The 144,179-nt window shown below is 33.9% G+C and overlaps 1 protein-coding gene across 5 annotated transcripts; it reads right to left on the reverse strand.

The window, feature by feature from the left end:
* Positions 1-8,809: 8,809 nt before the first annotated feature.
* CNOT2 (CCR4-NOT transcription complex subunit 2) lies at positions 8,810-108,979 on the reverse strand. 5 transcript variants are annotated; one of them, XM_045553372.1, is made up of 17 exons: positions 108,897-108,979; positions 77,788-77,930; positions 63,912-63,969; positions 53,856-53,978; positions 43,656-43,722; positions 32,531-32,678; positions 31,628-31,810; positions 29,227-29,306; positions 26,592-26,717; positions 24,654-24,778; positions 23,616-23,736; positions 23,367-23,523; positions 20,444-20,505; positions 20,305-20,354; positions 18,374-18,474; positions 16,552-16,696; positions 8,810-9,951 (listed from the first exon to the last, which is right to left on the reverse strand). In XM_045553372.1, exons 3-17 carry the CDS (start codon positions 63,930-63,932, stop codon positions 9,865-9,867), a joined length of 1,596 nt encoding a protein of 531 aa, XP_045409328.1. In that variant the 5' UTR covers positions 63,933-63,969; positions 77,788-77,930; positions 108,897-108,979; the 3' UTR covers positions 8,810-9,864. The 5 variants fall into 5 exon arrangements, with proteins under 5 accessions (XP_045409328.1, XP_045409325.1, XP_045409326.1 ...); XM_045553369.1 differs by lacking the exon at positions 63,912-63,969 and having other exon boundaries at positions 77,788-77,860; XM_045553370.1 differs by lacking the exon at positions 63,912-63,969.
* Between the last annotated feature and the right edge of the window lie 35,200 nt (positions 108,980-144,179).

Consider the following 144,179-nt stretch of genomic DNA (forward strand, 5'->3'; position numbering starts at 1 on the left):
CTGTAACCTCAAACTCCTGGGCTTAAGCAATCTTCTCACCTCAGCTTCCCAAGTAGCTAGAACTACAGGTGCCTGCCACCACACCTGGCTAATTAAAAAAAAAAAATTTATAGAGGCAGTGTCTCACTGTGTTGCTCAGGCTGGTCTTGACTGAACTCCTGGCCTCAAGCAATCCTCCTGCCTTGGCCTCCCAAAGTGCTGGGATTATAGGCATGAGCCACCACAGCTGGCTGACATTAGTAAATGTTTAATACGATAGTGGTAGTGGTGGCTAGAGTTCCTAAATTCTCACTAGCTGCTAGTCTTTCATGATAATTGAAGTGGATTTCTATGGGAGATATTTATATATAGTAAAATGGAAATCAGCTTTCAAATTAGAAAGCTAGAAGCCAAGAGGTTTTGGTTCCAGCTTTAATAGTAAATAAGTTGACATAAGGTAAATACTGTCTTAGTCCGTTTTCTTTTGTTAATGCTACCTGAGACTGAGTAATTTAGAAAGAAATGTATTTCTTACAGTTCTGGAGGCTGAAAGGTCCAAGAACATGACAGTGGCATCTGGTCAGGGTTTCATGTTCTTTCATAACGTGGCAGAAGGCATCACTTGACGAGAGCAAGAGTGTGCTTATTAACTCGTCACTCTTCTTCTTCTTATAAAGCCACTAGTCCCATCATCGGTTTCTACCCCTGATGACCTTATTTAATCCTAATTACCTCCCAAAGGCCCCACTTCCAAATACCATCAACAAACGAATTTGGGGATTAAGTTTCCAACACATGAAATTTGGGGACATATTTAAACCGTAGCAGTAATTAATGTTAGATTGTCTTCTCCTCTTCACCTGAAAGGGTTGGACTAGAAGATAGTTTTAACATTCTAGCATCTAATTCCAAGTTTTTGTTCTTGCCATGTTCTTAAAATTTTGGGTATTACTATGTAACAGCACCAAGTCAAATTAAAAGGTCTTTTAACAGAATCCCAAAATATGGAAAGTGTCTCCTAGCATGATGGCTAACAGGGAGTGTTTGTCTTTGGAGAAATGGACCTGTATCTGCGGAACACCTAAAATGAACTGGGTTATCTAAAAATGCACTAATTTAATCTTTTCATGAGAAGAAGAGGGAACAAAATTCAGAGATTAAGTAATTTTTGCAAGGCTGCACACAACATATTAAGTGACAGGGCCAGGAAATTACAAGCTACATTGTTTTTCCATTAATACTATACCATGCCACCTCTAAGAAATTTACTTAGTCAAAAGGGAAGTGTAGGTAATACAAAAAGCATTTACATACGGATTTAAAATGTGTTTATAGGCCATGCGCGGTGGCTCACGCCTGTAATCCTAGCACTCTGGGAGGCCGAGGTGGGCAGATCGTTTGAGCTCAGGAGTTCGAGACCAGCCTGAGCAAGAGCGAGACCCCGTCTCTACTAAAAATAGAAAGAAATGATCTGGACAGCTAAAATTATATATATAGAAAAAAATTAGCCGGGCATGGTGGCGCATGCCTGTCGTCCCAGCTACTTGGGAGGCTGAGGCAGGAGGATTGCTTGAGCCCAGGAGTTTGAGGTTGCTGTGAGCTAGGCTGACACCACGGCACTCTAGCCCAGGCAATAGAGTGAGACTCTGTCTCAAAAAAAAAAAGAAAATGTGTTTATATACTTATATTCAATTACAGTTAGGTTTGATCAAAATCCCTACGTGAAACCTGATTATGAAGAGGATGATGGAGCTAATGATTGAATCTGGTCCCACTGTTTTACTTTGAATCACATTGTCTTGAAAATAGCTCTTTTTCAGGTGCTTAGCAAATATAAGTGGTACTGTTTTATGTGGGCCAGGAGAGTAAGTGTAGTATTTAGGTTTCTAGTGGCTTGGTAGAAATTCAAGCTAGATTCACAGGAGAATTAAATACAAGGAATAACTAGATGTTAATAAAAGGAGTCATTAAATAATTCTAGGGTAAAAGGAAATCCTATCCTCTTCATGCAGAAAATCACCTAATACTTCTAATAATAGTTTTTCTTGCCTTTGCCTTAGACACTTCCAGTGATGGAAAAACCAATCCCTGATGCTATCCACTTGATTTTTGGACGTTTTAAAAAATTGTGAAGTGGTACTTTCTTATTGCAGATTGAAATTTGCCTTGTCAAAACATCCATGTAATGGTCCTTATTCTGTCCTGTGGTGTTATGTAGGATAAAGATATTTCTAAAAAATAAAGCCTTAAAAATGACTCCAAAAAATGACTCCACTTCAGATGTGGGAAGACAGCTATCATGTCTCTCCAAGGCCTTTTCTGATACTTGTCTTCCAGTTTCTTCAGTATTCTCTTTTGATATGGTTTAGGAAAACTAAGGCCTTCCCCTCACCCCAAAATGCCAAGAAAAATAGATAATTCAAAATTGGAAAAGATACCCTACTTTGACATTCTCTAAAACAAAAGTCTGCACCTTTCTTTTCCATGATACCCAACTTACCAACTCTTGTTCTAGGATAATGGATTTTGTTATTCATTAACAGTGTCATTACAAATATAGAGAGAATTTGGACTCCAAATAGTGATATGCAAGTCAACTAATATTCAAATTTTAGATCTACATTAAATCATTTAGAGTGAACTGAAAAAAATTATACAAAACTTTAAAATGGGAAATCTGGAAATAACTTTTTGAGCAGAGGAGTAACATGACTTGCATTTCTTAAAATTGAGGTATAACTTGCATACAATAAAGGGACATAATGTATTATATTCGGAGAATACTAACCATATGAAGACAATAAATTCCTTAAAATATTCAAGATAAAATATCAAAAATGTCTCTTAAGAGGGGAAATATTTTACTCAAAGACAGCCATTTTTCATGCACTGTTACATATGGTAATTAGAACTACATCTTAAAATAAATGTTCAGTATGTAACAGATTTAAAGGTAGCTTTGAAACATTCTGGCTGCCCCAGATCTTTATTTTTATACATAAGAAGATGAAACTATTTATGTCATTCCCTCATGTAATGTTTTCTCATTGAGATGTATAATTTTGAAGAATAAATGTTTAATTTAAAAGTTTTTCCATTATAAATGAGGATCAAGAGGCCTGATTCTAAAAGAATCAAGCAGACAGTGATTTGTGGACATTACACTCTTGAAATTTGAGGCATTTCTTCCAAATGTTTGAAGAACTTGTGTGTTATCAGAATTATCTTCAGTCTGCACTAAATAGATTGGCCTGGATGAAAAAAGGCATTTATTATAAGTTTAAAAAAATTAAATTACGTGGTCAAAACGTCACAGCAAAAAAAAAGGAAAATTACCAAAATATTACATTTTAGGAAATGCTTATGCAAATTAGAGACCATCTCTGATTCACAGTAAAGAATTCTCTTTGTTTTCCTCAGCTAGCTGGTACCCTCAATTATTATTATTTCAGGGAAGTAACTTTTGGTATGAAGCCAGTTTTATTTCACCTTTTTTAAGATGTCAAATTATTTATGGTATGATAGGTCCCTATCAAGCCTGGAAATGAAAACTAAAATGAATCTCATGAAGAATGAAAAATTGGTTTTGCTATGTAGAAGAGTTTATTAGCTAAAGTATTCTACCATGTGTAACTGGTGATATGCTATTTGACTATTTACACAATAATGTTGATTTTTAAAAGAGATAGGGAATTAACAATTACGACCTTGTAAATTTTATGACATTTTCAAGACGGCATTTAAATGATTGAAAGAAAAACTGTATGATAAACATATGGAAATGATTAGCTTTCTAAAGAGCCCTATTGTATGATGGAGATGTATCATTAAAATCTTGTCATGGTATTTACACAACCGGATAACTAGATTAAAAAAACCTTTCAATTAGTGTACATATAATTGATAATGCATGTAATTGCCATTAGCAGTTCTTATGCATACAAATTGAAGTGGAAATCTAAGATCTAGCAAAAATATTCCCAGAAAATAGCTGAAGTAAAAGTATCTTTGCTGTTTTATAGTGGAGAATGGATTCAGCTGTTCTCCTAATAAATACTATTTTAATAGCATGGTTTTTGAACTAGAACATTGGATGACACAAGAAAAAGTAAATGAATATGCCTGATACATACGAATCATCCCAAGATTAACCCGAAGATTAACTTAGTGGGATTTCATCAGAATTTAAAGTTTTATTCTAGTTAGTACTCGTACGGTAGGCAAATTATAGTTTAAGTGTGATTGGTAGTTTCAGTCACTTCAGAAATGACTGTGGTATTTGCCAAAGTACATGTTCCTGGCCTCTCCTTAGACATTTGAAAATCAGAATGTTTGAAGATGGGGCTTAAAATGGACATTATTAACACACTCCCCAGGCAATTCTTATGGACATTAGTTTGAGAATTACCTAACTAGACAATAACTTTGACTTTGGTCAGTCCCTGTAGCTATCTCAATCCTAATTGAGCCTTTTACACACTAAATTTAATGAACGATTTTCTTTTTATATAATAGGAATATTGCTCAATCTAACTTGTGTGATCTCTAGCTTATATAATTTCAGGCTAAACATTTATCTCAAAACTTACCAAAAACAGTCTCTTCCCTCCTTTGAATATAGGACTAAAATACTTACATAAATAAATCTGGTAAATATACACATACATATGATTTATTTGTTGTGCTTTATTAATATTTTATGTTCCTGTTCCTAATGTCAAAAGAAAACACAACAGGTAAGATGAATAAAGTTGCCTTTTATAATTTTTTGATTTAATTTTCTTTCCACAGATATTGCAGTAATTTTAAGTAAACCTATCCACAATTCACAGAACAGCACATCTTTAGGTATATACTTAAAGGTCAGTGCTTTAAGTATATACTTTTTAACCCTGATGATATGAGTCCCCAACTTCCACCAAGAAAAGGATAACATCTTAAAGAGCTGAGAAGAGGCCTGGAAGTTATCAAATCCAACTTTTTATTCAAAAAGGCAGTCTTGTCAATAGCAATTCCGATGGTCATCCAGTTTCTGCTTATTTTTATTGATTGATAGAATCCTTGCTTCATGAAGCAGCTACTACTGTGGGACAGCAACTTATTATAGAACCAAAATCTGTCTCATTCAACTTGTCCCACTTGGTTTGAGACGTGCCCTTTTCCTCATTTAAATCTTTCCTGTATTTGAAGACAGTTGTCACATCTCCCTTTAGTTGTTTGTTAGTTTTCTCTTCTCCGATATCTACATCTCACTAATTTTAAGAAGCACATTCTTTCCTCACATAACCTCTTTAAAATTGGGATGACTTTTGCAATTGGTGGCTTATCATATACTTTTTCTTCCTTAGTTGTACAAAATGGTGTACCTTACAATTGTTGACAGACTTGCTGAAATACAGTAATTGTCCTACTTCCTTTAACTTTTTTTCAATGAACCACAGGAACATTAAGACATTTAGTTCAACTCCTTACCTCGTGCACAGTCACTCTTAGGTTATGTTCTATGAGGTTGAATCTAATGCCTCACAAAGCAACTCGTTTGAAAATCTCTTAATTACCTCAGTTACGTTTTATTATTGCACTGAAATCTTTTTTTTAGTGGCCTTAGTTCTGCTCTTCAGTCACACAAATGAACTTAATTTGCCTTTCACCAATAGCTCCTAAATTTGATACTTGAAGACAGGTACCATGTTTCCAATGTTTTATTCCTACTTCCTTCTTGTTTTGTATGACACTTAATATTTATTGTAAAATGAGGACACTAAAATCTACCTCATGAAGCTATTCTTCAGTTTTAATATATGTGCTGCTGAAGCAAGGACATACATCATGATGCGATTGTTCAGACAGGATCTAACAAATGTATGTAAGAACACACAGTATATTGCTTGGCAGCTATAAGGCATCCCACGTCTCCCTCCCCTCTGCCTTCCACAGACATGGCAGCTCTTAAAATAGGCCATTCAAATGGGACCTGACATTTCAGATGTGTGATGTGACTACTTCAAATATAGTGCGCTTCCCATCTTGTTCTGAGCGCTATACTTCTCTCAGTGTAGCTGAAGATTACATTAATATTTTTGGCAACAGAATCACAGCTCATGTTAACTGCATACGAACCACTCTTAAGCCATGTTATATCCACCATCCTTTATTCTTTTACTTTTACCAACCATAGTGCAAAACTAAATAATTATCTTGATTCAACATATTCCATTCAATTCAACTCAGTACACCAAACTACTGGGTTAGATGTAGATCCCAATTTTGACTTTCAATGTGTTTACTTCCTTCATATCCCAGATCTGTCATCTATTCATGGTATGACCCAAGTCACTGGTAATGCCAGTGGCAAGGACAGAGCCTTGTGACGTGTCATTAGGATCTAGCTTTTATAAAATAAAGACATTTCAATGTCTGGCTCTCCTCATTCGCCAGAGACTATCTTAATGGAACCAAGTTAGCAGGTATTTCTGGGTCATCTTTGTTAACTACATAGATAAATCATGGTAAAAAAAAATTTAATAGTGATATCCTTTTTGTTTCCATACACATTTGTTTAGGTTTTCAGCTACTATTTTTGCAGACTTGATGCTATTAAGCAAATCTAAGTTAAATGAAGTGAATCCTCATTTACAGCCATGCTCATATGCCACATATTTTATGAGCAATGGATATAATAATGGTAGATCTACAGTTTGTGAATGAAAAAGGATTCAAAGAAGCAACTAGAGAGGGTAGAGTTGAAAAATTTGAAATTTGTGACAGTTAATTGAAATGCTTAAAAAACATTGTGGAAAATGAAATTACAGGAAAAGATAGTAAATTATCTCAAAGCCCAAGATCTACAGTTTGTGAATGAAAAAGGATTCAGAGAAGAAGCAACTAGAAAGGGTAGAGTTGAAAAATTTGAAATTTGTAACAGTTAATTGAAATGCTTAAAAAACATTGTGGAAAATGAAATTACAGGAAAAGATAGTAAATTATCTCAAAGCCCATACTTTAATTTGTACATTTTATTTTCAAATTGAAATAATCAACTTTTACCATTCAATCAACAAGTATTTATCAAGCACCTGCTATGTCCCAATTTCAGTGGCAAAAAGGAAAAGACCAGTTAAGTGGTTAGCTTTATATATACTATAAGAATTTAAGTTTTTAGTTCTTAAAATTTATTATATTTAAGGAAATTTTTTTGTGCAGTGAAAATTCTCTGAAAAGAGTTTTATCATATAAATTATAGTATCACCCCAGGAAGCACAAATATGTTTGCAATCAAATAGATTACAAGGACTTCCCTTTGTAACTAAATAGCTTTTGTTTCCAGAAAGACAATTATAGTTTAAGCTAAACATAATTGTTTAACATAGTTTACACATCTATTTCACTAGCTATATAGGGGAAAATGAACAGAATTAAACCTTAGAAAGAAAATGTGGAATGAAATTACTTTAGGTCAACTTCTGTACATGTATAACCACAAGTTATAAAATCAAGGAATGTAACTGTGTTATATTAAAGAGGTTATTGTAGTGTTTTAAAGATTTCAAAAAGAATTTTTAAATTTGTATTTTGAAGTCAAGGCATGGTAACTTCTGATATTAACAAAGTTATAAAAGTTGGTTAACATGTTAAGAGTTTCTTCATTTTGATGATCCAGGATTAAAATACTGAGAAAAGTGGAAAAGTATGTACTTAAAAACTCCATATATGGCATTAAAAAAAAAAAAATTAGAGCCAAGACAATAAACCACTTGATATGAGCTATTTTGTTTTTCTGAGTCATTCATACAGTACTAATCAAGATCATGTAATCTATAGTTATTTTGTATTCATAAGAATAAAGATCCCCTTCCATTGTCTTTTTTCTTCCCATCTGTTTCACTTTACAAAGTGAAAAGGAAAAGTTTCACTTTGCAAAATGAATTATTAGAGAACAAATGTAATCTGTTTTTTAAAAAATTGATTTCTAGGATTGGACTCTGGCTTATGTGAAATATGGTATAGTGTTCTGTGAAGGCTTTTTGCACAGCAGTTAAAACTATAGTTACATAAGTGCTATCTTTCCTACTGAGAAGATGCTTTGGTTTATTTTGAAAGATTAAAAATCCTGATTTTTTATGTCAGTATCTCTTATCTCAAAATATATAGAAAAAGGTAAATTTTAAGCCACTTTATATTTCTGATACATAAACACAGCAATGTCATAAATATTTCATTTTCAAACATGATTTGGTAAATGTCAACAAACTTTCATCCTTGATAGAAAAATAGGTTAAAAATAAAAATTTTAGGAATCAAAACTCATTGCCTTTTTCCTACTCTCTACCTCTAGTTTTGGTTTGGTAGCTTCAGTCTTCAGATATTTTTAAATACAGTATTTGTATTGACATGGGAAAAGAATCCATAAATTTGTTAACATGAAATATCCAGGTCAGCAAACTAAAGGTACCGTCTACCCCACTCTACCTTTTGGCTTACCTTAATTTGCATATTATGTCTTAAAAATAAATCTCAAAGGTCTATCAAGAAATTTCTCACAGAAGAAAAGTACTTTGATTGGGGCCCAGTAGTGTTCAGAATGTTTCATTTCTAATGCTGCCATAATCCATTTATTTAAAAATCGTTTTATCTGGTTAATACTGTCTACATATTTAACCTACAAGTGAAATGGTTCACTATTTTTCCATTGAATTGTCGGAAGCTGATAAAAGACATTTTAAATTTAGTCACACCATTCAATTTGATATCTGTAAAACTTCAGTTTTTCCCTCTATTTTTCATGTTGAAGAAATAACTTCACAATTTCAAATCAAAGTCAACACTGCAGTGAGGAGAGCTTTTCTACTTTATTACAAAGAGAAGAAGCCTTTATGTGGTCAGAAAATACAAGATTGATCTTTTTTTCTCTTCCTATGAAACGCTGCTGTTCAAACAGCCAGAGTGAATTGTCTCAGTTCACTTCTTTAAGTCCCATCACATTCACTTGGGTATGGATGTCCTTGGCTGCTGAAAATCTGGCCCTTTAGTGCACAGGGCGACAAAGTCCCCTGACCAGCAGTTCCAGAATGTCCCATTTTCATATATTGCATCCATGCACACCTCCTAAAAATGAGGTACAGCAGGGCAAACATTTTCCAAAATAGATGTCATATATATAATATATACACATTCGTACATACATACCTTTATTCATGTGATGTCCAAAAATTTAAAAAAAATGTACACATTTATTACAAAATCGTAACAAAGACTGGACAGTGTTTTGCTCATTCTGGAAAGATGAAGCTCAGTAATAGCACAACCCTGGAAAACCATCCAGAGATTGTGGCAATATCTTTCATCTAAACAGTCAGATATTCTTGTGTTAAGCTTGGCGAAACTGCCTTTCAAAAACAGAAGGGGAAGTAAAATGAAGAAAGCAGACCTTGCTCATCTTTCCAAATGAAATACGAGAAGGATCTTCACATAAAAATGCACAAACATTTGTTATTTTATTACCAATAGTGCTACAATGAACAATGCAAATTTTGTGGTCTAATTTTGTTGAGTCTTTTGTGGGTTTTCTTTTTACATTTTAGAAACTAAATGGTAAACTTCTGTCAGTGTACTTGCTTGTCTTTACAGACCCAAGTCTGTCTGCTGGCAAAAAAGAAAATAAATGAAAAAATTCAGACCCTGCTCGAACTAGAGAAAAACAAATTACAAATTTAGTTGTTGGGCAGCACATAATTAGTAAGGCAGGACCTCAAATGGTGACCCTTTGCATAAGCCAATTGCCAGATCCTCAAGGAATTAAAACCAGGGTGCCTGAGCCACATCAGTTCTGCAGTTATGTTGAGTATTGTGCTGAGACAGCCATACCCCAAGAAAAGGGAAGTCTTTTTAGAAGGCTTGCTGAGCAGGGTTGTAGTTGAAGGTGGATGGCAGGTGAGGCCGTTCTTCTAATTTGTCATATTCCAGATGGAACTCCTACAAAAACAAATTCAAGAATTTAGATGGTTTCCTGTCCTTTTGATCTCAAAATTTTGTCAAAATATACTTTACAAACAAAATAGTTACATACATAAGAATGAACATTAACTAACAGATATACCAACTCTTTCCTCTAAGTAAAATACGGCTTGAAGAAAAATAATGTGCTATAGTTTCTAACCGTTAAGTACAAAAATAAGGACAGCCTTTCTATGTGTAAGTCACGACACTACTCATTTACATCTGACACTGAAAGCCTGTGTCCCCCCACACCTGGCCCTGGGCATAAGGCTTCTTATTTCTGTGTATTTTACTAAAAAAATAAAGGGAGGAGCAATTACTGTATCTCTAAATCACTGAGAATACAGGATCTTTAAAATAAGCTACCTTCAAAAAAATATACGAAATCTAAAAATTTACTGTTTGTCCATGAGAAAAGTTTAGAAAGAATTTTCCAATTTGTCTTTATCACACTTAGTTTTTAAAAAGCAAACATACAAAGTTATTCTAACCTCATTAAAACCTAAGGAAGACACTGAACTTTAAAACTCATACTGTCAGACTTCCCATTTCACAAACTCCAAACTGATTTAAACAGAAATCAACTGCTACCTAAAACTATATAGTGGTTTTGCTATAGGCACATTTTAAGACTAACCAGATAGCTCATTTTAATCAAACTTTCAAGATACTATATTAACTTCCTGAGTTTTAAAATTTAAGAATGTTGAAGTAATTTCTTCATACTTCCTCCCAAGATCAAGTATAGAGATGCAGAATATAATTAAAAAAAAATCCAAACAAAAAAACGCCCTCCACAACCCCATAAAGCAAGAGGCTCTAAAATTACTGATCCTACAATCTGAATTTAATTACCACAAACTCTCACTGTACAATCCCATTTAAAGAATTATGAACCTTAATATGTATTATATATTCAAGATTAAGCTAACAAGTGACATTAGCAACCATGGTTAACATATTTTACCTTGTCTGTCTGGTTTCAAACTGATTCCATAATGGATGATTACATTATTAAATAAAAATTTCCATTATTAAAATGAAAAGCGAGGCCACACTGATGAAACTCTGAGATATAGAACCAAGTAATTAAAATTTAAAGATACTAAACAATTACAAACCTAACAGGTATAATTTATTGAAAGCCTGATATATGTCAAAGCTGGAGACACAACTAATTTTATTCTAAGCTTTATAATAACTGTGTGAAATGGATATCATTATTTTCATTGTGCACCTGAAGAAAATGAGGTTTACAACTTGCCTGAATCATACAGTAAGTGGCACACCTGGGATTCGGATCCAGCTCCATGTGACACCAAAGCCTGTGTGTGTCTTTTCTAGTATAACACATTGTTCTTAAATATATTTAGCCCAAGAACCAAAACATTTAATTCTTTACACCCTAATCCAGAAATGTTGAAAAAATTCAGTTCCCTGACAAAAGTTTATAAAGGGGGTACACCATGGTGCCTTTAGCTTAAAAAGGTGCTCTTCATAAGACTGAGAGTAATTAAGGCACAGGTTATTTGCTTATCAGTAAAAACTAGCAAACACAGAATCACCACTACAACCATGATATCCCCCCCTAATGCACTGTGCAGCCACCACTCTCCCTTTCCCCTACCCTATGTAAGAATTAAAAGAATTTTATTGTTTGGCTGAAGCTAAATATCTGAATTAGTGAAGAAAATATCTTCTTGCTATGTCATTGTTTTAAAATTAAAATTGGCATCTTTGTTTCCAAAATGTGTAATTATAGGGTCTATCTGTAACTTTCACAAACAATAAGCACCACTATCTAAGTTTAAACTAAAATTTTATTCACATTGGTGAACTATGTTGTATTAGAATTTAAACTAGATTAATTTCCATCAATATACATATTTTCCCCCTACATACTCAAAAAAGATCAGTTTAAACCTAAGGAGCAAAAACATTTTAATATAATTTTAAAAATCTTAAAGAATTATTATATATCAGAGATTCAGAAATTACACGGGTCAAATTTTGTCTTCCATTGTTCATCTTTTTTTAGTCTTCCATTTATGTTTAGTCTTCTTAAAATACATAAAACTTACAACTTTCTTTGTCCCCTAACTTTGACTGTTCATAACATCTTTAACATGTTCGTTATATGTATGCACATACCACATACATGTACACTCTTGTGTACACGAGCAACTGTGTCCACTTTGTATACCATTACCTACAGCTTGGAATAGTGCCATGCCTATGGCAAGTGTGTAATTAACATCTGATGAACTTATAATAAACACTAGCTTTCTTCACTTGTTTTGGGAACAGAATACATAATTTTTCTAATATTTTCAAATTATGTACTAGAAATTATGTATATATTTGCTTTTGATGGAAAAAAAGGACTTTTAGGTTATAGTATAATGTTTTAAAAAGCTAGAAAAAAGTACTAAATACTTTTAAAACAACTTTTTAATGCCTTAGTTTTTTTCTATTAATAAAATTAGGCTATGTATTCTCAAAAGGTTACTTTACAATTCAAGCAGAATTGAAATTATGCACTGGATTCAGATCATCAAAATTATTATTACAGAAACATTAATGTCATCACTAATCTAGTTACATAGAGAAACATACACTACAGGAATATTTTCTCAAATTCTCAAGAAATGTCAGCTTTCTCTTAACTACAGATTGAGTATCCCTTATCTGAAATGCTTGGGGGCAGAAGTGTTTCAGATTTTGGAATATTTGCATATACATAATGAGATATTCTTGGCGACAGGACCCAAGTCTAAACATGAAATTCATTTATGTTTCACATATACCTTATACACATATCCTGAAGGCTATTTTATGTAATATTTTTAATAATTTTGTGCATAAAACATAGTTTGTGTACCCTGAAACATCAAAAAGTAAAGCTGTCAGGTGTGAAATTTTCTACTTGTGGTGTCATGTTGTTATGAAGATTTTTCAGATTTTGGAGCATTTTGGTTTAGGGATGCTCAATGTGTATAATAAATCCATATTAATTTAAATTTTAAGAAATGGCAAACTACCTTAAATACTGTTATTAGAAATAATTGAAGAAAAGCACACATTGCTAATTAAAGTATAAAGATGTGCTAATATGTACCAGTGAAGTTAATGAAAAAAATCGCATTTATATCAGACTGTGATATAAAAAAATCCTAAGCATTAGAAATCCTGTTAGACCCAAAAGGTGTTAGGCTAAAAGAATTCTTAAATTTTTAAGTTTTTATTTTGAGAAAGCTCCTGGTAATAAGGCAACCTCTGTCACTTAAAAATTCACTGTGGAAGAAATTATTTAAAAAATTTTAGTCATTATGATCTTAATTGCCACAGATTTTAAATTAATGGACGGGAGTAATTCTAGCAAAGTTATGAAGGACAACATAGCCTGCTAAGAAGTTAAGGTTATCTAAAAGGGGAGGGTAAGCAAAATACAGTATCAGAATTTTTATGTACTTAAATCACTGATTTATAGGAAATTCTGTAAATAAATAATGGATTAGACCCTAGAACTCAGGGTCACAAAAAACTTTTAGGGGATAAGAAATACTTCCAATTTGGATTATCTAATCTCTCATTTAATATTATAATTCTTTGAAAATATTCAGTAATTTGGGGGGAAAAAGCAGCTCATATAAAATATTATGAATGGGGACCAGGATTATGGTCTAGATCAGCTTGAAACCTTTCAATGACACCGTAACATCAGCTATTACTTACAATACTAATTCATACTGCAGACTTCTCACAATGAGTTGAAGCTATTTAATATATGCTCTTTACTTGTGACTAGTAAACCACATCCACTTTACAGATGGGGACTCATAAGTTAACTTGGGACATTACATATTAATGAATTTTCTATAATTTGATGAAGTCTGTTAATAATACTTATGAATAGAACGAAAATTTCTTAATTTCTAATGAAATTTCTGGGAAAGCACTAAATACAACCTTTAAAAAAAAAAGCCATGTGAAAAATTTAATCTGTGAATATAATACAACTTAAAATCTTAAGTTCATGGATTTGTATTTCAATATAACCAAGAGTGGGCTGTTTACCTTAAGAGAAATTTCTTAGAGAATAACATGATATTTTTTCTCAAATTTCATTTTCAGTTCACAGCCAAAATTTTTAAATGTAAAGGTTAAGAAAGCTCAACTGTATAGGAGGTATCAGGTAAAACTGGGCAAAATTATTTTACATATACACTATATATATTTAATATAAATTTTAGGTAGATATAATTTTCTTTAAAAGGACATTTACCTGAGTGAGAAACTGCTTTTGTAGGAAAGTAGAAGAGTCCTATATTAATGCTTAAATTGCTTCTGAATATTTAACCTTATAGGGAGAATTTAATTCTGAAGAACTGTTTTATCACATAAATTGATTTCCTCACACATATATCCAACTAAAATTTAACTAAAATTATGTAACTATCTATGTATTGGAAACATCTATCCCTTTCTACATATATAATCTTGGAATAATTTACAATCCTATTGAGCAAAAGCTTCAAACTGAATGGAGAAAACTTCAATAATTTACTAATAGAATTCGCCCCCGCCCGCCCCAAAGATATTTTTTCTCTCCTGTAGCATCACTCAATCCAGAGGTTCTTAAAATATGGTCCTGGACCAGGACCAGCATGATCACTGGCATCACTTGGAGCTGTTAAAAAGTGCAAATTCCCAGGTCCCACCCACAGACTTACTACATCAGAAACAAGGGAGTATGTATAGCCCAGCAATTTGTATTTTAACAAGTTCTCCAAGTTAATTCTGATGCAAGCTAAAGTTTGAAAACCAATGACATGACCTAACAACAATCAGTTACAGGTTTTCCATCTTTGGAAGAATAGTAGTAAGTTATAGTAACAATGATGATAAAAACAACAGCAAAAAACTACCACAACTACTACCATATATCAAATACCCAATACGTGCCAAGCACTGTAGTGTGTGTGTGTGTGTGTGTGTGTGTGCGCTACTACCATATATCAAATACCCAATACGTGCCAAGCACTGTAGTGTGTGTGTGTGTGTGTGTGTGTGTGTGTGTGTGTGTGTGTATTATCTCACTTAATCTTCATGATAAACTAGGGGAAAATATAATCTCAATTTTATAAAAAAGGAAACAGACATAGAAAGAAAACTCATACAAGGTGAAAGCATAACAGAAACAGGAGTTAAATTCAAATCAATGATACAAAGGCTACGGCTTTCTACTATACCATACTTCTTAAACAGCAGTTAACATACACAAGTCTCATGTACTGTTTTTAATTAAGGTAACTATTTCTGTTTAAAAGATTAAATCATGAATATTCTTTGTGAAAACAAGATGTTCATATAAATTAGAATTATTAAAATAACTGAAATACAGTATATAGTATATGTACTTAGTCTGAGAAGTAATGACATTTACCACTGAGAAAAACCAAAAAATAATAATGATAATAACAACAATAATAATAGTAACAAAAAAGATTTAAGGCTGGGCCCGGTGGCTCATGCCTATAATCCCAACACTTTGGGAGGCTGAGGCAGGATGGATAGCTTGAGGCCAGGAGTTTGAGACCAGCATGGGCAACAAAGCAAGAACCCATCTCTACAAAAAATAAAAACCAGAATTAGCCAGGCGTGGTGCCACACACCTGTAGTCCCTATTCGGGAGACTGAGGCAGGAGGATCACTTGAGTCCAGGAGTCCAAGATTACAGTGAGCTGTACACCCAACCTGGGTGACAGAGCAAGACTCTTATCTCTTAAAGAAAAAAAAAATCCACAAAACTAACTCTTTAGTTTAAAATCCTAAGAATCACTGATGGAAAATGCATTCAGAGAAATCTTGGAGTTGTGAAATCAGACAATGTGGGTTATGCTCTCTACTAAGTAGACTAAGTAAACACAAAGTAGTAAACATAAATGTGAAATACGCATTGACACGGATAGGAATTTTGCATATGGGATAATTAGAAAGGCATTTTTGTGAGAAAAAAATTGCAAAACCAAAATGAAACTAAACAATCAACTTTTTCCCACAGCCCATTTCTCCCCAATATTTAGCATAGTAATCAGAAATAGTCATGGTCAATGTTTGTGATTTTTTTTTTCTTAAAATTACTAGCAAATAAAAATTCAGCTATCTTTCCCGCAATAAGTGCAAGTGTAAAAAGTTTGTTTATAAATTGCTATTAGGAAAATCTCATACCTCCTTAATTTAAAGTAACAAAAATATAAAAATACATGACTGGGATTGCAAGAAGTGATCTTTATTTTACAATTCACCAGACACAAAAATATTTCAAATTTTACCAAGGCTTGTGCAAAATTACAAAATCTCTTACCAAGTTCAGTAATTTTTTTAACTATTAGCAAAATGAAGCATTTCTAGACACTCTCCTAAAAGTGTCAAGCCAAGGAGATGGGGACAAAAGACTTAGCAATTATCTGGCACATTATTGGAATGAATATATTGGCACATACAAACAGATAAAAGAGGATAATTCTTTTTTAAAGTCTAGATTTATACATTTGCACATGGAAAAAAATATACCTTAGCTACTTTCCTCCAGTTAAGACAGTCAAAGAAGTAATATGTTCCCCTCTCGTATGTATTGGTTTTCATTGTTGGTTCCATGCCTGGTGCCCTGGTAATCCATACTCGTTCTTCTTTGTGGTATCTCCAATCACGGTTAAAACTTCAATTTTTAAAAGAAAAAGATAATTAATTTTTCCTGTGGTTCATATCAAACATTTTCTATGTTTTGTAAAGCTTTTCTCAGAAAAAATTACACATAAAATACATAAATAAGGATGCTTCCTGACTCTTTTATTGTTATTAAATACAACCCTATTGCAATAAAAATAGTATCTTAATTTGTTCAGAAAACACACTAATACACATTTTTATTTAATTGAAGAAACTTTTTATACAAACAAGATTAGATTTTAAAAGTTCTATAAGCAATGTGATAAAAACTTAGGCAGACCAAATGAAGATACAATATGTTCCAGAAACTTCACTCCTTTCTTGCTGTTAACACTCAAAAGAAATTGAGATATTTAATAAACAAAACCCCCAACTACTTATATTATTTGTCAAGGAACTAAATACAAAGTCCATTTGAATTAACTATTTAAATTTACATAATTTTATAATTATTTTGAAAATAGAATATTTGAAAATTATAATGAATTATTATATTTTTTATTCAAATCTCATTGACCCTAAATTCTCAAAAGCTAAGAGGAGGACATCCATTAGAATGCATGCAAGAATGAATGAATGAGGAGTTACACCGCTTGTAAACTGGGCAAGTAACACAAAGGAGGTAAATGTCCCACAAAAATAGGCCTCCATGTAAATAAACACTTTTCTACCAACACAATGAGGTAGTTTTTAAGACATAAATAAGATATGAAACAGAACTGCCAGTGATAGATGGATGAATGACTGAATGAATTTATTTACTTACAAATAAATTAATAGGAACAGGTAATCTCTATCTTACAAAAATGAGGGGAAAACAAGGAAGAAAACAAAAAAAAATCCTCTCAATTGAGAAATCAAAAACAAAACAATTCATTATCAACATAGTGAATTTTACACTTTAAAGCATCTGATCCAAGGCCATTTATAGAAATGTTATTAGGAATACTACAAAATACTTAAATCTGAGAAAAGGTCTCCAAATCATAAGGTTATAAATATTTACTAACAATTCACTCTATAGTAAATGGAATAGTCTATTGGCAACAAAACATGTTACCAACTGGACCTATGAGAAATGACAGAAAATTTTTATTTTTAAAACATCAGGTAAAAACAGAAATGTTCAGGAAAAAAGTCAATGAATCAACTTCTTTACACTAACTTCTATGTAAATTGGCCAACAGGCTGCTGATAATGAACGTGGACTTTATTTTATCAGCACTTCAAAACACACAACAAATACGCATGGTACATTGCCTATATAATACACAATAGATGCTTATGAAATGATGAAATTCAGTATCCGCTCATTAACATATACAGTTCCAATAAAGAGGAAGAACCACAGTCATGAATCATATCTTATAATTCATATATTTACAAAAATTAGATTCACCAAATCCATGAGTCAAGTTAATTCTGTCTTCTTACAAATTCAGCAATAAGTTTAAAATTCTTTTTATGTAAAACAGTGATTATGAAGCCATGGTAACATATGGTTTTAATCTAAATTAAATTTATTTTACTAAATGTAAAAATAAACAAATTTCTGATGGAGAATATGTCGGCTTAAAAAAACTACAGTCATCATTATTTAAAAGAAGTTTTCAGCATAGTCAAGATCCACTATAATACAAAAGTGATTAAAATACTTTGAACATACAGCTCTACTGCAGCTAAAAGTTGTAATACGTCTCCTCCATTCATGTAATAGAGATAGAAGAGAAGATCTTCTCCATATCGGCCAAGTTTTATTGCAGCAAGCTGAAAAAGAAAAATTATTCTGAAATATAAAACAAATGTGAAAATCCTAATATATAATTGCTACCACTAAAGTAAAAATGGAGAGATAAACAGAAACTTCACTTTGTAGCAGATAAATGTTATTGTATGATTACACAGATAGGTAGTTACAATTTTCTAAATGGGAATTCCCTCATTTCTGGTACATCTATTTGATATAGTAACTGGGAAAAAAGCTAAATAAAAACTTCCAAGCAAGACCAAATTGTCAACTACCTCACTCCAAGGATTTATTAACACCCAATGTGGCAACAATACTAGAACACTGTGCTCAGAGATCTAGGACTTGTATTCAAGTCCTAGTTCTATTATTTATTAATATGACCACGTCCAAATGATTTAACGTGTATGAACTTTAATTGTAAAATACGGACAATGACACCTACAAGGGTTTACTAAGCAAGTAAATGAAATTAAATGAGTGAAACTATATGAAAGCACCTTGTAGAATACCAAATATATATAAAGCTTATAAGATGTTACCTAAATCTACGGCTGACAGTGATTCACAAATCAGCTGGTTGTATGTTTTCAGCAAATCACAGTCAATGAATACAAAAATCATGAAGAGATGGCTCTGTTTAAATGGATGACTGAAAGATGACTGCCTTACATTTCCCTACACAAGGTAGAAACCTGACTGCCTACCAAACTATAACATATAGGTGAGTTCAACAGTCTCAAATTCTCACATTAAAATAAAACTTAAAAGCTTCCCAGAACAAACACATTTTTATCTCTTTACCTATATCTAAATGTTTATTTGGCTATTGCACATTCTCTGAATGTAATTTTTCTCTCCATTCATGTAATTCCAATTCAGGCAGCAGTCCTCAATGCAACACATTCTCCTAAATTAGTATTTCTCAAATTGGCCTAAGAAAAGGTTCTAGAACACAAGTAATTGGAACAAAAGAGCTCTACAGTGGAGGTGGCAGCAAATCACACAATCCACAAATAGAAGATGCAAGCCCCATCTCATACGTCTTTTCTTGCCTTCCATCTACTCAAGTATGAAAAGACATACTGAGAAAGATATCCTTTACTTGCCTGTTGACAACATCAACATCCATTTGACCACACAACTGTATGGCACAGACTCAGAACACTGTTTTATATATATATATATTTATAAACATAACAAATATATTTTTTAACTAAATTATATCCTTCTGCATGGCTGAAATTTAGATACCATTATGCATTTTTTCCCTACAAGAAATGAACTTAGTTCTTCCTCCTAAAGCAAAAAGTGTTTACCATTTTCTTTCTTACACTAACGAGAGAGAGAGAGAGAGAGAGAAATTAAAGGTGTAATCAGTTGTTAATAATTACTTAAAACTAGAATTTTAGCTAGTTAAATAAATGGAAAAAATACAGAAAAATCACCAAAGGTCATAAATCATTTAAAAAAAATATATATATATATATATTTCCATTACAAATACTGTATCTGTAATATCTGTAAAGGAAAATCTTTCTCACTGGTAAGGTCATAAAATGAGAATACGAGAAGAAAATTTATCAAATTTTCCAAGTTAGTTTATTCTCATCAACTGTGATTACAGTTATAGCCTGTTATTAACTATAAGAAGTATTTTACCAGTCCTAACACTGTTTAACAATGTTATCTAACGTTTAACATTTAACAGTTTACCATGGACATACAAAAGCATACCCCTGAGACCACTGTTAATTACTTCAAAAATATTATGCTGTCTGAACTGAAAAACGGCACCTGGAAAATAGATAAATTCATGCTGACTAAGTAAAATAATAAACTACACTCACCTTATCCCTAATGTGAATGTTCGTTAAGTACTCAGATGGAACATGGAAGTCTGGATAATAAAATGAAAAAAGCCTTATTAACTGATTCTCAGTTATAAATATCTTTTTAAAAGGTGTAAACACAAATAGATTCTCCTACCTATATCTTGAGGTCGACATGGTGAAGATGCCCAGGGTGATGCAAATTTGGGGTAGAGATTTCTGAATAAAGGGGGGAAAAAAAACACTTTGAAGTCCAAAGCAGAAAAAGAATATTTCTAATTTTATTTCAGGAAAATCAGGAAAAACAAAGACTTCAAATGTAAAATGAGCATCTTTACTTCTAATTCCCTTACTTGGGTCTAATGACTTACACAGGAAGAAACTGAAACAGGGTGGGTGGGTGTGTGTGTGGGTGTGTGTGGGTGGGTGTGTGTGTGAAAAATACAACAGGACTGCTTTCCTATTTTTATAATACAGTATAAATAACATAGTATATCATAATATACAAAATATATGATCTAAAATTTTATACTGCTAATTGACTTCAACTCAGGATGTTTTAAATCCATCAATACCATGTCCCCCAAATTAAATTACTTTCCAATTTATGTGGCCAAAAAAATACTAGTAATTATTAAAAGCAAAAGTTCAAATTCACCAAATATTTACTGAGTGCCTATTATATGCCTGGCACTATTCTAGGTGCTTGGGATACTACATCAGTGAACACCACAAAGATCACTCACAACATGAAACTATGATTGAGGTTGGTGGATTGGAGGGAGACAGACAAAACTAACCAAATAAATAAGTAAATAAACAGTCCTTGTTAGGGAAGGGACTGAGAGGGGAGACAGGCCGCATAGTTAAATAGCGTGGTCAGGGTAGTCTCATTAAGAAGGTAAGATTTGAAGGATATGAGGGAGATAATCATATTATCTGGTAGGTGACTTCTAGTCAGAGGGAACTGCTAGAGCAACTAAGGTAGGGAAATGACTGACCTGTCTGAGGTACAGCAAGAAGGCTAGTGTAGCTCGAACACAATGAACAAAGGGAAAAGCTGTTGGGGTGGGGTTGGGGGAGAGACAATGATCATCTAAGACCTTGTAGGCCTGTAAAGACATGGGGTTTTTAATCATAATGAAACCACAAACCCTTACTGGGTATTGAGCAGAGGAGTAATTTATTCAAAAGGATTACCCTGGCTGCTACATGAAGAGACTGTATGGGTGGGGCCAAAGGGAGAATCAGGGACACCTGGTTACTGGCTAAGAGTATTCAGGCAAGAGAGGACAATGAATCAAATCAGGTTAAGATGTGGTCAGATTCTGTACATATTTTGGAAGAAGACTGATTATGGAGTATAAAAGAAGGAGAGGAGTGAAGGATTATGTCAAGCTTCTAGGATTGGGAGGGCTGTAGATAGAGCAGGTTTGGGCAAGATCATTCAAGAGATGTTTAAAAGGAAATTGAAAGTAGAAATCTCAAGCTGAGGAGAAGCCTGGAATGGAAATGTAAGTCTGAGATACATGATATTTAAAACCATGAGACTGGAAAAGCTCATCAAGAAAGTAAATGTAAAGAAGAGGACTAATATAAAGAAGTCAAGAAGAAGAGGAGGTGTTACCAGCAAAGGAAACTGAGATGGACCAACCAGTGAGATCAAGTAAGAATGGTGTTCTCAAATTCAAGTGAAGAATATATGTCAAGAAGCAAGAGTTCCTTGAAGTGACCACTGAATTTAATAACACGGAGGTCATTTGGTGACCTTGATGATAACAGTTTTATTGAAGTGATGGGAGCAAAATGCTGACTGAAATGGGTTTAAGAGAATGAAAGAAGACAAACTGGAGAAATGGAAATGACTCTTTTGAGGAGTTTTGCTTCAAAGGGGAAATAAAGAAATGGGAAAGTAACCCACATAGGAGGTTAGATCAAGACAAGATTTTTTTTAAGATGGGGGAAATAACAGTTTATTTGTATGCTGATGAAAATAATCCAATGAAGTGTGAAAACTGTTAAAGTCATGCCCTTGAGTTTTCAAGAGAGGTTTTAAATAGAAAGCATGGATCAATTACAGTAATAGGGTGAAAAACAAGAATAAGGTAGATGCAGAAGGTAGTAGGTAGTCAGATTTGGTGGCAGGACTGTGCTGATGTTTTGATTGCTTTCACCTTTTTCAGTAAAGTAGCAGTAAAAAGCAAGGTCATCATCTAAGAATAAGGATTGGTGAGAAGGCATTAAGGGGTTTGCAGAAGTGTAAAACAGTTGCATAAGAGAGCAAGAGAGTGAATGGACTAAGAATGCCAGGTATGATTATCCCTGGCAAATTAAAGGCCCACTTTTGAGGTTCCCGGTCATAAACTTCAAAGAAAGACCAGACAGTAAAGTTGTGTGTTTTTCTCTAACTGGGCTCAGTAGCACAGATCAGGAATGGAATAGGCAGAGATATAACCAGTACTGTAGTTTTTGTCATGAAAGTATAACAACTGAGAGAAGGGCAAAGTAGTCAAAGGTATATGTAAGCCAGCGATTATGACTGACTATAGAATTTAATGAGTAAGAAGGAAATGAGTTCATCACAGGAGAAAAGAGACATATTGAGGAACAATGAAAAGGTAGAAGAATCAATGGACTGAAGGTAAATGATTATAGGAGTCACAGTACTAGAGGGAGAGAAATGGAAAATAGGAAGTGGCAGTCAGAGAGCATGGGAGCACAGACTTAAAATTATAAAGAGACTGCAGTTACGAGTAATGACAAGGTCAAAGGATGACTAAAGGAATGGATGAGGTATGGTGCAAGACAAGATTTTTGGAGGAAAGAAATTCAAGGAACTGAGATTTCAGGATTTGATAAAGATCATGTATGTGTATATTGAAACTGCCAAATTATAAGAGGAAAAATATTGCACAATGACAGTGATCCAAGAGCTAATAAAAGAGGGAATGTCCCAAAGAGTCAGCAGATAACAGCAACAATGAATGGCAGCAGGTGATATGATTTGATGACATGAGATTAAAAACTGGAAGTCTGCAGGGGGCATTATATACAAATGTGAAAAAAAGACAAAAACTTACTCAGGAGAGTTTAGATTGAGGCCTAATGTTGTTAAGTCACTTCCTAATGCAAGATGTACCATTCCTGGGTCTGTCTCTGCTGCCCTGATAAATGTTAACAGGCCAATCATTCCAAATTGGTCCGTCACCATCCCTTGAGGAATGTTAGTAACCCGACCTGGGTAAGAAAAACATAATCATTTTTATTTTTGAGGAAAAGTAAAAAAGAATGCATTCTATAATATCTTCAACATATTTATAGAGTCCCACCATCAGGTAACACCTGGATCCCTTTTTTCTGCTGGTTATTATTTTGTGTTGTTGAACTTTTATCTCCAGGGAATTTGGGTCCATCTGTACTTGAAGTTGTCTTGCCAGATGTATTCAAATTCTAGCATGAAAAAAATGAAGTGTGACATTAAAATTTTTTAAGTGTACAAATTCAAGTTCATATATTAATACCTTGCTATTCATTCTTTATTATGTTTAAATTGGTAGTAAATTATTACCTGTTTTTCAAGTTCTACATGAAAATTTTATTTCCATAATTGTCCCATGGTATGTAAATAAATCCTATATTATCTACATTAATATTTAAAAAACAAAAAATCTAGGAAAAATATTATCAGATCTTCAGTCACAGAAAACCCCCCCCCTTCTCTCAGAGCTTTATGTTTTGGGATACACTTGAAGTTACACTCCTCAATGCTTTCATTAAAAGAGAAACTAAATATAGTACATTACCTAAAATATTACCAAAGCAACCTCCAAGATAAGTTAGAATATACAAACTTTAAAATTTGTACTTATTTTAATTCTTACCCAACAATTTTATCAATTTTTTAAAATAATATACAAACTCCCACCACACACACAGAAAAGCTATTTTCAGTGAAATGTGGAAGAAATAAACACATTTGTTAAGTCAGAAAGAAGCTGAGTTGGCTGAATCAACACGGTATAAAAATGTGTATAAAGATTCTTCAAGGAGAAAACTTACTCAAGAAAAACACAGCTCCTTAGAAGGCTATATTATCAAACTTCATGGGATCCAGCTGACAGGGACTACAATAAAAGTCTAAATTAACTCTGAGAAGTTGAACAGAAATTTGCAAACCTATATGAAATAGGAAAAAAATAGGCTATCTTCTAAGTTATAAAGCTTTTCCACATTCTTCAGAAGTTAGATTATTACAGATATTCAAGATAAACAGTTTTGTAACAGTATTTGGTAAGTAACTGTTAATATAAAAGAAATCCGAAGGGGAAAAACTACATCACTCACATACACAATTCTTAGTTACTTACAGATTTACTGTCATCATTACTTGACGTTGGATCTTTATAGCTGGAACCAGGTAATGCTGGAAAATCTTCATTGTGTATTGAGAAGTCCTGGGATTGCTCATTTGCTGGTTTTGTTACCATTCCAACTATGTAATGAAAATAATCCAGAGAATTGCAATTGATATTTATGATATTTTGCTACAGTTTATAAAACGTAACTTTACGCAAGATAATACACCAAAAGTTTTCTTTTTAATGCTATGTAAGTGCACTTCAAAAAATAGTATTCAAGATAACAATGAAGAATTAAATTTTGACTTACTGATTAATAACTTAACACACAAAATAATACAAGAGAATTAAGTGGTAATCCTATAAATCTAATATCATACTTAGGTGCTTAAAACATGATTTGATATTGGTAATAATTAAAATTTTAAAAGCCTGTTTTATTTAAATATTTGACTAGATATTATAAACACCAGTTAATTGTCAAATACAAATGAACAAAATAAATTTTAGAAGAACATGTCAGTATTCTACTTGAAAGTAACTTACAGAGTGATCAAATTGCAATCAATTACAAAACAACTCCATATTATTTCAGATTTTCTTGGACTCCATGTTATAGATGTAAAACATGCAAGAACTGGGAAATAATCCTCCCACTATACTTGGCATTAGTCGGGCCCTTATTGGAGAACAATATCCAGTTTGGGGCTCCACAATTCAAGAACGATATGGAGAAACTAGAGATGGTCCAAGGAGAGCAACGGGAATGATTTAAAGGGATGAAAAAATGGACCTATGAGGAAAGGTTAAAAACATTAGAGTCTGAACTGAGAATCAAGTAGCTAGGTACTCAACTTCCAGGGCAGATCATTTTTTGTTATTTTTGGAAGACTAATTTAGAAACTTTAGAATATGAACAATATATTTTCCCTTCTTTACATACTGTTATTTGTATTCATATTCTAAACGGCATAGAAATTCTTCTTGGTTGAAAATGTAAATGTTAATTTTATTTTAGAATAACTAACTGACGATCCCTCTAAGTTCCCTGTTTTATTATTGGTCTCTATCATATTTTCCCAAAAAAAAAAAAAAAACAACTGTGATAAAAAGAGTATGGTTACACTGCTGTTACAGAATTTTCATGTCTAAATTGTTATAGTGTTATTGTCTGTGTTTACCCCCTTTTATTTTCATTTATCCTCTATTAGCTGAATCTCTTATCTATTAGAGACAGTGAAAAAGAGTAATGAAGGATACTAATGGAAACCAGGAGTCTACATAAACTATACATGACCCATGAGCAGTGGTTCTCAATAGGGGGCAACTTTTTCTCCAGGGGACATTTGCCAATGTCTGGACACACCTGTGTTTGTCACAGTGGGTGGTCTGGGGGATGGTAATAGAGGGTGCTGCTGGCATCTAGTAAGCTGAGGCCAGGAATGTTGTTTAACATTCTATATAAACAGGATAGCCCCTCACCACCCCCCTCTACAAAGACTTATCCAGCCCAAATGTCAGCAGTGTGGCAGTTGAGAAACCTTGGCTCAGAGAAGTATCTCTGATACATACAACAGTCAGTCACTATTAATCACCAGGACTATATTCTTTTGAAAAATGCATGATCAACTAAGGAGAGAAAAGGAAGACCACAAAATAAATCACTTATGGTGAACTAAGGCAGAGATGCCAGAAGAAAATAACTTCTGAATACTAAAGAGGACACTTCCTTTTGAGTTTCTGTACAAACGTTTCCCATTTAACTCTGCTACTACGGTATTCTGGGAAGAAAAATCACTTTTCATGTATCATTTCTGACAAAATTACACTAACCAATTAGAAAACACAAATATATGTGTGCACACACACACACATGCATATGTATGTGTACATGCACCTGCACACAATAGAAACTTTCCATTGGCCATCATTAAAAAGCTTAATTACCATAAGGAGCTCTTCCAGCCAACGGGTTTATTAATGGAGTTGGGTTGCCACTTCCTTCCCTTCTGTTTCGGTCTGCTAATGCTGGAAAATCTGAAAGGTCCAATCCTGTCACATTTTCACTTCCATCTAGATAATAAGAAAGAATACTAGTTATTTATTCTACAAACATTTTTAAAGAGATTATAAAAACCAACCACAATATAATTTGAGATGACAGTGCCTTCTTCCTAAATAATGCACAGCACTGTATTAGGCAGATGTAGGTGTTCAAAAGATACTTATGGATTGATTTTATGTCAAATAATTTCATGAACAATTAAGCAAAGCATTATGCAACCAGCATATAAAAACCCGAAATCCTAAAGACTCAAGATAAAAGAGTAAGATGGTAACCTAAAATTATAGCTTGTTAGTTAACGAGAGAGAGACTGTTGTGGTGTAACTGGTTTTTTTTTCATTATATCCAGATGGAGATTATATCTGGAATGCTCGAAGCTTCAGTTATACACAAATATGACAATGACAATACTTCCTGCAAATGGCTAGAAAGATTTCTGAGGCACAGGCAGTGGAAAACCTATTGGTTTAATATACAAACGTGTACATGTGTGTTTGTGTGTATGTTGGGGGTGGGGGTATAAAAAGGGGTGGGAGTAGGGTTCCCATATTTGGTGAGTGGGTGAGAAATATGGGAACATGATACAAAGTCCAGAAGTTCATATACCTATTACACAGTAGGCGCTCAATAAATATATACTGAATAAATTTACTTTTGTTCATTTTAAATTAAATTAGTCTACTTCCTTTAAAAGTTAAAATTTAACCCAACCTACTTGTCTATTTTAATCATCTTGATTTCTTCTCAACTTTTTAGTATTTTTATGACCTTATATTCTTAATTTTCAAAGAACTTAAATTTCTACCTTCTTTAGCTTTTCTTTAATCTTTGTTTCATCTAATGTTTTATAATCACTTTCAATTTATTTGGCCCTGCTTCCCAATTTTTATTTTTCTCCAAATTTCATAATTAAAAGAAATCTCAAAGAGCAACTATTCTCTCAAGATTACTTTGTTGACAGAAAAACAACAGATCATTAGTATTCCAGGACAGGTAACAATTTAAAATTACAAGGGTAAAAGATAAAGCATTTATTTCTATCATTTAAATATGAATTTTTGATTAAAAAACTACCATATGAACAAGACAATAGAAATTAAATATTTATATACTATTTCAATTTATAAAATAATCTCTCTTGAATTACTTGATTACAAATTAATTATAAACTTTGGATATATATTAACTTTTTCTTTTTTTCCTTTTTATTTTACAGACACACCATGGAATATTACATATTAATTACATATTAACTTTTAATACATATCTTTTAAGTCCTCTGATATGGAATTTTAAATTGCCATATGTTATTTAAGAATATATTTTAACTCAAAAAATAGTTAATAACCCCCTAAATACATATTTCTAGGGAAAGACTTGAAAAAAATTTTCCCTAATATAAAATATGCTTAGTTAAAATAGAATTTAAAAATAATGTCCCATTTAGGAAAAAAACTCTAATTAAACTATGATATGCAGCCTGATTTCAGAGATATTAAAGTATTAAAAAAGTGCATTTCAGAAACAATGGAATATAGAACTTTATATTATTTTATGACTCAAAGACAAAACTACTATATATTATACAAATGCTAAAATTTGGAATTTTTTTCCAAACTTTTTAATCTTGCTTATGTTGAGCGTACATTAACATTTGAAAATTAAAAGCCCATAGCCATAAATGACATCTCCTTATTAAATCCTCTCGTGTGTCTACGTATGCTCCATTTTACTGATCATTCTTTCACCTTCTGCTTCTTTTACATATATTTCTCCCAATAATCCTGTTCATTTTTGCTCCTATGATAATAACATCCTTTATTTTCTTTCTTAGGAAAGGTCTGGAGGCAAGGATGGAGAGGGTAAAACCTAAAGCAAAGTAGCAACAAAGCCTCCTGTTCTCTTCTGTCTGAAGTGGTTAATAAAGGAAATAAACCAAAGACTACAGGAATATTTTTACTATCAAATTCAGAATTGGTTTTCCATGTAACTAAATTTTGAATTTTATACATAAAACTGGATCAAAAACACATTAAGGTTAAATGCCAAAATCAGTATTATTAAAACTATTAAGAAAAAATGGTAAATACTTCATATAATTTTAAAGGTTTTCTTCAATCTTGGTCTCTATAGCCAGAACGTCATACCACCCAACCTAGTCTACACTATAGTTCTCACAGTGACAAGGCTGAGGATAGGAAAAGCTTTGAAGCAAAAAAGATTCCAAGGCATAAATACAGGATAAGTTAATGTTTACGCTCTCTCTACGTGTTAAAGAAATAATCCTGACGTTATAACACAAATCAACTATGATGTTACCATGCCAAGTAAAAAAAAAAAATTAAATATCTCAACTGTTCACTGAATTAAACTCTATTTCCTGTCGATTTCTCACTAAATTTAATTCTGCCATTTAACATAAAAAAATTATATAATAAAGACCAGTATGCTGAATTGCTTTTTATGTCAGAAATCTACCATATTTTTTATAGGGTACTATCTCCAGGATAAGCTTACCTGTTCCATTAAAAATGTTACTTGATAAGGAGTTATTCATTCCAAATGCCTGATTCCTGTTCATTCCAAATCCAGACATACTGGGTACATAGAAAATAATTTTAGATATACAGTAAGAACACTAACTTTCAGATGAAGAAAAACAAAGAAGTGTATACTTTTGGTCTCCTCCATAAAATAACAATATGTTTCAAAACCAATACTAATATTATTTTTCTGAGTTTAATCTTTATTTTTACTTAAGAACTTCTCTAAAGTCCTTCCATGAATAAATGAGAACCAAAACACCTTAAACAGATTAGTTAAAAAACAAAAACCAAAGAATTTCATATGAACTTTGAGGAAAACAGATTAAAAGGGTACCATTTTGTGTAATTGGAGAGCCAACACCTACTGCATACCAGAAGTACCCAACCTCAAAAATACGCAGGTTAGCCTTAAGGGTATTCTTCCTAAATACTTGTTTTTCTCTCCTTATTAGTAAAGCTGGCTACTATTTTTCATAAAAGATCTTCTCTTATATACAGTGTCTGTTTTTCCCAACTAGAATATAAACTCCTTATAGTTAGTGTCCATGTCAGCTTCCTCTTGAAATCTTCTGTCCTCTAGTGTTTAGGAAGACACAATAGGCACTCAATAAATGTTTAGCTGACCTGGATTAAATGGTGTTATTCTGTAATTGAATTCAGTGTTCTAAAACACATCATTCTTATCTAAATATAGTTTACCTTTCATCTACTTAGAAGAAAAAAAAAAACCTCTCTATAGTGCCCCCAATTTTGAATTAATACACATTTGTTATTCTGTAAGTAGATAAAAATGCCTCCCTTTTTTGCACAAGCCTAAGCACGGGAAGAAAAAACAGAACATAAGGCTGAACATAGAGCAAGGCCAAATAATTAAGCATGTCAAAAGGAATTCAGATTCTCCAACAAAACTATGTATCTTTAACATCAAATAATCTTCTGTTAAAGACATTTTAGTGTATTAGTGTTATGGGTGGGGTTTGAAGATGACAGGGTTTTGTGGATTTTACCTAAATCTGTAAAACTAACTATGGCAAAACAATATTTTGATAAAATATGCAGCTGATGAAACAACACTCTAAAGAAGAGTAGGAAAGTCAATGGAAATTTTTAATAGCATGTTAGAATTGCTGAAGGTACAGGTAACATCAAACATGGAGTAAGTGCTCAGAGATGAAAACATTTTATAATAAATATAACTTATCAATAGTAGAATAAGCAGGGTTTTAGAGATCCATATTGCATCGACAATTTATAAGCAAAATATACTTTAAAAACAATGAAAATGTGGAAAAATGTGGAAAGGCAAAAATGTAAACATACATTCAATGAACAAAACTACAAGAATGTGAAAAATGTGATAAAGTCCAAAAAGTAGTATACAGTTAAGAAACAATCAAAGAGGTGGAGGATTTTGATAATCTTTCACAAATAACTTTTTTAAAAATTAAAAGAGCAGTAAAATTATAGAAGAAATATCATAAATTGAAATAAAAGCAAGAATTGGAGCTATGGGATGAAGATTAAACAGGAAATGTGCTAAAAACCTATTTTAATTCAGATTTTATAAGTACTAGATAGAAGACAGTGAATTAAATGAGTATGACTATAACTAGATCACGGTCCTTTTTCTCCTTTATACTCCCTCATTTTACATATATATATAAAAATACATACATCAAGCTTAAATGCTATTTTTGCAAGAAAGTCTTATATTTTAGACATAATTCTCATATAAACTACCCAAACACCTTGGAAATCCTAACAAAATGAATAACTCTTCTTATGTGCATAGTATGTGCAATGGACAGTGCAAAATGAAGTGAAAAAGCACAAAGCTCATCTTTGTGTTTTAAATCCCTAGACTTGATACTGTTTTCAAATACTCTAGATGAAGTTTTAAAAAGTCTTTGGTTAGTAAGTCTCCAAAGCACAACACTGAATCTTAGTTGAGAAGTAGAACTTCTCAACCAAAATATAACTCAAGGAAGGTAGTAATAATCAAACATGTCTACAGTCCTATTCATAAGCCTGGAACTCTTACTACACAGGTAACCTACCTCATTTAATAAAGGAAGGACATTAGATATCAACCAAAATTTGTCTGGTGGCAACCCAAGAACAATCCTTTTCTAACGCTACCACTATCACAACAAAAAGTTTTAATGTGCTTTCTAAAATCAAACTAGAAGTGCATAACTTTAGTTTTGGAAGGTTAAAGTTATGATGTGTAACAGAATCTTTGGTCACAAATGCATGATGAAACACACTTATAAGAGAGAAGCCACATCTCAAGAACAAAGCATTGAATATGAAAAGGCAAATATGAGGACACCCAGAAAGACAATTATACACAGTATCAATAAACATCTTACCTGTTCACAGTAAAAGGTTGTCGAGAAGGCTGCTGCTTTGGCATACATATTATGCTTGGCGAGCTTCTGTTGGGGCTACCTAACCCTGAACTGCTCATGCTATTTGTCCTGCTAGGAATTCCAATGCCCTGACCAACCTGGGAGTGGTTCATCATATTCCTAGGATTCATAGGCAAAATACCCCTGAAAAAGAAGTCCATTATACTAAATAAGCTGTCTACAATCACTCATTAAAATTCTCTATAAATAATCCAATGGTCCAACCCTACAATCTCAAATATACTTTCAAATTGCATTCCTAATTTTTATTCATCATTATTTTGTCTAGTCATTCTACATCTTTGAAAAGAAAAACCAAAGCAAACAAAGGGCAAATTATAGTGGAACTAACACATAAGGTGACATCTAAGATGAGAGAACTATTGGTGTGACTATGACAAAATCCAAATGTATTTCACACATATATTTAAAATAATTGCATTCCAAATGGATGTCATTCTATACTCTTCACGCTAATATGCATAATCTATGTCATCTGTTTTATTTTATGCTCACTAGAGCAAGGGATGTGTGGTGAGGGAGCAATGAGCACAATTATCTCGGGAAGAATTTTAAACTGCACACCTTCCTTTGAGGAAGAGGTGATTTTTGAAAAAGCTCCCCAGGAGATGATTAACCCTTGATACCCACCCACTGACAACTAGTATGCTAGCTGCAGGATAAAAACATCTTGCACTATACTTATCAATTTGCACTGACATAAAATGAGCATAGGTATTTTTTTCCTCAATGAAAGGCACTGAACCAGAAAATCAAATAATTAATTACCTTATTAAAAAATTAAAAGCTTGTTTACTCTACAAAGATACACTTTGAAAAATATTCTGGTCCATCAATAAATACCTGCTTGGAGATGGAGGCGTGTGAAGTGACATTGTTGGTACCCCTGTTGTTGGCGTGACGTGGCTCGGTAACTGAGTGCCTTGTGATAAGCTGCGATTTAACTGAGGGGTATTGTTGCTCATCCCCCTCATTGGAAGGCCTAGTGCACCTAATAAAAAAATTCAGAAGAAGGAAATTCATTGCCATCAGGAATGAAATTGTTATCCATCTTCTGGAGTTGGCAATTTAAAACATTTTTAAATGACCTAACGTAAGATGCAAATTTTAAATGGATATATTCAATTCACTCCAAATGGATTCTGATTTTAACAAAAATGTTCTATTCCGAAATTTAAAATTATAAATGGATATTGCTTTCATATTTGTTTCTTCACATTTCTATTTTACAATAAACTGTCAATGATTGTAACAAATAAGATGTTACAATATTATGAACAGATATTGCTTTAAAATTTCTTAAAGGCATATTTGTATTTGCATATTTGGATGTAAAATATGCCTTTAAGAAATTTTGCAATCTTGTGTCTTTATGTTTTAATTTACAACTGATGTACACGGAAAGACATTTACCCCACTTTGCTGAAGTAGCTTTAATTTTTATATTGTCCTTTTAAAATGCATTTTAGAAAAAGTCTCTGTTCTATTTATATATATTTCTCAACATTACAATTTTTATAAACCCAACATAAAATGCCAGCAACTATTAAAAAACTCATCTGATATAGCTATAACAGACAAAATTTTCAAACATTAAAAATATTTCAAAATATAGTAACCTTGTATTTAGATAGTGCTCCTGAAGCCTGATATGGGGATGGACATGTTCTAGTAGGTATATTTTTTTAAGACTACTGAGGGTTTACCATTCAGATACAAAACATTAAAAAAATTAACCAATTTGGATAAACTTATTTCAAAAATGTATGACATACTTCCTTTTTATTCAGATAATACGAAATGTAAATTATTTTCTTAATGATCCAGAATAATTACTATGGACAGATAGCTAATGATCTATTTTTTCACCTTTTATCCTTCAAAGTAAAGATGTACAGCAGTCATTTATGTTGTCATTGTATCTGTCTATGAATGCCTCCTTTCCTCCCTCTTCCTGACCCACATTTTTTAGCACTTTTTTTCGTACTCTGGTAAGCAATGGCACATAGGTCAACCAAGCTTATTCTAAACCAGAGGCTAAATAAAAGCAGTAAGATACACGGAGAGCTAATCAGTAAGTAGATGACTTTAGGGCTAGGAATTTTTCGCTTATGGCATAACTTTCTAACCTAGGGATAGCAGTGGATCACAAATATTTCACTGATACGTATCTGGAATCTAGCAATCTCAGAACTCAACTGGCAGCCTAACTTTGCCTCTCAACTGGATAAAGCCAATGAATCCAATTCAATATAGCTAATATATTCTATGTGTACTTGTTTCACTCATGTTCCATGAAGACCCTAGCTTGGTTCTGCATTTCCTTAAGAAATCTGAAGGGAACTACCCTAAATTATATGTTGGTTTAATCATTATATGTATGTCTAGTTATTATGTAAGTTTTGAGAACATGAGAATGCCACTAGCTGCAGCAACTTTCTTCGAATCTGAGACAAAATAGGGAAGAAGAAGAGACTAAAAATCAGCCTATTAGACTTTTTCAGAAGAAATCAGTCTTTTTCCTCAAACATACCAGTTTTCCTCTAGGCCCACTAGGTGCTTCCATAATGAACCATCAAAATGATACTTTTCATGTCACTCATTCAACAAACATTTATTTAGTACCTACTATGTGACAAACACTGTGCTAGCTGCTGGGGATACAGCAGTGAACAAGATAAAAAAGGGCCCTATCCTCAGGGAGCTTACAGTCTACTCCCCAAATAAGCTATAAAGTTAGCTATAGCTGTAAATTTCCCATGGGAATCTATTTCCCACAGTTACTGACCACCAAGAAATATTATACAATTTTAGAGCCAGAAGGGATCTTAAAGATCACCTAATCCAATGCTCTAATTTTACAGAAAAGGAATCTGAGCCTCAGATAAGTTAACTGACTTCGCCAAGGTGACACAAAGAACCAAGACTAGAATTCAGATCTCTGAACTCCTAGTGTTCATTAACGGTAGCACTACAGAAGCCCAGTGAAACTCTTGATTAGCACCCTTGTGGAGTGCTTTACTGAATTGCAACACCTCTCATCTATTTTTTCTCCTCCTTTCTCTCTTTTGAATGTTTCCTTCTCTTCAAACTTTTTTCTAAATCTCTATTTCTTGCTCTCTTCCCTCCATTTTCTTTCTCTCTCATCTTTATACCTGTCAGTTTTCTTTCCTCTAATTTTCCTTTTCCTTTCCTTTTCACTCTCTCTACACATTCAGCACTATATACAAACATACACTTTCTAAAAATCTAGTACTGTTTTTAGCCCCTTTGTAATAATCAATAAGCCCTACCAAAAAAACTCAGTAAGATCTGACCATTTCAATTCCCCATATACATATTATTCTATGCTGTGTTACAAAAATACATAATTTCAGAAATATTTGAATTTAGAGACTATCTGAACATTAACAAAAATAATTTTGGAGAAGGAATGGGTAAGTCTATTTAGTCAATTAGGGATTGGCATACCTGAATTAATTTATAACGTTAAAAGTGGAGGAAGACAGTATAGAATAAATATTTGTTTAATTTTTGCCTTCAAAATTATCTTCTTCATAAAAACAGCTAATACATTCAAAAAGCTAAGTTTCATTTTGTTGAACTAGCTATGAAAAGATCAAAAACAAGAGAAGTGCATCATTTCAACTTGGATCATTAATTCTCGAATACTTAAAAATCAAGTTATTTTAATTTAAAAACTGAATTTTTTTAAAACATAAGGAATTAACAGCACTGAATTAGGAACACACAAATGTTAATTTTTAGGAAACAAAATATACTAAGTCCTTAAATTTGAGTTGCTTTAGTCAAACTATTACAACTAAATAGGGTTAGGAGAAGAAAATATTTAATCTTTTAACTAATATAATTAGAAACAACCACAGAAAATCATTTCTAAAATACGATGCCAAGAATAAGACATATAAACTAAAAAGAAAAAAAAGAAGAAGAAAAGAAAAAAAGGAAAGAATTCAGAGAATTTTTTTGGCATTAAATAACTAAAACAGGTGAAAATACATATACGTATAAATGAGCTTGTGTATGAGCAGTTACTAAAAGGACAGAATTAAAATTTATTGAACACCTATCAGACAAGCACCAGGCTACTTCATCTTATTTCCTTCTTATAACGATCCTATAGAGAAGGTATTCATCATTCCCCTTTTTACAGACAAGGAATAAAAGAACAAACAAAAAACATTTGAAAAAGCTGTAATTCTGAATCAAAATTTTCTTTTAATTTGACAATTGATAATAAAGAATAGTATGACAGTAGAAAGATTATATGGACATATTCTAAACAGATTTCTACCTCTTATTTGGCAGGGCACTAAACAGTCAAATAAAACAAATTCTTTATTGATCATTTTTCAGAATCCTCAAAGAATATGATCTAAGAAATTATTCCACGAATTATTTCCATTGCACAAAATGATTAAAAGCACATCCCTTAAATACTTATGGCAAGATGTGCCATCCTTTCTTTAATCTTTTGCTAGAGATAAACAATACATGTTATATGAAATAAATAAAATCATAGCAACCAAATCTCTGAATACTCATACTTAAGTCTCCTAAAAATCTTTATTGAAGGGAGGGGAATTTCTAATTAATGCAAGAAGGCTTAAAGTGTCCCCTTTTCCATTCCCAAAGCAACCAACTTCCACTAGGAACTCATAATGCCCACACTAAAAAAGGACAATCAGGCCGGGCGCGGTGGCTCACGCCTGTAATCCTAGCTCTGGGAGGCCGAGGCGGGTGGATCGCTCGAGGTCAGGAGTTCGAGACCAGCCTGAGCAAGAGTGAGACCCCGTCTCTACTAAAAATAGAAAGAAATTATCTGGCCAACTAAAAATATATATACAAAAAAATTAGCCGGGCATGGTGGCTCATGCCTGTAGTCCCAGCTACTCGGGAGGCTGAGGCAGTAGGATCGCTTAAGCCCAGGAGTTTGAGGTTGCTGTGAGCTAGGCTGATGCCACGGCACTCACTCTAGCCCGGGTAACAAAGTGAGACTCTGTCTCAAAAAAAAAAAAAAAAAAAAAAAAGGACAATCATGCTAAATGTCTCAATGTCTTTTTATCTACAACCTGTTTCAACCTGTTTTGCACTTAGCTGGTTAATCTTCCCTGTAATTTATTTCCTTACACAATTTCCTTCATTAAATTCAAACGATTTTAGGAATAGAAAAGACTCCAGAGTTCATCCAACTAGGTTACATATGAACTCACAACCAAACATTAAGTGACTTGCCCAAGATCACAAGTAATGAAGCAAAAAGATAATAATCTAATTTCTTGACTCTTATTTAAATGCCCTTTTGCAACCAGTATCACTTTCTACATTTTATGGTAGTTGCTAACTTTTACATCATCCAGGAAACTTTAATGTCTGGGTCTCATCTCCAGAAATTGTGATTTGGGGTGATTTAAGGGCAGTGAGATTTTAAAAATTCCCCAGGTGTTTTCAGGGGTGCAGCTAAGGTTGAGAACCACTGTTCTATAGTATTAAATGCAATCACAGTGTAGTCTTTAAAATTCTCTGTCAGGACCCAAATGGTATTTTCTAACCTTAACTGACATTTTACTTTGTTTATATACTATATATTTGATTTATAATCTGTTTCCTTCTTTCCCCATTCCCCTCCCCAAATCTGCCCCTGTACCTTTACTACTAATATAATTCCCACCAAAAATACGTTCCCTTCTCTTGTTCTATAGAGATACAAAAGACTATTTAAAAATAAACAAATAAGTGTTATGCTCAAGGTGTCTGTAAGCAGTATATACCATGTGTCTGAGTGCATGGAGAAGAAACCACTTATTCAGCCTTAGGAACAGAAAAGGTCTGGGATCAGAAAAGGTTTCCTGGAGGAGACAGGAGCTAATACATGAATTAAATAATATATGAAATTTAGCCAGGTATTTGGTGATGGTAGTGGTGGGGAGTGAGGTGAGTTTAAATGTTACACAGTTCAGTCTGAGAGAATGACAAGATACATGAAAATGAGGACAAGTTATACACCTGGAGGAGGAGTGGGTCTGCCTTCTTAGGTGCAAAGAATGTATGAGACAAGAAACATGGATGCAGCCAAGTGGCTTCAACATCTGCCAACTATGAGAAGTTGCTACTAAGTTAGAACCAGTTGAGAATCCCAGACAGCATCTGACTGGATCTTTACAGGAGCCACACAGAATCTTTACCTGTGGAACAGCTGTGTAGCCCTCTCAAGTATCCTCCATACTCTTCCTCAACCAAAATTTTTGTTATAGATTAGTAGCACTCATTCACAAAATAATGCAGGTCTCAAACCTTAGAAGTCATCCGTGATCCCTTTCACATCCCACATCATCAAGTCATATTAACTTATCTCCAAAATATCCCAAATCTGACCATTTCTCAAAACCTCTACCACTAGTCCAAATCACTCTATTTTCTTGCCTGGACTACTACAGTAGTAAGGGTGTGTCTCTCTCTGTCTCTCTCTCTCTCTCATCACTCATTCCTACTTCATCCAGTCCATTTTCTATACAGCAAAGTCATCTTCTAAAAATGAAATTATATCTTAAAATCTTTCTCATTAAACTTAGAATAAATCCAAATACTTTACCAAATCTTTACAAGTAGACTTTCCATGATCTGACACCTAATACTTCATTAATCTTAAACTCTTCTTTATTCATTACTCTGGGCTTCTCACCCGTCCTTTGGCACACTGACTTCATTCTAACATTCTTGTGACTTAGAATTTCTGTGCTTACTCTTGCCTGTATTTGAAAAGCTCTCCCCTAGATCTTTCCAAGCACTTCCCCTCAACATCCAGGTTTCCACTGAAATATTACCTCCTCAGAGATAGCCTCTTTGCCTGCTCCACGTAAAATACTAATCCCATCCATTCACCTTATTAACCTGACTTAATTTTTATAATACTTACTACCAGAATTATATGATTTATTTATTGCTTGTATGTTTATTCTGTCTTCCTCCATTAAAAAGTAAGCTCTATAAAAGCAAGAACCTTGCTATTTGCCATATTCTTACTTATATATTAGAATAATACCTCACTTGTGGTAGGCACTCAATAAATACATGGTGAATGAATAAATCCTATCACAATGTCTTAGTCCAAAAGACTCTTGGTGCCTGTGGATTTAACTCTTGATAGTTTCTAATATGTGCAAATGGCCCTGGAGTCATAGCATTCAGGTTTCAAAGACACTGCTGTTTTCAACTCACCTTCACATGGTAATGTAATCCTGGCTCTACTTAGTATCTGTATAACCTTGGGCAAGCTCCTTAATCTCTCATGGAATTCTTGTGAAGATTAAATGAATTAATGCATATAAAGTACCATCTGACACAATAAATACTCAATATTCAATATTAGCTTTTTTTTTTTCCTGGTGAAACATGTCTACTTGGGAAGTAGCAAAGATCTTGAGATATAGGCCACAGAAACATGAATATTGTCTTCTTGGCTGAAATCAATGAAATAGCTTAACAGGCTCCCCTCTTGCTTTGATAAAGTAGGCCACTCCCAAATCTACCCCATGCTGTGGATGTTGTTCCCACTGCTAAAGCAAACGTTACTCCCAGTCTCTTCAATGCCAATCTCCAATGAGACTTATCTGTGAATCTTTTTCTGATCATTCTCCAAGGTAGATGATAAATTCCTACTTTTGACATACCCAGAAAACTCTGAATTTCTTACTCTACTTTGTAGTAAAATCATTTGTGTACTTATCCTACTAGATTATATGTAAGGATCATATCTTATTCAACATGCATTCGATCAACATTCATTGAATGTTTGTCAGGTGCAAAGTACTGAGGATACAAAGGCAATGAAGACAGGCAATAAATAAACGCAACACCACCATAGCAGTAGGTACACTGTAGAGAGATGGCTTAAAAGAAAATGATCTCTTCTACCACAACACTGCAGTATCTAGCATGCCATAATACATATGGTAGGCACACAATAAATATCTGTCAACCTCAATTACTACCTCCTTTTTGAAGTTTTCCTGTACCACTGTAGTTTACTGCGTTTTTCATTTCAAAGCATGATACCTTTTAATCTATGTATTAGCATCATCAGCTGTTACTTAGTATTTTATATATAAATATCTCTTACCTTTCCCAACTATAGCACGTGCTTCTTCAGAGCAAGAAATCCCAAGCACTCAGCACTAAGTATTTAGTATCTGTTAAATGGCCCTATAATTTCCTAAAGCAATTAAAACATCATTTGCCTATTTACATAGTCAACAGTATCACTTTGAACCACCCCATCCATGCTCTGGTTCTCCATGAAGCAAGTAGCTTTCACACAAGTGTTTATAAAACAGGAGGCCAGAGAACTGTCTGTCGGAAGCATGAGACTGTGCTCCTGTTCCCAAGTCAGGAGTCCAGATCCCAGAAAGATTTATTTCCTCTTCCAACTAGAGCCTAAGTCCTTTGAGTATTCAGATACAAAAGTATATAATGGATTCATACAGACAGCTAGTTAACCCATGTGCCCGTAAGATAACATGCACATAGGAAGCACTCAGTAAATGGTAATTTCCTTTTTCTCCAATACTACAAGGCTCTAACTCCTATTGGTAATTATGAAAAGGTTACTCCAATTATACCACCACTTAATTTCAATGCATTGACTAGTCAGGAGAACTTAATTCCTGGCTCCCTGTTCATTCCAATCCCATAGACCACTTCAGGGAACCCATGAGTTCTTTAAACCTATAAGGTATCCTCACTTAATGTTGTCGATAGGTTTTTGGAAACTGTGATTTTAAACAAAATGATGTACAGAAGCTCCTCAAACAATTTTGCTCAACATCATTTCGTTACAATGTTGATGAGAACAAAAAAATTGGTTTTGTTATACATAGTTTTGCTTAAAGTTGCAGTTTTCAAAAACCTATGATGACGTTAAGTGAGGATTTAATGTATCTAAAATCTTAGGCATACACTCAAAGACATCAAGTAGAGATCATGCAACTTGAACACAAAGAGTACATTCACTGGTTTCTATAGTTATCATTTTGTGTACAGTATTCACATGAACACTTAGATAAAAAGTTATTTAGATATTTGGATATAAACATACTATACTAGAACCTGAGATCATACAAGCACCCTAGTCCAGCATTTACTGGGTACCTCACATGCTACACAATCACTTCTATATAAATCTAGCAAACTGTAGCTTTACGCAGTTCTATATCCATTCCAGGAGGAATTTCCTTCCTTGTTTAACCTCAGTGAGACTTAGTTCTGGAGAGGGTACTCTTCCTTCTCCACCTCCTCTCTCTAACCTTTCTAACCATCAAGAACACAAAACAGATAGACCTCACCTTTTTTATTTTTTTAAATAAGAGACAGGTTCTCACTCTGTTGCCCAGGCTGGAGTGGCATGGCACAATCATACCACACTGTAACCTCAAACTCCTGGGCTCAAGTGATACTCCCACTTCAGCCTCCCAAGTAGCTGCGCACCACCACACCTGGCTAATTTTTAAAAAAATTTTTTTGAAGAGACAGGGTCTTGCTATGTTTCCCAGGCTGGTCTCAAGTTCCTGGCCTCAAGTGATCCTCCTGTCTCACCCTCTTCAGCCTCAGCTAGGATTACAGGTGTGAACAACTGTGCCCAGCCAGACCTCACTTTTTAACGGCCCAAATGCTTACTGAACTTTGCCAATCTGAATACAGAGTTAATAGTGGTTCTCAGTGCACTTGGGAGGAAAAACAACTTTTTAACTGTATCAATCCCAATGTGCAAATTATAATCAATTGCCATCAGAATAATATTTCTAATCTACTCTCACCTATTAATTCCTTTTCTCTCTATCTTTAAAGTCAGTCCCTCAAATTTTACCATTCTGACTTAGTTAAACTATTAAAATTTTAACCCTCAAGCCCCACATGACAGCTTGTGTTCTCCTGTCTGACAAGGTATTCATTAAGACTACCTACTAGCTAAATGACCTATTTGGCCCCCTTGGGTCTGTCCTAGCAGAGACTGGCAACCCAGGCTCTGTCTTTTTCCACTAGTTGCAGCTTCTAGATTTATACTCTGGAAAGGAATAATTACACCCTGACCTAAAACATTTCAGTTCCAGTTTATCTAAGGTTCAATTTCTCCATAGGCTAATACTTACAATGTAAGTTTAAAAGGGTTTATGTTGCTTCACCAATGTTATAGGAATATAGTCATTAATATACTGAACACCAACAGGAAATGTTTGTCATACATGGCTTCTTTTAAAACTAATAAGTACCTCAAAATACTTTTGCTTATATTAATCTTTGTATATCCTTAACAATAAACACAGTGATTTATACAAATTGAGAAGTCAATAAATGTCTATCCTACCAAACATGTAACTGTATTTCAAGCCTAACCCATTCCATATCTTAGCCCAGTTACAATTTCACATTTTCAGATTAAAAAAATTAGATCAGATTCTTAAATGTCCAGATAGCTGATTATAATCATTGCCATTCTCCTTTATAAAATAACCTTAAGTTTCTCAAATATTTTTCTCCATTTCATATCTACTTTCTGCTTTGATAAACTGTGGGCTTTAAAAAGATAAAATAAGTTATTTGCAGTTGTTCTATAAAAATAAGAGGTAGCTTTAAAGTAGCTAGATACTTCCATGATAAGGATTATCAGACGGGTAAAAGCCATGCTAAAACACAGGCTAATCAGAATAAATTACTAGCTGATAATATTCCCTCAACAACTAGGATAAACATAGGTGGATAAATATTTTTTTATGTAATAAGCTTTCAAAATATGTCTTCCTATTTAAAGGAAAACTGCTGATATAAAAAAGAAATTAACAAATTTTACTAATTCTATATTAAGAAAATTGTGTTCCATATCAAAAGAGGACAGCCACAAAAGATAGACAGAAAATAGTAGATAGAAACTATGCTTACATACAAAATAAATTTCATCCTCCCACTAAATTTCAGAATCAATTTGAAGGGTGAAGTGGTATGACAAACTATCCTATCAAAACTTTGCTTTTCATTATGCTGGGAAAGAGTTCCAATTCAAATGACTGATTTTTCTTTGAAGCTGATTAAGATAGTCATCAGATGTCTCCTCCAGTTACTCAATTATCCTATAGTCTTTGATGGGACTTTATAAAACTTTTAACTCCCTCCTTCCATTAATAGAAATGAGAGATCAACAGATCTCTGACATTAAAGAGCTGATAAAACATAATTAAAATGTAACAGTTTGGAAAATTAATTTTAAAAATATAAATATATTTTAGAACTTAGAGTTTTATACAAATTTTATGTGATAATAATAGCTAACATTTATTGAGCACTTACTATGCGCTAGGCACTGTGCTAAGCGCTTTAAAAGTATTACAATACTTTAAAAAAAGAATCTTTTATAATGGAAAAAGCATTGAACTATGAGTCAAAAATCTACATTCCATACCCAGACTGAGCCAAAGCAAAAGAAGAAATATTTGCTAAACAAAGAACATTTCACAAACTGCTACTAAGTAATGGGCTTACATTAATAAACACATCAAAACACATATACATACATATACACACGCACACACAAAATCTACCCAACCAACCAAACAAAAATAATCTTTTAACTTCCTTTAATTGAAAACACAGAGAATGTCTGCTTTTAGTTTGTTTAGCAAATTCTTCTCCAAAAATATTGCAAAAGAACATAGAGATACAAAAGATGCTGAAATAAATTTCAATCTATGCTATATCCAAGTAATAACAAATTTAGAATTAGTAAGGCCTGAAATAATATGGTTTTGCTATGTAAGTAAAATAAAGAAAACTCTGAAAATTAAGTATCTTTCCTTTTAAATCTCCTAATAAACCCACAAGGGCAGCATTAGTTGTTCTTTATTTGGTACTTATTTTTCTCTTTAAACAAAGTATCCCAAAATGAATACAAAATTCTTACTTTGTTGCCCGTATAAACTTGCCCCAAACTGAGACAGCTGACCTGATGTAGATGGTGATGCCAGCATCTAAAAACAAATTAATTATATTAGAGCATAAAGAAAGAACACAGAACATTATATTTACACTTTACATATCTGCACAACATACCATAAATGTAAAAATCTAACCCATATTTTTCATTCTCCAGAAAAACATAAACACTACATCATAAATTCCATGTTTTTAAGAGATTATTACAATTGGATAAAACCAAACTACAAATGGAATTAATTTTTAATACTAGTAAGTTTTTTTAAAGTTACATTAAACTATAGCAGTATTATTACTGCACTTAAAAAAGTAGGCTAACTAGAAACAAAGACAATATCTCACAAAGTTAGCACTATAAATTTATAAGTGAAATTACTCTTAGAAAATATATTAAGCTAAATTCTAAATTCAGTTTACTGCCTAAATACAAAAATTTTATAGCTGATAAGGATATTTCCTGATTTTTATATACAAATAATTGATGTGTATCAAATGGGTAGAAAAACCCAACAAATATACACATATCCATATAATAAATGGAGAGATGATATAACAGCAATGAACAAGTAAACAAAAATACAAAAATATATACACATGGTATATAATTTATATAGTTTGTTAGTGAGTGATATGAATTTCATGGCACTTGTACAATGCCTCTGAATTTACTGCATCAATGTCTTTTTTCCAAGTAAAATATAAATTGTCTGAAGGTATGCTATATTCATGGAACACAATATATTTTTATATTTCCTCATACAAATGAGTATGGCATTGCTATACACAAAATAGTTAAGCTGGGTAAATGAAAATGTGTTTGTGTGTGTGGGCATTTCTTGTCTTAGACAATCATCAAAACACCTTAATTAAATAAGACATGGCCATATCATCAAGGAGCTTACAATTTAGTGAGGAAAGAATGAATTATACAACTCATTATATTCTAAAGCACAGTGTGGTAAATGCTCTAAAAGAAGTATAAAGCATCAATGGAGGAAGATAATTCTACACAAGGTTGAGGTATCAAGAATACTTTGTAAAGTGGTAACATTTGATGTGGGTTCAGAGGAGATGTCTTCCAGGCCAAGAATATGCAGTGAATATAAATGTAATAAAAGTTAGTGACATGATTAGAAAACATAAGAAATAGTGGAGACTCTATAATAGGGCAATAGGAAAGGAGATAAAGCTCACTCCTACTGGGGCACAGAAGAATAGGAAATAAAAAGAATATGGTGGGGTCAGATCGTAAAGGGGCTTCTTAATGTCATACACAGATGGCTACCAACTATAGCAATAAGGAGAAAAAACAGGCTGGGCAGAGTGACTAATGCCTGTAATCCCAGCACTTTGGGAGGCCAGGACAGGAGGACTGCTTGACGCCCGAAGTTCAAGACCAGCTTGGGCAACATGGCGAGACCCTGTCTCAACAAAAACAAAATATTGAAAAAAAAAAAAAAGAGAGACAGAAAAAATTAAAAAAATAATATTAAGCAAGGAAATGACATGATAAAAATGTACTTTGGGAAGACAATGCTAATAGCAGAAATGGGTAAAAATAGGAAATGATGAAATACTAAACTACGACAAAAGTGAGACCAAGTGAGAGGCATTCTGATGGTAGAAGTAACACTGTATTTTATGTCCTGTTGAACTAGTTGGGATAAAGGGGAAAAGAGATGAGTATAAATCACAAAAGAGAGAACTATCAGAGGATGCTCTGTGGTTTTCAGGGAAGGAAAATCATGCTGACATTGACCATGATTAGAAAAACTAGGAAGAGAAACTTTAAACAATGTAGGTTTTACAATATTCATTTCATGTAATTTTCATGTCAATATTCAAAGTTGATTTAATTAATCTAAAGTTCACATTTTTTAAATACAATAGTCTGTTTTAAAACAATGATACACATTCAGCTCTCCTAAGGTAACAACTGAGTTACACACCACTCCAAAAACAGCAGTACTTATAATATAGCAATGAATTTTCTAAAAAGCATCAAATCTTATATTCCTCCTCTAACCCAGGTGTACAATCTAGAAAATTAAAGTAACATTCAAACTATATATTCTTTACCAAGTACAACCCAACAGATCAAAAAATACCCGATCAAATTATTTTCTTAGGTACTATAGTTATTACTGCATTAACTGGAAATATTTTATAAGCATATTAAAGGTTCATTTCCAAATTGCAAGAACAAGATCAAAGGATATGTATAATATGTAATAAAGCTTTAGTTGGTGACAGAAGGTAAAATGTTTACATTAAATACTTAAAAATCATGATTTTCGGTCATTATAAACTATAAATGAAAGAGTACAGTTGTTTCTAAAGGCTCCAAATACAAGATGTTGGTCAGTATGAGTGTACAACTTAGAATGATCCATAATGCGAACATTTTAGAAAGGACCACTTAAAACCTTACTCATCTCAGAAATTTGTTTATTGAATACTCAACTCCAAACAACAGACATTTTATTCTACTTCAAAGATTATACATCTAGAAATGAGCTACAGGTATGCCAAGACATCAGCTCTCTCAAAAATGGGGGGAGGATGGAAGTAGGGAGGGGAGGTAGTGGCTCTCTAAGCCAATTATTTGAGATCAAAAGCATTAGATTGATTTACTTACCATACTGTGTAACATTAAATATCATTTTCTCTATGTGCCACTACATGAAGGTTAGTAAACACTGCTCTACAGAAATGTGAAAGTAGTTTAAAGTTAAATTTAAGAGTTTATAACTTTCAACATATTCATGTAAAATAAGCACTGATCAGCTATACAGATATTAAAATTATTGCCTCAAAATGTATCAAAATGCAAATATCTAATTTATTTAAAAAAATCTATCCTTAAGGATGTATATTTTTAAAGTCTGAAAGCCTATTTCATGAAATAAATCAGTGCTACAAGTGGATTTATCACAATGAAGAAATGTTATTCCGACAGATAAGCTATTTATAAGTGCACAGAAAGTACACAAGAAATACACTCTGGAATAACAATAACTACTGTTAACAGAAAACAATTTACATATTTTTAAATGCTGAGAGTTAGTAACATAAAAGTGAATTTCTTAGAAAATTTAAAACTTCACATCAAGAGGCACATTACAGTAGGGAATACAGCATAAAACAGAACAAGCTCAGAGCTTTGGAGTCAGAAAATAATCTGAGTTTGAATCTTGGTTTCACCCACTTACCTATGAAATAGCTGAGCCTCAGTTTCCTTCTTGTAAAATAGAAATACACTACCTACTTCACAGAATTGAAATGAAGGTTAAATGAGATAAGATATGGCACATAGTAAGTGCTCAACAAATGGTAGCAGCAGCTAAAAATCTAATGTTCCTCTTAGTGCAGAACTCTCATTTAACAGCTGAAAGAAGGGCATTCAGACTTTGGGAAATTTACTAAACAATATCCTAAATTTACATAGCGTTTTGCCCAAGAAACTAAAGAAAAAAATTTGTCTTCAAAAATTCCAAGTAAAATAAGGTATAGAATTTGTATTCTTAAGAAGAGCAAAAGGTAGAAAAAAAGATTAAATGTCACCTAATCTCCCAGTCTAAAATCATAATAATTATATGTCTCCCACATGTCCTACAAATCTACTACAATATACATTGCAGTCAAACATCAACAACAATAAAAACCAAGAAGGAACCAGAATAAATACTAATGCAATTCTAGTTATTTCCCTCACCCACCAAAAAGCCCCTTTATCCTTTAATATACAGAATGTCAAGAAAATCAACAAACTGTTGCAAGGGAATGTAACAAAATTTTGTTAAATAAAAATTCCTTGATGACAATAGCAATTTAAAAATGAAAAACATATTTAAGTTTTAAAATGTCATTGTACAATATACTTAAAGGTATGGTGATAACATGATTCCTAGCATCCTGTTATTTCAGGACAAAAACAAAAAATGAATTATAATTTTGGACTATATCATATCTACAAAAAGAAAAAGACAAAGGGAAATGAAGAAAACATGTTCATGCACACAGAGTTCTAGATCTAGATAGAATGTGAAGAGCATTTTAAAACTAAAACCAGGGTGATTAAGAAATGGAATTATTGAAATCAGAATGAAATCCAGCAAACAGGCACAAAAAAGAAAGACAATGAGAAGATAATAAATTAAAAAGAATGAAAGAGGAAAGGGGCAAGGGAAGGGGGCAGGCAGAAAAATAAAATAGTAAGTCATAGGACCCAGCAGCTGATGAATCAGATAACAATAAAATGTAAGTTTACTAGGTATTTCAAGTAATTTTCATTCAAATATTCTTATGCTTACACAAAGAACATTTTAAAAAATAGTATAATAGTCAATGAATTTAATTCCTTAGCATTAAACACTTAAGAGTCAAATTTTTATTTTAAAAAGTCCAATAATAAATATCTTCATATTGTCTGAATTTCTGTTTAGCTTCAAAGCACAAATTTATAGAATGACATATGATTGATTTGAGAAATGTTTACATTTTAAAGGCTTTTAATGTGTATTGCTAACCTGTTTTCTACTGACTATTAATTACACTTCCACCGCAATCGCCTCAATTGCTCCCTCACAAACACAAAAGTAGGCTATTCTACTTTTTAAAAAAAAAATCCTTGCTATTATGGTAGGAATAAAATAATATTTTCTTACTGTTTGGATTATTATTATTACCATTTCTGAGACTAAACATTTTGTAATTTTTCTAGCTACATTAAAATTTAATATACATTATGTAGACATATCATTTTACCATTCTTTTATGATTAGGCTTTATCTTTCAAATACTGAGGTTGAACATCATGTGAATCTCAATGAGTTTAAGAGGTTTTAGAAAGTTCTCTTCAAATGATTTAACATTTATTTCCAATTTCTTTAGAGTACACTCTGATTTATTTACATTTAACTTTGTCAGGTTATTGTTGCTACCTAAAAACTTGATACATTTATGTACATTTGCTTTTTCTTGTAGAAGTATTTAAAATGATTTTTGAGTTTTCAGGTAATCATATCATCTGCAGATAATTTTGTTATTTTTCAATATCAACTCCATTCCTTCCCTCTCTTCAGCAAACACTCACTGAGAGCCTACTAATTCCTAAGCATTATTACAGGTTCTAAGAACATGGCTGTAAACTAGATAGTCGCTGCCTTTGTTAAAGCTTAAATTCTAGTGATGTGGACAGGATAATAAACAATTAGTGAACATGTGCTTTCAGGTAGTGATTCATGCTATGATTTTCAAAAAGCAGAGAAACAATTTAGAGGATAGAGGTAATAGTGCTGATACATATACAAGGCCATTTAGGAAAAGAGTGGTCAGAGAAAAGGCTTCTCAGATGAGATATTTTAGCAGAGACATGAATGTAACTAAGGGGAAAAATACTATGTGAAAAAACAAAGTGCCAAGGTCTTTAGAGAGAAATGAGTTCAAGGAGCTGGGAATGAGCCAGGCTGACTCCAGTATGTAGTTAAATACTAATTAGGAGGATGACGATACTAATGATAGAAGTTATCCTTATTTTATACTAAATTTTAACAAAATATTAATTATCATTGGCCCAAGAGAAATCTTAGTTGTCATAACTGCTGTAGACTAACACAAGTATGAAAGTTAGGCATGAGTTCAAAATGGTTCATGGTTTGGTCACAATAAGAAAGTAGCCTGCTATTATCAGTTTTAAGAGTTTTTTTTAAAAAGGAAAAGGTGTTACATCTCTTATGTCTTTTCAGCAATATATTATAACAAAAGAAAAGAAGTTCCTACAAGTTAGTGCTTCTCAAATGATTATGCTGAAGAATCATCAAATGAGTGCATATTCAAAGATTCACAAGATTAGAAAATATATTAGCAATTAAAATATTTTTTTAAAAAAATTCTCATTGGTTAGATTATATTACTCCCAAAGAGTTGTCTATTATGTCTTATGTAAATCCTTTTCATTTATTATAAGGTCTCTAATAAGAAAATAATTATAATAAAAAGAAAACAAGCCCATACTGCCTATGATTTATTTAATCTGGTGAAAACACTCAAGTAACATATCTGCAATACTTATAACCACCACTTGTCTATTTCAAACTAGTAAATATTCTGTAAAAAGTCACATACATGTACTGGTACCTCTTAAAATACAAGGCCTTTGATAATAAGGAGGAGCTCTAAAGAACTACCTAGCAATGTAACTAGCACAGTCTCATAGAGAACAGTCACCCAAATACTTCTTCAACCATGCATGTGATAAAAAAATGGTTACATTTTAGGCTATATGAATAGGGCAAATCAGAATTTTTTTTTACCATTTTAATCATCTTGAAGTATATAGTTCAGTGATGTTAGGATATTAATTTTAAAGAAACTTTAGACACTGTAAAAAGATATTAAAGGAATTCTATATAAAGACATCCATTTGAAACTATCGCTTTCTCTCAAAACAAGTTAAGACATAACAACTATTATTAAGATCTCATTGATATCTGGCTTTAAGATTCACTCAATCACTGGCCAGTTTTCCTTTATCATATATTATGATGGAAAATTATTTTCTCACTCTTCCCAGAGACAAAAAAAAATTACAAAATCATCTCAGTCATTTATTATGTTTAAAATTTTCCCTTTAAAAGTTTTTATAAAGGGCAAAGGTAATCATTATTTGCAGATGATAAACACAGTTACCTGAAAAACCCAAAAGAATCAAATGGAATGTTATTACTATTCACATTAACAGCAACATTTGTTGAATATTTATTATGCGTTAACTCAAAGTTTTACAGTTACTCATTCCATCCTTATAACCACCCATGAGCCATGTACTGTTGCTCCTATTTTACAATCGAGAAAACTGACACACACAGACTACTTGCCGTAGGACATATAGCTAGCAAATAATGTAGCTGAGATATAAACTCAAATAGTAGGATTTCCAGAGCCCACTTTCCCAATCACCAAAAACTAATAAAAGTTTTGTTATGGTAGTTGGTTATAAATTAAAATACAAAAAGTATTCTATAGATCATAAAAACCAATCTGAAAAATGCAATGAAAATGGCAACTATAAAATCCTATTTACTAAAAGGATAAATAACAACAGGATTAAAGACAGACATATCCTTCTGAAAGGCAGGAGTATAGGTATTAATATGCAACAGTCAAAACACTGTTATAAAAAAGGATGTGGAGGACCTTAACTAAGATGTTAGAACAGTCTACAGATCTATGGCAATTCAACTATGTTGTAGTTCTGACATAGAATCAGCATGGTACAGAACAAGAGTTTAGAAACAGGCCCAAGAAGGTATCAGACAAGTATACATTAAAGGGAATATTTTTCAATTAGCCATAAGTAAATGGTCTAACCCACATGTGGGCCAATTACTCCTACAGGCCAAATCCAGCACCCTGTTTTTATAGGGTATGTGAACTAAAAATGGTTTTTACATTATAGATGGTTATATAAAGACCTATTATACATTATAGGTATTGATTTTACATAATATCCTTGATTTTGTCTCTTAGTCCACAAAACCTAATAATTACTAGCATAAATAGTACCGGGACAACTGGATTACCTCATAGGGGGAAAAAAAATATCCGGAACCTTACAATTCACACATGAAACCAAAATACATTTCTAACGGACATAAGCTATATGTGAAGAATAAAACATAAAAGTACTATAAGAAAGTAACTGGAAAAGGTCTTTCACAGTATGATCTCAAAACCAGAAATCATTAAAAAAAGATTGATGGGTCACATTTAATAAACATGATAAATATGTATATACTATAAACTAAATTGAAGATGAAAAACTAGGAAATATTTTTAACAAATGGTAAGAGATTATCTTTAATATATGGAGAATAAGACTTATCTCAATAGGAATAAGAAACGGCACAAAAATAGGTAATCCACAAAGGAAGAAATACAATGACTAATAACTATATGGAAAAGACAAATCACTGTGTGTGTGTTTGTGTGTGTGTGTGTGTGTAGAATTAGCAATGTTTTAATACATTACATTAAAACAATAAGCTTCTTTTGTCTATTAGCAGAGACTTCAAGGTGATAGCTGGTATTCTCATGGACATGGAGTGTGGTGATTAGAGTAAAAACTGGTACAAACTTCCTGGTGGAAAATGTCAATCTGTTCCAGAAAATTTAAATAGTCATGTACTTTTTAATAAAAATATTTAAAGTAAAAAATCTAAATTTGAGCAGTAAATTGTTTCCAACTGATAAAATCATAGGTAATTTTTCTTTTCTTCTTCTCATCTGTAGTTTCTAACACCTGTGTAATTTCCCTGTGCTATTTTGTAACACAAAAAAAGTAACAGCAACGGCAGCAATTTACGAGGTAGCTACTATTTTATTACCCTTATTATTTTTATTTCAAAATATTCAGGGGGTACAAATGTTTTTGGTTACAGGGATTGCTTTTGTAATGCTTGAGTAATGGCTTTAAGTGTGCCCATCACCCAAATAGTGTTCACCATACCCATTAGGTAGGTTTTTGCCCCTCCCCTTCTTTCCCTATTATCCCTATTTTACAGATAAGGAAACTGAGGCTTAGAGAAGTTCTTCCTAAGAGGCAAAGTCAGGATCCAAACACACATCTGTATTGCTTTAGAGTACAAGTTTTTAATTCCTATGGTCTATTACATTCTTAATGTTTTTTAAAAAGTTTTGTGGAACAAACCATTCTGTATTACTTCTTTAACAACCAACTAAATTGGAATGGTAACCAACATATGTAAGTATGTGTGTGAATATATACACTAATTCTAATTTTAAAACCTCAGACATACAGTATTTCTGCTTTCTAGAAGAAACATGTCTTTGCCATTCATTCTCTACATTTCACTAACATTTTTCTGTCAAACTTAACTTTCACCATACAATCACAGTAACACATACAAGTTGTAGTTTTATAGTTTCTGCAGCAATATTACCAAAATACATCCCCAATTCTTTATCTACAAGGTCTAAAATTAAACATAGAAAACTTGATAAATAATAATTAAATTATAATTTATATCAAATAGCAAATAGCTAGAAGGGCAGTAAGACAACAGAAAATCAGATATTATTATTCCACAAGCTATTAAACTGCACACTAATTATAAACAAAGCCACCACCCACATAATTTGAAAAGAGCTCTAATAATACCACTGATAGCTTGTTTCTAAAAAAACACAAACATTTTCAAATAAAGAGGGCAAAATACTAAAACACAAAAACAAAAGTCCTAACTTAAATATAAGTTAAGGCAAATTGTGAAATTCTAAAAATTACATAGAAGTGACTTACTAATGATCAACTTTAAAGAAAAATGAGGGCATTTGTTACATATCTTAGAACTTTATAAATGCTTTAAACATCAGTAAGAATCTTATTAGGTTAATAATTAGAGTAGACTGTTATACAGATAAGGAAATCAGATAGCAAAAGTTATAAAGGTTTGAAAGGGGAAAAAAGTTGGGCAGGTACAAAGTACAAGAATACATCTGGTTTGACCACAATGTATAATATATAACTTAAAAGTAGCTTAATGGAATTCTAACAATTAATTTTATTTAAAAATATTTTATAAATTTGCTAATTATGACTTGGTTGTATTATAAATCCTTTTATCCCAAATGAAATTATTGAACTACTAGCTTTCTAAAGCACTAAACTCACACCTCTTTATCACACCTCTACCACATTTTCAGTACAGTTCTTCAAAACTTTTTCATCCCTATAGCTGAACAGGAGAGATACTCTATACCTGGGATCTAGTATTATAGCCAGAACAGTACACCATAAGGATAGAGTTCTATCGAAGCTCAACATTATATCTTTAAATCTGTGTAAATCTGCTTTCAATTCTGTTCCTGCATTTCATATAAAAATAAGTTATTTCCCATATTAAACAAACAAAAAACACGTTTACTCCATGTCTTTGAGTACTTCTACTGCTGTATTACCACACCCAAACCTGGGAATCACAAGACATTTATGTTTCCCATTAGAATGTAAGTTCATTGTCTTTGAATCCCCAGGGCCTAGCACTGTGCCTAAAACAGTCACTCAACCACAGACATATGCTGCTTTTCAGGAACACAGAAACAGATGTACACCGCTAAGTAAACACAATGTAACTGATTAACTTACATCTTTTTCTGACCGATGTGGAAACATAGAAGACTGGCTGTAGTACATGTTTTCATCATGGTAGTCACTGTCGACCCCCTCTACAAACTTCTTTCTTGAAGCACCAAACATGCTGTTTGTCACCTAAACAAAAATATTACTTTTATCAAGAGTAATTATTTTAGAAAGTGTTCAGCTTTACCTTAATCCTATGTGGAAAACAGAAATGAAGGAAACATTGCTAAGATACAGAATAGATCAACTAAGGGCTAATGGGACACATGATACAGTAATAAATCTGACTACATCAATACAGTGTTATGTGTTTTTTCCTCCAGGCCCTAAAAAAGCCTGTAAAGCCTGTCTTACCCAAGAGTTCAACTTCCTTTTAAAAAATTAAACATCACTTACTGTTGAAAAATGGCAACCCCCAAAATAATTTTGCCCTACCTAATAGATTTTTTTAAAAATTTTAGTTTTAATTATTCAAAATCTTCACAAGTATCTTGAAAATTAGTGGCTTTGTCATCACTACATCTACTTTTTCAATTATCTGCTTTCCCAAGCATATCATTTTTACTTACAATCTAAGTTTATTGAGATATACCATTTTTTGAATCAGTATATAGTGGCATATCAGGAATTTTATCTCATCCAACAGGTATCCACTCATTTAACAGTAGGACAATTTTTTATTCATCATATGATATAAATTTGTGATCTCAATTATATAACCTTCCTACTCCTTTCATTTTTATTTTTAAGCCTTTACAACATCCAATACTAGCAATTTTGAGGTCACACCAAACAAATACATTATCTGTGGGGGATTTGTTCCAGGAACCCCCACGGTAGATACAAAAATCTATGGATGCTCAAATCCCTTATATAAAATGGTGTAATATTTGCATATAACCTATGCATATCCTTTCTTATTATTTAAATCATCTCTAGGTTATAATACCTAATACAATATAAATGCTATGCAAATGGTTGTTATACTGTGTTGTTTAGGGAATTATGACAAGAAAAAATAATCTGTATATGCTCAGCACAGACAAAACCTTGCATTTTTCCCCCTAAATGTTTTCAATCCATAGCTGGTTAAATCCACAGACGGAGAATCCACAGATGAAGGGCTAACTATAATCACTAAAATCTGTGCTAATTTTTGTCAGTATTTTTTTAACGTGACAAAATTTCCAAAACCATAAACTGAGTTATTTAAGGTCAATGTGTCTTTCCCCTAACAGTACCGTGAGCTTCCAAGTAAATCAAATGCCAATGATAGGAGAGATTTGTAAAGACCTGAATACAAGGTAACTAAATCTTTTCACAAGTACAATTTTAGGAAAAAATACATCAAATTTGACATGCCTTGTATACTCACTATAACTAAGGATATTTCCTTCAATTGTAAATAAAAAGTAAATAATCTCATTTATGTCTCATTTCAAAAAATACTGTAATCCTTATTATGAGATGTGGTGAACTGATATAATATAGCCTTTAAAGGCCGAATTTTATGTGTTAACTTTGTTGAAAGCATCTATATTATTTAATAGTTGCTTTATATGTTAAGTTCCGTGTAAAATTTGAAGGAAATTCAATTATTTGACTATCCTTCCTAAATGAGGTCTGAGAAAAAGCTAGTTCTGTTAGATTGGAACAAAGGACAGCTTACCCATTACTTTGCTGTATGTTTTTGGGCTACTAACCTCTTTAGGTGTGAAATATAGAATGGTATTTTTAAAGAGTCTATTAATGTATTAGGACATAAGAACTGTGGGCAACAGACTCCAGTGAATCTCACGAAAGCTATTCTATAACTCGGAATGTTATTTCAGACTAGGATCCCACATGTTTATCCACCAAACCCTTCAGTAGTCCCTAATATGAAAAAAAAAAAAGTGTTTTTTAGTGAGTTTAATTTCAAAAAAGAAACAGTGGCAAAAAAAATTACTTTATAGTTTGCAAATTAAGATTGAATACATATGAGATTTTAAAACTTTGTAGAAGTTAAAAACACATTTAATTTTCTTTATAGAACCTTTACTACTGACCTCTAATTCTAAGAAAGAATAAACACGGAAACTGGCATGAAATGTACACAATTCAGTAACATTCCAAGTAAATCTGAAATGGACTCAGGACATCTCTCATCAAATTTTACAAACATAAATTAACTCAAATGGATACAAAGTAAATTCTTCCTCTGATAGTGTTTGTACAACATTTATCATCAAAACCAATTACAGACTACTAGAATTCTAACACTGAAATTGTATAGAATAAAAACTTTTGTGCTTAATATCATGCAAAGAGGTTTCTTTTGAAAGCAAAATTAAACATGAAATGCCTCAAACAAAAACACAGAAATGTTCCTCTTCCATCAATACCAAGTTTTCTCAAGATTCAATGTATGTGTGTGGGTGTAAGAGAGTGAGAAAAAGTGAGAGGGACAGAGAGAGAGAACATAAATATGCCAAACTTAATTTCTGCTTTGTGTGCTTCAACACAAATTACACATCATTGGGAATACCTTACATGACTTCAGCAAAAAAGAGAAGCAGGAGTATACCACTCTCTTCCCCAAATGCAAGCCCTAGTCCAGGGATGGGTGCTGGGATGAGATAAAGAATTCTATCTATGGCAAAATCAGAAGGAAAAAATCACAAAGTTTCTCATAAAGCTAGATTTATTTAATTTTAAAGGGGCCATACTTCATTCCACATAGACTGAGAGAATGGGATAGGAAGGTATTTTAGAGTAACCAGGGAGAATGAAACTGGGAAGAAAACAAACAGAGAAGTAAAGGAACAAACAAGCAAATACCTGTAGGAAGAGCATTCAGTTCAGAAGGTTAGCAAGTAGCGTATCTCAAGCAACATGAACTCAGTGATGAATGGAAGGAATTGAAGTCAGACAGAGACTTGTGGGAGCCAGATCATGTAATACCTTGTAGGCCTGAGGGACTTTGGGTTTTATTGTGTAAAACAGAAAATCAAGAGAGGGTTTAGGGGAAGTTTAAGAGTGATATAATTTGGTATACGTTTAAAAAGATAATAATACTAGCTACTCTGTGAGGAATGGACTAAAGAAGGGATAAAAATGGAAGCAGAAAAATGCGTTAGGAGGCTGGTGACAGATGATGGTGGCCTGGACTACAGTGGTAGTAGTAGCGGTGATGAGAAGTGGGAGGATAAAGGACATACCTTGAGAAAGAGCTGATATGAATGGATAGATGAATGTGGGATGTGAAAGGGTAAGGTATTAACATTTTCCTCCTGGAAGAGAAATCAGGGTACCTAAAAATCAATCTCCATCAATTTCAAAGATATGTCAACACTATAGTGAAATATATTGAATTACTAGTTATATCATGTGTACCGAAGTCAATTTGGTAAAGGGAAATTTAAAAAGTCATGTGGCGCATAATGATGTTTCAGTCAATGACAGACTGTATATACAATGGTGGTCCCATAAGATTATAATTGAGCTGAAAAATTCCTATTGCCTAGTGATGTTCACACAACAATAAGATCTAATGACACACATTTCTCAGAATGTATCCTCACTGTTAAGTGACACATGACTGTAGTTTAAAAATTAAATCATACTTCATCTTACATTAGATATAAAATTTTTTAGAATCTTTGGTGTGTACAACTTGTCAGCTTTTTATCAAGCAATCATATCTACTTTATATCTACTTGGTTAACTGACCATCTTTTCTCTCTACTCTCCCACCAGATTATAAGGACAAGAAGCAGCACAAATTGAAATTTTACGAAGAAACAATATGATATATACATGCAGCAAAAGCAATGTTTCTTAAGGCTTTTTTGAACACAGATCTAAAACATTTAATCAAGGCATTTTATCTTTCCTATGATTCCACAAGAACTAAGCAGCATATTCTAAAAAGTACACACACAACTTCGCTAATCCTCTCTATCAGCCTGACTCCCCAAAAAGAGCTGGCCTCAGAAAGTTACAAAGAGAAAAGAATTAAATTGGGAGACAGAATGGAAACACTAAGTTGGCTGAATTTTCCCAGTATATTCCTCCTTCATTACTTAGTTTGGACTAGCTATGAATTCGTAAGGTATGACATTCTCAACATTTAAATACAGTATTTCAAAGCCAAATGCAGTAAATCAGAATAAATACAGAAACAGAATTTGCAAAAAAACTCAAGGTCCAGATAACCTAATCAAGTTCAAAGACTGGTACGGTGGTGCCTGATGCAGGTGGAATAAATGGCAATCAAGGAACAGAAGAAATAAGTTGCAAGGCCTGGAACTTTTTAAATGGTCAGAGAAACAAAACTAAGACACTTTATAAATATAAGTTGAAAGTGCACGCGCGCGCGCGCGCGCACACACACACACACACACACACACACAGATAAAAGGAAAGAGTGAAAAATAGACTATATCCAAGGAAGGATGATATTTAATTTTACACAGATATCCTTCAGTAAGGCCTCTGGAGAGGAACTTCCTCTGATACCTTTTATTGTCTATGATGTCGGCAAATGGTGGGCCAGACGTGAAATCCTATTCCTAGGGAACAGGAATACAACCAATGGCAGAGTGGTCAACAAATACAAGTCGATTTTAATATCTATCTCCAGTCTTAACTCAAGGTTCTAGCAGCATATTTTTAAGTGCTGCTAGACATTTCTATCTGTGAAATACAATTTAATAAACTAAGTCAGTAATATTTAAAATTGATTTGTCAAGTTACTTTCTCCAACTGGGTTCTGCACATTCAAGTCTTATCCTTTTTTCACAATGGTTTTCATGTCTGTCTGTTTTCACCATTCTTCCTGTCCTCATCTCAGTTTAAACTCTGGACTAGTTTTTGTGGCCTCCTGACTGGTCTCCCTTCACATTTCAACAAACATGCTGAGAGTATGCTACATGAATTATGCCAAAAACTGTGCTAATAAAGACAAAAGCCAAATAAGGAACAGTTCGAGTCTTGAATGGGCTTATAATCTAGCTAGGAGACAAACCTGTAAACAATTATAATATGAAAATTTGTATAGGTGCTTTGGGAACACAAATAAGAAAACATTTAACTTTGTGTGAGGGAAACAGACTGAAAGGTCATTATAAAAGAAATACTGTCTGGACAAAGCCTTGATTTTTAAAAAGTAGAAGTATGTAGTGTGAGAAGCAGCAGCAAACTCTGGCATAAGAGAAAGCACATGCAAGTGCTCAGAAGTGAGAGACAGCCCAGGACACGACAAAGCTTTCAATATGGCAACATGGTAGGTGTCTAGATGAAAAGTGCTAGATGAAGAAAACTGGGTGGGACCTTCAATGCCAGGTTAAGAGGGCAAGAGTACAGGCAGGGAAACCAGGCTCGAAAATATAGGTGATGAATTAAGTCAGACTTCCCTCTACTAACACTTTGTTACAGATCCATATTACACACTACACTGATCTTGCCACTTTCCCATTCTTGTATCTCTTAACTTCACCAGCATACAGGATACAGCTCAAGATTCCCAAGATCCTGACATCAACGTAACTTTGCAGCAATAATTATCTTAAAACCCAAAACAAACCTTATGCTTCAGAGTAATTTTGGTTATTCAGTTGTTCCTGTTCATGGTACTCTCTCAAAAATGCCACCTGTAACCCCTGTGATCTTCAACAATTAAAACCCAAGCTGCTCAAACCAACCCTAAATCAGGTCCTTCTTAATCTATTCTTATTCCCCTAGATTCTACTCTCCCACATCAAAGTGATTTTTTAAAGTAAAAATTTCTTATCTTCATGGCCCTGCTGATCAAAATTCCTCAACAGCACTCCCAAATCAGTAGTAAGGCTTGCAAGGCCATATGTAACCTTTCTTATATTCTCTCTCTCCACAGGTCTTCCTCCCTCTACCACTAAACACTTTGCCACACCTTCAGTAACTCAAACACAAGTTACTTTCCACCTCAGGGCTTTATGCGGCCATCAGTACTTAAAATGCCTTTTCTTCCATTCTTCTTTGAAACTTTCACACTAAATTAGGACTCCTGTTTTACATAATCATTGAAAATACTTTACTATAATTTCACAATAATAATAAATTACTTTTATTGACGACTTTCTACATGCTAGGCAATACTTAAATACTTGAAAATTTATTTTTTGTCATCATCATGATAGCTCTATGAGGTAAAAACAATTACTATCCCATTATGTAGATGAGAAAACTAAGGACCTTAGACATTAGATACCTTGCCCAAGGTTATGTGTTTGATAAATGAAGAGATGGGTTTTGAATCCAGACAATCTGCTAGAGTCTCCCATTTTAACATGATAGTATACTGACTCTCACATATACAACTAATAGTCTACTGTGTGTTTTCTTCCTGAACTGTAAAAGGAAAAGCAAGGAAGATTTCAAAAAAGGGGAGAAGAAAGAAAAAAAATCCTTGTTTTGTGATGAAAATGGTAAGTAGGGTATGCCACCACAATCAAATATTTGTTATGTGTTAAAAAGATCACCTTAGCAGAAGAACAAGGATGGACTTACTAAGGGTATGTAAGACAAAAGCCAATCTCTGAAAGATCATACCTATTTTAGAGAAAGTTAAATTAATTTTATAATAAAATTATGCTTAAAAGAATACTATTACACCAATTAAAAAGTAACTATTATCTAAGAACTTCAGATAAGTAGAAATAAATATTAAAAATTATATACACTGTTTCCATAGTCCAAAAAAACCTAACATTTTAAGTACTTTCTAAATATAGTGAACATAATTTAACCCTTCAAGGAATTAGGATGATTATAACCAAATTCTAAATTTTATTATAAAGCTCTAATGTAGACAATGTAGTATTAAATATATAAGATACATTCAACAATTAAAATCAATTATTTCACAACATTAAAAACATCTGTATTAAGATGTTTCCCTGCTTCATAGGCACTAAATTTTCACTCCTAGCCATAGAGTTTGCACTCACCTTGCATTATCAAGAATAGAGAGTGCTAAATGCAGGTCATACAGTGCCTGAGAAAGAGAAAAACTGATCCTTTCTTACTCTGTTTTCCTAATGGAGATTTCAGTAATTTATTCTGATTGCTGAATATAGAATTTGACGTTTTACTTTCCTTCCGAATTCCATATATAGTATAAGCAAACACTTAACATACATATATGCACCAGTTCTTTCTTGTCTATAAAGTAGGCAGAAACTAATAAAAACCACAGCAAATTGCCATTAACACTTATATGCCTTAGCCAATAGACATTTGAAACCAATCACAAGGGCATATCTGAAGATGTGCCCCAATTCTATGGAAAGTAGAATACTTCCATATTAAATATTATATTGCTACAAACTGGAATTATTTGTAACCCGAGATATTTTTGTTTTACTAGTATTTTCTGTAATAGGATTTTGAACTGCCTAGCCTGCTTCACACTATTATGAATAATTCTAAGTTTATTTAATCCCTGAAAAACACTAAAAGAAATGGGATTAAATAAAGGAGGAAAAGGCACATATATTGAACAAAAAAATTCCAGCTTCTCCAAGACCTTAATACCTGGAAATCTTTACAAAAAGAACACATTATCTCTCTTCATATAAGAAAAATAATACTTGAAATCCTCCTAGTTCTAGAATACTGTGGCTTGATATTTCTAATAAAATAAATGTATAATGAATATAGTTCATGACTCTTCTTAGGATGGATCTAAGAAAAGTAAAGGTTTAGATAAATTTAATGTCTAGAATTTTCAATTCATCAAATTAAATCGACAGCATGGAAATAAATAAAGCAATTCATTTCATAGTTTTAGCAAATGCAGAATGCCTGACAAATAAGCAATAAAAGCCCTGATGAATACTGAAGACAGTTAATATGTAGATGCACAGAAAAACCTATGACTGGTTGGAAATGTGCTTTAGCAGAAAACTAAGAACCTATATAAACATTTCCATTATTATTATTTTGGAGAGCAGTAAATATCCTGACACAGAGTCCTTTGCAAGGGTTACAGAAATATTGGGTATATTTCTATATATTTTTGAAGGGCTCATCCAAAAAACAGAGTGGCCCACATGTGACAGAAAAGTGGAGAGGCATGGGGATGGGAGTGGGTGGGGGACACACATCACTCTTTCCTAATCCAAAAATGTTTACTGAAATCTGCTGTCTGAAGCTGTTTTGCTCCGATGATATTTCAAAAAACCAAATACATTATCCCTAAACATATACCCCCCAAATCTACAAATTCTCTAAAGGAGTGTTACCAAAATGTCTATAAATGCCTCTGAGTTTGACTTTGATCTAGGGAGAGTATGAGATGCATGCTTCAACTTGATTAAGAGATTCTGTGGTTTTCTAAAATCTTAAAATCTCCTATACTAATACGCCTTATACAGAGTCACATCGGAACCACCAATATAGAAGTTTTAAAAGGTAAGTGCATCATCCTAAAACCAAAGCTCTAATCATTCAAAAAAGTGCTAATCCACAGGAAAAAAGTACACAATCATATACCAACTCAAGAACCAACTATAATTAGTTCCTCTTAAGAGCAACAAGACATTAGAGTTGAGAACTCATACAATAGAGCCTAAAAATTAAAGTAGGTAGTATTTTATCCTTAAGTATTAGGACATAAAATTCTAAAATACAAACAAAAGGATACAAAGAAGTAGAAAATCTCTAAATTTAGGATGCAAAACAAACCCTCCCAGCATAAAGAAAACATTCTCATGAGGATGAATATTTTAAACCAATCCTTAAAAGGGGGTGGGCAAGAATGCATTCAATAAATAGCGAAGCAGGAAGGGAATAAGTTGAGAAAAAACTGGATCTATGGTCTATGTTGCTAGGGGATAGGTATTTCTACAGTGGCTCTCGGTAAATTAAAAAAAAAACCAACTCTACAACCTAAGAGAGAAAAAAGGGATATAAACTGCTGAGTAGTCTGTATTTTGAAGACCTGTTTGGAGACATAAAATGCCAAATGCTTAGTATCCCAATCTCTTCAAGGCTAAAATGCTCTCTGAAGAAATGTTAGCAATCATAGGCCATATAAAGAGTCTACTTTTCTCAGCGTTAATTCTGAATGTCTTGTGTGCAAAACAATCCACAAATCACATGAATATGAAATACATGTACAGATCTTGGAGAACTAAAATAATTTTTGAAAACAAACTTTTGAAAAGAAGCAAGACAGTAGTTAACAGTAATAAGGTAGTGAAGAACCAGGGCTACATCCCTACAGAATTATTTCTAAAAATTATTCCTTAAGAAAAACAAAAACCTATAATGTTTAGATCATGATTTTCAGTGCAAGGTAGACAAACAGAAAATGCCAGCGTGTTGGCATTTTTCTCTCTCTTTCTCTCTCTTTCACACACATAGAGGATTTGATGAATTTATTCATTCATTCAACAAATATCTGCTGGAACCATATACCAGATACTGTGCCTTCACTGCTTGTATACTTATTTTTGTTACCCTCAAACCTACAGATTGGTAGAAATGTTCCAGTCCTCCTGTCAAGACTTAGAAAAAGACGTGTGAAGTTTCTATTCCTGTAGAGATTAAAAACACTGCTACCTGCCTAAAACCTAAGGAAAGAGAATAGCACGTCTAAAGCCATTGGAAAGAAACTAAAACTTGCCTGCTTCTGAGACCAACTTACATACAGCAAAATTATCATCTATGGATTTATGCCTTCTCCAAGTTTTTTCCTTAGCTTCTTTTCTAAACATGGGTTTTCCCTGCTATATACACTGTGGAGAATATGAAGTTTTTTAAAAAAACTAACAATCTTTCTTTGCATTATAATAGTAATGGTTTAGTCAGTTTAAGGTTTTTCCTATTCACATCTAACAAGAATTAAAAAGACTTCTTAGAACACTAGACTTTTTAATTTAATAATTTATTAGGTGGTTTTATGAGAAAAATAATTTATAAGAAACATTATATTTCTAAACTAACAAAATGACTCACCGATAAAATGGCCCCACATCCACCCTCAAAATACTGATGACAGTACCATTTCCCCCCCAGCTTTTCCCACCACATACTTACCTGTGCAACTTCTTTCAACATTTGCTACTCTGGGGATTGGAAAGCTCAGAGCTGGAGGCTGAAGTGAAGAAGGAAAGGTTGGAGGGTGAGCCATGGCACCAGCCCCACACTAGGAGCTCCCCTGAGATATTACAGCAGGGTTGACACCATAGCTCTGAAGTTCAAACTCCAGCAAACGATAAGAAAGGAGTCCAACCAGAACATGATAAACGATGGGATTCTTCTGCTCTTTGAAAAATAAGGAAATCATGCTATAAAGATCGGAATGTCCAGTTTCAACATATGACTCCCTGTTCACCTCTTCATTATTCCCCAAACCCAGAATCATCTTTCAGACTGATTCAAAGTTCTAATGAAAAGAAAAAAAAAAAAAAAAAAAAAGGCAGGGCTGTATGTGTAAACTTGCACACTTACTTTTTCAGAAAATGCAAAGACAGGGCTTACCTGGCCATCATGAAACCGTGTAAGACAATAGGTTCAAATTCTTTGCCTATCTGCCCCTTGTATACTCTCTTGCTCCCCTCAGTATTCAGTATTAAATCTAAGGTTCTCCTATATGTTAACACCATCAACCAGTACAATGAAAGATGGTCTATATGTATGTATTTAAATTCCTAAAAGTGGAACACCAACTGAACTTTTAAAAACTAGAAGTAATTTGGTACGAGTATATTCCTTGTGTGAAAATAAGGACCCCTCCATTGGAATAACCTGGCACTTTAATCAAACTAGTTGATAAAGGGAAAAATTTAAAGAAAGATTTTAAAACAAATTGATCTGAATATAGGACTTAAATGAAATATGTGATTTTTATTTGCTTTTATAAAAATGTGAATCTTTGGTAATATAAAAAGTGAATTATTGATTGATCCAAAGAAAAACAGATTCTATTATAAATACTGAAAGTAATAAACATAGATGCTTAATTATTTCAAGACAACATCTATTCCATAGCATAAATAGATATTATTGAAGGTAACAAATTATTTTTAAACCTTTATATTTAAAAAATACACAGGGATATCAGAATCCTGAATTATATTATAGAAAGCAATTAAAAATGAAAGTATTCATCCAGCAAGGGAACACAGAACCTTTAAAATAGTTCTAAACATCTTGCCACATAAATTATTTCAATAATCACTGAATCAGCATCTACTATACAAAGTGCTAGATGTTAGATATTACACATTATATACTCTTATATACTTTACCTATTTGATGCTCAGAATAAAGGAACATCATAAATCAAAAGAAATGGAGAGAAAACACATTTACAATGGATACCTGCACCATTACTAAGGCCGGCCTCCAAAATGACCTTACTCTTTGTTACCTCTAATCTCCTTTGTTACCATCTCTCCCTTCTCTTACTGTCTCCTGCCATTTTGGTCTCCTTGCTGTTCCTCAAATACATCAGGGCAATACTCCTGTCTCCAGGCCTTTGTACTTGTGTTCTTCAGGAATATTCTTCTTAGATCTCCACATGGCTTCCTATTTCACCTACTGCAAGTACTGAGTCATCTCAGGGAGGACTTCCCCTGTCTACTCTATTTAAAATTACAATACCTCTTTCCCCAATCCCTTACATTTAGGTTTATGTTTCCTTAGCCTTCTCCAATCTGAGATTTTACCACAGTCTTTCACAACATTGATGTCATGTCAAACATACTGCAGAACGTCTCATAATTTGGGTTTGTCTGATGTTTTCTCATAACTAGACTGAAGTTATGCATTTTTAAAGCCACATCACCACAGAGGTGATCTGTCCTTCTCAAGTGCATCATATATGATGCATATAGTCTAATATATGAGTGCCTATGATATTAATGTCTTATTACAGGTGACATTAACCTTGATCATGATTAAGATAGTGCATCTGCCAGTTTTCTCCACTGTAAATTACTGTTTTCCCTTTCTTAAATAATAAATGTCTTGGAGAAGAACTCTGAGAGCATGCAAAAACATGTTTGTCCTCAAATTATATTTATTATAGCAGTCATCTACGAATATTGTCCACAGCACCTATTACTGAAGCATTCTAATGGTGATTTTCTATTTCCTCATTCCTTCAGTATTTGTTAACTGAAATGCTTTTTCAAAGTAAACCAATGATCTTTTAAAGATTTCATTCTTAAATATGAACAATGTCAAAGATTTTACATAGCCAGCCCAAAGTGATACAGGCAGAAGGTGAAGAATAACTGCTCAAACGCAGGGTTCTTCATTCTAAAAATCACATTCCTTCACTTGTGGGTCATCTGAGGTAAAAAAATAAATAAATAATAATAAAAAAAATAAAGATCACATTCTTTTAACCTTATCACAGTGCCTTTATCCTGGCAGAAAAAATTATGTTTAAAATTTCATATACCCTGGCGAGGCGCAGTGGCTGACACCTGTAATCCTAGCACTCTGGGAGGCCGAGGAAGGAGGATCACTTGAGCTCAGGAGTTCGAAACCAGCCTCACCAAGAGTGAGACCCCATCTCTACTAAAAATAGAAAAATTAGCCAGGCACAGTGGCATATCCCTATAGTCCCAGCTCTTGGGAAGCTGAAAAGCACAATTACTTGAGCCCAGGAGTTTGAGGTTACAGTGAGCTGTGATGACACCACTGCACTCTACCCAGGGCTACAGAGCGAGACTCTGTCTCAAACAAAAAAAAAAAACTTTCATATACCCCAAGCAGTACCTCTTAGCACTTCCGGCCATAATAAGAAAGGTCTTTACTTTTCTTTTTCCTTGATAAAACATCTTTCTAATTTCATTAGCACATTTACTGTAAGTCTTTAATTTACTTAGCCAGATTAAACAATAAAGAGATAACATACTACTCTATGCTGTATAACACAGATTTTTTGAGTAAGGAATACTAATTAGTAAAATTCTTACCTCACAGCTGAGAAAAATGTATGACCACTATATTTATGGGCCTATTATATTCTAGGGAATCTTGAGGAAGGGAATTCAAGGGAAATAGTTCTATTTTTTGCTTTAAATTAAAAAGAATCAGGGCCATGATAATATATATAAGAATCGGAATTTATTTTTCATAGTATTACACATTATACATCGTTTTATACAACAGAAAGCATCCAAGTCTTTTCTGAATATTGACACAAAATCTTATCCTCTTTATCAGGAATAGTTTGCATCTATTTTCTCAACCAAAATATAATTTCTAAAAATGCAATCTTAAGACCTCCATTTCCAACCAATATGGAATAGTAGGATTCCCACCCTACCCCCAAAAGAACCTTAAAAACAGGCAAAATGTATTAAACAACAGTTTTCAGGCAGTACAGCACAATCATCCCTGGGAGAAGAAAAAGAATCGAGGACAACCCAATTGCCCTTTCTTATAAGACTGAAGGAGTTTTCAGGCTGCAATGGAGGAAGATGGAACCCAGGGAGGTGGAGCCCAGCAAGCTCAGTGAAATGAAGAAGTGTCAAAGACAGTCTGGGTAATTCAAGGCAGATAGAGTGAGCAGGCTAAAGTACTAGACTGGAGACAGATGCACAGAGAAAGAGCTCTGGCAAAATTCCCTCTTGAGTCTTCAGCTCAGTACTGATCATCACGTGCATGTGAGCAAACTACCAGAAGCTAGGAAAAGGGCCACCTGCAAAGAACAGAGAATACAATCCCCAGGGCTCACGCAGGGCTGGGAATCATTTATGTTCTCATGAGCCACAGCAGAAAAACATAATTCACAAGGTATTGAATAAAGTACTCAGAAAAGTACTGCCTCGGTAGTTGGGGAAAAATTAGCCCTAAACTACAGGCTACTCTGGTTTGGTTAACAAAACCTTTAAAAACCAAACAACAACAAAAACAAGGAAGTTTCAAAAGGATCAAATGGCTTCTAAGTAACTTAACTGCAACCCCAAGACATCTCAAGATTATTAACAGAAATACAAAACAATATGCAGCACCCAAGAAGATACAGTTTCCAAGGACTGGCATCCAAGCAAAAGTCACCAGCCATGTAAAGAAGCAGTAAAATATAATAAATAATGGAGAGGAAAAAACCTCAATAATCAATAGAAACCATGTTTCTATTAATAGAAATAACATGGATGATAGAATTAGCAGATGATATTAAAACAGTTACAATTACATTTTGTTTGTAAAAAGAAGGTAAAAAGAATGGCATGCTGAAGACTAGTAAACTTGAAAACATAATAAAAACTATCTTAACTAAAACATGGAGAGGAAAAAGCAAAGAAATGAAAGCATCAGTAAGCTGTGGGACAACTATAGGAGACCTAATATATGTATAATTAGAGTCTCCAAAGGACAGCAAAGAGAGAAAAAATATTTAAAGAAATAATGTACAAAAAATTCCCAAATTGGTTAAAAAAAACAAAACCATAGACACAAATTCAAGAAACTCAACAAATCCTAAGCATGAGAATCATGAAGAAAATTATAACAAGATACACTATAATCAAAATGCACAAAACAAGTGACAAATTAACAAAATTTAATATCAGCCAGAGAAAAAGGTACATTATACACAGACGACTAGAAATAAGAATGGCAGAAGACTTTTCATTAGCAATAAGTCAGAAAAGAGTGAAGCACCATCTTTAAAGTTCTAAAGGAAAAAAAACTATCAACTTTTAATGTCACACCCAGTAAAAATATTTTTTAAAATGAAGGTGAAATAGCCTTTTTTAGACATACAAAACCTAAAAGAACTCATCATCATCAGAAATCCATTAGAAATCTTTTTTAAAAATCCTTTATGTAGAAGGAAAATGATACTATAAAGAAAAAAGGAAGAAGAGAAAAAGAAAGAGAAGTGAAGGAAGAAAAGAAACAAGTTAGGGCAGGGTGGGAAAGGAAAAGAGAGAAGGGAGGAAAGGGAAAGACAAAGGAAAGGATGGGGAAAAAAAAGAATCATCAAACTATTCAATTATGAATGATAGTAAGAAGCAGACAAATAACACCACCCTCCCACCCCAAAAGTACAATGAACAATGAGAGTATGTAACAGAAGTCTAAGCAGGAAATTTTACCCTAGGAAGTAAAATTTCAGCTAAGAGCTACAGAATGACTAAGATACATGTTTTTGGTAGTACAACACACTATTAAAAAGCCAAAATGCTCTACTCAAAAAAAAAAAAATTGCTCCACAAAATATGGATTCATCCAATCAAATATTTACTGAGTATCAACTATATAACTGACATTATTTAAGGGAGGACACAGCAGAGAACAAAACAGTGAAAACTAACAGAGATTACATTTTTATTTTTAAATGTATTGCTGAGCCTGGAAAGGAGGGAGGGAAATTCACCACCTCCTGAAACAAAGTAAAGGCTAGAATTCAGAGAATCCACAGCTTATATACCTGAAGGGGAAATTTGCACAAGATGGAAAAGTTATTAAAAGATCTTTTCATAAGTCAGGTACCTTAAAAGGCTACACTATAATTGTGATAACCCCTTAGTGAACAGTGCAACAAAAGAAGGTGAAGGAATTCTCTGAGAATTTATAGCCCTAAATCAGCATGAATTCACATTACCTATGTGGACTACAACTTCAAGCTTCTATTTTTGTTTTTAACTGATAGCATCTTAGGCGCCCAGTGAAAGCAAATGGAAATTCCCTTAGGAGAAATATCCTTCCACCTAGTCCTCAAAGAATTCTCAGAGTTCTAAGAAACATAAAATGATAGCTTAACACACACAGAAGGAAACAAGGTACCATACATAAGAACCAGCAGAAATTAAAAAACATTAGAATGATGTGTGGCAAATTCCAATTGTTGGATTCATCCCATACTGAATGCAAAAATGTATAAAATGATTATAGAAATAAAAGAGGATATATTGGAATCCAGGTCTAAACAAATGAATGAATGATGCTAGAAGTGTTCAATATGTGGGTACATAAGGTATAGACAAAAACATTAACAAACTTGACTTAATGAAGAGAAACAGAGCAGTACACCTGCCAATTGGTTAATATGCACTTTGTTCAAGCACATAAACAAATAAACTCGTATCATACTGACCACATTCTCTAACCAAAATGGAATTACAGGAGAAATCAACAACAAAAAGATAACTAGACAAATCAGGTAGATTTGGAAAATTAAATTCAAAAACTTAAGATTAAAGAACAGTATAACAAAACCTAAGAAGTAAAAGAAAAGCATTAAAGAGTATATTGATGGATGTAAAACAAAAATAAATTTTCAGAGTAACTAAATGAAGCTAAAATTTGATTCCCAGTAAAACTGACAAATCTCTATCTAGCAAGACTGATCAAACAAAGGGAAAAGGCACATAGTAATCAACCTTAAGAATGAAAAAGGTGCTACAGAGAAAAAAATATATAAGGAGGTACCACTATGAATAATTTCTTTACTCTGATAAAGTATATCTATAAAAAATTCTATACAAAACATTTGTTTAATGTTGACAACTTTAAAACTGTCATTTCTGGATGTTTATTTATATGAACCCTCCCAAAATCTACAGATAAACTATAATAAAATAGCGGCAAGATTGATGGATACAAAAAAATCAATTTAAAAAATCAACTGTATTTATAACAGTAACACATATAAAATATAACCTTAAAAAAATTTATAACCAAAAAAGCAACAAAAAAGTACTTAGGCATAAATTAGACTGAAGATTTATAAGTCCATTATGAAAAAAATATATAAAACTGAGAGAAAACACAGAAGACCTCAATTTATGAATTCATGGACAGGAATATCATAAACTTATCAATTCTTCCCCAAATAAAAATGAAGGCATGAAGACTTAATACAAAGCCTTAGTAGTTAAGAAAATAAAATATGATATTAATACAGACATAGACAAACACATCATAGTAACAGATATAAGAAACAAACTCATGCACATAAACTTGATTGACAACAGAGCTAGTACTCCCGATTAGTTAAGGTAGGAAAAAAAAAATCAATACATGATGCTATTGATTATCTAAATATAGAAGCAAAGAAATTGGACTCCTAACACCATACAAAACAAACAATTTCAGATAGATTAAATGTAAACATGAAAGATCTAACTAAAAATCTTTTAAAAGTCTATATAGGGAATATCTTTATTTGCTTAATTTCAATAGAAAAATATGTTTCAAACACAGCCTCAATAGACTGGAAAAAATTTAAATTTTGACATTATCAAATGTCAGATGAACATAAGCACTTTCTGATGGGACTCAAAATTGGTACAAACACTCTCAAACATATTCCTACAAGACCTCTTGTGAATTTAATCTTCCTAAATTTTTAGAATATGGTTTGGTTCAGATAACCTCCACTTTCATAATGTTCCCTCTGCTGTTTTCATGTAGTGCTTGAAAATACGATGGCTTGTTTTCTAAGATATCCTGCTCCGTTTCCCCCTTCTATTTTTATCTGAACTTTCTCTTCACAGTGTCTCCATTCCATTCATGCTTATTTTGATTCCTCTCCTCAGTGGAGTCCTAGAAGGTGCACTGGTGGGTCACTCTCAAGAATTCACAGAACTAGGCTGTTCCAATCACTTTAACCTTACACTCACCTATTGAAGTTGGCAAAATCTCTCCCAGTTTCAAACTGGCTAATTGTACTTACCAGTGGATACCTGTTGACTACTTTGAGTGTTTCTATTCTCAGAGCCATTAGACATCGCAAGGCTTCTCTTTACTTTTTAATGCACAAAAACTGACCAAATATAGGTCTTTTTATTAATTCTCACCTGGTTATATTTTGGGGTTCATGGGAATACTTTTTCACTGAATTTTGTTACAAATGTTTTCATGGGTTTTAGTTTTGTTATCTAGCTGTTCTACTTTTATGTGGGAATTCAGAAAGATAAAAAAAACTGAGCTGCCACCACCAGTGCTATCAACCTAGAATCCAAGAAGGCCTAAGATTATATTTTAAAAAGAGAACTTTGCTTGCTTCTGTATCTTCTGATTCACAGAAATACCTGCACTAATGTTTTAACTTTTTATTTAATGATGAATACACTCCATATTCATGATTGAGGCAAATCACTTACATGTGAAGGATTTTTCTCAAAGAGAATACTTAATATTTCATGTATAAAGCCTACAGCCTAAGTTTCCAAAATCATCTTAGGAAACAGAGCAACATCTACCATATGGGTATCACGTATACTACTACTATAAGTGATTTGGACCTAACTACTTATGTAGCAGAATTTCTTCTGTCCTAAGGGCACTGTGAAAAAAACTACCAAGATGCTAAGGGTGCCATAAACCAAGTGTCTTGGTGCAACTTGCTTTTTGGAAACAAATGTCACCTCATTTGACAATTTCACAAGATAAGGAAAAAGTATGAGAACATATAATGCATTCAAAGAAAGGCTAATACTAAGCATTACACAGCAATGAGCCAAACAACGAGGAAGTTGGGAATTCATTTAATTTGATATTCTTGGTTGGCCAGAGAAAAAGGAAAAAAGAGAAGTCACAAATGCCAAATAAAATGTCAAGTTTTAGTTTATAAAAATTTAGATTATGGAGTCAAAATGACTTCTGTTGTTGATAATGTGATCATGACATGACCAGAATCATCACATTCAAAAACGTAATAAGAGCAACCTCATTTCAGCAGTTGCACAAATGCAAGTGAAGGAAAAATAAAAAGTCATCTATTTAAGGTTTTTCTACTCCCTTGTTTTATCTCTGGCTGTTTGTTTAAAAGTTTCAAGAGTAAAGAAGAAAACACTCTGAATCAGTTCATTGGCTTCAGGCATATATTTTTTCAACTCACTCTTTTATATGCTCACTCCTGTTTATCTTCACCTACTGCCAAACAGCAACAATGACTAAAACCTCCACTTTTCTTCTCTGGGCACCAGATCTACTCTGACAAATCTTCAATTGTTATGTATTCATTTTTATAAAATTCCTATTGATTTTATTTTATTAAGTATTCTTTATATTCACTGTGTATCTTTAACATACTACATATAATAGATTGATTCTAAAATGGTTCCCTGCTGGTGCTGTTTTTAATCATATTAGAACATGACAACAGAAAGTTACAAGCTAACTATATGATTCGAAATCACCATCAGTTGTAAAATGCATCCAGACTGGAGAAAGGGAAAAATGTGTAACTTACAATAAAAGAAAAGGGGTCTTTCTTTCTTAATTTCTTTATATTAATATTTTATTGCAGTATAAAAGAAAAATGATTTGTATACACCACTACTGTATAAAACTCTTACATACTAAATGGAAACACACCTATAGACGCGTTTGTTTCTGTTTAATTATTAGGTAACTTGTGTTTTAAATGCTTTGTATCATGTAGAAATCCCTCGGTGAACTGTCAGATCAGTGTTGACTGTTTAGGCTATATCTGGGAAATTGTTTAGGATCCTGAGTGATCTGGAAATTCATTATTATTTTTCCTATTCAAAATAATGGAATATAGGACACCACCTTCCAAAAATCGCCACACAACACATGAAGAAGGATGCACTGTTATACACTAAAACACACATATGTAATAAAACTATAAAAACAAAAGGAATGAAATACAAAATTCAAACTAGAGATTATGTCTGGAGAAAAAGGCAGAGAAAATGATGGGACATGAAAATATCTCCATTAAGTACAATAAGCAAGCTTGCAGAAAAATACACATTTGTTAAAATGAAGACAACAAATCACATCTGCACTATACAGTCACTAGGAAAGATCTGAAAAGATACACATCAAACTGTTAAGGGTAAAGTTGTGAAGATGAACTTTCACATTGTATTTTATATTTCCATTTTTTTCTTTAATGTTTTTGCACTAAACATCTACTACATCTGTGGTTTAAAAAGTTAATAAAAAGGAAATAAAATATTTAATGGTGGGGTGGGGGGAAGAAATAAAAATACAACTACTGTTATAGTTCTCTGACATACTATATACTATATTCCACAAGATACAGCATTTTAGATTATGAGTCATTCTTTAGCAACATATGGACTGGGATGCATTAGATCCAGTTTATAGATAACATATTGAACTAGCCAGCATATGATGTGATCAACATCCTCATATTGAAAAGTTCCACTCAAAGTAACATTTAAAAATTTCAGATCACTAGTATGTTACCTAGCACACTTCCCAATTTCTTCCTTTCCTTTCTCTCACTGTTTTATTTTATTTTACTGAAACAACATGCATTGAACACCATCTATGTATCAAGCACCACGATAAACAGATATAGCTCCAGTTTCCAAGAAGCTCATTACATAGAGCAATACTATCTAATACAATTTTCTGCAATGATGGAAATGTTCTATATCTGCATTGTTCAATATGGCAACCATTAGCAACATGTAGCTATTGAGCAGTTGTGGTTAATGTGACCAACAAACTAAAATTTTAGTATTATTTAATTTAAATGAGTTTAAATTTAAATAGCCACTTGTAGCTAGTTTCTACAGTATTGGACAGCACAGGTATACAGGAAGACAAGGACAAATAAACAGACAACTACAATGTATTATGGTAAACACTAAACTTGAAGTATGTAGAGAAGCTTATGAAAGGAAGGGAAATGAGCACTGAGCCCATTATAAAATGGCTTCTGGAAAAATTGATACCTAATTCTTGAATCATGTCAAAAAAGGTGGGGCGTTACATGAAAAGAATAAATGTAAGTAAAGGCTTCAAGGTGTAAAAACTTATGCATGGTAGGGAGATTAAAAGCAGTTTTGAGGCCGGGCGTGGTGGCTCACGCCTGTAATCCTAGCACTCTGGGAGGCCGAGGCGGGTGGATCGCTAGAGGTCAGGAGTTCGAGACCAGCCTGAGCAAGAGCGAGACCCCGTCTCTACTAAAAATACAAAGAAATTATATGGCCAACTAAAATTATATATAGAAAAAATTAGCTGGGCATGGTGGCACAGCCTCCTACTCGGGAGGCTGAGGCAGGAGGATCGCTTAAGCCCAGGAGTTTGAGGTTGCTGTGTGCTAGGCTGACGCCATAGCACTCTAGCCCAGGCAACAGAGTGAGACTCTATCTCAAAAAAAAAAAAAAAAAGGTAAAAGCAGTTTTGTACTACTAACCGGAAAAAACCCACTTAGGGAATAATAGGAGAGACACTAAAAGGTAAAAGCATGTAAGGGAGCCAAAATGTGGAATGACTGTGTAAAAGTTTAGGAGCTTGACCATATTACATATGAAGGAGAAGGCCACTGATCAGTTGGTAATTAAGATGGTTTAGATTTGTGCATGCTTATAGCTAGGGTAAATTAGTATAAATTAGAGGAAGATAAAATGCTCACAAAAAACTGAAGTTACACTGCCTTAGAAAAAGCTTGACAATCTTTCCAAAAAGAATGAACTGTGAACCATTTAAACAAATTGTCTTACCTGAACTAATATACCAGGTCTATCTTTGCAAATAAACTTCAACTACTGTATTCAAATCCAAATACCTAACTAGGCTTAAATTTATAGCAAGAAACAAAACACACAAAGTAGATACCACTATAAAAATCAATACTTCAAACCATGCCCATTTGAAAGTCACTATCTTTTAGCACACAGCTGAGGGAATGCACCTTCCTAAACTAAATTCCTAAGGCTTTAATCAGGTCTATAAGGAAATGAGACTTAGGGAAATATTACATTTCATATTAAATTCTGGGATATTAGCCTATTATCAGGATGCCTAAATAAATGTAAAACATCAAATGCCCTCCACAAGCAAAAACCCTCAAGATAAATGAAAATGGTTATAAGCACGGATACAAAGAAATTCTACTTTGTCCATGAAAAATAACAAAATTCCTCCAAAACAGAATTTTTAAAAATTCAAATTATTTTCATCTCAGAATATACAAACTTTTTAGAGCTACCAATACAAAAAAAATTTTGGTAATTTAATATTCCTTGAATTTCCCATATATTCTTAGTATGTTTATCGTAACACCATAACAGAAAATTCTACTTCTGTACATGTACTTTTCAGAGGAAGCTTCAAAAAATAAAATCATATTACAATCCAGACTTAAACAACTGTTTCCAAGGATATTTCAATACACATTAAGAATCACTAAACAACAAAAGAGAAAAGGGAGACAAAAAGCATAAGTTCTAATGTTCCATAGCAGAGTAGGGTGACTATAGTTAACAAGTCACTATATATTTCAAAACAGCTACAAGAGAGGACTGGAAATGCTCCCAACATATAGAAATGGTAAATACTTGAGGTGATGGATACCCTAAATATCCTGACTTGATCATTATTAATTCTATGCATGTAACAAAATATCACATGCACCCCATAAATATGTACAAACATTATGCATCAATTAAAAAAAGAAAATATTTTCAGGCAGCAAAACCGTAACCAAGAATATATTTTCCGGGTAAGCTCAAAATCCTGGATTATTTGTAAATAATGTAACTGGACAATGGAGTATTTTTAGAGTATAATGTGCAAGAATAAGCAAATCTCTTCATGTATAAAACATAATTCTGGTTTATTCTTTTTAATATAAATTTTGGCATTCTCTACTAATACAGTTCCATGAAACAAATCCAAGAAGTGTGACCAATTAAAATGTTACATAAATCAAGGTAGTAGAAAGTGATTGTGAGGGTGGGAGGAGATATAGCCAAGTACAAATAATTAGCAAAGACTATGTTGGTCAAGTCTATGAGGACAATTTAGGAAAAAGGTTACAATAAGAACTGATTCAGCAGAGCCTCAGCTTACTCTGGCTTATGAAAAGCATAAAGATCTAGCAAGAAAACCCAGACATCAAATTAGGTGAAACTCTAGAAAGGTTAAGTATGATATTCTTTTTTATTAGGGACAGTACCCAAACCAGAACTCAAACCTTATAATCAAAGGTTCTTTGCTATTATGCACCACAAAGACTAATTTACAATTTTCTCTGCTGTTCACTTTCCTCATTTGAGGAAAGAAAGAATTAACTAGACTAAAACAAATGATTAGCAGATAGATGGTTAGTTAACCAAAGCTGCTGTTATCACAGAAGTTGCCTTCATAATCTAGAGGGGAAATGAAATTGGCGAGTGAAAAAGAGATTGGACATGTATCTGTGCAGGAAGCCTAAAAGTTTACTTCTACTTGAGCTTTAAACAATTCTGTATTCTGAATCATCATATAATGTGATAATGTATTATTATCAAATGAATAAAGCAGGTTTCCTTTAAAAAATTAAAATCAAGCGTTATACTTGTTTTCTAAAATCACTGCCTAACAGTGATTTAAAATTTGCCTTCTTTTTAAAGCTGAGAAAGAGGTAGGAATGTTACATTTCAACCAACATTTCAGCATCCTTACAAACAACATAAGGGATGGATATTATTAATCAACTCATTAAATGAGAAAACAAGAATCTAGTGTTTTAAGGACAGCAAACTAATGACAAATTCAATAGAATTTGGGTCTTTGAACACTCTTAGTTTCTCACTTCTATTTCTTCCATACTCTATCCACTTTTGTCTACATTTCTGTGATACATAGTCTATTACACAAAATATAGTCCTAGACTTCAGGTTTAGTCTTTCAGGAATAATATGTGCAAAACAATCAACACTTTGTTTTATGAACTATTAGCTCTGAATCCAGCCATCAAGTCCTAAATTATGTATCAGATAATCTAAGTTTTAATAAATATATCAGAAAATTTGTTTCGACACTAAAAGATTATGAATATGACTTATTTTGAAAAATGTTCCCAACTAGTTCAACTATCAAACTCAATACATTCATTTAAAATTATAACCCCAAATTCTCAAGTTGCTGGTTCCAATTAATATAACACATTAAAACACTTCAATGTAGCTACATGACCAACAGTGAAAAAGGAAAAAAAAGAAAATGGTCTTACCTGGTAGTTTCTTTTCTCAGATAATGTATGTCCATCAGTCCTCACCATAGAGTCGTGTCCTTTCCTCACAGTACTGGAGGCAATCAAATAGAACTGTCACTCAAGGGTCGTGTCACAGGAAGGACCGCCCACCAGTTCTCCCTCTAGAGTAGAATTATCCAAAAGCCATCAAAATTACTAACATGTAAGTACATGAACAGTAGCAAAAATATCCGATACACAGAAAACAAGAAAATAAAAACAAAAATCAATTGTTTTATACTCTAACCAATCTTCTTCTTAACCATTTAGGGAGTGCTAGATTGGCAAACACACTTTATTTGAAACATCACTAAATATGAAAAATTCTTCCCTCCCACTTCTACTTTCTCCAATTAAGACTGCCTGCGAGACATCACACACAGGGAAGAAACTTACAGTGAATAAAAATGAAGTGGACAAAAAAGCTAACTTCCCAACTGACACATTTTTTCTTTTAAGTGAATTTTCTCTAGACTCAAAAATACCTAATTAATTCAGATTCAGTCATTTAACTACAAATTCCCGCCCTCCAAATGCTTGCATATGGATAATAGGAATGTAAGTTGTTTACATAGCTACTGACTCATTCTAGTTATGACGTTTATTCCCATGTCATAAAATGAGAACACATTATATATTTTTAACATGATTAATAGATGCAAACCTAACTCAATAGTCTATTAAACTTTATCCCAATAAAGAGCAACAAATGTCAACTTTCACTGATGGCTTTGTCCTTCAGTCTTCCAATTTCATGCATATTCCAATAGAGAATTCATTTTTTTACATTGGACAAAAAAACAATGGGGCTCATTTCTTAAACTAGACAGATAAGTAACAAATCTAGAGCAATTATTTAATATCATATGAAACATACTTTGTAAGGGGATAATAAAAACATCTAATTTATAATTCATAAGGAGAATCAGTATTATTAAAACCAACATACATACAGGCACACATACATATTGATTACCTCCAAAAAGCAATCTATTAGTAAGGGCAGAAAACGTTTTTCTAAAAAACAAGTCATTAAAAACTAATATTACTAGATTTAAGTTTTAAAAAGAATCCATATGACAAAAACACATACTCTGGCTCCTCTTTTACAGATTTGAACACAAAGGTAGTAAGAGCTATATTTTTACTGAATTCTGACGATCTTACATTGTACACGTTTGGCTGCAATACTTCAAGATGCCTGGCTCTATGGCAAAACTGTGGTAATTGCTCATTACCACACTTATATACGCCTTTAGAATTAAGTATGTCTCTCTTAAAGGAGAAAGGTTTTTTAATCATAAGTATATTTACTACTATAAATGTAATTCTTATGATTTAGCAAAGAATTGGGTTATTCATAAGGAAAAATTACCAACTGAATTGGATATTCAAGAAGTTAAGTGACACATATTTGGCTTCAACTTAAATTTTCATGATTGTCACAAAAAGAAAGCAGTTATTTTACTATGCATCCCCTAAACAATAACTGTTGTAATATTAATGTTTTATAATACTAAGTTTTAAAATAGTGCCTGCCTTACCATTTATGTATTCATGACTCTAAATTCAATGGACAAAATTTCAGTCATTACTTACAGAACAAAAATATTTTCCTTCTTAAATAAATTATGTTGAAGGTAAAGTCCATGCATTACCTTCAAATTATACTAGTTCCATTAAAAGATATGTTAGAAATCTAAACTCAGGTAATTTTCAATACCTCAATGCTGTAAACATCTTTAACACAATCTAATTATACAACAAAAGATAATTAGAACTAAATTTTAAATGCTAAATGATACCTTAACAATAAAAATTAATATTTACTCTGTAAATTTACTAGACAAAAGAAAAACCTTCACTTTGGAGAACTATGGATTTTAGTACAAAAGGAAACTTGTTATTCATTTTGCTTCCCCTTCTCGGGATAATTGGAAATATTTCACAGACTAGGGTTTCAATCCACAGCCACTACATATTCTAACCAACATGGGAGTCAAGATTCTATATTGAACTAAGGATCATTATCTCCTTTTAGTAAACAAAAAGGAAAAAGACTGAAGGCATTTTATTTTCTTCCAAGTAAACATGAAAAGTTAACATTTGCCACCACTATCTTCACTATATTACATTAAATAAAAATGTTCAGTGATAAATTGTGTTAATATTCTTCACATCAGGAATGAATGGATGCACAATAAATCAAATTTTCTTAAGAGACAGAGTCTTCTTACTCTGTCACCCAGGCAATGGCGCAATCATAGCAAACTGCAACCTTGAACTCTGGGGCTTGAGCCCCCTTTGGGCTTTCCAAGTGCTGGGATTACAGGCCAAATAATGTAAAATTAAATGTCTGGCATCCAATCAAAAATTGGCAGTCACACAAAGAAGCAGGAAATATAACCCATAACAAGGTAAAACATAATAAATGGAAACAGACCCAGCAATAATACAGATGATAGAATTATTAAGTAGATAAGGATGCTAAAATAGGTATTACATATATCACATACATTCAAGAAGATAAAGAATGAACATGATGATAATAATGTAAAGTATAAAAGAGACCCAAACTAGCTGCACAAAGGAGTTTCTTTATGGTGGCAGAAAAGTTCTGTACTTTGCTTTTGGCGGTAGTTACATTACACATGATAAAATACCATAAAATGGTAGAGAAAAACATAAAAAAGTGAATGCATACAAAAACTGGTGAAATCTGAGTTAGATTTGTAGTCTAGTTAGTTATATTGTGCCAATCAACTTCTGGTTTCAATAATGCACTGCAGTTACCTACGATGATACTGACAGGAAAAGCTACGTGATGAGCATATGGGACATTTTTGTAGTATTTTTGCAACTTCTTATGAGTTTATAATCACTTAAAAATTAAAAGAACTGATCTTTTAAAGAGAAACATTCAATATCTGTAAAGAAAAATATATTGGCTAGGACTGACAACAGCTTAGATGCTGCAAAAGGAAGTTTAATGAACTTGAAGACACTGCAGTAGGATAAAGATCCAAAACTGAATAGTGAGAAAAGGGATTAGAACAGTGAACTGTAGGACAGTGAACTGTGAATTGTGAGACAGTATCAAGCAAGACGGTGAATGGTGAGAACATACCGAGCAGACTAACATTAACCAACTAGTGTCCCAGGAGGAGTGGGAAGGATGAAAAAACAATGACCATCCAGGTGTGATGACTCATGCCTGTAATCCCAGCACTTTGGTAGGCCAAAGTGGGAGTATTGCTTGAGCCCAGGAATTTGAGACCACCCTGGGCAACATACTGAGACCTTGTCTCCACAAAAAAAAAAAAAAAAAAAAAAATTAGCCAGACATGGTATGGTGTACTTTTGCTACAAGAAAGAATCCAGACTCAAAAGGCTACATATGGAATGATTCCATTAAAGTAACATTCTGGAAAAGGAAAAACTACAAAGACAAAAAACATATCAATTACTCCTTTGTGGCCTTAGTTTCCTAAGCTGTAAAATGACATGACTGATTCAGATGAATTTTTTAAATGCATGCAACTCTAAAAACTTGTATTTTAAATATTCTGCGTCAAGGTAATCGACTCAGGAAAGTGGACTATTACAGCTGACTTTTTCCACATTTTCTTTTTTTCTCTCACTTCGCTGCTCAATAGTATTTATATTTTGGAGGTTGGAAATGGTATCTATCTAAAATAGCTGTAAATTGGTAGTCATTACCACACTCAATTTTAAGTAAAAAACCATGAATTTGGTTAAGACAGCTGAACCAGTTGTATAGGCTTCTTTTTTTTTTTTAAACAGAGGACACTATATTTTAGGTTGGCTATTAATTAGAACAAACTTTAAGATGTGACTGATTTCATTGGAGCACAATAAAACCTGAAGTAAATGTACTTAGCCACTATCTTTAAAATTTTAGGGTTTCTCAAACTCTAGAGCTATGTCAAGCAACCTTTTCTTGTTACTAGGTAGGCTGCAGTCACAAAAAATGTCTTCTTGCCCTTATCAACTAATTTTTAGCTTGATCATATGGATAAGTGTTTTCAAAACTGAGTTGACGACTCATGATATGTACAAGAAACACAGGCAGATGAAACAAAAATAAATAAAACTCAAGAATTTCAGTTTCATACCATACTTGATCTGGGAAAACTGCCATCTTAACCAAAAATAGTTTTTCTGAGTATTGTAGTAATACAAGTTTCATAGATTTATAATTGACATGTAAAATGAAAAGTTGCCTCTATTTGCAAAGAAAAACAAAACTTAATCAACAATATTCTCTTGAAATCAATTTACTGTCTGGTTGTCATAATTTTAATGTTTATAACTTAATGCTGTGTGTGTCTTCTACTTTCTGTAGGGGTAGCTTTCCTAATACACTACTTCTAACATGTCTGTGTAGCTCTCTCGCATATATTCCAAGGAGGATTCTAGGTATCTAACACATAAAATTTACTATAAGTAGAAAATCAGCAGATCTATCTGTCTTAAAGGCTCAGCACCTCAAGACACAGAAATTTTCTTCTACCAAGGTTTAAAAGTCTCAAATAAAATGAAATACAATAAAGGAAGTCCTACTGAACTTAAATCACAAAAGTTCAAGAATTTCAGAACCACAGGTTTGAAAATTAAAAGCTCCTCATTTGATTTGGCTTAAATAAAATTGGGAACTAAAATTAAGACAATAAGGGGATCTATCTAGTCTTTCTGCTGCCTGAAACTTACATATACATATATTTACACAAGTTGCTTGACCTCTGTGGGATTCAATTCCCTCATGTTATGTATGAAGATAATATCTGCATGGTCTAGGTCTAGTTCATAGTCAAGAGAAGCAGCAGCCAGTGAGGGAAATGAAAACTAAAGAGAGTATGGTAGATATCCCAAAAGCTTACTGGGATAAGTGGTTCAAGGAAGAGTGTAATGAATTGTTTCAAAGGCTGTTAATTAAAAAAAAAAAAAAAAAAAAAAGAGAGAAGTAATCTTTGGATTTAGCAGCATGGAGATCATTTGGCAATCTTCACAAGAATAGGTTTGGTGAAATGGTGGACATAAAAACACTAATTAGATTGAGTTCAGAAGAACAGAAAGAGAGGAAGTGGAGACAAAATATAGGCATCTCTTTCAAGGAGTTTTGCCATTAAAGTGAGAAATGGGAAATAGCCAGAAAAAAAGGTAAGAGTCGAGAGAAGCCTTTTCTAAGACTGGAAAAATGATGGCATAGAGGAAAAAGCTGATGATACAAAATGCAGAGCGGAGAAATTACTGGAGTGATGACTTTAAGCAGATGTGGACAGAATCTCTAAGAGAAAATGGCAGCCTTAGACAGGCACAAGGATATATTATCAATAGAAACAGAAGAAATATAGTTAATGGGAAGAGACTCAGGTGGATAGATACAGTATAAGAAACTTATGGAAGTTCACATCCAGTTGCTTTTGTTTTCTTAGTAAAATAAGAAATAAGGTCATCATCTGAGAGTGAGGATACAGGAGGAGAAATTACAGGTTTGAGGAGGGAGGAAAAGGTATGAAATAGTCTTCTAGAAAAGCAGGAGAATGAGAGATTAGAAGACACAGTAAGTGGAACTGCCATGTAGCACCATGAACCCTTGTGAGGTTGGTATTCTCCAGCCACATGCAATTGCAGGGACAGTGAGATGGATTTAACCAAAGCCAGTGAGTATAAGGAAGCATGACAGAGGCAAAAGGACAAAGTAATGATGATTACAATCATGGGTAAGAAAAGAAGTGAGAGTATCTCTATTTGCCTACTAAGTACTAACCATACTAGCTTTCTTTGTTTCTCAAACACATTAAGTCAGTTCTCAACTTAGGGCCTATATATTTGCAGCTCCTTTTCAATATAACCCCAAATTTTTAAATGCCAAGTTGCTTCTTGGCATCAACATTTCTGCCTATCTCTCTTCAGAGAGGCCTTTACTGAACACCCAACTATCTGAATTTTGTTCTCATTTGCTTGTCGTCTTTACCGTTTATAATATAAACAGAGGAACCTTTATTATGCTTACTACTGTTATCTCAAGTACTTAAAATAGTGACACATAACAGATACACTTTATTGAATGAATCACAAAAATTATACTAAACCTTTTACTAACTTTAATTTTATGAAAACATCATTTCCCTTAAAAGACTGCAACAGAAGCAACCTGGCTAATAAAAACAAGACCAGCAACCAGAAAATTAATTTTAAAAGTTGTTACTGCAAATCATAAGAAATACATACTTTAAAAATATATACATTTATTCCCCTTGATATTCTGATGCAGAACCAGGCCTTTTCTTTGAGTTTAGGATTAATAACTGGATTTTCATGTAATCTTTATTTGCATAAACTGTATCTATAATATATATTTTTAAAATACAGTTTTATTGACATGCCATATAATTCATCCATTTCAAGAATTCAACAGTATTACTGCATTCAGAGTGTACAACCCTCACCACAATGTTAGAATATTTTTATCACCTCAAAAAGAAACCTTGTACATGTTAGCTTTTGTCCTATCCTCCTGGTTCTCCCAGCCCTAAGTAACCACTAAGCTACTGACTGTCTACAGATTTGCCTCTTCTGGACATGCAATGCATCTTTTAAGATTCCCAGTTTCAATTTTGTTTAAATTTAAACAAGACTCTAAATGTGCTTAAACACCAAAATCTTTCTGAATTTTTACAAATGTTTTACAGTTTTTGAATAATAGTCTCACCACAGCAGACACTCCTGCTTGACTCCCTAAAAGCCCTTTTACCTTGTGACCACCATGGCTGTTTAAATATTCGACCTTTCACACATGATTCAAAAGTAAATGCTGATCAGTCTAAGCCAATATGGTAATCCTACCCCCACCCCTTGTCAGTAACTTATTTATGAAAGAGCATTTGAACCAATCCAGGTCAGTGAGATATGAGGGAAAATCTGATGGTAGGATTTTTAGGAAAGGGGAAAAAAACAGCCCTCTTTTCTCTTTAGGCTTTGTTGTATCACAATACCACACCTAGAACTACTGTAGCCATCTTGTAACCATGAGGAGAGTTAGCCTGAGGACAAGCTGACACTCTGATAAGGGTAGAACAGAAAGATGAAAAAAATCTGACCATGATGTCAATTACTTAACTATTGCATTAACCAGCGACACAAAACCTTCCTCCAGATATGTGAGAAAATAATTTTCCATAGTTTAGTCAGTTAAAGCAAAAGCTTCATAAATCTCAAGGCTTATCCACATCTAATCCTTTAGTAATTCGTAAAGAACTTTATGTAAAGTCCTTCCAAAGCATTTGCCTTGCTTTTCATTAAAACAATAGTTCTGTCTTTCTGCACTCAAATTTCATATTAGATCATACTTAAAGTAAAAATACATTAGCAGTGGCATAAAAGTGGATTCTTGCTATGCATATAACTAACCCTGTGGAGAGAAAAAGGTACAAAGTAAACTAGTTTACTAGCTGTAAGCGCTCAGAATGCTCAGGACTACAAAAATTGAAAGCAATGGCAGGTCAGTTAAGTGGAAGTTTAAGGACATCTGTCACAAATACATGTCTGTATATAGTAGAGCACATATTCTCCTATGGGGAGGAGCAAGGCAGCTAAAAAGTCCTACAAAAACTTAGTACATGTTTCCAAGAGAGAAATTAAAATCAGAGTACACTTAGAATCAAAGAAGTAGAGGTATGAGTCTACTCAAATCAAGGAGCATAGTGGTAAGGAAGCACAGAAACTATAAAGAACCTTTACCTCAATATGTGTTGTTTCACTGCTACTGAATTGAGAATATTTGTAAAATTCTACATTTCAAAATTTTCAGGCAGCATAGACAACATGTAACATTTGTTTTATTTACCAAAGAACCAAATTCCATTTTATCATGTTATATATATTAAGGATAACTATAGCAGTTTGGCATTTATAAAGGACACCTGTATTCCCTGTTAAGAAATATTAAGTAACAAATTATTTCAAATGGAAATTTACCAGAGATTTTCAAACAAGCGTTCAATATTAAAACAGTCAAAGAGCCCTGATACTAATAACCAGAGACTCTTTTGTAACTTCTTTCCAAAAATACTTATTGAGCCCTACAACATACCAGGTAGTAAATAAAAAGGTTTCAAAGAGAAATGCACATAAGAAGTACAGAACTGGAGAACTTATTTCTGGAATAAAAACAATTTGCAAATTGTTCTCCATAGATTTATAAACTACTTAAAACTGACACAAGGTCACAAATGGCAATAATATTCAAACCTTTAGTAGTAATATTTATTCACTGAAGAATGTATTTCATATGCACTAAACACAATTTATATTTACCTAATACATAGCAGACACTAAGTTAAATGTCTGGTGGACTGATAAAGGCAGGAGCTCTTAATCTGGGTTCTATAAATCCTTAGTCTCTTGACTGAATGTGGAGAGTGTATGAACTTGGATAGGGGAAAAAGTTACATCTTTATTTTACTAACCTATAATTAAAATTTAATATTTACTTATTAAAAATGTAGGCAACAAGCCATACCAGTATTAGCTACACCTATAATTTTTGTTGCCACTAGAAACCACCGATATTTTCAAATCATTTTAGTTGCTTCAAATTTTGAATTATCAATTACACTCATCACTAGTCTAAAAATTACTATATGCCACTAGACTTTGTGCTGATATGCATGTTACTGAGTTTGTTTACTCAATATTTAAAAAAACTGTACTCTAATACAATTGGTGCCCTCATAAACATGAGTATTTAATTTTGCACATAAAAAATATTATTTTGAGAAGGGGTCCACACGCTTTACTAGAAAGCCAAAAAGTTCCATAGAACAAAAAAGGCTAGAAACTTCTGGATTAGAATATCAGAGGAGCATGGACTAGGTTGTTGGCAGAGCATAATGTAAAAAGCACAGTACTTTAAGAGCTGGAAAAAGCCTCAGAGCAAACTTAGTTGAAACATCACATTTTAGAGATAAAGAAACTGTGGTATGGTGGGAGTAAGAGCCTTCCTTGTTCAAGGTCACACACACAGCAAATTAGTGACAGAGCCAGAGAAAACAGAACCCAAGATTTCTGGCTCACAATCCAGGGCTATATCAACTTTGATGTGACTTGGCTACAAGAAAGCAAGACAGGGCAAAAACAACTCTAAAAATATATGCCAGAAAGTTACTACGAATTATATAGAAAAAAGAGGTGTTTTGAAAAAGAAAATGATGGGTGAGATGTTAAAGCATTTTGAAAATAAATGCCAGGGCATGAGATGCCGACTCAAATGTTCAAAAAAACTAGTCCAAAACCAAACAGGTAAGACCCTTTCTGCATACTGGACAGACAGAAATATTCCAAAAGCCATTAATACACTGTCTCTCTCACTTTTCTTGAAACATGCACTGCTTAGTCTATTTTCCCACTTTATATGAGACACAGGTACAGTAAAAATGTCCGTAATTATTCTACAACAAGAAAAAAACAATGGCACAGGCACAATGGTAAATATCAAATAGCAGCTGGTATCAAATGTCAAGGAGACAACCGAAAGCATCAGGGACTATGGCTAACCAGAGGAGTCCATGAACTACCAAGAACTACTCAACTCTAGTTATTGCTATCAAGAGAACTAACTGTTCACCCAGAATTTCTATATGGACCCAAAGTATCCTTCAAAAATGAAGGTGAAATAAAGACATTTTCAGATGAAAGAATGCTACCATATTTCATCACAAGCTGATCTCAAAATATTTCTTAGGACAAAAGGAAAACAAGGCCAGTAGGAAACTTAGAATTTCATGAATGAAAGAAAAAAAATGGGAAAATATGTATGATAGACCAGGAGTTGACAAACTTTTTTGTTAGGGGTCTGCCAGATGGTAAATATTTTAGGCTTCGTGGGCCAGTCTTTGCTGTAACTAATCAATTCTGCACTGTAATACAAAAGCACCCACATATAATACATAAACAGGTGTGGCTGTATTCCCATAAAGCTTTATTTACAAAAACAGCTGACAGGCTGGATTTGGCCTGCAACCACAGTTTGCAATCCCTGTGATAGATCACTTTTTTCCTCTTAAATTCTTTAAAATAAGCATGATAGTTTAAACCAAAAATTAGCTCACTGTGTTAAAATATGTGAAGTACAGGTATTACATACCTGTAATACATATGACAACTACAACATAAAGGGGGCTGACAAAGTTTCCATATTCTACTTGAAAGGTTGTAAGTGAAGTGGATTCAGCTAGGTACTCAAAAAAGGTATGTTTAAGACTTAACCCCCAGGACCTCTGAATGTAACCTTATGTGGCAACAGTGTCTTTGCAAATGTCATCAAATTAAGAGGTGGTCATACTGGATTTAGGAGTGCCCTAAATCCAATTACTGGTGTCTTCAGAAAAGAAAGGACAGAGAGATTTGAATACAGAAACATAGACACACAATGGAAAGAGAGAGAAGAAGGCTGTGAGAAGATGAACACAAACTGGAGTGATGCAGCTATAACACCAAAGATGGCTGGCAACCACCAAAAGCTGGAAGAGGCAAGGAAGGATTCTTCCTTACACAGTTCAAAGGGCTCATGGCCCCACTGAAACCTTCAGTTAGGCCTCTATCCTCCAGAACCATGAGAGAATAAATTCTGCTATTTTAGGCCAGGCAAGAAAGAAGAATCAAAAAAGTAAAAAACAGAACAAACAGAAAATTAAAAAATTAAGTGGTTTACCTAAATTCAAATATATCAATAATTATATTAAATGTTAATGGTCCAAATAGGAGACTGTCAAACGGTTTTTTAAAAAAGATTATATGCTGTCTACATGAAACATACTTTAAATATAATAAGTAGGTAAATAAATGGAAAAAGATATATCATGTAAAAACTAAACAAAATTTGGAGAGGCTACAATAACATCAGAATAAGTACACTTCGGAGCAAGAAAAAAAATTAACAGGGATAAAAAAAATTAAATAAAAAGGCCAATTCATCAAGAAAACGTAACACTCCTAAATGTATATGCACCTACAATAGCGATTAAAACTAAAAACACAAAAAACTGGTAAACCTGAAAGAAGAAACTGACAATTCCAGCATTACATCTGGAAATTTCAATACTCTTCTCTTAGTAATAATAGAGCAAGTAAACAAAAGTCATCAAGAATACAAAAAAAACAGAACATCACCATCAACCAATAATATCTAATTGACATTTATAGATCACCATATCAACAACAGTAGATTACTAATTCTTTAAATGGGCAAATGAAGCATTCATCAAATAAGCTACATCTTAGGTTATTTTAAAAAAACAGTAAATTTAAAAGAACTGAACCCATACAAACGATGTTCTCTGACTATAACAGAATTACACTAGAAATTGACATGAGAAACTGGAAAATCTCCAAATACAAAAAAATTAAACCACACATATCTAAATAATCCACAGGTCACAGAGGCATTATAAAGGGAAATTAGAAAATATTTTGAATAAGACGCAGCTAAATCAGTGCTCAAGGGGAAATCTATAATTTTAAGTACTTATATTCGAAAAGATCTCAAATCAGTCAGTCATCTATGCCAGTGGTCTCCAAACTATAGTGAGTTGTATAAGTATTTCATTATATATTACAATGTAATAATAGAAATAAAGTGCACAATAAATGTAATACACTTGAATCATCGTCCCCACCTGCCTCGACCCTGGTCCATGGAAAAATTGTCTTTCATGAAAACAGTTCCTGGTACCAAAAAGGCTGGAGATCACTGATCTAAGCCCACACCCTAAAAACCTAAGAAAAAAGGGCAAAACAAACCAAAAGCAAATAATGAAGATAAGAGGAAAAAGCACTGAAACTAAAAAAAGAAACTAAAGAAAACAGAAAATCTAATTCTTTAAAAGAAAAATCATTAAAATTGATGCAACTCTAAGGCAGACTGAAAAAGAAAAGTCAGAAACTACAAATATCAGGAATATAAAGACAATATTTATTTAAAGAAACCACAGGCATTAAAAGGATTATAAAGGAATACTGGAACAACTTTATACAAATAAATTAGAAAATTTAGATGAAATGGACCTATTCCTCAAAAACTTCAGACTGCCCAAACTCACTCAGGGGGGGGAAAAAAAAAAAAAACACAGAAAACCTAAATGATCCTGTAAGTACTAAAAAAACTGAACTCACATTAAAAAACCTCCAGGCACAGATAGTTTCACCAGTGAATTCGACCGAACATTTAAAGAAGAAATACATCAACTTGATACGATGTCTTTTCCAGAAAACAGAACATGAGGAAATACTTCTTGAGTCTTGCTCTGTTGCCCAGATTAGAGTGCAGTGACATCATCATAGCTCACTGCAATCTCAAACTCCTGGGCTCAAGTGATTTTCTCACTCAGCCTCCCAAGTAGCTGGGACTACAGGCACATGCCACCATGCCTGGCTAAGGTTTTAAAATAATTTTTGTAGAGATGGGGTCTTGCTATGTTGCTCAGGCTGGTCTTGAACTCCTGGCCTCAAGCTATCCTCCAGCTTCAGCCTCCAAAATGCTAGATTACAGGTAAGAGTCATCATGCCCAGCCACCTTAAGTCATTTTTATGAGGCTAGCTAGCATTACCCTGACACCAAAACCAAAGACAATACAGTAACTAACAAACACAAAACCAAAGACCAATATTCTTCATGAACATATGGGCAAAAAAGCTCAACAAAATATTAGCAAATCAATAAAATGCTCAAAGGTCAATGCTCTATTAACAAATAAGTTTTATCCAGAGAAAATAAGGCTGAATTGTCAAATTCAATCAATAAAAAACTACTTAAAAATCAGTAAGAAATTTGATTCTCTGGAGATTGTTCTAAGGGAATAAAGCAAATGAAAACCTATTTCAAATAATCTACTAATCTAAATAGGAACAGCAAGAATCTATGGCACCTGGGCCACACTGCCCCTTCCCACCTCCTGCCAGCTCAGCATAATGAAAACTCTACTCTGGGCAGATGTGGTCAAGAAGACAGGGCTCTCTCCCCCAAAAGCTCCCAGTCAAGGGGTAGAGTGCATCCCATGACAAGCAGGCTAACAGAATTTCTTATACCCAAACCCCACCCCAACCTTCCTCCACCAGCCTCAAAACATAGGCACAGGCTCTATACTAAACACAACAGGCCTAGAATACTGAGGTCTCATTTGCCTTCAACCCATCTTACTACATAAGATGGAGTTCCACACAGGAAGAGGCAAGCAAAAAAGACCAGAGGCTAGCACCCCGCCCAGTGCAATGGCTCAGAGATTCTGCTGCATAGAAGCACCAGTCCTAAGAGCAGAGAGCTCTGCAACTATCCCCAAAGGAATTGACTTTATTTGGAACAGAATGTAGAGAAGTTCAAGCCTAAGAGTACTCTCAAAAACATGGAAATTTTGGTGGTAAGCAACTAAAAGGAAGCTGCTAGCTCCAAGACAACAAGCTAACCTGCAGTCCCCAACCCCAGGGCCACTGCCCATTACCAGTCCATGCCTGTTAGGAAACAGGCCCTGCATCACTGCCGGAGCTCTGCACTACCACCACCACTCCATCCCCTGTTCGTGGAAAAAAGTTGTCTTCCGTGAAACCGTTCCCTGGTGCCAAAAAGGATGGGGACCACTGAGCTAAACCACAGGCCAGCTAGTCTAACCAAAGAGAACCAAAGAAAGAGACAGCCAGGAAAAGCCCTCTTGGGTTCAGATCAAACATTAAAGACTGGCCTCAAAAAATGCCCCTGCAAAGGGGCCAAAATTTAATTTGATCTGACTGTGGAGCAATTTGTGCCCCAGAGAACTGTCAGAAACAACAGAAAAATCAACAGCAGTTAGTGGAAACTAACATCTAGGTATGATACCAACAAAGGCAGAGAGCTCAACAGACATAAGTGAAAGAGACAATCAGAGACAGCCCGCTAAAATCACTGTCATCCCAGGGCAACTATGCCCATGTTCAAGGGTGTATTCTCTCTGATGTAAGACATCAGGTACTTCACACTGTAACGGATATAAAACTTCACTAAAATAGTCCAGCCAAGCCACTAAACTAGCAAACAACAACCCCCAGAAGAAAATGGATCAGTGTTCAGAGATGCTACATACAATGTATTATATAAAATGTCCTGCCCCTCTTTCCCAATTACAATATGCAAAGAAACAGAAGTAATCCACACACAGGAGAAGAAAGCAGGCAACAGAAATCATATGCATGAGGGCCAAGATGTCAGACTTAACAAAGATTTCAAAGCAGTCATTAAAAATACGTCCAATAACTTAAGAAAGCCATGCTTAAAGTAGGTATGATGACAATGTCTCACCAAATAATCTTAAGAAAAAGATGTTTTTAAAAAAACCAAATGGACATTATACAGTTGACAAATAAAATGACTTAACTAAAAAATTCACAAGAAGGGCTCAACAGTACATGTCAACTGGGAGAACAAAAACTACGTAAATTTGAAGATAGACTGATAGGAATTATGCTATCCAGAGAAGAGAGAAAAATGAATGAAGAAACGTGAGCAGAGTTTCAGAAAAATGTGGGACACTATTAAGTGAACCAACATGTGTAATCGGAGTATGAGGAAAGGAGAGAAAGGAACAGAAAAATATCTTAAGAAATAATGGCTAAAAACTCCCCAAATTTGATGAAAAACATTAATCTACACATCCAAGAAGCTCAATAAACTCCAAGTAGGATAAACGGATTCATGCCCAGAAACATCATAGCAAAAAATGTTGAACGGCAATGACAAAGAGAAACTCTTGAAAGCAGCAAGAGAAAAGTGACTCCTCACAACTGATTTCTCATCAGAAACAATGGTGACCAGAAAGCTGTGGGATGACATTAAAAATGCTGAAAGAAAAAACCGTCAATAAAGAATTTTATAGCCAGCAAAACTATTTTTCAAAAAAGACAAAATAAACTTACAAATAAACACATACTGACAGAATTCATTGCTAGCAAACCTGATAAGGACACTGATAATTATGTAAAAATAAAAGACAGTAAAATACATACCCCTTTGCCTTTCTTCAACTGACATAAAAAAATATACAAAACAATACATATATAAGTCTGCTGCTGGATCTGTAATAAACAGAAATATAGTGTATTTGACTATCTGGCATAAAGAAGGTGGGTGAAAGTTAAGCTATTCTGGAGTAAGAAAATGGAACAAGATGGTAATGTTAAATATAGTTAATGTAACAAATTCTATACATATATGTATTTGGTCTTCTCTCAGTTCCTTTAAATAACATGAAATTATATAAAGTAATAGCAAAAACAATATATTATTGGGCTTGCAAAATATTTAGCTGATATATATATATATATATATATATATGAAAAACACAGTAATAGTACCAAAAAGAAGAAAAAGGAAAATAAAGCTATATAGGAATAAGATTTCTATACCTCATTGGAATTAATAAGTACAAGCCTAAAGTAGATTTACATTAAGATAAGATGTATATGGTAAGCACTATGACAAAAACTTAAAAAAAGAATATCGTGAAAATATTATTAAAGGAATTACACTTACAAAATTGTCATTTGACACAAAAGAAAGCAATGGACTAGAAGAACAAAAAGACATAGAAATGAAACAAAATAGAAGACATATTAAACTATATCCTTAACAATATTAAATGTAAATGATTAAATAATGCAAACAAAAGGCAGAGATTTTACATTTAAAAATGCAAATCGTTGACAGTAAAATGATAGAAAAAGATGTATCATGTAAATGGCAGCCAGAAAAAAGCTGGAGTGACTATACGAACATCAGATAAAATAAACTTTTTTAAACATTATTGAAAAGAGAAAAAAATTATTACAATAAATAGATGTATCATCAGTAAAAATATATTATAAATATATGAATCTAATGAGAGCCCCAAAATAAATGAAACAAAAACTGACAGAACTGAAGAAAGAAATAGTCAATTCAACAACAGTAGATGGGAGACTTGAATGCCACATTTCAACAATGGATGCAACAACTAGACACAAGATCAAATCAACAGGAGACTTGAAAATATAAAACTAGATCTGACAGACATCTATCGAACACCCAACAACAAAATACACATTCTTCCCAAGTGCTAATGGAACATTCTCTAGGGTAACCACATGCGAAGTCATAAATAAAACGTAATGAGTTTAAAAGGCCTGAAATCATACAAAATATGTTCCTCAACCACAACAGAATGAAACTAAAACTAATGGCAAGACAAAATGTAGGAAATTCACAAGTATGTGGAAATTAAACAATATCCTTCTAAATAAACAATGGGTTAAAAAATCACAAAGGAACTAAAAAATACTTTGGGAGGAATAAACTCAAAAATGCAAGATACAAAAACTCATATGCTAACAGTGAAAGCAGTGCTTAGAGAGAAATGTATAGCTGTAAATGCTTACATTTTAGAAGATCTCAAATCAATAAACTAACCTTCCACCTTAAGAAACTACAAAAAGATGAGCAAACTAAACCCAGAGCAAACAGTGGAAATAATAAAGATGAGAACAGAAATAAGCAAGCTTGACACTAGAAACACAAAAGAGAAAGTTTTTTTCAAAAAGCTTATTATCTAAAAAGATAAATCAACAAACTTTGAGCTAAACTGACCAAGAGGGGAAAAAAGAAAACTAAAAGTACTAAAATCAGGAAAGAAATATAGCACATTACTTACCAACCTCACAGACATAAAAAGGATTATAAAGGAATAAAATGCACAATTGAATGCTAAATAATTAAGAAACTAGAGGAAATGGACAAATTCCTAGAAAGCCACAGACTGATATATCAAAATTGATTTAGGAAGAAACAGACAATCTGAATAGACTTATAACAAGAGATTGCATTAGTAATTTTAAAGCTTCCCAAAGAGAAAATCCCAAGCCCAGATGGCTTCACCGGTAAATTGTACCAGTTAAAAGAAAAATTAATATCCATACTTCTTAAACTCTTCCAAAACACAGAAGCACTTGGAACCCTTCCTAATTCATTCTATGAGGCCATTACTCAAGTAATAACACCAAAGATATCACAAGAAAACTACAGATTGATATATCTTATGAAAACAGAAACAAAAAAAACCCCAAGAAAATACTAAGAAACCAAATAGAGCAAAATGTAATAGAGATTATATACCATGACCATGTGGGACTTATCCCAGGAATGCAAGACTTGTTCAACATTCAAAAACCAAATAATGTAATACACCATATTAAGAGAAGACAAAAACCAAATGATGACCTCAAAAGATGCAGAAAAAGCATCTGAAAAAAATCCAACAGCCCCTTCATGATGAAAGCACTCAACAAACTAGAAACAGAAGAAAACTTCTTCAAACTGGCATCTATGAAAAAAACCAAAGGTAGTATCATACTTAATGGTGAAAACCTGAACACTTTCCTTCTAACATCAGGAACAAGACAAGGCTGTCCACTCTTGCCACTTCTATTCAGCAGTGTACTGAAGAGTCTCGCCAGAACAATTAGGCAAGAAGATGAAACAGAAAACATACAGAAAGGAAGAAGTGAAACTACCTCTAACTGCAGATGATATAATCTCATATAAGAAAATCCTAAGGAAGCCACTAAAAACTGTTAGGTCTTATAACAGTTTAATAATAGATTAGATTTCAATAATGATAATAATATATTTTATAATTAAATAAACAATTTCAAGGTTGCAGGGTATAAAATCAATATGCAAAAACTGCATTTCTATACAACAATGGAAAACCAAAAATGAAATTAAGAAAACAATTCCATTTCTGAAACATAAAGAGAATAAAGTACTTAGGAATAAGTTTAACAAAAGAAGTACAAAACCTGTACTCTTTAAAAACTACAAAATAAGGCTGGGCACACTGGCTGATGCCTGTAATCCCAGCACTTTGGGAGGCTGAGGTGGGAGGATAACTTGAAGCCAGGAGTTCGAAACCAGCATTAACAACATAGTGAGACCCTGGTCTACAAAAAATACAAAACATAGCTGGGCATGGTGGTACACCTGTAATCCCAGCTACTTGGGAGGCTGAGGCAGGAGGATCCTTTGAGCCCAGGAGTTTGATGTTGCAGTAAACCATGATGACACCACTGTACTCCAGCCCAGACAACAGAGTAAGACCCTACAAAACATTGTTAAAAGAAATGCAAGAACTATCAACAAAGACATCACATATTCATAAATAAGAAAACCTAAGATGACAATACTCCCCAAATTGATCTAGTTCAACACAACCCCTATCAAAGTGCCACCTGGCTTCTTTACGGAAATTGACAAGGTAAACCTAAAATTCATATGGAAATTCAGGGGACAAAGACGAATCAAAACAACCTTGAAAAAGAAGAACAGAGTTGGATTCTCATTTCCTGTTTTCAAAATTGCAGACTGCAACCAAGACATACTGCCACATAGACAGTCATATGGATCAACAAAATAGAAATGAAAGTCCAGAAATAAACCCTCACGTTTACAGTAAATTCATTTTAGACAAGGGTGCCAAGATAATCCAATGGAGGAATTTTGCTTGTTAATAAATATCAAGCTCTAAACTGTACATTTTTTACTAAAATCATCCCTTCACATAATCTATACACAAATTTAAGTCTAGCAACATGAAATCTAGAAGAGGTTTTAGCATATTCATGATAAAGTAGCAAAACTATGGGGAAGAGGATATGCAGTCATTCAACAAACATGTTTCACATACCAGTTAGAATGGCACTAGACAATGAAATACTATTCAACAGAAATAAATGATCGGTGCATGCAAAATAAATCAAAAAAATTATGTTGAACAAAAATCAGACACAAAAGAACGCATTCTCTACAATTCCATTTGTTTGAACCTCTAAAAAAGAAATCTAATCCACACTGAGAGAAAGCAGATCAGCGGTTGCCTGGGCCACAAATGGGGAACGCCTGGAATCAGTGAACTTTAGACATGATGGGAACGTTCTGTATGTGAATGATGGTGATGGTTATACAGTTGTACCAGTTTGTCAAAACTCATTGAAAAGGACGCTTAAATGGGCTCCTTGTATTATATGTAAACTTCCTTGACAAAGTTAATTTAAAAATTAGAATGGTATTACTTCCTATGGCTATTAAAATGAAAAACAATGGGCCCTGCATAGACACTCACCCTGGATCCACACTAAAAAATAAGTCTACCCTTGATTTCATGGTAAAAATGAAGTTTCTAGAAGTATGCTACAACAAGATTGATAATACAGTGAAAAACAATGGGGCTTTGAAGTCAAAGATCTAACTTCAGAACTTAGTCACTAGCTTTTATATGACTTTAAAGAAGTAAATTATTGGTTATCTGGCAGAAACTTTATTTACTCAACAGTAAAATGGGAAGAATTCAACTAACTTCGTATAAGAACTGTGAAGAGTATATACGAGATCATTTTACTCAAAGTAAAACCCAAAGTACTTATGGTGGTTTAACAAAGTCTTTCCTCATTTGCCTTTGACCCCATCTACCATTCTCCTCCTTTCCCACTACACTCTAGCCACACACACTTCCTTGCAATTTTTAAATCTTAAGACATTAAGAACAGTCCTCTCCCAGAGCATTTGCTCTTTGTTATCCCTTCCTAGAACCCCTTTCTCCTGGATAAGCAAAGGCATGCTCCCTCACCACTCCATGAGAGGAAATCAGCTGAGTAGAAAAGGACTTCCCTGACCAGCCTGTTTCAATCTGCACCCTGTACATACTCCATACTCCTTTCTTTCCTCCATATCCTTACCACTGCCTGCCATACCGTATGTTTTATTTTTTTAATTTTGTACAGTGCTATATTCTCCTAGAACTGTGCCTGGCACATAATGGAGTTAAATAAATGCCAAGTGAATAATATACGCAAAGTATCTAATACAGTACCTAAACGTTATTTGTCTTTGCCTACTCCCCACAAGCAAACCACTCATTATTTTCAAATACATCTACAAATATCAAAGTGATTTTGAAGTCCTCCAAACAGCATAAACTTAAGAAAATAGTGAAAATATAATCTGATTTTAGCATTTAACATCTCAGTATTTCACCTGAAAGCAGCTTTTTATAACAGTACAAGATTAAATTATCAACAGACCTAATAAATACTCGATGTCAGTAACTGTATTTTACAAGAATGACAGTAAAAGCAATACCTTTTCCTTCAATGCACAGTCACCATTTTCCAAATTCATTACTCTGTGATTCACTTTCTTTACTTTGCTATTGCAGCTACTTAGTACTATTCTGCTTTCCTTATATGGTATTTACTTTTAATGCTTCAAAAGGCTCAGTACCCAAAAGAGATCTAACATATTTAAGGGAGAAAAAACAGTATATTCATATACATTTACATACACAATACACAATAGTTTCAAACTACTGCACTGACATTCTCAATGCTCTAATTATAAATTACATATGAATTTCAAAAAACAGATACGGTGTTCACAAAAATATGCTTGTCTAACAATGATAAAGAGAAAACATACAAATACAGTTACAAAAAATAACCCAAAGAATATTCATGCTCTTTTACCCTTAAAAAAAAGAATGAAGATGAAGTAAATTTCCTGCTATAAATACACACAGGAATATCAAGAAGTCAGCATACAAAAATATTCAAGTTATTAACTGGCCTGCTATAGTGAACATAGCAGAATCATTTTTTCCCACTTCAACTGCTCCAAACTCCCCTCTGTCAAAAGCCCAATATGCCAGCTATTTAATTAAATAAAAATGTATATAGGGCAAAGAACATGAATATAGCAGCATCATAACAAGGCAAAATGGATGAATGAACCAATCTCATGATTTAAGAAACTACCATAGTCCACCCCCATCCAAGGTTTCATTTTCCGTGGTAACCACTGTCAACCACAGTCCAAAATTATTAAATATAAAATTCCAAAAATAAATAATTCAAAGTTTTAAACTGAGCACCATTCTGAATAGCATGATGAAATCTCTCTTCATCTCTATCCATCCCACCTGGAACGTGATATCCATGCTTTATATGCTACCCACCCCTTAGTCACTTTAGTAACCATCTTGGTTATCACATCAACAGATCACAAGAAAAATAAGGGTGAATACAGTACAAAAGGTATATAAGAGAGATCACACTCACATAACTTTTATTGTAGTATATTTTTATAATTGTTCTATTATTGTTGTTATTATCTTACTATGCCTACTTTATAAATTAAACTTTGTCCTGAGTATGCATGTATAAAGAAAAACATAGTAGATATAGAATTCCATGCTATCTGCAGTTTCAGATATCCACTGGGGGTCTTGGAAAATATCCTCCTTGGATAAGGGGGGACTAGTGTATTAATTTCATTGCAACTAATATTCAAGAGTCATTATAATACTTTCACATGCTTTACAGTTAAACATATTTTGCTTTTATTATCTCAATGTCATCAGCAACACTGGGAGATATAAATTACTAAAAAGCTGAGCTCTTCAATACTAACTGATTTGCTCAGGAACATAGCTAGTAAGTTCATGGAGCCCAGATTAGAAACCATCTTCTGATCAAAGTGTGAAGTCTTTCCAAAATAACATCTCTCCATTAAAGAAGAGCATATACTCAAGGGTAAATAAATGGTCTGATTTCCTCAACTTTAAAAAACAATGTAGATGTTATGTTAACTATTTCCTCTGAACTTCCAGAATTTTGGAAATATTCACTTTGCATAAAGGAAAACGAATGGGAACAAAATTGTTAACAATCTACTTCCAAGGATTTTAAAGAATCATATTTAACCTACTAAGTACACCTAAGAGAAGATATTTTATTCATTTTAAGAAAAAAGAAATAAGTGTAGAGAAAAAAAAATTGCTACAGGTAACTCTACAATACTCAGGCTGTACATGGTAGCCATAGGTCTGATTCCTATCCCATTAGATTTATCCCATTTAACAAAGGAATTATTAAACACCTATTATGTGCCCTGAGCTGTACCAAGCACTGTAGATAGAGCAATGCTATGATTTATGTTACTCAAAATACTGCATATCATACTTCACAGAATGTCATCTAAACAAAATTCCTGGTAGGAAAAACACGTCTAGACACTAAGAGCAAGTCTGCATTCTTGTTGTTTACATTTACAAATCTGATACAAAAAAGCACAGTACACTCCATGAAATAAATTGTGGCTAAATCTCCTATGCCTCAGAAGCTCATCTTTAGCATAACAAGTCCCACTCCAAAAAACCAAAAAAAAAAAACCCACCAAAAAACAAAACAACAAACCCACAAGAACCTTTATTCCTTACATCTGCCCTACTAGGTAAGTACTGTTGTTTATTCACATTTTTCAAATGAGAAGACTGAAGTTTAGGGAAGATAAGTCACATAGCTAATTAAAAGCAGTAGAATGGTAATTCCAATTCAGGTTGGCTAGCTCCAGAGACTTTAAGGACATCATGTAAAATTCCAGCACAATGTAACTCTCTTTAATAGGAGATAGTTATAATGAGCTCCATTTTACTCAAAAATGAGCTAAATAGACAATCAGGCAACTTGGGCAGCTCTAAATCACCATGGTAGAAAAACTAACTTTTGCTGCTATAAAATAGTATATAATATGTACTATCAAAGTAATAATTTGCTGAAACTACATTCTTAGGGAATCAATTCTTTTTATTTAAAAACATTTAGGATTTGTTTTTGAATGTCAGAATTAACAAATAATGCTAGCAACCTAAAATAAATGTGTATGTATAATATTTTGAGTAACACATATATCATAGCACTGTAAAATAAGCACTTCTAGTAATATAATAGATAAGTTCCTGTGAAGTAATTTTATGACAAATTTAGATGTTCTTGGTATTACTTTAATTTATCCAAGTAATGTTAAATCTCACGCCTACAAATTATGTTAAATATTAACATTCACACTTTGCCTGCCCCAAAACTTACATAACAAATTCCATCCATTAATATAAAAACTTTGAACTACTGGCATTGGTTTATATGTATAACAAGTTCTCTAGAAGATACAAACTACCGAGTTTCAAAGTCATACTGTTCTTAACAAATAAACATCCTGCTAATATGAATATAAAATATTCAATTTATCTAATGGAGAAAAAATAATCCTTCAAAAATTTCACAAATATACCATACTATTAAGCTTGTAACTTTAATTATACATCAACTCTGGAATCTAAAATTTCCTCTGAAGCAAAAATCTGCTTATCACTCCCACTGCTTAAAAAACAAATTGGTTAATGGCTCCCTCATCATGTTAAAGATAAGACCTCTGCTCTCATACTGTGGCTACTTCATTCCTTCAACTAACTTCTATGAGGTCCCAGAACTCCATCAAGAGCTATGGAGGAGGACTTCGCCATTCTCCACATCCAGCTTATACTCCTATGGCTTTATGAATTTACAATGCTGATTCTCTTCCCTCTCCTACCTAGTGAATCCAAATCACCCTTCAGAACCCAGTTCAACTTTCACCTCCTTGAAACCAACTCATTAACTCTCCAGACAAGGTTGCTCCACTGGAGTATGTTTCTGCAGCATCACAAAAACTCAACTTGAGCAATTATTCAGTGCAACTATAATAGGGCATAGTAACATTTATTGGACTGTACCAGGAAATCTAATTAAACATGAAAATCATTACTAATTAATTTCTAAGAAAAATCTACTATCTAAAACTTTGCAAAACTAAAAATTCTTAAAGGTTTTGATTATTCCAAGTAAACACACAAATTAAGGTAAGTTTTAAGTTTACGTTCCTAATAATGTTCCAATACAGACTCCCAAAAATGTTATCTATCTAGAAAATATTTTCAAGGCTCCTTAATGAAAAATCATCCCTCCTCCCTATTGCTCTTATAAAACTTATTACAGGTTACTGGGTCTACCACAATATTTTCAGCAACTGAAAAACAAGGATAATGTTTTAATCATCTCTTCTGCCATTTATAGTTTACACCCATTTATGTAGAAAGTGCTAAGTAATTGTTTATGAAACTTCTTATCTTCAAACACGAAAAACTTGACCTCATCACAGGGCCTTCTATTCCTTGTGCCTAGAAAACAATCCCCCAGATTTTTGCATGGCTTTCTCCTTTTTCAGTTTCTGCTCAAATAACATCTCCACAAAGAGGTCTTCTCTCAACCCTACTTAAAATAATTTATTTTCTTCCACCCCTAATCAACTGCCTGTACCCTTATCCTCCTTTATTTTCTTCGTAGCAGTTACCAGTGTCTGAAATTGTGTTTACTTGTTTACTGTCTGTCTCTTCCTCCAGAATGTTAGTTTGATGATGGTGGAGACTTGTCTTTAAATTTAATTTAAATTACTTCTATCTAAATACTACTCAAAAACAAGTAAATTCTATGAATTTTGCATCTACAGAGAGAAGAAAGTCTTAACTTTTCAAATACAAAAAATTTTAGGTTGGAAGTGATCTTAGTGATCAAGTTTCCCCAAGTTTTCAAACTATGCTCTGAAATACCTTAGTGTTCACCAATTTGTGCTTTACAAATTCCCCAAAGCACTGCATCATAATCGTTTTACACATAAAAATCTATTTTAGGATGGGTAATACACACACACACACACACACACACACACACACACACAAGTGCATTATATATCAAACATAAACACTATGGAGACTAACTCAACTGCCAAGTTAACTAGTTTTGCTGTAGACCTCAAAGTTTGGCCTGACATATCTATGAATATATGTATAATTTCTCATAAGTGTGCACAGATTAGAAAGGTTATAACTTTAATTTTTTTCTAATTTCAGGCTAAATATGCTCACTCACATAAAAATCACAAAAACTATACCCCTAAAGAACTGCTTTGTGCACTGCTAAATCAAGCAAAGCAAAAGGCCTATCTGCCCAGCATATGATCTCCTCAGAATAACTGTGAAATAAGCAAGTAAAATGTAGCTGTGATATAGCATATTCTTACTTATTCTCATTATAATATATTATTTGTATAAGTTTTTAGTGTTTCTCAATGAATATTTGTTAACTTTAAAAAATATGAGCAGCTGCTGGATATTGCCAGAAAGTCAAGCTTGAAACAAAAATTTCCAACTACTACTCTCTTTCAAACTTCTCTATCAATTTAATTAAATATCCCAGATCCAAAAGATGATCAAATGAAAACAAAAACAAACCTTCCATTTTACACCTACTTCATTTGATAAATCAGGATTTTCTCTATAGAGTAGCTAAAATAAATGAGAAATAAATTAGACTCTGAGTCCGGTCTAAGGATGAAATGGCCTTCGTATTTCCCAACTTCTAATTTTCATACTGATTAGAACAGCTTGATTGTTCTGTTTATAAATGTAAATATTAAATTTATTTTAAAAGTAAACATCGAAATGACAACCATATAAAATTGAGATAATGCATATAAAAGTGCTCTTTGCAAGCTGTAAAGTATTTAAAAGTATTTGGTAAAGCCAAAAGGAACTAGGTCCTTTGAATGGCATGGTAAACTCAATGAATATTATATTTTACTAATCTATGAAAAACTCTTAAAAGCAGAAAACCAAATACAAAATTTGTTAAGTGGAATCAGCATTATCATTCACAATGTAAAAGGTAACACAAAAGTACCTTCCTGCCAGATATGACACAAAACCAAATGTTTCTCTCCCAAACATTGTGTTACATAATTAGTCATTACATTTTGTCCAGATGCTGATACAAAATGCAGCTATGCTTCAACATCTGAATACATAAATGGAAAACTGGTATGTCAATATTTTCAGAAAAAAGCATGTCTACTCATTGTTACCTAAATTGCCAGGACACATAATTTTCTCTAACTTATTTTATCATTCCTTGGTATAGTAAAAATTTACTAAATGTGCATTTTTATCTACTTTCACATAAGGAGAGACATTTTCATCCAGCAAAAGCAGGGAAAGGATTGTTGTACTGAGTATTAGATCAAATTTCCTTTTTAAAATTATACAGTTTCTGTATCTTTAGTAGCTCTTAGTCATTAAAAGTCTCTGGAAAATACACAGGCAAGACATAAGATTCTTAAATTCGTAAGTTAAACATTAGCGTGTCTACTAAATGCAATTCTGAGAGTCATTTACTCTGTTTTCATTTCTGTTATCTCTAAAATGGGTACAAACTGGACCTCAATCTTTAAAGACCAGATGTTTCCCAAAATTAAAATTTTTCAGATTTCAGAAAGTAAAATAGTGCATATATCACATATGACATAATGCCCACCAGAGTCCTCTTGGCAGAACCTATTATCAAACTCATTAACATTTGTGTATCAAAATGTTGGAAAATTAGGTTAGGAGGGAGAGTAACAGCAATATTTAGGTTAAGTGGGATAATTTGAGCTGGCATTTCCCACCTCAATTGTTTAAAAATAATCAATTTTCAGAGTTTTTGGATTTTGGACCTCCAATAAAGATAATATTAAATCATCCCTAATTTCCACAACAGCAATGGTATCCAAACTACAGAACTACTACTTTATACTAACTTTTGGGCCAGACACTAGGAGGAAAAGGGGGAAAAACAACAACAACAACAATACAGAATTTAACTTCAAAAAGCACAAATTTAAAAGGAGCTCATGGTTAAGTAGTGGTAAACATACATTACCTTGTAAATACAAATACAAAATATCTCCTTCCACTAATGACCATAGCCATGCAAAATATAGCAAGAAATACAGGTCTGAATTTTCAGCCAGAAGCAAAACAGGGCTATTAATCACTCTATTACTAACATTTTCCCCTAAATTCCATACTAAGGCTACACACAGTTCTCTAAGAAGATAGTTACCTATTTTCCCATAGGCAATTAGGAAGCAAAACTGTAAGAAAGGATTAAGGGAAATGAAGAAATTAGAGGATGCCCTTCTCCCCACCTTTTCTAATTTGTTATTTCTCATCTGTGGATTGGGAAACAGAGCACTCTGATAGCATTAAGAGCCAAATGACAATCTGGCAACAGTTTGTCAGTTTAGTTCAGTTTAATACATATTTATTGACAATCTACTAAGTATTACGTAGAAGGCACTAGAAATGTAAATATAAACAAGACAGAGCCCTACCTCTCAGGTACTCACAGTCTAATGGACATTATGGTGGGATGAACAGGAAATTACAATACAGTGTGACATATTCAATAATAGATGTTTGAAGAATAAAAACCAATAGAATGGAAAGATTTGGGGAGTCAGGAAAAGTTTCATGAAGAAAGTAACACCAGAGAAGAGTTTTGAAGAATAAGTTGTTTAACCAGCAACAGAAAAGTGATAGTTAAAATACACTCTCCCATTCCCCTGCAACAAACACAACATACAAGAAGAAAAGGTAAACTTTCAGGGTAAGTGGCAAACACGTACAAAATATCTAACTATATCTCAATGGACTTAGATCACAAGTCTAAGTATATACAATACTAAAGTGTCCAGAAAAGGAAAAATTTCCATTTTTTCTAGATACCTCATTTCATTGCATTTCCATGTTATATAAGCCATGAGCTCTTGCCAAAAAATAAACATTGTAAATCATTTTATTACTTCATAATGCAGCACACTCCAACTGATACACCAAGACATTTAAGTCTGGTTTCAGAGAACAAGCTGTCAGAAAACACAGTAAGGATTCTATTTCCAGGTCATCCCTAATAGCATAAACAGGTAAATGATTTGTCATGAATTGAATTTTAAAATAGAAATCAAAGGATGCCAAACAGAAAAACTAAAGAAATAAAAAAATATATATATACCTTAAACTGAAGAAGGGTTCAATAAACAGAACCAAGGTAAAAATTATAAAATAACTTTAAAAACTTAAAACCCTAATTTTCATTCTATTTCTTTTCAAAGGCAAACTTTCTGCAAAACATCAATTTCAGTACAGCTCTTTTCAGAACACCTAGTGTAAGTCACAATGAAATTCAATCCTTTAAGTATCACAGGTAGAAATCATCGTTACTAAGGAAGAACGGTCACCTGTATCATCAACCAGAATGGCTTCTATCATAGCACTAGATCCCTTGATCAATAATGCATGTAATTCCATTCAAACATTACAGTACAACTGAGATTAACTCTGCCTCTGAAATTGCCCTACCTGGTACCCTGGATCTTTTGCTTCTCTGTGTTACAAAATCCACTACAGATCCAGGTAATGAATAAAATCATAAATATTTAGTAGCATCTTTTCCTAATACTGTATCAATATTTGCTTAAGTTGTCCTCAAATGCCTGTTCAAGCAAGCACATGGGATCTTTAGAGTTTGTTTTTAAGTATGTGATCATAACAGAATGAACCTTCTACAGTTAAAAAAATTTTTAAGACAATTAAAAAATACTATCATCATTTTACATAGCTTTTAAAGAGCAAAAAAATTATAAACTAAGTTCTTTTTACCAATCTGTTAATGTCTACTCATTATTTCATACATATGTGAAGCATAGATTTTCTTTATATCTCTGTATTATCAGAAAATCTTATGAAGCAAATTTGATTTTACTAGAAAAGATAAAACTTTAGCTTCTTACAGGTTGTGAAAAATTCTGTATTAGTCTTTCAAAATGCAAGTACTTTTAATACCAATATCTACTAAAGAAATAAAAAACAAAACTGGGTCAGAAACTCACAAATCTCAAGTGTTTAATTACTTCTGAACAAAGAGAATTTTCAGGTTATAACTAATTGTAAAGCATTTTTGAAAAATCAGAAAGTAAATTAAACATCCAAAGTTATGCAGTAAAAATGAAGGTAATTAGCTCTTTTAGGGAAGTATATCATTCTGAGTTTTATTTTATCTTCAAGATCAGGTACTTCTCAAACAAAGGTTTTATAAATCACTCACATACATGCATTTTGCCCTCATTCTTCCACCATACCAAATTTACATTAAACTAATGTATTATACAAACTGAAAGTTTTTAAAGGCTGTATTTGTTGCTTGGTTAAACAGGCAATTCTCATCCCCCAAGATCAGATTATGTTACAGGTATCTCTTATATTCTTAGACCGAAAAGATTCTGCCAACAAATTATGTTTACATTATTTGTATTGATGAAGCCCTAATTAGGATGTTCTCACTTCCTACATAAAATATAAAGTATTCACAGAAATCACAATTCAAACCCTCAGAAAAAATGGGGGAAAAGTGCCTGTTTAAAATTAAATGAAGATCTTACAAAATCAAGAAAGTGGATGGAGTAGGCGATGTTCTGTTTTCGTGTATTTTGTATTTCTTTTCCTTCATATTTAATAGTACAAAAAAAACTACAAACTAAACAGAAGTTCAACATACAGAGCTTACTGATTAATAATGTTGGTCTATTAAGAAACATTTCAATGAAAGAGTATAAACACTAACCATTTGAATGTAGACATTTTACCATTTCAGACCGAGGTGATTCTTAACCCTTTCAATCTGGGATAAAGTTACCTTCCAAAATTGCAAAAGAGATGCATTCATTGACGTTTGGGAAAGAACTGTTGTCAAATATACCAAGTGTTCCCAAACTCAACATAAACCTGGTAGGCAATAGGTACTTTCAAATTTCTATCCCACTGCCCCACCCCATACTTTGTTATCTCCACTTAAGTTGCATGAAAAGGCAAATCAAGAGTTACTCTTATCATTCTCGAGCTCTAAAAATTCCTAATATCAAGCATGCCAGCAAATGTGTTCAACTTTGAGCATTAAATTCAAGTACGGCCTCTCTCGTGAACAGATTTTGTTAACTGAGTACTTTTCACCATCAGTGTGCTTAATTACTAGGAACTGTCCAGATGATTTAAAAAGGAGTAGAGTATTTTGACCAAGAGTTTTATAAAAATGAAACAAAATATGTTAACACTTAGTCTCTGGATTACGAAAAGTGAGGATGTCTCCTAGGATTCGAAGGAAGTTGATGTCTAGGTTCCTTCCGAGAGGGTGGTACCCGTATGTAAGACTTTGGTGGTAGTTAAGAGCGTACGTACCCACAGGGCCTGGAATAAACGGTAATTCTAAAACCTTGGAAATACTTTTATAAAAGAAACTACAATCCACTTTCGCTAAGGACCTAAACAGTTATCAAGAGTTAAGAGGCTTTTTCCTGAACGGACAACAGTACCTCAATTTAAGAACTACGGGGCTCTCTTAACTCGACTCATTTCTTCTGGGAAACTTTTAAGTGAGACCTAAGATAGCAAAAGGTGGAGAGGCCCCAGCGGAAGTAGAAACCTAGGTCTTGCAACTTCACAGACAGAAGCGTCTCGGGTTCCTCCGCCGCCCCAGGACCATCCGGACTCAAGTCTACGACAACACGGAAGCTTCACCCTCCGGGTGCAGTGGCAGAGGCAACATCATAGTTGCACTCCTCCTCCCTCCACCATGCATATCCTTCAGTATCCCAGGGCCTGGAGGCTCCTGAGGCCCGTTAGCCAGTCCAGTATCCCCCGTATTACACTCACACACACATAAACAGAAACACACAAGTGGTGGATGATGTGCGTGTACTAAGAACATGAAAAGCCAGAGACCGCGGCAGCTACCAGGAAGGCGGCAGAGCCGTCTAAAGCGGGCCTGGGCTCCTCGGCCACCGCCACTGCCGCCTTCTCTTCTTCCCCAGGAAGCAGCGCGGCGGCAGCGGCTCCTCCGCGCTGGCGGGAGCCTGGGGAAGCAGAGTCTGGGGGAAGCTCTGCCGCCCGCAGATGGGACCGGGCCTACGATCTAGAGCTGCCGCTGCAGCGGCCCGAGTACAGCGACGCTTTACGTCCCGTCCACCACCACCCCCATACACACCCCCTCCCTCCCTCCACCGCCGCCACCCCCCCCTCCCCGCCCGCTCCGCTCTCCCTCTCTCGATTGGAGCCGAGACAAAAGCAACGGGAAGCGGCGGGCCGGGACGCTACCCGCGGACCCCGGGCGCCACCGGACCGGCCCCAGGGCATTCCCCCGCCTTGCGGGGACCCCAAATCCGCCGCCCCTGCCGCGCGCCCCGCTGCCAGACTTCCGAAAATTTGCCAAAAACTCACCGCATGAATTTTCTTGTCCCGCGGATCCAAGATGGCGACGTATCCACCGCGGAGGCTGCTGGGAGCAAGACCTTTACCCTCTGACCCCCGCCGTGACCCCCGTCGCTCCGGCTTCCCTCAAGGCGGCGGCGGCGGAAGGTGGGAGCGGCGATTGCCGAGCGGGCAGGGTTGGGGGTGGGTAGGCCGCTTCTGGCTTTCTTGCAAGAGGGTGGGGACAGGCACTTCACTCCCCCACCTCCGCCTCCGCGGTTCCACGTGTCTCTTACCGACTTACAAGGAAGCTCGGTGCTCCGCCGCCGTTACAGCGAACGGGGCCTCTGCAGCCTGTGCCATTTCACTGGGGCCAGGTTGCTTCGCACTAGACTCGGGCCCTGGGTCCGGGGTGGGGGTGGGGGCCGGCGGAGTCTAGGAGCGATTGGTGAGGTGGCGTCACTCTGCCCTCACCGGGACGCTGAGCGTGAGTGTGTTTGTGTTTGTGTTGGACACCGCGCCCCCGCACGGCCGCCTTCTCACTCCTCCTCTTCTCACTTGTACCACCTGGAGCAAATCTGACCACTGTCCCGTTTCCTCCCTCAGCCCCCGCAAACTGCGGTGCTTGTGCGCGCACTTCCAGGGACCGGCAGCATGTCACCTTCACCTCCTGAGAAGTGAGTTCCCCTTTACTGAAACCATTGGTGTTTTCTACTAATCCCCCTTCTTCCTCTTCTTTTTTTTTTTTTAACCTGATGGAAGTATATATAATGGTTTTTAAAGCACTGTTGTTTGAGCTTGCTCTAGCCAAATTAGGTTTATAGCGCTTTCTCTAGCTCCCGCTCCCCAGTCATCCCGTAAACTTGAGTGACCAACTTGGCCATCTGCAAGACCTTTTGAAATTATGGTGGCTTTGGTGGAAACCTAAAGGAGTGAAGTCTCTGCTTTTTAGAAGAATAGTTGTCATTCAAAGTGAAATTAAACTTGTTTCCTTTGCAGTAATTCCTCCCATTCCTTTGCATGTATATTTTGGAATGGTGTCGTTTCATAATGTGAAAATTGTTATTCCTATTTGAGTGATAGCATGTATTAATGTAAAGTAAAATTTGAATTAAATAAAATTCTACCCCCTTTGGTTGGTTGTTTCATAAAGTCACCTTTTCCTTCCCAAAGAAATCACTATAATCCAATTTAAATTTATCACTGAAGGCCAAAAGCAAGAAATAGCAAGAAAAGTAGCATATTATAAAACAAAAGGTAACTCATGTTTTTTAATGTAAAGTATATTTTGATATATCAGCACATATTGTGTGAATTTATTTAAACTCTGGATGGTGCTGGTGTAGCTAGTAGAAAATGTTCTGCCTGGTTATTCATTTCATTAAACGTTCTTCTTCACTGTGTTTTTTTACTTAAGGAAAATTCAAGGAAGAACAACATATATATCTTTATGTCCTTCTCTCCTTTTCTCCTCCCATTTCCTAAACAGTTCCTTCCTGCCTCTTCTGCTTTCTCATGTTAACATCTACAGCCATAAATTGGTGTTTTAAAAGACTGGATATGCCTCTGTGTATATGTAATACATATGCATTACTGAGCACCTAATCTAGCTGTTAATAATTTGAAAGTTTATTAATAGTTTGGGGCCACAAGATGGAGTGATAAAAATAGGATATACTTATATATATATACTGACATCAAGTATTATTAAGACTTTATCATTCTAATCTAGTAGTTTATGTATAAGACTTTGTTAAGGCCAAAAAATGGACCTCATTCTCACCATCGTTACATTTACTCAAAAAAGCACATTTTAAATAGAATAACCCTGGTAAAGTTGGAGAAATCACTTCCAAAGGGCACAGTCTGATTTGAGAGTTTTATTTCCTTGGGTATTTTACTGAAAGAGATAAACATTTTCATAATGTGTAGAGTAGGTATATTAGGAAAAAATACACTGATACTATCTGATAATAGTATTTCACTATTTGATAATACTTTCATGATTGCTGAGCACTATTTAGGATGAATTCACTTTAAACCTTGTTCAAGAGCAAGTTAATTTCCTATTGTGCCAAGTCTATTATAAATTTGTAAAATTTAATACCTACCTTAGTGTTTTAGATATTAAATGAACTAGCATTTGTTAAGGGCTTATATTCATGACTTTGTAGTGAGAAGTGAATAAATGGGACATTTTTTAAATTGTCTTGTTGCATCAAAAGGTTCATCTTTATTGCTAATGTTGATCAGATTTGCCCCTTTGGTAGTTTGATTTTTGTTTTTTTAACTATCCAGTTTGATAGATTTTCTTACTCTTACTTGGAAAAACAGTCCATACTAATAGGTATGTGTTGTGTGTTTTCAAAATATGTGTTAAAGTAAGTTCCCTGTACATCTTATAGAAACATTACAGACTTGGATTGAGAAAAAAATACTTTATTAAGGGAAGAATGAGTTTGTATATAACTTACAGAAGAGGGGGGGGCCTTCCATTTTTAGAAAGGTATAGACTGCTAAAAATTTTGCATGGCAAGGGATAAAACAGACAGGTATCTATAATTTAATATGTATGAAATAACATTTGAATCCTCCTTATTCATTCCCTAAGCCTACTCCTCTTCTAGTCTTCCTGATTTCCATAAATAGTACTTTCATTCACTTACTTGCTCAGGCGTAAAACTAGGAGTCTTCTATGAGTCCTCACCCTTTACATCCAACTAATCAGCCAGTACCATCAATTCTTCCTTACAAATATATTCTGAATTCAGCTATTTCTCATCACTTCTGATGCTACCACCCTGTCTGAGCCACCATCATATCTTGCTGAACCACAGCAATATCCACACTATTTTGACTTTTCCCTGCACACTCATGAAAATTTTCCCATTCAAACCATTCTCTGTATACCAGCCAGAGCAATCATTTTAAATCATTCTGAAATCTTCATTAGGTGATGCCACTTCCTTGTTTAAAACCCTCCAATAGCTTCCCTATGCAGACACAATGAAATCCAAGTTCCTTACCATGGCCTTCACGACTAGATAATCTGGCTCCTGCCTATCTCTCCAATTTCATCTTGTTCTTAGCCTTCTCGTTGCCTCCTTTCTGTTTCTGTCATATATCGAACTTTTTCCAGTCTGTAGCAGAGACTGTTAGTTGTTTCAAAAAATTCCTCCATTTTTTTATAGTAAATAAACATGGACACATGGCTGCCCAGAATAAAGGCTATATTTTCCAGCCTTCCTTGTAGCCATGTAATAGTGCTGGCAGATACAGCATGTCACACCCTTCCAGAACTTTCCTTAAAAGACAGTCAGTACACACCTTTGGTCCTTTGCTGCTTTTACTCTTCCTATATCCTATACCCTGCAATGCAGATGTGATGATTTGAAACTGTAGCTGCCAGTTTGGGCCATATGCAAGTTCTCTCATCCTAGAGATTGCAAAAGTTAAGCTGGTAGAAACCAGGGTCCTTGAGGACTTTGTGAATCATAGCACCACGCCAGCCTTGCACTCTTTACCTTCAGATTTTGATGTGAAAAAAAAAAGTAACCATCTATAATATCTTATTAAAGCCACTATTTTGGGTCTCTTGTTATCAATTGAACTTAATCTTAACTGATATTCTGTCTCAGGGCCTTCACACTCGCTAATTTTTTCCTGCCTAGACTGCGATTATTTATTATATTTTACCTAGACAGTAAGTCAGTTTAAAACTTACATATAATGAGCTAATACATTTTTGCTGGCAATGAAAATTTAACTGAAATCTGTTAAAAAAAAAAAAAAGACGTTGATTAAATACTAAAATGATAACAAGAATGAAAATAACTTTATGTATACCCAGCAGATCAATGAAAGAATTATTTGTGCCTCTTAAATAGTAATGGCCTTAGTGATAGTCATTCAAGTACTTTATATTAACCTGTTTTTTAAGTGAGGAACATAACACTGAAAATATATTCAGTAGAAATGAAAATGAAATAATAAGGTGATGGTTGTGAAGTATTATATATAGACCCCAAGAAAATCTTGGGTCTGGAAGAGACAATCTAAAAACGCTCTACTTCAGGCTGATTCCATTCTATAATTTTTTCTCTGAGAACTGTTTTTATGTTTAACCTAAAATTTTCCCATTGCTCTTTTTTCATTTCTTGAAACTTCATATTGTAGATTTTTCATGGGTAAAATATAGAGCTGAGCAATTTTTTTCTACAAAATTACGGTATGTGTTTATTCAATTTTTTTGTTTTTTTTAGCACTGCCCACTATGCGTTCAAAGTTTACTCCATTTTGTATTGCTAATAAACCTTATAGTACACTGTTTGTAAAAGAATCCTCTTAAGGACTGAAGGTGTAGAGTATGCTGCAATGTTCAAGAAGTAAGCTAAAAATGAGCATATAAACCTGTATCTGTACCAACAATTCTGAATGCTTGCAAACATCTATCATGACACAGGGAAAAAATTAATAAAAGGAAATACAGTTCATTCCTGAAAGGGTTAAACAGAAACCCTAATATATTGTTTCTAACCATCCATTGCATGTTACAGTGCTTGAAGACAAAAGTCAAAAGTCTGGCACAGAAAATTACACACCTTTGTTCAGTACACATTAGAAACACAGCAGCTTTTGAAATCAAAAGTAAGTAACTTGGTTAATAATTGAAGACCATTTTGTTTCAAAAAGGAACCCCCTGTGGATTATCTGGTTAAACATGAATAGTTAGATTAGTTCTCTAAAACTTCATTAGAAATTTTCTGTGAGGATATAGATGATACCAGTTTCATTTAAACAAAATGGTTACAATCACAAGTCTGCAATAAGAATGACAAACATTTCACTAATTACCAGGATGCCTTAAGTTGCCAAAACTTAAGAAAAGTCAGCAACAAGTTAAATACACTAGTGCTGAACTCTGAAATCCTTCAATATATAAAGGGCATAAAACCTTCAGCTTGCCTTCCCAATCCATGTGACAAATTACGTAGAACTAATAAAAAGGTTTAGTTTCTAGGCATACTCTCAGAAATTGCATAGGCTCATGAAAGCATAAGATCTAAAACAAAAACTAAACCTAGGACATAGGTAGTTTAACTGATGTATTGACCATTCTGATGCTAATGGTTGGTGCAAAAGTAATTGTGGTTTTAGTCTTGTTGAAATTTGCTGTTTGATATTGGAATACATTCTTAAATAAATATGGTTGTGTTATACATCATTTTAATGTGTGTTTCTCGCTTTATGTTTTTTTGCTAATGACTTATTACTTGCTGTTTATTTTATATTTATTTTAGACTATGGAAATTATGTTAGACAAAAAGCAAATTTGAACAATTTTCTTATTCAAGTTCAAAATGGGTTGTAAAGTAGCAGAGAGAACTCACATCATCAACAACGCATTTGGTCCAGGAACTGCTAATGAACTTACAGTGCAATGGTGGTTCAAGAAGTTTTGGAAAAGAGACAAGAGTCTTAAAGATAAGGAGTACTGTGTCCGATCATCCGAAGTTGACAACGACCAATTGAGAGCAATCATTGAAGCTGATCCTCTTAAAACTACATGAAAAGTTGCCAGAAAACTCAGTGTCAACCATTGTACAGTTCAGCATTTGAAGCAAAATGGAAAGATGAAAAAGTTCAGTAAGGGGGTGCTTCCATGAGCTGACTGAAAATCAAAAAATCATTGTTTTGAAGTGTCATCTTCTCTTCTTATATGAAACAAAAATGAACCATTTGGATCTTATACGACAACCAGCAACAACCATTCAGTGGTTTGGATCTTATACGACAACTGGCAATGACCAGCTCAGTGGTTGAACTGAGAGTAAGTTCCAGAGCACTTCCCAAAGCCACACTAGAACCAAAAAAAGGTCATGTTCACTGTTTGGTGGTCTGCTGCTGGTCTGATCTACTACAGCTTCCTGAATCCTGGCGAAACCATTACATCTGAGAAGTATGCTCAGCAAACTGATGATACGCACCAAAAACTGCAACACCAACAGCCAGCGTTAGTCAACAGAAAGGGCCCAATTCTTCTCCACCCAACCACAGGTTGCACAACCAAGGCTTCAAAAGTTGAACGAATTGAGCTATGAAGTTTTGCCTCATCCACCATATTCACCTGACCTCTCGCCAACCAACTCCCACTTCAAGCATCTCAACAACTTTTTGCAGAGAAAACGCTTCCACAACCAGCAGAATGCAGAAAGTGCTTTCCAAGAGTTCGTGGAATCCTGAAGCACAGATTTTTATGCTACAGGAATAAACAAACTTATTTCTCATTGGCAAAAATGTGTTGATTGCGATGGTTCCTATTTGGATTAATAAAGATGTATTTGAGCCTAGAAAAGTTACAGAGTCCTTAGGACAATAAATGGCCAACATCTCTAATATCAACTGTCATTTCAGGGAGAGGGACATGTTCCATTGTACACATTCCTTTGAGATCACTTTGTGCCTCTAAATCTTTTATACAGATTGAGGTCACTGTTTACTTATAAAAGCATTTTATATTGATTGAGCATCTTTATTAAAACCTCAGCCTTTTGTGAAATCTCGTGATGACTATAGTGACATTATATCAAACACATAACCAGAATATGTTTATGCCCAAATACTTCAAGCAACATTTGATGCTTAAAAAACCAAAGTGACAATGAAAATAAAGTAAAATAAAAGTATCTGGACAGTTCCCTGGAGTTTATTGTATAAGGATCTCTCCTATAACTGGGAGTTTCCAAGCTTTGCATTATTTTCATGGCACTCTTTCTGAACTCTGTAAATTTTCTATATCCTTAGTGAATTGTATTCCAGATATGAACATGAAAGTATGTTTTTAATGTAACCAGTTTTGAAAATAATAAATGCTTCATCACCTTAATACTATATTCTGACTCAGTCGTTGATAATACAAATGTAATTGAATCTCAGTTATGTGCCAGGCATTGTGTTTTGTCTCTGAGAGAGAGGAAAAACCAAATGTTTTTTTCCTGTTCTCACATACCACTCAGCACAACACTTCTAACACGAAATGCGGGGGCAGTGGGGTTCCCCCACACACAAGTAATCAGTTCTCCAGTGGACATCAGCTGGGTGTCCCTAATTCAATTCTGACATAATCTATCTGGAGATCCCATCAGATTCCACAGGTTGAGGGCTCAGTTCCACAAGACTGCCCCCCACTTCTGAAGCGAGTAGTGGTAGGCTGTCATCTGTATTTCTGACCAAGGGGCCATAAATCAGGATTCCCATGACCCTTTGGATTTGATTAATTCGCTAGAGTGGCTAACAGAACTCAGAGAAACACTTTACCCATATCTTGTAAAGGATACAGGTGAACAGGTAAATGGAAGATGCACATAGAGCAAGGTGTAGGAGAGAGACACAAAGGTTCCATGCCTTCTACAGGCAGGCCACCTTCCAGGAGCCTCCAAGTGTTCAGCTATCTGGAAGCTCTTCAAACCCTGTTCTCTTGGATTTTTATGGCGACTTCATTAGGTAGGCATGATTGATTATATCATTGGCCATTGGTGATCACTAACCTTCAGCCCCTCTCCCTTCCCTGGAAGTATTGGGGCAGCTGAAAGTTCCAAACCTCTAATCACGTGGTTGGTTCCCCTAGCAGCCAGCCCCCATCCTGAGGCTATCCAGGAGTTCACCAGGAGTCATCTCAATAGAAAAGACTCCTATCATCCAGGAAATTTCAAGGGGTTTAGGAGATCTGTGTCTGGAACCATGGGTCAAAGACCAAATAGAACAAAAGAGTCTTCAGGTGCCCCAGTGTAGAAGAATTTTAGGGAGCTCTGTGCCAGGAACCAGGGACAAAGACTTTAAATTACATATATATACATATATATATATAAAAAAATAAGTCACAACGTCACATTGTTATTTAGTTCTCAAGAAAACTATGTGATGTAGGTATAATATAGTTTCCCCCATCTGCTTCTATGTTGCATGTGTGTAGCAGATAACCTAGTTTAAACTTGTGGCCATATTTTCCACTTTAAGTATCCTTGTCCATATATTGAATTTCTCTCCATTACTCATCACCTTCAGAATTGATGACAGCAATATTAAAGCCACTGAATATTCTGAACTGAACATTAAAGCTATTACTCCAGTGTTTTCACGGATCACTATCACCTATAAAAATAGCCTAAAAGGAGAAGCAAAATAAATGAGGTAACCAGTGGGAAGAATACAAGATGCTTGGACTTCAGAAAGTGGCAGTAACAAACCAGCACAAGAAAACCTCTAACAACAGCAATTAGAGGTAAGAGGTCAATATTGGCCTGAAAATAATTATATTAATAGTTATCACAATTTGGCATATACTAAATTATAAGCACCATAATTACATGATTTCACTCAGAATTTATAACATTTCTGTGAGATAAGTAGTATCTGCATTTTACAAATGAGGAAATGGAGGCTTTAAGAGAGATTGCTTTAGATTACACATACAGAGATTGGAATGCAGGTCTTCTAACTCCAGAGCCCAGAACCTGTTCTCTTTTCTTTTCCTTCTTTTTTAAAAGTATTTTTAAAATATTTTATGTAATATTTTCATATATTCATTTTTCTGGGGAGAGAGTCCATAAATTTCATACGATTCTCAAAGGGGTCCCCAGTGAAAAAAGAAAAATGTCTAAGAACCACGTAAACTCCGTACTGTAACTTTAGTGCACTTATAATGGGGAGGAAAGTAACTCTGTTAACAGTTAATTGAATGTTGAGAATATGGAGAACCTAGGTATGTGATTAAAATTGATTCAGCTATTGAGTTCCTATTACGTACCAGCCTTGCAGATGATACTCTTTCTCAATCTTAAGTAATGTAGGAACACCTTTTAAGAATTGTTGGCCCGGCGCGGTGGCTCATGCCTGTAATCCTAGCACTCTGGGAGGCCGAGGCGGGTGGATCGCTCGAGGTCAGGAGTTCGAGATCAGCCTGAGCAAGAGCGAGACCCCGTCTCTACTAAAAATAGAAAGAAATTATCTGGCCAACTAAAAATATAAATAGAAAAAATTAGCCGGGCATGGTGGCGCATGCCTGTAGTCCCAGCTACTCGGGAGGCTGAGGCAGTAGGATCGCTTAAGCCCAGGAGTTTGAGGTTGCTGTGAGCTAGGCTGACGCCATGGCACTCACTCTAGCCCAGGCAACAAAGCAAGACTCTGTTTCAAAAAAAAAAAAAAAGAATTGTTATGAATACCCAGTGTGATCAGTTATTTTTATTATAAAGTTACTCTAATATGTGCAAATAGAAAACTAGTTGTAAACTTACACTTTTAGCTCTTTTTAAACTATTAAACTGGAAAAAAATTAGGAATGAAAACTAAAATATTAATGTTAATAACATAATTTTAATGTAACAATATTGTTTTGCTGAGCCTAAATCATCATTAGAAGTTAATATAGCACACGTTTATTGGAATTTGGGATACCTATATTGCTACTGAATTTTCCCTCCAGTTTTTTGTATTATAATTTTTTTGAAACCTCTGTTCCAGAAGCAAGCAATCACAATATTTGGCCTTTACCCAGCATGAATGCATCATTCGTTTATCTTTTATTGTAACCCAAGGTAATTTACATTATATAGTTTGTTGGTGTTTTTAGTATGTTAATGTATGTGTCCGTAAGTACTTTAGTTCTTTTCTGTTGAAGATTTCAATTAATATCTCACAAAACCACAAGCTATCTAACTATCCTTGATGAATTGGACTCAAAAGGCTGAATTTTGGGTTTCTGTACATAGAGGTTGGGCACTCCCTACCATCAGCTTTGTTAACGGAATTGACATGGGATGTAAGTTGGATATCACAGAAGATATTTCAAACAGGCCCGAATAAGAGATATTTCTCTTATTCTCTTAGGACTAGGGTTTTACCAATACCTTAAGTAAGGACTGGCTAACACTTAATATCACACAAATACTATAGTTAAAGCTGAATCTTTTTATAGATACATTTATAATGTGATATGGAGAGAGAGTTTTCTCATTGCCCTATGATTGTGATTATGCCCCAAAGCTGAGAATAAAATGCTTTACATGCTTCATACTCTAAGTTAAAATAACTTTGAATAACTCCATAGTCTTAGCTGAGTAGTCTTACAACCAGCCCTATTAACCACCACCACCACTACCACTTCTACCCACCCGTAGGCAAACAAAAAAAAAATGGTAGGTTCGAAAGATAAGGAGGAGGCCTTTTTGAGAAGCAGTATTTGTAGACAAAGGCTCTTCCCAATATATAGTTGGAGTGGGGGAGGGGCGTACCTGCAGAGAATCACTTCTAAAGATGGGGATTATTAAAAGAAGGGAAGACACATTTCTTTTCTCTGTTGGATGTTTGCTTGGCCAGGGGACATGCTGAACTCCTAGAGCTATCTGAGTAAAAAGAATTTGAAAGTGATGATAGACTGAGAGAGGCCAGGGCAGCAGGAAAGTGGCCTTCATGCCCACCATTTAGTGTGGCAAGAATAACAGAGATTCTCATGGGTGATATAAACACGAGGGAAAGTAGGTGAGCTTGAGCCAATTTATCAGTATGAAGATTGACCACAGCAATAGGGAACCCCTACAGCAAGAGGAATGAAAGGGGTTCAGTAAGCTGGTTTCAGATAACCACCATCAGGAAACTAAGTAATGGGAAGTCCGTGCCAGCTCCCTCTCATTGGATGTCTAGCGTTTGGACACTTTTACACAGAGGTTATCAATATCCAGTTAATGAAGATTAAATCTTCACCCAATTAAGTAAGAAAACAATTGTCTTTTTCTTTCTCCCTTCCTTCTGCCACAAATCAAGAGCGCTGAGCCTAGAAGAGGTAAGAGAAGCAGGTGTCTGGGAGCCAGGTTTCTTCTGGGCAGCTTCCAAGTCACTGGATCTCTCCCTCCCTGCTGTGGGGTGTGTGGGGTGGGAGAAAAAGGTGAGAAGAGCTTTGAACTGAGGTGGAGATTGAAGCTTTAAAGTTCCCAAGATGATTCTTTAATCTTAGATTGTGATTGTTCTAATAATGTGGCTGAAAATCATTGAATCTATGAAAGATATCACTAAAAGAGCCATCACTCCTTTTTCCTGTTTGATTTAAAAATTAAGTAAGGTCAATGCTAAAAGTAAAGTGGTAGGTCAGACTCCTTTGCTCTTTAATCCTATAGTACTTTTCTGTTTAAAATCTGGACTCAGTGACAATATCAACATTGAATGACATTGCTGCCTGTGCATAACAATATCAGGATTTAATGACATAGCTGTCTTTGTAATGGGTGGCAAATGTAAAAAGGAGCAGGATTTTTTAGTAAACTAGACAGAAATGCTTAAAAACATGTATGTTTAAGTTATATAGTTCATTTCAAAATCCTCTTCAATCATTTTTCATCAGTTTCTTTTGTGAACTTTATAAAGTTATGCAATTTAAAACATCCTTACAAGTATTTTAAAGGTGTATCTATAACTGACAATTCCGGTGAAGATTGTGGGGCCCAAACCAAACAAACCATATAAGCAACATCCTTTACAGAATGGTATTCTTAAAAATCTTACAGCTGTGTCATTTAATGCTGATATTGTCACCCACAGGCAGCAATGTCATTCAATTCAGGTATTGTCACCGAGTCCAGATTTTAAACAGAAAAATTGGATTAAAAAGCAAAGGAATGTGAACTACCACTTTACTTTTAGCGTTGGTCTTGCTTAAGTTTTTTTTTCTTTTTTTTTTCCCATATTAGTAACAGCTTTTATTAGTAGAGTACATTTGTTACAATTAATGAATCGATATGAATACATTATTATAAGAAGAGTCCATATTTTATTCAGATTTTCTTAGTTTTTGCCTAATGTTCATTTTCTGTTTCAGGATACCACATTACATTTAGTTGTCATGTATTCTTAGACTCTTCTTGGCTATGACAGTTTCTCAGACTTTCCTTGTTTTTGATGACCTCAGGAGTTTTGAGAAGTACTGGTCAGGTATTTTGTAGAATGTCTCTCAACTGGAACTTGCCTGATGATTTTTTCATGATTAGACTGAGGTTGTGGATGTTGGGTAGGAAGACCACAGAGGTAATGTGCCATTCTCATCATATTGTACAGGTTAAGTATGCCTTATCTGAAATGCTTGGGACAAGAAGTGTTTCTGATTTTGGATTTTTTTGGACTTTGGAATATTTGCATATACATAATAAGATATCTTGGGGATGTGACTCAAGTGTAAGCACAAAATTCATTTATGTTTCATATGCACGTTATACACATAGGCTGAAGGTAATTTCATACACTGGGAATTTGCATACACATAATTTTATTGAAGTAAAGACACTGATCTAAAATTCTATAAAATTTTGTTTGATTAAAAAACTTAAGTATGGCTTTCTTATGGTCTTGCTTAAGGTTTTTAATCAAACAAAATTTTATAGAATTTTAGATCAGTGTCTTTACTTCAATAAAATTAATATATTAATATTAACTATATTCAATAAAATTACTGAAACCTTTTAACCATCTCATTCAATATGATATGAAGCATAAAGACTGTTTTTTGCTTTTTTGTTGTTGAAGAAATAATACAATACAAGTGATTGCTTTCCAACTTCAGATCTGGAAACAAACAATTGAATCATTCTTTTATATAAAGAACGACATGAGTGTATGCAAATTCCCAGTGTAATCATGCTGACTAATATTTACTATGTTTCAGGCAGTCATCCAAATACAGGAAAGGAGAGCAGTAAAGAAGGCAGATAAGGTCCCTGTTTTTGTGGAGGAGATAGACAATAAGAAACAAATAAATATCCAACATAATATTATGTGGTAATAAGAACTATGAAGGAAAATGAAGCAAGATAAGAGCTAGAGAATAACAAGGGGATAGGGTGCTCTTTTAGATAAAATGGTCAGTGAAGACATCTCTGAGCAGGTAACACTTGAGCAAAAGAGCTGCAGAAAATTAGGTTGCATCAAGTGCATGTTGACGTATATGTAATTTTTGTATATCCTCAACAACCCCATTCAAGAAACACAATTAACTTTCACAAAAAGCAGTACATTGTTATGTACAGTTACATCTTCATAGAATATTGTTACTTCTGGTCTCATTCATTTCATTTAAATTCAACAGACCTATATTGAGTGATTGCTATATTCCAAGCTGTACTCTAGGCTTTTGTTATATACCAATGAATAAAATAGATAATGATCCCTGACCACCTAGAAATTACATTCTAGCAGGAAAATACAGACAATAAATAATAAACAAGTTATATACTGTGTTAGAGGATGGTTTGTGCTGTAGGGAGAAAAGTAGACCAGAGAAGAGGAGATTATAGTTACTAGGGGCAGGATAAGTTTCATTAGTGAGTAGGCTAGAAGAGTGGGCCTCAATGAAGTTAGACCTGAGCAAACACCGGAAGGGGTGAGAGAGTTAGTAAAGTGTCTGTCTAAGGGGAACAGCTGTCACTGACACATACATGCATACATACATACATATGCTTCTGCATCCAAAGAAGTTACTATCTTTTTTTCAACTTTCATTATTTTTATAGCTTATAAAAAAACAGATGATACATGTCATCACTACAGATAACTTATTTGAAGATGTGAATCTGTTATCTTTTATTTAGTTAGAAGATAGCCACTACTATATGTATATATATAAAACATTTAAAATTTTTATCATCTGAAATTGTGAAGGACTACCATTTTTAAAGGCCCTAAAAAATAACTGCTATGACTAGAAACATATATTCTTATATAGTGGCATGTGTAGGTCACACAGCAAATATACTCTATCCTTTCTTTTTTGTTAAAAGGTAATAGTATTCTTGAAGCTATGTTAGAAATCCAAAATAATAATGTAAGACAAGTTGGAAGACATGGTAGATTACTCACTTCATGCTATGAATTTAGTGCAGGTGTAACAAGTATAATGATTTGTTGGTATGAGTAGTTAGAAAAACATATGTTTGTGCATTTATTAAATAAAATCAGAATAATTTCAATTATTTTGCTTCATTCCATCTGTCTTTCAGATACTGCTAACTTTATTATAAATTTGTTTGACATTAACCCTAGTTAATCTACATACAGTATTCTATAGAGTTAAGTAAAGTGTTCTAATTTTTGCATTTCTAAGGCATGACTCTAAAAAAAACTACATAATTACAGCTAGTCACTTAGATATAAAAACTATATTTCTTTTCCATTTTCAAATTGATTTCTGTTTTAACTTTTGAATCAGTGTTGAGTAACAAGTAATTTTTTGTAACTCTAGATTCAGTAGCTTTTACTGAAAAAGGTCATAAATATTTCATAAACTTAAATACTTTGTATATTTCATTTACTAACCTGAAAGTGCTAGGTTTGATTTGCTAAAGAACAAGTCTTACAAACTTTGTTTTTTTCCATAAATCCCTTTTTTTAAGTTACAGTGTCTCCCTCTTCTGAATTTATTCTCTATACTACTTACTTGACATTTAGTATATGCTGTCTTGTGTTTGTTGTAGCTTCCAAAAATATACCATATAAAAAAAAAACATATATTTTCCAAGGACAAAGATCCAGTTCTTATCAGCATAATTATCTTTTCACAAAGTAATTGTTCCTCTATACTTATATAACTGAAAGTTACACTATGTACAGATCTCTCTCTCTCCCTCTACATATATATACACACATCTCTATATATACATATAAATCTATAGGTATATGTATATACATCTATATGTATATGTATATACATCTATATACATATAGAGATCTATATATATATATAGAAAGCTCTATACATAGTATAACTTTGAGTTATATATATGTATATATAGAGGTGTATATATATACACACACATATACATATATATAGAGAGAGAGAGATTTACAGTATACTATACAAAGTTGCACTATACTCAAATTGAAGTCTCTTTAAGATTGAAGGTGTTTATGTAGTCTGCCTCCCTCAGCTAGGGAAGAAGAGTTAGCCCCTTCCACCATTCCTTCTTTGTGGTGCTTGGGGTTCTATTACCCGAAAAATTGTGTAGCCAAAATGGCAGTCACTAGTTTTTAGATATAAAAAGTTGACCATGAGGAGTACTAGGGAGAAATAAAGTTTAAGCCTAAAATGTTTTTGTCTTATGTTTACACCAAAATATTTTGTTTTTATATCTACATAGTTTGAAGATTCAAAAGAAAAGCAAATGAAAGGGCTTTCATTTACTTTTTTTCCCTCTGATCTTCACAAAATACTAAATATAGTAGTGGAAACATTCTGGTCATTAAAACATAACTATTGTACTTTAAAACCAGCCATGAGAACCCTTCTGTCTTATAGACTTCATCTTTGAATAACAAAGGTAACATTTTCTTAGACCCAATTACACACATGTCCTCGGCTACTTACCCTAAACTAGATCATATATGAGATTCAGCTATGTCTAAGATGTCCTTAGGAAAAACTCACAGGTTAATCTTTGACACTACCCCCTACTCACATTAGGTCCTCATCCCTGATGAGTACTTTATTTCCTGCAGGAATAATCCAATTCCAGAGGAGATTGGGGGTGAGAGTAGGGAGGACAGACTCTAATCCTAGAAAAATAAAGTACTGCACAAGCTATTAAAGCCTAGAGATCTAACTACTTTGACTAGAATTATTGTAGAAAGTTGGAGAAGGATTAATTTGATGCAGAATAACATGAGCTATGGACACTGTGCTTCTTCAATTTTTCCTGACATGGAACAATATTGACCCTTGAATTTTGGACAGAGCTGAAGCTTCCTGTGAACTTTAAGTTCACATTGTAGGTAGCGGAGAAATTTAGCAGTCCATACTGATTTCCAGCTCCTCACTCTAACTTCCCTCTACCTATATACATTCTCCATAGAAATTTACTTGTTCTATACATGATCTTCTCAAAGTCAAGTGATCCCTACTTTGAAAAGGGTACCAGGTAGTCTAATAATATACAACCAAGCATGAAGCCCTATGCTACTGAATAGGTTGCATGCCTAAGAAGCAGGTGGTCTAAACAGAAGTGCAAGAAAATAATGAAAATCTTAGAAGTCTGTTCCCTCAACCAACAGAACTTCTAGTTTTGTCTTCTGTAAGAGTTCTTAAGGTATCTATGTTTAAGGTTTTATTTAGAAAATTATTTGATATTATAATTATAGTTATTAGCTATTTTCTCATAATTCAAATTAAAATGTATACCTATGTTAGACATTCAGAGATCAGTATTAGTTAAATTATAATTTTTGTTATTTTTTTAAATATCAAATAAAAATTTAGACTTCCTAAGAAGAAAAACATTATTTTTCAGTTCTGATAAAAGGACAAGATTTTAATAAGCAGTCTTAGGTCTTATTTTCTATAAGTGAATGGTATCAGCTTGAAATGATCACAATTTTAGTAGAACATTCTTTTGGCTTCATTAATATAAAATTATGCTTAGTGAAAGAACCCTAGTGTTATGCCAAATAATTGCTTCATTGACCTAATCATTAATAATCATTAGACAAATAACTAGGGGAAAACCCACCACATTTTACATTTGTCAGACAAGCTTATGACTTCAAAACCTAAAAAATACAGCAGTTAAATTGCAATGTGCTTAATCAAGCTTATTTACTTTACATATTCTTATACTATGGAAAATGGAATTTGATCAAGAACCTTTCAACCCAATCCATTATAACAAATTTAATAGCTCTTTTCTCCTTAAAAACTTTACAACAGTTAAGGAAGCCAAACTAACTTAATTCTTCTAAACTTCTGGTTTGGATTTTTAGGTTGGCTACCTAATTAGTGGTTGAAATTGATAAATAGGCATTATGATTCTCACTGTGACAGTTCCTTGTAAAACAAATTATAAATACAGAATTTAAAGTTCAACCCTCCTAAATTGCTTTCTGGATCACTGAAATCTCTTCTCACACTACCCTCTCTCTAGCAATCTACTATTTAACAGATGGATATACCTTGGTTAGCAAAACAGACTCTAATCCCTTCCTCATGGAGCTTAAACTCTAGAGAGAGTAAAGCAGCCAATAGAAAAAATTCATAAGTAAAATTTGGGTGCGTTATTAATAGGTGTGTTAAGTACTAGGGAGAAAGATAAAGCAGAAAAGAAATATAGGCAGTCTGGGTAGAGGTGGGATGTGGAGAATTATAACACTAAATAGGATGAAAGGACAGTCCTTTCTGAAAAGATGATGTAATAGAAACCTGGAGAAAGGAAGAGTATAAGCCATTGAATATCTAGGGAAGAGCATTCCAGGGAAAGGGAATTGCAAATGCAAAGCCCTGGTTCATTTAGGTCCAGTACGAAGGCCAGTAAGGTCGGAAAGACGTGAGCAAGTGGGAGCTCACTAAGAGAGGTAATGAAGTGAAAGTGGAGGGAGTCCTGTGAAGAAGGGTACAGAGTCTCAATCATATAGGTCACTGTAAGCTGTTTTAGTAATTTTGATTTTTACTATGCGATAACAAGCCATTGGAGGATTTGGAGTAGAGGGGTGGCATGATCTGTTTTATTAAGAAGATCTGACTGAAGTGAGGCAAGAAGCAGAAGCGGGAAGACCAGGTAGGATGCTATAGCAATATTCCAGGTAAAAGGAGATAAGGACTTGGAACAGAGCTATAACAGAGGTGGTAGTGAGAAGCAGTCAGCTTCTGAAAATAGAATAAAGAGCATTGATTGAAATATTATTTTTATAATCATTTGTAACATATACTTTCATGGTAAAATGTTTAAAAAATATAGGTAAGTGAAAAATCAAAGTAAAAATCATTCAAACCTCACTGTTAACATTTGAATCTTTCATGTCTTCTAAATATGTGTGTATATGTATATTACATATATATTCAAATGTGATCATGCAAACATCATTTTGTTACTATCTTTATAAATTATGATCATTTTCTTTAGTCTCCTACAACATAGTATTGAATAGCATACTTTGAATATAGCATAATTTAGCAATTACATAGATAGAGCAATTTATTTAACCAGTCCTCTATTGTTGACCATCTATACATTTTCCACTTTTTATCTATTATAAATACCACTAAAATGGACATCCTCATTGCTATATCTTTGAAAATATAATTACTGTGTATTACTTAGGAATCTCTGCCTATCAATTTTAGGAATGATTGTGCTGAATTTAAACTAGAAAGGAGAAACCAGAAGGCAACTGTAAACTGACAACCTAGATTTTCCTTTGGCTATAACCATTGAAAGAATAGATTATCTACATCAGATGCATATTGATAGATTTTAAAGGGTGCCAAAAGTATTTAATATGGTATATTTATAAATTCCTGCTGAAGACTGAATAAAGTTTTTATATTTCAGAATTTGTTTTCTATTTCTGATAAACTGAGTTATTACTAGAACAGATGACCAATTGCAAGAACTGTCACTATTTAACATTCTACATGAAGTGTGGCCATGTTGGATTTCTGGCACCTGAGTTTTCACATCCATCTGTTTATAGGGCATTATGCCCACGCATGAGGTTTATGCCAGTTTCAAAAAGTCATGTGTAAATTAAGATGGGCAATATATATTCTTTGAGGTATAAATCACCTATTATTTAATCTCTTTGAATTATGTTTTTAGAAAGACCTTTAGCCATTTACTGATTTGAGAGGTTATAATTATGCATATATAGAAAGCAAAATTATTAGCAAAATTTAAACCTTACTAAGTAATAAATAGAGTAATAGACTTCTTCAACATCAGAAAGTTGAAATTGGGAAAAGTGCTGTAACATATCCTTGAAAACAATTTTGAAGCTAACATTTATTTGGTACCTGCTATGTTTGAGGTGCTTTTACATAATTTGTGCATATAAGTCTCATAATAATCCCATGAAATAGATGTTATTTACATACTTTGCAGATAAAGAAACTAAGAGAGTGATTTACCCCGTATCACAGATAAGAAATTACCAAGATAATTTTAAGTCTATTTCTATCTGACTCCAAAGCCCATGATCTTTTACTATACTATTCTGTTTGAGTGGTTGGGATCCAAATATTAGGGCAAATTGACAAATCTGTAAGGTTGATTGAAAGTGGTTTATAGAAGTTAAAATTGAAAAAAACAATCAACCAATCAAATGATTGCTTTACTTTTAAAACTCAACTAAATGTTCCAAGGTAAGTGAGAGGATATTAGCTGTCATTACTGGGAGAACAATGCCGAGTCTTAACTGTAATACTTAGACAAAATATTTAAAAGAAAAAAATCTGGTGAGCTGTTTACTTTTATGTAGATTAGTGATTTTCAAACTTAAGAAAAGCTAATTTTTTCCCAAACAAAACTACATAAAACAAATGAGAATGGTTGAAGTGAAGGTGCAAGTGCAAGATAGGAGGGTATAGCTCTGTTAGCTCTCTACCCATTTCCCTCCCCTAATTGTCCATGTAACCTCAGAAGGAATGTTTATAAATCCCAGGACTCAGAATGTCCTTTAAAAGACTGTGTTGTGGCTGGAATGCTTGGTTGATCGGCTTACTTTTTAAATATTCAACTATTTTGGTTATCTACTGATCACAATAAAAATGTGATTTGAAAGTGGGGGAAAAGTTTCTGGGACAATGGCTCACTTTTTATTTTATACTGAATTATCTTTCCTCATTTCTCCCAGTCAGAATCAATTAATTCATTCTATCAAATGTTTTTTGAATTTCAACTAAATACCAGGCACTATGCTGATTCTTACTTAGAAGCCTAGAATCTAGTTGGGAGAGACAGATAATAAAGAATTTTAAAAAATCAGTGTGTGATATAAAGAAAATACATATTTTTAACAAAGAATGGTTATGGTGAATTAGAGGACTACTTTATTTTGGTCTTATTGGCAAAAGTTACTTGTTTTGGGTTGAATAATGTCCTCCCCAAATTCATGTCCACCCAGAACCTCTGAATATGACCATATTGGAAACAGAGTATTTGCAGATGCAATTAGTTAAGATGAGGTCATATTGGAGAGGATGAGCCCTAATCCAACAACTCGTGTCCTTATGAAAAGAGAAATAGAGATACAAGGACACAAAGAAGAAAGCCATGTGAAAATGGAGGCAGATTGGAGTGATGCATCTAAAAGACAAGGAATACCAAGAATTGCAAGCAACGACTGGCAGCTAGAAGAGGTAAGAAAGGATTCTTCTATAGAGCCTTAGGAGGGAGCATGACCCTGCCAACACCTTGATTTTGGACTTCTAGCCTCCAGAACTGTGATAAAGAGTTTCTATTGTGTTAAGTCACCTAGTTTGTGTTAATTTGTTACAGCAGCCTTGGAAACACATACATTACTTTTCATAGGTTAGGGAGGCTTCAATAGGTACATGACTTTTAAACAGAGACATAATCTGGGTGTGGTAGCACTCGCCTGTAGTCCCAGCTACTTGGGAGGCTGAGGCAGGATCACTTGAGCCTAGGAGTTTGAGGCTGCAAAGAGCTATGATCATGCTACTGTCCTTCAGCCTAGGCAAAAGAGCGAGACTGTCTCTAAAAAAATTAAAAAAAAAAAAAAAGAAAAGATAAATGGAGACATAAATGACAAGGATATCCTAGCCAAGATGAAAATGTCACTGGAAATCAAACTGACTGATATTATTTCATCTCAGTGGTAAATGTTCTACAGGTATTTTTTAAATATTCTACAGGTATTTTAGTCCTAAAACAAAGTCATTCTTTTTGTCCTCATTCCAAACTCCTCCTTCTTTGCAAAAACTATATGCAGTAGACATTAATATTCCCACTTGTTATACAGAGGCTAAAGAATTTGGGCAGGATCACAAAACTAATAAGTGACAGAGCCTAGATTTATGCTCAGGTAATCTAGCTTTAAAGAGCCCACACTTTAAACTACCAGGTTATACTGACACTTTTTTTCTTGAGCTTCAGGCATCATGCTTTCATTATGCCCACAAGCTTCCAAAGTGCCCCTTTTGTGATATCCCACTTAATCCAGTCTTATATATGGAATCTAGCTTTTCTTTTTTGTCTCGTATGTTTCATCCTCCCCTTTATGACAATAGTAGTAATAATGATAATAATCATGATTGCCAAATTTATTGACCACTAAGTGTGCTAGCTCTCTCAATGCATGCAACAACCCTATGAGGTAGGTATTATTATTATCCCCATATTCCAGATGAGATTTCTATGGCTTTGAGAGATTAAGTAACAAGGGTAGGATCATAATAGTAGTAAGTGGCAGACCCTGGGTTGGTCAGATCTGTCTGACTTCAGAGCTTTCACTCTTTAAAAGTTAACTTTTTTAAACCAAGGTATAACTTAGTAAAGTGCACAAATCTTAAATAGGTAGTTTGATGAATTCTGGTATGTTACCTGTGTAACAATCACCACTCAGAATACTGCCAGCTGCAAAGTCTCCCTAATGATCCCTCCCAACAGATAAAGGTAAACACCACTCTGATATCTCTCACTATGGATTAACTGTGTTTATTTTTTAACTTCCTTAAAGTAGAATCATACAGTATGTTCTCTTTGGGGTCTTGTTTCTTTCTAGAGTCCCCATTTTCAATGACCATGTTATACTTTGTCTGACAAGACTGCTAGGTCCTCTTTCCTATTTCCCTAGGCTCTTGCTAAGTAACTCATGTTGATGATGTAATAACCTAATTTCTTGCTAAAGTATTAGTGGGTGAAAATGGTTTAAGTTACTTTTTTAAACAACTTATTAGTATTATAATGGACCTTTAACTGAGAAGAATGACTACGATGGGAATTCTAAGTCTGAGAGACTTTTAGGCAAAAGGGCCTAGCTAATTCCAGTTATATATGATATCTTAACTTTTGGAGAGATGCTCATAGTGAGTATGTAAAAGGAAAGCTAAAGGTAAAGAAAAAAAAAAGGGAAATTGAAAATACATAAATACTTCTGGGCAAAGAAAGGCTGTATGAGTTTTATATTGAGATAGAGAAGCGTTTTAAGTCTGTGTGTCCTGCTATAACAAATTACCTGAGACTGGGTAACTTGTTATAACACCAGCAGGTTTGGTGCCTGGTGAAGCCCCCTTCCTCATAGATGGTGCCATCTAGATGTCATTACATGGTAGAAAGGATGGAAGGGCAAAAAGCGAACAAACACTGCATCCTCATATGGCAAAGAGTAGAAGGGCAAGAGAGCACTCACTTCAACCTTGAGCCCTTTTATAAGAGTGCTAATCCCATTCATGAGAGCAGAGCCTTCATGACTTAATCACCTCCCAAAGGATCCCCCTCTTAGCATTGTTGCATTTAGGATTGAGTTTCAATATGAATTTTAGAGGGGCCACAAACATTCCAATCATAGCACTAGTACACTAATAGTGTACCTCTAAAATTTCTTTCTAAAATGTGAATGCTATATCTATAACTGAATTGAAATACTATAGAAGAAATCTTAGATGTGTAAAAAGAAAGGTTAATGTGATGTAGAAAAATGAACAATGAAGCTGTCGAAAGTTATGGGTTCTATTCCCTGCCCTGCAGTTTACTAGTGAATTACCACACTTAAGTCACCTAATGTTTCTGAATCAACTTTAATATGAGCATGAAAACATCTGCCATGCATAACAGAGTTGGTGTAAAGACCAATTATAAAATAAGCTAATATATATTAATATGCTTTATAAAGTCTCATATATGAAACTTTATGTAGGTATCACTTTCATAAAACAGCAAAAATAATATTGGATATATATAAAATTGAATATTCTGACCATTTGATACAATAAAATGTCTTAATTAAATTGTTTTTGTAGAACTTCAAATTTAATAACCTAGACTGCCAGTCACTCACTTCATGTTTCTCAGACCTCTAAATGAGTGGATTGGGGAAGATATACAGTAAATGTTTTTCCTATTTTCTTTGATCTTGTTTTTACATTTCACTTCTCCTCAGTTCTAAATTAACTGAAAGGCAGAGCATAATTTTTCTACTTTCACCCTTTTCCTTAGAATTTCTTGCATGTCACACATGAATTTGCCTAGGAATTTTCCTGTAACAAGAATTATCTAATTGCCAAGCAAGAATGTAAAAACTTTATTTTAAAAAAATGTGCAGACCTCTCACTGAAAACCACATACTTATGGTAATAATTTATAACTAATGAAAAAAACTAGGAGGGGGTGCTGTAAGTACGACGAATGGGTAGTATTAGTAATAATACTCTAGGCTTTATTTTGGAGTGCCACCTACTGGTAAATTGATGTTTGATAAACAAAACAAGAATTATGTTGAAAGACTACAAAAATCAACTTGTAGGATTTCTCTAACAAGATGGTGGAATAGTAGTTTCTGGTACTTGTCCCCTCACAGAAACATCAATCTGAGCAACTATCTATACTGAAAAATACCTTCACAAGAGCTAAGGAATGCAGGTGAGAAATTACAGCACCTGGATGTAGCACAGAAATAATAAAAGATGTATTGAAGAAGATAGGAAGGGCAGTTTTACATTACTCGTGGGTGATGGTTTCAGTGTGTCCCCTCCAAACTTCATGTGTTGAAACTTAATGGCCCATGTGATGGTGTTAAGAGGTGAGACCTTTTAGAGATGATTAGGTTATGAGAACTCCTCCTCTTGTGAATGGGATTATGGCCCTTCTAAAAGAGGCTTCATGGCTGGGCATGGTGGCTCACACCTATAATCCCAGAACTTTGGGAGGCTGAAGGAGGAGGATGGCTTGAGGCCAGGAATTCAAGACCAGCCCAGGCAACATAGCAGGACTTTGTCTCTACAAAAAAATAATTTAAAAAAATTATCTGGGAACTGGGCGCAGTGACTCACACCTGTAATCCCAGCACTCTGGGAGGCCGAGGCGGGCGGATCATTTGAGCTCTAGGAGTTCAAGACCAGCCTGAGGAAGAACGAGACCCTGTCTCTACTAAAAAAACAGAAAGAAATTAGCTGGACAACTAAAAATATGTAGAAGAAATTAGCCGGACATGGTGGCGCATGCCTGTAGTCCCAGCTACTCGGGAGGCTGAGGCAGTAGGATTGCTTGAGCCTAGGAGTTTGAGGTTGCTATGAGCCAGGCTGATGCCACAGCACTCTAGCCCAGGCAACAGAGCGAGACTCTGTCTCAAAAAATAAAAAAAAAAAAGTATCTGGGTGTAGTGGCATGCGCTGTAGTCCTAGCTACTCGGGAGGTTGAGGTATACGTACTCTTGAGTGCAGAAGTTCGAGATTGCAGAGAGCTATCACCAGTGACACTGCACTCCAACCTGGGTGCCAGAGCAAGACCCTGTCTCTAGGAAAAAAAGTTAATTATAAAAAAGGCTTCAAACAATGTTTGGCTGGCTTGCCTTTCCACCTTCTGCCATGTGAAGACAGTGTTCCTCCCCTCTGGAGGATGCAGCAATAAGGCATCATCTTGGAAGAAGAGAGCAGTCCTCACCAGACCTCCAAACTTTCTAGGGCTTTAATCACAGACTTCCTAGCCTTCAGAACTGTGAAGAATATATTTCTGTTCTTTATAAATTACCATCTCAGGTATTTTGTTATAGCAGCACAAAACAGACTAAGACATCATTTCACTCCTTCCACAAACCCAGGCAGCACAACATGCAGAAACATACTCTTTGCTTGGGAAAAGCAGTGTGAAGTGAGCACTCAACTTCAGACCTTGGCACCAGGCCTACCCCAGTAAGCCCCAGTGCCATGCAGACCCCCATGACCCCAGGCTCCAGGCTGGCCCATATGGCCCCAGGTTCCAGGCTCACCCTAGTGCCAGGCTATTCTGCATATACCAGGTAGACCCAGGTAGACAACTAAACAATACATGAACAGGAAAACAGTACATGAACAATTAAGAAGTTCAACAAAAGGATAGAAACCATTAAAAAATATGCAGCTGAATAACACAATATCTGAACTAAAAAATTCCATACATGGCTTCCACAGTAGACTTGATCAATCAGAAGAAAGAATCAGTGAGATTCTTTTGAAATTACTCAGTCAGAAAAGAAAGAAAAATGAATGAAAAGGAGTGAAGAAAGCCAATAAGACTTATGGAACTCCATCAAGTAGACCAATATTTACATTATAGGAGTTCCAGAAGGAGCAGAAAAAGAAAGGGGAAGAAAGCCTATTTAAAGAAATAGACAGAAAACTTCCCAAGTCTGGAGAGGGAAATGAATGTACAGATTCATGAAGTCCAAAGAACCCCAAATATGTTAACTATAAAGAAATCGACATCAAGACACATTATAATTAAATTCTCAGAAGTCAAAAAGAAACATTATTTTGAAAGCAACAAGAGAAAAAGACATGTCACATACAGTGGAATTTACATAAGATGGTAAGTGGATTTCTTGGCAGAAATCTTACAGATTTGAGAGAGTGGGATAGTATATTCAAGTGCTGAAAGGAAAAAAACCTAACAACCAAGAATACTATCCCTGGCAAATCTGTCCTTCAGAAATGAAGGAGAGATAAATACTTCCCCAGACAAACAAAAGGTGTTAGGTGTTGAAATTCATCACCCCTAGACATGCCTACAAAAAATGTAGAGGGAATTTTTCAAGTTGAAACAAAATGACACTAACTAATAACATGCAAATATATGAAAGTATAAAACTCAGTGTAAAGGTAAAAACATAGTCAAATTCAGAATACTCTAATACTGTAATGATGGTGATAAATCACTTTTAACTCTAGTATAAAAGTTAAAGTCAAAAGTATTAAAAATAAATATAGGTACAATAATTTGTTAGTGGATACACACTACATAAAGATGTAAATTGTGACCTCAGTAATATGTGAGGGGAGGAGGAATTAAAGTGTAAAGTTTTTGTAAGTAGTTGGCATTAAGTTGTTAACAGCTCAAAATAGACTGCTGTAACTATAAGCGTTTTTATGTAAGCCTCGTGGTAAGCACAAAGGAAAAACCTGTAATGCATACACACAAGATAAAAAGGAATCAAAGCACATTAACACTACAAAAAAATTCATTAAATCACAAAGGAAATCAACAAGAAAGTATAAAAGGAACAAAGGAACTACAGAGCAGACAGAAAATCATTAAAAAAATGGCAATAAGTCCTTCCTATCAATAATTGCTTTAAATGTAAATGCATTAAATTCTGCAACAAAAAGACATAGAGTGAATGACTAGATAAAAGAAAAACAAGATTCAATTAATTATATACTACCTACAAGAGACTCACTTCTGCTTTACAGACACATATCATCTGAAAGTGAAGGGATGGAAAAAGATATTCTATGCAAATGGTAACCAAACGTGAGCAGTAGTGGCTATACTTATATCAGACAAAATATACTGTAAGTCAAAAACTGTCACAAGAGAAAAAGGAAGTCATTAGATAATAATAAAGGGGTCAATTTATCAATAGGATATAACAAAATTGTAAATATATATGCACCCAACATTGGTCTACCTAAATATATATAGCAAATATTAACAAAACTGAACAGAGAATTAGAAAGTAATACAAAGTATCCATAAGAGACTACTGTGAACAATTATATGTCAAAAATTGGATAACCTAGGAGAAAAAGATAAATTCTTAGAAACCTACAACTTCCCAAGACTGAATCATGATGAAATAGAAAATCTGAAGAGACCAATAATGAGTAAGGAGATTGAATTAATAATTAAAAATCTCCAAATAAAGAAAAGCCCCAGATCTAATGGATTTATTTATGAATTCTATCCAACATTTAAAGAAGAATTAGTGCCAACTGTTTCCAAACCCTTTTGAACAATTGAAGAGGAGGACCATTTACAATCTATTTTATGGCAGGTGTGGTGGCTCAGCAACTTGGGAGGCTGAGGTGGGAGTATCGCTTTAGGACAAGGGTTTAAGACTAGCCTAGGTAAAACAGCAAGACCTCATCTTTAAGAACATTTTTTTAAAGAATTATCTGGGTGTGGTGGGACATGCCTGTAGTCCCACTTTACTCAGGAGGCTGAGGCAGGAGAATCTCTTGAGCCCAGGAGTTTGAGGCTGTAGTGAGCTACGATCATGCCACTGCACTCAAACCTGAGTGACAGAGCAAGACTCTGTCTCTAAAACAAATAATCAAATGAAGGAACAAACTTATTTTATGAGGCCACAATTATGCTGACACTGAAGCCAGGCAGTTGTATGCTACAAGAAATGAAAATTATAGGCCAATATCCCTGATGAACATAGATGATAAAGTCCTCAACAAAATACTAGCAAACTAAATTCAACTGCACATCAAAAGGATCATACACTGTGACCAAGTAGGATTTATCTCTGGGATGCAAGGTTTGTTCAACACATGCAAATCAATAAGTTTAATACAGCATATTAACCACATAAAGAACAGAAATCATATGTTCAGTTCAATATATGCAGAAAAAGCATTTGACATAATTTAACATCCTTTCATGATAAAAATTCTCAATGAATTAGTTATAGAAGAAATGTGCCTCAGTATAATAAAGGCCATGTATCACAAGCCCACAGCTAACATCACACTCAATGGTGGAAAGCTGAAAGCTTTTCCTCCAAAATCAGGAACAAGACAGGAATGCCCATTGTTATCACTTCTATTCAACATAGTGGAAATCCTAGCCAGAGCAATTAGGCAAGAAAAAGAAATAGATGCCATTCAAATTCAAAAGGCAGTAGTAAAATTGTCTGTTTACAGACAACATGATCTTATATATAGAAAACCTTAAAGACTCCACCAAAAAACCATGAGTGCTAGTAAATGAATTAAATAAGCTGCATGATACAAAATCAGCATACAAAAATCAGTTGTGTTTCTATATACTAACAATGAACTATCTGAGAAGGAAATTAAGAAAACAATCCCATTTATAATAGCATCAAAAAAGCTTAGTAATAGATTTAACCAAGGAGGCAAAATTTCTGTACACTGAAAACTATAAAACATTGATAAGAGAAATTTAAAAAGACACAAATAAATGGAAATATATCCCATGTTTATGAATAGGAAGAATTAATAATGTTAACTGTCCATTCCACACAAAGAAATCTATAGATTCAATGCAATCCCTATCAAAATTCAAAGGGCATTTTTCACAAAAATAGAAAAAAAATCCTAAAATGCATATGGAACTACAAAAGATCTTGAATAGCCAAAGAAATCTTGAGCAAAAATAAACCTGAAGGCATCATACTACCTGATTTCAAAATATACTACAAAGCTATTATAACCAAAACAGCATGGTACTGGCATGAAAACAGACACATGGACCAGTGGAACAGAATAAAGAGCCCAGGAATAAACCATGCATTAACAGTCAACTGTTTCAACAAAGGTGCCAAGAAAACACAATGGGAAAAGGACAGTCTCTTTAATCAGTGATGTTGTGAAAACTATATCCACATGCAGAAAAATGAAATCGGACCCTTATGTCACAACATATTAAAAAATCAACTCAAAATAGATTAAAGACTTAAATGTAGGCTGGGCATGGTGGCTCACACCTGTAATCCTAGCACTCTGGGAGGCCAATGCAGGAAGATTGCTTCAGGCCAGAAGTTCAAGATCAACCTGAACAAGAGCGAGAGCCTGTCTCTACAAACAATAGAAAAATTAGCCACGTATGGTGGTATGGTGGTTCACACCTGTAGTCCCAGCCACCTTCCTGAGGCAGGAGCCCTCCAGCTCCTGGGCTGCAGTGGTGTGATCATAGCTCACCACAGCCTTGAACTTCTGGGCTCAAGCAATCCACCTAGCTCAGCTTCCCAAGTAGCTAGGACAACAGGCACACACTGCCATGCCTAGCTAGCTTTTATTTTTTTTAATTTTTGTAGAGATAGGGTCTCACCCTCCTGGTCTCAAATTCCAGCAATCCTCCTACCTCAGCCTCCCAAAGTGCTGGGATTACAGGCATGAGCCACTGCACCTGGACCCAGTGAGATTTAAGTTGAAGTACTGTGTGGTATTTCTGGGGAAATCTCATTGAAAGGAAAGGATTGTGTACTTACTCTTTCCTCCCTCCTATCTTGCTGCTTGAAATAGAGATGTGGTAACTGGCTGATCCAAAATCCATATGGGACCAAGAGCCATACCTAAAGCATAACAGAGCAGAAAACTGGAAGGATCTCAGTTCCTCAATAACTGTAGAGCCACCATATCAACCCTGAACTATCTCTAAACTTCTCTTATGTGAGAAAGAAGCATCTGTCTTATTTATGATATTTTTCTTTGGAGTTTATATTACTCTCTCTTGAACTTTATCCTAACCAATTTGGTAAGCAATATAGATTTTTCATGACAGATGGAGGAATAGGCAACATTTCATATCACACAGCAGACTTAATTAATCTCTTCATTATATAAATCTCTAGTCTCTTCCCAGATCCAAATTCCCTTTAGGCCCCATGCCTCACCCCCACCCAAAACCATCTGTAATATTTTTTCCCTCTCCTTGGAGTCAGGGCCCCCTTCCATGTCTTTGATCATCAAATGATGCTTGGTGGACATTCTACTTGCTTCACCCCTTCTTCAGGGAGTCTTTTCGCCATAAACAGGGATAACTATTTTAGCTGTGCTCTTCCTCATAGATGCAGTCTGCCACAAGATGATAGAAACAACAGCATCAACAACAACCCATATGATTAAGTACTTACCGTGGGTAATCATTTAACCCTCACAGCAATCCTATAAAGTATTATCCTATTTTATACAAACAGTAAATAATCTTCCTGTAGCAGAAAAGGCTAATTGTCTACCCCAAATTCAACATCCTCCTTCCCTAGAATGGAGTTTTCACTGGGAAGTCACCATCCATGACAGATTATATATACATTTGTAATGGTCATATCTTCCTAATGTATTAATCCTTCATCATTATGGAGTATTCCTTTTTGTCTCTGGTAATACACCTTTTCTGAAGGTCTGTTTTGTCTAATATTGATATAACAATACCTGCTCAGTTTTTAAATTTCAGAATATCACAGGGGTATAAATGTTTTGGTTACATGAATTGCTTTTGTACAGTTTGAGTCAAAGTTGTAAGTGTGTCCATCACCCAGATAGTGTGCATTGTGCCGTTAGGTGTGAATTTACCCTTCTCCCCTCCTCCCGCCACCTGCTTGATTTCCGTTGAGTTTTACTTCCGTATGCGCACATGAGTGTTGATCGATTAGTTCCAATTTAATAGTGAATACATGCACACTTGCTCTTTGGTGTTTACTGTTTGCATGGGCTATCTTTTTCCATCTTTTTTATTTTTATCTATTTGCCTTTGTATCTAAAGTACATCTCATGTAGACAACATGTAATTGGTGTTTGCTTTTTTATCCAGCCTCACAATCTCTGCCTTCTGATTGGAGTGTTTAGTTCATTTACATGTAATATAATTGTTGATATGATTGTATTTAGGTCTATCATTTTGCTATTTATTTTATATTTGTCTCCATGTTTTTGTTCTTCTGTTCCTCATTTCCTTCTTTTGTGTGAATCAAACATTTTTTCATATTTCATTTTAATTTCTCTGTTGACTTTGTAGCTACACTTCTTTTATCATTTTTTACTTTCTCTAGGGTTTACAAAATCCATCTTTAACTTATCCCAATCTACTTAGAGTTATATTGAATTACTTCAGATAAAATATAGAAAATTTGTGAGATTATAATTCCATTTACACCTTATCCTTAGTGCTATTATTGTCAAATATAGTACATCTACATTTGTTATAAGCCCATTAATACTAGTAAAGTGTCATACTTTTTTGCTTTAAATAGTCATATGTCTTTTCAATAAGGAAAGAAAAAATATATATATTGATTATCTTTTATACTCACCCCCTATATTTACTATTTCTGCTATTCAAGTATAATTTCACTATACTGTCAAGAATCTTGAAATATTTATATTCTTTTTCCCAATAATTGTACTTACAGGAATTTTTATGGTAATAGAGATGGAAATAAATTTCTTTTTATCATGATGTTTTCCTTACTATTTCTTATAATTAAAATTTTGAAATAATTTAAATGTCTAAGAACAGGAAAATCATTACATAAACTATGTTATGTACATAGGACAGATAAGCATGTTTGTTGTCAGGACATTGGTTAACTGAGACAAATAAATGTATAATTATTATAGTTTTTTTAGGAAAGGAGGCTGAAAAGAAATATATCTAGAACTAGATATTAATAGTGGTTCTCTCTATCTAGTTGGATTATTCATTTGATTTACTGCCTTTTGTTTATTTATACTTTTCTATATTTTCTAAATTTTAACACAAATGTATGTTCTTTTTATAATCAGAAGAACAGCACAATGAGAAAGAATTCAAGACTAAGGGGTCATGTTATATAAGCACTGGTCAGGATCTTTAAAACTATTTAATCATAGTGGTAAGGCTAAATAATTGTCATAAATATTTTTACTAACTTTAATGCAGGATAATATATGTCTTCAGTTTGACAAGTTTGGAGGATAGAAGGTAAGAAGGCAAATTGTGGTGAGAGGTATATAAATTTATATATTTTTCAGTACATTAAGCCTATCCTATTGGTAGGTCTTCTTTTGTGTTATGATTTAAAGATTGCTACAGGTTCCTAAGTGCCTCAAAGGATCTCTCTAACTGGCTATATCAGTCCTTAAAATTTCTGCAAGGCAACTCATTTTGTTTAAAGCTCTGTTGTCTCTATTCCTGTGAAATCTATGTTATTTTACCTAGGAAGATAGCATTCACTGACATACAAGCATGGATTACTGTATCAGACTCAGAATATTCTGCTGAAAAATTATTTGGGTGGTTTTGGTAATGGTCTACAGCTGTAGAACTGACTGAGCAGAGTAATTCTAGGCAGAATTCTGTGGTGGGGTATCTTGGAAAGTTCATTGGTAGGGGTGAGGGTACTGAGCTCTTTGTGGAGTTGGTAGGTGGGTAGAAGTGAGAGAAAAAGAAGAAAAAAGGAAAGACAATACCAAGGGGGATGCAAGAATCATTTAAATTTCATTTATTCAATGGACCTGTGTTAGCAGCTATTAAGCCTGTATTCTCCTTTAAGTGGCATTTGCCAGTGGACACTTATTCCCATGGTTCTTTCCTGCTTGCTCCTTCATTTAGATTGAGGTCAAAATCCTTCATAAAGTTTAAAGCCCTTTACCTATGCAAGATATGTTTATTATGTTGCCCTTCACACCTTCAAATTTCAAAGCGTCACCTCAGTAGCTGAAGAAATTAATCCCTAGTAAAGGGACATGGTGAGTAAACCATCCCCAGGGAATATATATATATATATATATATATATATACACACACACACACACACACACACACACACACACACACACATATACATACATACACACTAGGTAATCAAGGCCTTCTGGAAACTGTATGTCTTCTTCCTTGGCTGTCATACATGCTGACAAGTCTTTAAGATGGAATTTAAAGTCAGACAAGGAAGAAGGCGGAGGTACGCAGATGCTTTGTGGTAAATGGATCTCTCAGAAGCCTCTAAGTCAATTTGCATTCATAGCCCCTGTTCAGTCCTCCCTTAGGAGCAGTCCAAAGGAAGAAAGTTTTAAAAACAAACTCAAAAATACATAGAGATGTAATAAATCCAAATCTAACTCTTTCGGTGTACAGTTGGAAAAAATCCAGTCTTGATAACTTGATTGACTTAACCAAGATTATAGCTAATTAATAGCAGTGTAGGATTAGAACCCAGTTCTCTTAGCTGTTAATCTAATAGATTTTCCACACTGTCAAGCTGCCCTAAATCCACAAATCCAGATATTAGATACACACCTTCAAAGCCCATAAAAACATGAAACAAAGTAAGGCAAAAAGCCAAAAAAAAAAAAAAAAAAAACCAAACGATCCTGCAAGTCTGACATCAAACACCAGGAGAAAATGTATAAACATTAGATGGAATAGAATTGCAAGCCATATTGTCTTTTATAAAAAGTGGATTGCATCAACTATACTAAATAATTTTTTCCTTTTAATATTGTTGAACAAAAGAATATAGGTCACAACTTCTTTGGGCACTGAGACTTTTTTTACGTGAAATGATGTATGTCATTTAAAATCTGACTTCAGCTGATTTGGGCAATACTTTTTAACCATAGACAAAGAAGAAGAATGAGTCTATTGTGTCAAGATACCTGGCTGAGTGCCAAAGAAGTCAGAATAAGGTCATGTTTACTTTATCAGATGTTTTATTCCTTACCTAGACTAAAAGAAGGCAAAGAGCAAGAAAATGAAGTCCATTGGTGACCTAAATTAGAAGGCATTGTCAATGTGAATGAGAACAGAGGAGTAAAATAAATACAAGTTTAGACATGTATGCCAGGAAGATGCAGTGGTGCTTCACTCCAAAAACAACCTAAGTTTGGAATGGAAATGGGTTCTGGAAATTATAGACATAGAAAATGATAATGAATTTAAAACAAGGAGGGGGGAATATAGCAGTTTGCAAAATGATACAAGATTATAATTTTGAGTACCGAGAAAAAAATACCTCAAACAAAAAGGTACAACTATGCACTTATATACATTTATATAAATCTTTCCTGTCAAAATCAGAATAGAAAGATTTCTTATTATATTGGAGAAATAAACATTTAGAGTGTTGGATTGGAAGTTGTATCAAAGTAACCAAGTAAAGGGGCTGAGTTACACATAGAAAGGACTGTGAATACAATGTGAAGGTAGGTATAGGGAGTATCCTCGGAATCCTGTTTAAATTAAAGTGAAAAAAAAGAAGGAAGGAATTGAAAAGAGAGAAAAAAAGAAAATTGCTATTTGCCCTCTGTTGTCTATTATGCTTTGCTCCGTTACTTTATCAAGAAAAAACCATACAGAATTTTTTTCTTAATAAAGCCTTGCTAATTTGTAGGTCTAGAAAAGAACATCCAGGCCACAGCTACCACCCATAGCCAGCTAGTCAAAAAGAGACTCACTCTATAATCATATGAGTACTCATGATGTCCCAGGGGACCAGAGCAAATGCTGTTCAATATTTTTTATCCTCCCACAATTTTGGAATTTATGGGGTTAATATTCTCTCAAAATGTCTTTATGAAAGCACATAGCAATCTGTTCCCCATTGTGTTAAGTAATGCCTTGATGAAATTTAGCACATGTGATTGCTATGAAATAAGGGATTCTTTCAGAAATCATATCCCACTGGACAAGAGATGGACCCTGCCTGCACAGCTGGATGGAGTAATTGAGGTACCCTTTTCAGCAGATACCTCTATTTCATGGTAGAAGGAATCCATTGAAGATTGCAGGATATATTTAAATTAAAGGCTGCCTTACCCATAAATATTAAAGAATCCAAATTCACAAACTCTCACTAAGTCACAGTTAGGAAGGGGTTTAATTGCTCTGCAAAAGTATAATAGAAATCGTAAGTGATGTATGATAAGTAAAAGGGAACAGAACTGAAAGGAAAAAGATAATTTAACACGATTTTTAGTAAACATCCATCTGACCTCCAGTTTTAAGGGAATGCTCAACCTTACAAGGAAGTAGTCAGTATTTATCAGTCAGGATTCCTGGGAGCTTAAAAACAACAGTTTTAGGTGATCTCCCAGGAGAAGAGTTAGGAATGACCTGGATATAGATTTTCCCGTTCTCTCTTCTAAAAGTCTGGCTATTTAAAAATTAGACATAACACAGCCATCTGGACTGCTCTGCTCTTTCCTAACCAGCACATATGCTGCTTGTGATCATTTTCTTAGGCCAGCAGGCTGTTTTGACAGAGGGCACTGTGTCAGCATTAATTTACCTCACTATGTCCTTTTATGAACCAATCCAGGGAATCCTTAACAACATCCTCTTTCCTTTGCCTGATCAGTTCTGTCCATCTGAAAGATTTAACTTAAAAAGAAACTCAATGAAATGCCACAACTGTTCAGATTTATAGAACAACATCATATGTGCTGTCAGAGCAGTAAAAGGAACACCAATGTCTGGGCAGGCACAGTGCTACAGTGGTGATTACAAAGAATTCATTGAATGCATCAGATACAATGTCATGATTGGAAGGGTTGATTTTATATTCAAAGACCTTCACATAATTGCTTATGGTTGAGAGAAATCTGTTCTGATTTAACTAATGTTTATGGGATTTATTTATGGGTACCTGCTACATGAGCCAGGCACCATTTACTTTTTTTTCAGAAAAAAAGAAACTAAATGCCAAGTATGTTTCTGTCTTAGTTCATTTGGACTGTTATTTAAAAAAAATACCATAGACTGATTAATTTATAAACAACAGAAATTAATTGCTCACAGGTATGGAAGCTGAGAAGTTCAAGATCAAGGTGCCAGCAGATCCGTTGTCTGG

This window comes from Lemur catta, chromosome 6, assembly GCF_020740605.2.
Source record: "Lemur catta isolate mLemCat1 chromosome 6, mLemCat1.pri, whole genome shotgun sequence".
Lineage (NCBI taxonomy): Eukaryota > Metazoa > Chordata > Mammalia > Primates > Lemuridae > Lemur > Lemur catta.

Excerpts from the sequence above, each read along its gene's own strand:
- CNOT2 (XM_045553369.1), bottom strand. Across the intron at positions 29,307-31,627 it reads CAACCTTTTACTGTGAACAG|TATGTCTGGATTTGGAATGA; the intron begins GTAAGATGTTTA and ends CTATGTACCCAG. Across the intron at positions 23,524-23,615 it reads GATCCAGGTGTTACCTGATG|GTCGGGTTACTAACATTCCT; the intron begins GTGGGACTCTAT and ends TTTCTTACCCAG.